This window comes from Harpia harpyja, chromosome 9, assembly GCF_026419915.1.
Source record: "Harpia harpyja isolate bHarHar1 chromosome 9, bHarHar1 primary haplotype, whole genome shotgun sequence".
In the NCBI taxonomy this organism is placed as follows: domain Eukaryota; kingdom Metazoa; phylum Chordata; class Aves; order Accipitriformes; family Accipitridae; genus Harpia; species Harpia harpyja.
The window spans coordinates 41,286,360-41,395,377 of NC_068948.1; the positions used below are offsets into that span (position 1 = coordinate 41,286,360).

Sequence of the window (109,018 nt, forward strand, 5' to 3'; positions counted from 1 at the left end):
CCCGCTGCGGGTGAGTGGTGGAGGTGCTTGTGCCACTTGGTGGGCTCACGTCTCCGAGGGAGGTCTTGGTCTCCCCTGTGTGCCAGAGCAGCTCCTCTCCTTCCCGGCAGCAATCAGCGGCACGCTGCGGACCTGGTGAGACCCTCTGCCTCGCCTGCCCACCCTTTGCGGCTTGCTCCGGAAGGATGATCACAGCCTTCTGCAAACTACCTCATCCCCAGAGCAGGGGCCAAGCGTCAACCGTGGCACGGATCCAGAGCAGCTCAGGGGAGCCCTTCGTTGCCACCTTCCTCCGCGCCCCGCACCGGTGCCCGAACGCACGGCTCGGTGCTGCCCAGGTACCCGCCCGGGGCCGGCTCTGCCTGGGGAGGACGAAGGTGCCCCAAAGAACCCCTGCTGAGGACGAGCCCCACTGGGTGTGTTGTCCCTTGTAGTACATGGCAGCCAAGCAACTCCGCTGAGCCGGAGCCCATCCCTGGCCAAGCCGGCAGCAGGAGGCTTCTTCTCGCTGCCCTTGCCGCTGCTGCCGGGTTTGTTCATCCTGGCAGCGACTCGGCAGTGCTCCTGGCCAGGGCCAAGCGCCGGCAAGAGGAGCTGTGGGCTGGGCCCCGTGGCCTCCTTTCCGCTGCTGCCTGAAGACGGGAGGGATATTTTAGGAGAATGTGACAACACTATGCTCCTGTGTTTTCACCCCCTTCCTACCTGCCCGCTGCGAGAGTGTAGCTCCGCTGGTTCCCGTGGGACCTGCCTGGATGGGTGCGATGGGGACGGCATGTGCTGCCTCTGTCTTGAGGAGCTGAACAGCCATGTCCACCAGCACAGGATGCCTGTGCTGGGCTCCTGTGATGCCCAGGTGGGTGCTGAGGCTCGTGCCCCGGTGCTGCCGCCCTGCCCTTGGCCGGCTGGTGCTGCGTGGCTGTGAGAGCCTGAGCCGCTACGGTGCGGTGCAGCCTCGTGCCGGCTGGAGGGGAAAGGGCTGAATCCTGCCCCATCAGTGTGCTGCTCCTCGGTGACCCTGGGGTCTGAGGGTCCCCCATAGCGTGGCTGTGGGGGCTGCCTGTGGCCTGAGGATGGGGTGCTGTGGGTGCCTGCTGGGCTTTACCCAGGGAGAGGTTTCTGTTTGCAGGAATGAGCTGGACTTGGCCTGTGGGTCCCCGTGGCACTGCCTGCCCCTCGTCAGGTCCCTGATGGGAAACCACCACTTTCCCAGCATGGGGAATGCAGGACCTGCTGCTGACTGGGGGTTTGCCAAAGCTGGGGGTGAGAAGTACTGTCCCACTGCAAAGAGTGGGGAGGGGATGGGGCAGAGCTGGTGCCCCCAGCCCCTTCTGACTACTGACAGCCCCCCCGAAGCCCATCTGTGCCCCCACGGCACCGTGGGGGGGGCAGAATGGGGCACAGCGGGGATGCTGCCGAACCCCTGCTTTGGGGATGGGGAAGCAGGATGGTACCGGGGGGGGGGGCACCCCGTCACCTCTCAGAGGGGAGCGGGCCGGGCAGCGTGCTGCACCTCCAGGCTTTGCCAGCCTCCCGCTCCCCTGCCTTGTCCCTGCCTTGTCCCTGCCTTTGGGCTGGCATCCCGAGCAGGGGCCTGGCACTGCATAGAGGGGCTGGCTGGGGGCCGGGCTGCTTCTCCCCCCCCCCCCCCCCCTCCTTCCCGCTCCCTCCTAGCAGCCGAGGAGTTAAAAACTCAGCCCTTGTGATGAATATTTAACAGCAGTGCACAGGCTGGAGCGGAGGATTTCTCCGGGCTGCCTGGGCGCTGGCAGCGCTGCCTCCCGCCCCAGCCCCGCCGCCTGCCCGGGCGCACTGCGGAGGAGGACGGGGGTCGCCTGCCCGCTGCTGCCCGGCCTCTGCCGCCGGCATGGGGACGCAGGGGCTGGGGATAACTTTTCTGACTTTGCCTCTCGTCGTGAGAGCAGCAGCGGGAGGTGAGATGCTCTGCCCGCCCGACCTCCTCCCGGGGTGGCTGGGGTGGCCGGAGGGGTCCCCGCGGTTGGGAGAGGATCGGGGCGGTCGCGGCGTGCGGGGTTGGGGTGCGCTTGTGCCAGCCTCGCTTATTCCCTTCCCTTTCCCAAGTGCTGGGGGTGGGGGGGGGATGCGGGGCTGGGGGCAGGGACCAGGGCCACTGGTCTGGCCCAGGAGCCGTCTCCCACCATCCTCCTCCCCGCTGGTGGACGTCCCCGCTGTGCCGCCGGGCTCGGGGAGGTCTCAGCCCGCCCGGGGCTAGTTGTCCTGGTAGGAGGTGTCCGGGCCAGGGTCCTCTTGGGGCGTTTGGGTCTTGGGCTTCACCCGATTCACCCCACAGACATGCACGACAGGGAAACGCCAAGGAGGATGAAACCTCTGAGCAAGCCGGCGCTGCTGCCCCGGGGGCCGAGGCGTTGGGGTGCTCACCTGCGTTTGGGCCAGGTTGGCGGCAGCGAGCGCTACCCTGGCTCCTGCCAGAGGATGCTCGAGGTCAGGTGAGGGCTGGTGGGTACGAATCTGAGGGTCTCCCAAGACCTCAACTTCCCCCTAGACGGGGAGGAAAGCCTGAGGTCCCTGCCCTGGGAACCCTCCGAGTCCTGCACCGTCCCGCTCCCGGCTCTCCTCTGAGACTGGTGTCTCCCGTGCCGCCGTAGCGAAGATTTGGATGCGGTGCTGCAGGCTGGGGCTGCAAGCAGCACAGGTGGAGGCAGCCAAGGCTGCCCGCGTCCTGCCAGTCCAAGTGGCCGAGGCTGGCACGAGAGCGTGGCTCGACTCGCCTGAAGCCAGCCTGCTGGCATGGCCCCTCCGCCATCAGCAGGAACCGCTTGCGTAGGCTGGCCCTGGGCAGCACCAGGTTGCTGCGTGCCTCCTGCTAGGAGCAGAGCGGGGAGCTGAGGAGGGAAGGGGTGCGCTCCCCAGCTCCCGTTGCAGAGCTGACGGCCCTGGGTGGATGTGCAGACAGCAGGAGCAGGGCTCCAGCTTCCTCGGTGTCCCCTCAGCATCCCCACGTCTTCCGCGCCGGCACCCGGCATCGAGCGCGCAGTCCCTCGTAGCCTCCACGAGCGCGGGCAGCAGCGCTGGTGGGAGTTCGGCAGCTCTGGCTGAGGTGGCCCTGAGCGACGGGGCGAGCCGTCATCCCTGCGGCATGGGCGCGGGGCTGCCCACCGCCACCCCCCGCATGCTGCAGCCCCCAGCAACTGCCTTCTGCTGCCAGCCCACCTGCGGGGAGCCACGGGAAGAACCAGGGGAGGGCTGCAGCAGCCCCCCCCTCAGCTCCCTGCTCACCCAGGGCTGCTGGGGGGCTGGCGAGGCATCTGGCGTGGGGCGAGGGGCTGCCTCGCCTTCCCTGGATGGGTAAGGGGGGGACGGCCCTGCGGCAGCCAGGGAAGGAGCCCCGCAAGCAGCGAGGTTTGGCTGCCTTGGAGCGGGAGCGATGCCGAGGGAGGTTTCCCTGCGGAACGGCCGGGGGAGGCAGGGAGGGTGCAGATGCGTGAAAACACCAGCGCCGAGAATAACTGGGATGAACACGAGTGCCGGCGGGATTCCTGGCTGCGATGAGGGGTGCCCTCGCCGTCGGGGGGGCCGGGCATGGCCGTGGGTGGATTTGGGGAGAGGGTGCCTGTCTCCATCACCTGTCCTGAGCTCTCCTTTCTCCCACAGGGCAGTGGTGTTATGACTCGCAGGACCCCAAATGTGGTGAGTGGTGCCGTGTGAGGGATGGGGGGTGCCGGGGCTGTGCGGAGCTCGGACCCCCACGTCTCCCCACAGTGCCCGGCCGAGGGCACCCTGGGCAGCATCAGCGAGGCCGCAGTGGGGAGCGTGCCTTGGAGAAGGGCGAATTCACCCATATCGCACCAAGGTGGGAATGGTTAGAGGAGCTTCATTTCCAGGCGTGCTGATGCAGAGACTGGAGACTAAGTGGCCTGAGCCCCTTGGAGGTCCAGGTGCTCCTGGGGCAGCACCAGCCTCGCTGCTTTCACCTGAAGCAAATTAAATCCCAGATTTAAAATATGGCATTGACAGCCCTAGTGAGGCACGGGCATCGAGGGGGCCGTGGGGCCCGGCTCGAGGAGGGATGGCTCTGTTTGGGCAGGCAGCAAGCCCTGCCTGCCCGCGCCGGGGAAGGGAAGCATGGCTGGGGGCACTTTGTCTTGAAGCATGCAAATAGCTTGTAAAAGGTTAATTAAGGATCAACGAGCATTTAATCAGCTGTTACGGCCCACCTGTTTTATAGCTCTTGGGTTTACATGCCCCGTGCCCAGCTGCCGTGGCACACAGGCTGTGGCCAGAGAGCATGAATTGCTGGGCTCTGCTTATCCCTGCTGGACCAGCGCTCGGTGTTACCAGCAATTTAACGTCATCAGGCCGGCGGCGAGGGCAGATTTCGGCAGGGGAGCAGGGCCAGCGGGAAGCGGCTTGGGCCGCGTGGAGCCGGCCATGTACCCCCAGCAGGGCCGCAGGGAACAGTCCCTTAATGAAGGCACCGCGTAATTTGCGGGGCCACCTGGTAGCACTGTGCTGGGGAGCTGGTGAGGTGGTGGCATGGCCAGGCTGTGGCTCTCAGGGTTTTCAGGCAAAAAGCTGCCTGGAGTAATGAGAGGAGAAGGGAAGGAGACAGGGCTGAGCCCAGGGCGGCAGGAGGTGCGCGTGTCTGGTTTTGTCTGCCCGAGAGGAAGGTGGGTAAATGCAAGAGCTGAACCATGGGGTGCTGCTGGGGGAATGGTCCTCCCCAGACCCTGGCTGCAGGGGATACAGGGGGTAACAGCGTGTGGGTCAGCCAAAGGCTGCCCAGCCATAACCTGAGCTAGAGCAGAACCAGCGGTGCCCGTGGAGGGATGCCCTAAGCTCCCCCGGGACCAGTGGTGCCCTGGGTGGACAGGGCTGGAGATGTTGGGGGAGTTCCCATTCCCTGGATGGGATTGCAGCCCAGCTGCCGGCAGTGCCCAGAGTCGACACCTCCACCCCAGGCACCTGCAGCTCGGGCTGCCCCGGGGCCACCAGGCAAAGGAGTGAGGTGTCACGGCAGCCACACCGGAGCAGTGACCAGCAGAGTGGCCAGCTATGTCCCACAGCTGTGGACCACAATGAGCGTTGTGAGAAGAGATGATGCCGGGGCAATAGGCACGGCGAGCCACACTTATGGGGTGTGTGGTCTGGCCACGGTGGCAGCCGTGGGGATGTCCGCTCACGGGCCCCGGGCAGCACGATGGGTTTGCAGCGGGTCCAGCCGGCTGCCGGCACTGCCGCGTCCTTGCCTGGCTCCTGCCACAGTGACCCCTCCACCCCGGGAGCTGCCGATGGGCATCGTGTGGTCACGCTGGACCCCATGTGGGATTTGCCTCAGGACAAGTTGGGTGGTCAGGATGCACTGTCACCTGCCGTAACTGGACAAAACCAGCGTGGGTTGGCTAAAACGTGGTAAAACCCAAACCGCGTGTTCTGTGAATGGGCCTTAAGTCCTTCGTCTCTCCTTCTCAGCAGCCCCTGTCTGTCCTTCCCTCGCAGGCGCCATATGGGGCAGTTTGCTCCCTCTGCGTAGAGCAACCCCCTGTCCAGCCCTGGCATGAGCCCCAGCCTGGGGACCGTGGGGGGAACAGTGGCCGGCGCAGCCCCGCACCGGGGGTTTGCTTGCAGGGATGGACAGCAGGGCCTGGGAGAAAAGCCTGCCCTTCATCAACGGCAGCGTGGAGGGATGGACGCCGCTGCTGAGCTAAATATAGCCCCCGGCCCCGCGAGGAAATCCTGCTGAATTATGGATGAGGCTGAAACAAGCCCCTGCTCATCAATAGGGAGGAAGGTTGGCCGGGCAGGAGGGTAGCTCCCATGAGATGCAGGCGAGCGCAGTGGGGCTGGCAGGGACAGCCGGGCTGGCTGGGGACCCAGCCACCCTTGGCCTCGTGTCCCCCCTGGGGGCAGCGGTGGCTCGGTGGCTGCCCGTGGTGCCCCTGCTCCTCCTCTGCAGGACCCAGCCACTGGAAGGAGCTGAAAGCCACGTGCGGCGGCAGCAAGCAGTCCCCCGTGAACATTGACAGGCGCCGGCTGCAGCGGGACAGCGGCCTCGGGGACATCCTCTTCGAGGGCTACGACCAGGCCCCGCCGGGCAAGTGGAGGCTGGCAAACAACGGGCACACGGGTGCGTGCTGCGGCCGGGCACCCTGCCCTCGGCTTGGCTCCGCCACCACTCCCGGTTGCTCTCTGCCCTCGAGCTGGAGGGTCCTGGGGCTGCTCCTGCTCCGTGGGTTTGCGTTAGTGCTGGGATGAAGCCTGGGGAGGACAAGCCCAGGCGTGCCAGGGCTGTCCCCCATCCTAACCCCCACCCTTACGCCATCCTGCTGCCCTTGCAGTGGTGCTGAGCCTGGCGAGCGAGTTGGCCTCCGAGCACATCACTATCAGCGGCGGGGGCCTCCCCAGCAGGTACCGCGCTCTGCAGCTCCACTTCCACTGGGGCAGCCCAGCTGGGAACGGCTCCGAGCACACCCTCGACGGGCGCCAGCTCCCCATGGAGGTAGGCGAGAAAAAGCCATCGCGCTCTCTGGGTGGCCCAAGTCCTTGGTGTGACGGGAAGGTACGATGCTAGCGCGTCCCAAGGCTGCCACGCAGTGGGATGACCGGGCTTGGTGACGCTTGACATCAGCCTTGTGCTGATGGTGGGGTACGGACAGCCGCTGCACAGGGCACCTGGCCGGTTAAAAAGCAGCTGACATGAGACTCACGGTTTTTGGTTGCCGTGCGTGGGCCAAGCTGCCTCGTCGGAGACACTCAGTGGGGTTTGGAGGGCTCTGCGCCCCGGTGGGACCGCACGCTGAGGCAGCGAATGCAAGCAAGAGCATGCGGGAACATGCTGTGCCAAGCGTGTCGGGATCCTTCTGGGTGAAAGAGACTCTGCGCCTCTAAAATATTAATTATCTGCCAGAGGAGAGCAAAATTTATGTATTGCAGCTGGCGGGCACCCTGGGACTGCTGGCCCCCTTTCTCCACCCTGTTCAAAGGATGCTCGCTTCGTTGGGGTGCTTTGATCCTCTGCGGTTGCCCTGTGGAAGCGTCCATGGGACTAAGGAGGGCTTTTTGGGGGGGTGGTTGGCTCAGTGTCTGGCTGCCGCAGGCTGGCCAGGGAGACCCATGGGTGAGCTCCCCGCTGCAGGGGGGGGTCGGCTGGGGGCGATTGCCCACACTTGGCCCCTCCATGCTTTCCCCAGCTGCACATTGTCCACATCAATGTCAAGTACCGGACGCTGGCAGAGGCCAAGGGGCATCCCAACGGGCTGGCCGTCCTCGGCTTCTTCTTCCAGGTGGGTCTGTGGGGGCTCACGCTGCCGGCAGGAGGGGACTCCCTCCAGGAACAGGCTGCTCGCAGTGTGGCCGGGGGAGCATTGTACGGCTGCCCCAAGGGAGCGAGAAGGGCAGGAAGGCTGGGTCAAGGCCAGGAGGGGCTGGGGAACCTCAGCGGTGAAAAGTACCACGACCCCCCCCACCGGCTTCATGCAAGGGGGTGCCGGCTGGGAGTACACCCGTCCCCACTGCTGCTCTGTGGCAACGCAGGGCCGAGGCTGGCTCTGCCTGCGGATGCTCGGCCGTGCAGGATGATCCAAATCCGCCCTGCCCCAGCCGCTTACTCTCCCCTTCTGCAGGTCTCTGAAACCCCTAACGCCAACTACAACACCATCGTGGCGGGGCTGAGGAACGTCTCCCAGGCTGGTGAGTTGTCTCCTCGTGGGGGCAGGGGCAGAAAGGGGAGAGACCCCGGTGCGGGAGGGCAGGGGTGCGCTCTGGCGGGTTGAGGTGGGGAGGACCTGCCAGTCCGTGGAGCTATCTGAAGGAAAACTGATGGGGGTGGCCCTGCTGTCCCCGGCATGGGATGGGCTGAGTTGCCCACGTCTCACCCCACAGGGGACTCCGTGGATTTGGCCTCCACCTTCCGCCTGAGCACCCTGTTGCCGTATGCTGGCCGGCTCTCTGGGTACTACCGCTACCAGGGCTCCCTCACTACCCCTGACTGCAGCGAGGTCGTCGTCTGGACCGTCTTCGAGGAGCCGGTGGAGATCGGCCAGGAGCAGGTACCGGCTTGCACAGCCCCATGCTCCAGCGCCCAAAGGGCTGGCCCTCCCAGGTGGCCCCTCTCCTTGCCCTTCCTGACCCCTAAGCAAGAGCACAGGGAAAATAATCTCTATAATAACCCTCCCGGCAACCTGGCAACTAATTAATTTTATGAGGGTTAAGTAACGGAGCTGTGGCCATCTGCCAGCGGGGAGAAATCCTGTCCGTAGCACTCTCCTGCCCAGCCCCGGTATTCAGAAAGTGAAATGGGAGCAAACCCATTGGAGCTCAGAAGAGGCTCCAAGGAGGTGGGTGGGTGGATAGATGGATGGATAGATGGATGGAGGGAGTGAGTTCTCCTCTGCTGCCCAAGCATCTTAGTAGACGTATTTCCTTGAGGGTGTCATGGGCCAGCTGCTCTTTAAGTGCTCAGCACAGGCAGTGAAACACGATTAGCTCCTTTAAAACTCAAGAGCCGATCCTTGCAAGGCCCTGGCTCGCATTCTTACCCTCTGGGTCTGGTTTCGGGGGAGCCGGGAGGGGTGGCAGGAGGACGCCTGCCAGCACAGGGCCGTGCCGCGGGTCCTGTGCCATAGGCTGCGGGGCAGCACGAAAGGGGGCTCACGAGCGGGTGGGGGCTCGGGGTGCCTGGCGAAGCGGCTGCCCACCCCTGCCTCTCTCCCGGCGCAGCTGCGGGCGTTTGTCAGCACCCTCCACTTCCCGGCTGCCGGTCCCACGCTCCTAAAAATGATCAACAACTTCCGCCCGCCGCAGCCCCTCCGCAGCCGGAAGGTCTTCGCCTCCAGGGCGGCCACAGCCAGCGGCGGGTCCCCGTGCAGGGGCTGCCACCAGCTCCTCTCCCCCCTGCTCCTGCTCGCCTCGCTCAGCTCCTTCTCACCAACCCTGTAGGGTCTGGCCCAGCCTTTCACTGCTCTCCACACGAGCATCGCCCCGCTGCAATGGTCACAGGGAGGCAACGCACGTGGTTCATGGGTAAATGGGAGAACCCCCCCTAAAAAAAAAAAAAGCACGTCGAGACCTCAGCTGGGTGAAGATTTTGCAAACTTGGATATCTGCAGGGGTGAATCTCTGCTAGCCCGGAGCCTCCCTGCGCTGCCCCTGTAGCCAGGCGGTGGGGGCTGCCGGGAGGGGATGCTGGAGGGGCTGGAATAAAGCCAAGGTCCTTGCTGGTGGCTGCAGGTCACTGTCTCTGACTGTGTGTCCCTTTGGTGTTGCTGCGGCAGGGTGCTTGGCCACGGGGGTGCGAGGTTAGTGGGGAGGGAGCTGGGGGACAGTGTCTGGGTGGCACTCGGGGATACTGGCCCTGCGCACGGCTGTGCGGGTGGGTATGAGACTCCCCCTCTCTTCCCTGTGCAATAAATCCCCAGGGCCAAATCCTGGCCCTGCGTGTGTCTCGGGGTCTTTGCAGTCCCCGTGCTTGCCGGTACTGGCCCGTTGCTTTCCCCAGGACTGGGGCTGGCTGACGGAGGGATGGGGCTGTCCCCAGGGACGCAGCACCTCTCAGGGCCCTGGGGCAGGATGCAGGGAAAACCGGTGGCTCTTTCCACGGAGCTAATTTTACGCTGGCAGAAATAGCTGCAGCTGCCGCCGCTGCTCCTGCGCTGCCTGGTGGGGCAGGAGCAGAGCCCGGGCCAGGGCGAATGGGCTGCATCCTAATTAATGTGCTGAAGCTCCAGGCGTGTTCCCGTCTCCTCCTGAATTACAGGCGTAAGAGCACAGGTTGTTATTTGGCAGCAGAGTGGGGCGGGTTGAAGTTTTCATCATTTCTGGGGGGAAAACCGCTGCCAGCGCAAGGGGCGGCTGCGGCACCCATGGGTGCAGGGGGGTCGAGCATCCCCCCTGCTGAAGCCCGCGGCGGGGATGAGGCATCGCCAGGGCCTGAAGGGGCCGAAGACCCCCCCGATGCCCACGCCGGGGTGCTGGGGGCCCTACAAATCAGCAGGATGCTGAGAGTGGGTTGCCGTGGGCTGCCGCAGCCTCCTGCCCGGCTCGGTAATTCCGGCTGGAAGCGACAGCCTCGCTCAGGGCCCGTGCGCTGACCTTTCGTTAAGGACCCCGTTAGCGCCGGTGGCCTCACCCGCAGACCCCGGGCCGGGGCCGGAGCCCAGCGCCGCTCCGCCGCCACGGGAGGGGGACACGGGACACGCGGGGGCGCCGGGAGGGGAGCGGCTGCCGGAGCGCGGCGGCGGCCGCCAGGGGGCGCCCCTCTACCGGCGGTGGGCAGCGGTGCCGGTCTGTCCCCCGCCTCCTCGTTCTCGCGGTGCCCTCTGTTTCCCGCCATGTCCCGTTGGGTTCCCCTCTGCCCCCAGGTTCCCCCCCGGGTCCTCCACGTTCTCTGTGCCCCCGTGTCCCTCCGTGTCTCACCGTTCCCCCGGTGCCCCCTGCCTCTCTGCGTGGCCCACCCCCAGCCCCTCGCACCCGCAGGCTGTGGGGCGGGTGCCCCACGAGTGTAACTGGGTCCAGTCCGGGGTGGTCGCAGGCCCAGCTGGCAAGAGCAGGGGGTTCAGCTGCAGAGCGTGGTGGGACCTGGTGGGCCACGGTGAGCCCCAAATGGCTGCAGCCCCCCCCCACGCCCCAGTCCGCTCCTGTTCCAGGCCAGGGTGTGAGGGGCAGAGCCTGGGGCCAGACATTGCCCGCCCAGGGGGGCCGTTAAGGGCACAAGGTTGTGGCTCTCCAAGGGCAGCAGAGGGGCAAAATGGAGCCCTGGGAGCAGACACCCCTGTGCTCAGGGTCCCCATCCCCTGAGGGACCCATCCTGGCCGACCGCGGTGCCCCTGGCAGAGGACGGTAGCGGTACCGGGCAGGGTCTGGCAGCCAAGGCCCTCTGTATGGCCAGACAGCAAAACCGCTCCGAGGGCTCGGCACACGCTGTGCAGCCTGCTGGGACCCAAAATTTGGGGAGGCATTGTGCCTCCCGCCAGGAACGCTGGGCTGCCCTGGCTGCCCAGGAGAAGGACCTGGAACCCCCCCACACCCAAGAACCGTTGCTGAAACAGGGCTGAAAAATGGCTCTTCCCGCCTCCCACCCTGCCCGTGGCATGGCCGGGCAGCGGTGCTCTGGGTGCCACGTGCTGGAAAGTTTGTGCCGAGGAAGCGGTGCGTGCCGGGGCTGGGGCTATTCCTGGCTCCCAGCTGGTGTTTGGCCGAAGCGGGCTCTTGTTTTCGGCCGGGCTGTAATTTTAGCAAAGGCTGTTCCCGAGCAGTGGGGCTGCGGTCAGCACAGCTGCCCGGGGAGAACACCGGCTCAGCGGGGGGCCGGCGATGCACGTCGGCACCCCCCTGCCCACGGCCTGCCCAGGGTGCCTGGCCAAAAGTGCCCAAAACATGGCAGAAATGTTTAAACCCGATGTTCTTCCCCCTACCGTGGCTGCAGAGGAGGGGGAAAGGGCTGGGGCTTTGCTGTGGCTGGGGCTTTGCTGTGGCTGGGGCTGGCGGCGTTTGCTCAGGGTGGGGAGGTTGCTGGTGAGGGAGGCACTGGCCGGGATGCAGGATCGAGCCCTGGGGTGCACCCCGCATTGCCCCCCGATGCTGGCTGCAAAAGCCGTGGCACTGGCACTGCTCACCTTGGCAGGCCGTGGAGGGGGAGAAAACCAAATTTGGCTTAAAGTCCTCCCTAACTGGTTGAGTCAAACCCTTCTGTTCCCTCCCAAGGGCCTGGGGATGACCTCGGTGGCCGCCTGCATCATACGCATCAGCCACCACTGCCACCGCCTTGCTGTCACCCTGCCACCAACGTTCCCTACCTAGAAATTTCTTAACATTAAGCTAAAAAACCCCCATCTTGGGAGTCCTAACAAGGGCTGAAATTTAACTACCATATTTCTCCAGACAGGCAGTACCAGCCCTGCGATAAAACCTCTCCATCAGCACACCTGCCTGGGGAGACGTGGCTGTTTACACCAAGTATGAGCAGAAAACAAGCGTTTGCTGGGTCCCCAGGCCAGGGCTGAAGCTCTGCTGGGAGTTTTATTTTATTAACACGCTAAACTTGAGATGATAAATATTTTGAAGCAGCTGAAAGGTGTTTGTTTCTGAGTTAGTTCAGCTTGTTTACAACCTGTTTACAAGCCCAGGTGTTGATCTTTGGGGCTGTTTACCTCTCCCCAGACTGTGGCTAGGGTTTAATACACATCTAAATAAGCCCCCCGGCGAGGGGTCAGGCCATCCCTCCAGGTGCCTTCCTGCCGGCCGCCAGCTGCGTGCTGTGGCGGTTGCTGTTTTGACAGAGCTATGCAAATGCTTTCGTCTTTGCAAGTGGACTTGATTGCTCAGGTCGTGTTTTCGACCACGCCAGCCTCAAACATTTATTTATTTCATTTAATTCCCTTTCAATTGCAGGGCGATAAACCTCGGCCTTGGGCTTTCTGGCTGTCCCCAGCTGGGGCTTTGACCCAGGGCTGCCCAGGGGGTGTTTGATAGTATTTTATAATTCATAGCTTGTATTTTATAATTTATAACCTGTATTTTATTAATCTATAATCTGTATTTTATTTCCCAGATTCGAGGAAATCTGCCCCATGTTGTGGGAGTCAGGAGACTGCCCCATGCATCTCGCAGCAGGTCGGACTGATGGACAAGCCCAGCTAAGGGGCTGCCTGGCAGGAGGCAGGGACTGATTAGTTTAATTCAGTTAATGAGAGAGGATTCAGGGTGACCTGGCAGTGGGGTGGGGTGGCAGCAGAAGGCCCTGGGCTGGCTTCCCTGTGGCGGTGGCCACGAGCTGAGCGGTGTCCGGGTCAGCCCTGGCCCTGAACCCCATATGTGTGGGGTCAGCGGTGCCCGGCCTGGGGGGCCTGGATGCACTGGGATCACTGGGGGGGTGCGCGTGCATGTGCGTGTACATGTGCAAGTGTGTGTGCACATACGTGTGTGTGCACGTGCAGCAGCTGGGACCCCTCTGCCAGGTGAGACCCCGCTGTGGGGGGGGCCGTGCCAGGGACTCTCCAGGAGACAGGAGGGGTGACCCCGGGCTGGGGACACGCACCCTGCCATGGCACACAGCCCCGCCAGCCTGGGCACCAGCCCCCAGCGTGTCCCTGGTGTCCGTGTTGTGTGTCCCCCCCCCCCCAATTTTGGGCAGCTTCAGGCTGCCCCAAAACCTGTCCCCACCACCGCGGTGGCTGACGGCCCCACAAAGTGACAGCCCGGCGAGGCAGGGGCAAAGCTCGCCGCAGCAAAGAGCCAGCATTCATCTCGGGGCTGAGCCAACTCGGGGCTCTGCCGCGTGGCACCCACTCGCCTTCACACATCAGCACCCACTGGAGACGGTTTCGCTTCCTTTTTTCGAGCCCCCTTTCGAGTTTCTGATTGGAGACTGTGGCGGGTGAGAAGTAAATTTAGCCGGGGGATGCCCCACGGCTGCACAGCTGCATGGCGGTGCCGGCTGGGGGGGCCGGGAGGGGCGAGAGCTGGCGTGGCACAGTCTGGGCTCTGCACAGCCTTTCCCCAAACCTTTCAGAGAAAGCAGCTACGTGAGCGGGAGGATGTCGGGGGGGGGGTGCAGGAGCCACCAGCTAGCTGCCCCTCCTGGTGCTCGGGGGCTACATCCCCCTGGCTCAGGCAGGGCAGAGGCTGTCGGGTATCGCCTGAGCTTGGCACAGCTGCAAAGCCAAAGCAGGAGGACTCGTGCCGTCCTCCCACGGCCGCCCCAGCGGGGTCTGGCTCTGCCTCGCTCCCCCCAGCCTGGGCTGGGGCTATTCTCAGCCCCAGCTCTTGCTTTCGAGTTTCAGCCCTGCTGCCTCCAGGAACAGCGGCTGTTTGGGGGGCTGCAGCTGCCGCAGGGAGGGCAGGCGGGATGCCCCGGTCCCCTCCGGCTGCGCCACGTCGCCCATGTCTCTCCAGATGAGGTGTTTCATCAGCCCCAGGTGCACTCGCTCTGCTCCCGCCACATCCCCGCAAAGGGAGACCCCCCAAATCCTCCTGGCACAAGATGCTGGGGCTTGCCGTGGCCTGGGGCAATCACCGAGTGATGTGCAATAAAAAAAAAGCAAGCCCAGGCTGGTTTTTGGGGGACAAACTTGGCTGGAGGTGGCCGCCACAGAGGGGCTCCAGCGTGACCACCCCCAAGTGCAAGGCCATGGGTGCGGGAGCTGCCCTCGCCCCAGGACAGGGTTTGGGGAACGGAGCAGGGCTTTGCCCTCCGGGGCTGGGTGCTGTGTTTTGGGGCAAGGGTTGCAAGAGCTCCTGTGGCCCCACATCCCTCTGCCTCCATCCCCACGTCCCTCCCTCTGGTCTCGGCCGTGGGCCCCCTCCAAGCCCAAAGCATCTAAACCTCTGGGGTTTATTAACTCCTCTCTGAAGGCCTTGCTAAACCCTCGCCTGCAAGCCTCAGCCTAGGAGGGCAGCTCTCGCCAAGCCCCGACCCTACCGTGGAACCCACCGCCTCTCTCTGCAGCTAATTAAAGCCTTCCTGAAGCATCTTATTTAGTAAATTATATCCCCCTTGTTTTAAAATTAATGGTGAAGTGGGAAAACAACGAAAAAAAAATGACTGTTTAAAATTGCAGCACAGGAGACGGCAGAGCGAGAGCGAGAGCTGCAGCTGGGGAGAGGCGGAGGTTTCAGTTTTGCTCAGCACATTTGCTCACCAGAAAACCCCACCAAGGGCGGCTGCAGGAGTGGGACATGCTTTTTCTTCTCAGGCACCGCTTCCCTCCCCACCGGGGGCTGGATCAGGCCCCCCATCCCAGTGTGATTCCCAGCGGTGGCTCTCCAGCCCGGTTGAAGGCTTGTTATGGGTAAAACTGGCTGGAAATTTGCCGTGCTGCAGGCGATGGGGGAGTATGGGAGCCCTGGGGGGGCCGGGGCCACTGATCTATAATTCAGCAGGTTTTTTCCTTGACAGTTGCTGCTTACAGAAAGGATTTAGCAAAATCTTTTAATCAATAATTGGTGAGCTTTTCTGCCCCCAGAGTCAGAGATGTGCCTGCGCTCTGCTCGCCCAGACCCGAGCCAAAGCGAGACCCTGGCTTGTGGCCCAGCAGAACCTGCCCCAAACAGCCTGTGCAAAGCACAGTGTCCTGTGGCTGAGGGACAAGCATTACCTGTGGGACGTTGAGATGGATTTCAAGCCCTGTGGAAAGGGTTGCCCTGCCGCCCCACTCCCCACCAGCTGCCCCCCCCCCCCAATGTGGAATTTAGCAGGGTAAAACCTGGCAGCATGTCTGGGACAGGGGCTCCTGTGTTACCCCGTCATTCACTCCAGCCTCAACTGGTGCTTAAGGGCATGATTTGCCAAATACTGGAATCAGTAATTACTGAGGCTTGTGCTTTATCAGTGGGAAAAAAAAGTGAGCTTCCTTCTTGGCATCAGTTCTTGGTCCTTGGGGCATTTTTGGCCAGCAGAAACCCAGGCAGCCGCTCTTCTGGGTGAAAGCCCCGACAGCACCATGAGGCCGGGGATGAGGATTCCACGGGCAGGGGTTTGCCAGGGAATAATAACCTTGCTTCAGCGTGCAAAGGGGCTCAGCGCCAGGGCGGAGGAGCTGGTGCTGTCTCTGGGTCTGCGTCCCCCAGCAGCGAGCTGGGATGGGCGCATGCGGCCGCACTGCAGGGACCCTCGCCTCCCGGACCCCCTACCACAGCCCGGCAGCCCCCCAGGACCAACTCTGCTGGCTCTCTGCCGCTGCGAGCTCTGTCTGCCCAGGAACCTGTCTCTCAGGGGAGCTCCTCTTGAAACATGGCAGGACAGATGCCTCTGTCGCCCACCCTTCCTTCCCCTGGCTCCGGTGCAGGCTGAGCATCCTGCTGCTGGCTCCTTCCCTGGGGCTAGTGGCAGCCCAGGGGACTTCGATCTGGCCTGGGCATGGGTTTGCCCTGTGGGGATGGGCTTTCCTGGGAAAACCCCGAGCCTGTCACCCCACACATGGGCAGGGACGCTGGGACTGCCTCCATCAGCCCAGTCCCCTGTGCAGGGCGATGGGAAGGGGGTTTGCCCCATGCACGGGGCTGTGCCACAGCAGGGTCTCCCTTGCCTGGCTGGGGAGCAGGATAAAGCCAGAATAAAGCTGGAATAAAGCCAATAATGTTGTTTTGGAGCACAAGGTACCTCTTGGCACCTCTTGTGGGGTCTAGGCCCTGCTGCCAGCTCCCTGCCAAAAAGCAGGAGGGAGGGAGGGCCGGGACAGAGCAGGGCTCATGTCTTCCCCTGCCCCTTCTATCTGTGCCCTGTCAGGACCGCACAGTGCCCACGGCCCCCGCAGGGCTGGCACACATCCCGCAAGGGCTGGCACGCGTCCCTGAAGCTGCTCGGGGTGCCTGGGGAAGGCTCGTGCTGTCCCCCGTTGAGGACAAAATGCCTGGTGGAGCTGGGGAAACCCCAGCAGCCCCAGAGCGGGGCACCCCAGGGTGGCCCTGGCCGCAGTGGGGGGGTGAAGCTTTACTGGGGGTGAGAGTGGGGCTGTGCTGCAGGGGCTGAGCCCCTGCCTGCACCAGCCGGGATGACCGCCTTCGGTGGCACGCAGGCAGGGAGACAGGCCAGCAGAGGCCTGGGGAACTCGGTGCACCTCCCAGTGCCCTGTGTCCCCAGGGGCTGCAGGGTCACCAGGCAGCAAGAGCGAAACGGCAGCCACAAACAGCCTCGCTGCTTGGCAAAAGATGATTTTAGTGCACGTGGAGATAACGCCGGCACGGGAATGGGATGGAGGGTGCAGGAGATCTGGCCATCCACGCAGAGCCAGCGCAAGCTCGGCGGCAGTGTTTGTCGGGGTGACCCCTGGGTGCAGGAGACGTAGGTGGGGGAGTAGTTTGGGCATGAGGACACGGGGTCGGCGTGGAGCAGGGAGCTGCTGTCTGCAGCAGCAATGGGGAGGGATGGGGACAGGGACGGGGATGCTGCGCCAGTCGGAAGCCTCAGGCTGGTGCTGCGGATGTGACTGCGGACCCGGAGCTGGCTGGAGAGCTGCACATCCTGCAGAAATACAAGCTGGGAAAAGCACCTTATCTGAGTAAATAGCGGCATCTTCCCACCAGAATAAAGTCTTCTGAAATGCTAAAACACTGTGTTGCTGTTGCTGCAAGGTCCCCAGCAGTGCTGGGGGACACGGGGCTCCTTTCGCCGGGAGCAGGACCACTGCTTTGTTCAGGCCATCGCTGCCCACCCTGGCACGTCCATGTGAGGAAGAGATGGATGCAAGAAACTTAATTCCACTCAAAGTTCCTCTTTGGTATTTGCTTTCCTGACAGGTTTGGGGTTGCTGCCGCAGTGCTTGTTCCCTGGGAGGAACCGCTCCCTTAGACATTTTGCCAGACAAGGAACAATGCAGAGAGCAGAAACTGCCCCCTCGGATCTTGTCTCATAGAGTTTGAGTTAGGCAGAAGATTTTTGGTTTTGTTTTGGCTTCATTTCCTGAGAAATCCTCAAGTGGTTGCTGAACGGTTGGGTAAAAAAGAGCATTAAAGAGCCGGGGTGGGCAGCTCCATCAGAGCTTTCTGCGATGGATGGAGGCATTCAGGTGGATAGGATGGAGATGCTTGGGTGGGTAGGATGGATGGAGCTGTTGGAATGGGTAGGATGGATGGAGGCGTTGGGATGGGTAGGATAGAGGGACGCATTGAAGTGGACAGGACAGATGGACGCAGCAGGGAGGACACACAGCCGGCAGCGGTGCACAGAGCGGTGCTTTCTCCTTCCCGGCTGCTGGGGGCTTTGCCCCAAGCAAGGCCAACGTGGCGAGTGCCCATCCCATGGTGAAGGTGTTGGCTGGCCCCTGGCCTTCCCAGGGCAGCTGATTGCCAGCGGGAGGCACGGAGGAGCCACAGTGGTCATGGGGGTCCAGGTCCCTGGGATGGACACAGGGGCTGCCCCGAGTGGGGCTGATCTCTGTACCTCACTGGGGGTCACTCCCTATGGCTGGGCTCCTGGGGGTCCGGTCATCCCTCCTGTGCCCCAGTATCAATACATCCTGAGGGATGAAGGAGTTGAGAGCAGCCCTGCGGAGAACGACTTGGGGGTACTGGTGAATAAAAAGCTGGATGTGAGCTGGCGATGTGCACTTGCAGCCTAGAAAGCCAACTGTATCCTGGGCTGGGTTGAAAGAAGTGTGGCCAGAGGTCGAGGGAGGGGATTCTGCCCCTCTACTCCGCTCTGGTGAGACCCCCCCCCCCCCCCCGCAGTACTGCATCCAGCTCTGGAGCCCTCAGTACAGGAAAGACATGGACCTGTTGGAGTGGGTCCAGAGGAGGGCCACAAAAATTGTCAGAGGGCTGGAACACCTCTCCTATGAGGACAGGCTGAGAGTTGGGGTTCTTCAGACCAGAGCAGAGAAGGCTCCGGGAAGACCTTATAGCAGCCTTCCAGTACTTAAAGGGGGCTTATAAGAAAGATGGGGCAAACATTTTAGTAGGGCCTGTTGCGATAGGACAAGGGGTAATGGTTTTAAACTAAGGGAGGGTAGGGTAGATTTAGCGTAGATATAAGGAAGACATTTTTTACAATGAGGGTGTTGAAACACTGGCACAGGTTGCCCAGAGAGGTGGTAGATGCCCCATCCCTGAAAACATTCCAGGCCAGGTTGGACGGGGCTCTGAGCAACCTGCTCTAGTTGCAGATGCCCTTGCTCGTGGCAGGGGTCTTGGACTGGATGACCTTTAAAGGTCCCTTCCAACCCATACCAGTCTATGATTCTGTGTCCCCAGAAGGCACCGGCAGGGACATGTGGTAACCCAAAGCCTGGTGTGGCCAGGCACCCCGCTGGCACTGACACAGCCTGGGGAGGAGGACATGGTGGGGCCGTCCCCCCTTTACCAAGAGGCTGGCGAAGGGGCATCTCCCCCAGAACTGCACACAGCGTGGCTGGGTGCTCCCATCCCCTGTCCCGGGGTGGCTCCTGGCAGCTCTGATGGGGTGACTGCGGCCGAGCACTGGCTCTCTCGCCATAGCCGTGGCCGTAAGCCGCTTTATGTGCGGGGCCGCAGGGAAACTTCCCCAGGGCTGTGCCGGGGATGGCACGATGGCGTGTGACTGGGCACGTGGCACACGGGGGGGCCCACGCTGCTGTGGCACAGGGTGCAAGGGACAGACTGGTGCACGTGCATGACTGGTGGCTACACCGGCACCCCCATCCCAGGGGACACGTGGGTGACTGAGGAAACGGGGACAGAGCCAGGGCTGGCCAGCAAAGGGACGTGGCTGGCCACGGTCCCGCCACAAGCCACGTGTCCCTGCAAGGGACCTGGCACCCAGAGGCCAGCGGGCAAGGGACAAGGATGGCACAGCCAGGGCCACGTGCTCGCTGCTGGCATGGGGGCTTAGACCAGGCTGCTCATCTCCTGGTCTCGGCAGTGCCAGGGGGGTTCGTTGGGGTCCCCCGGGGTGAGCAAGAGCTGCAAGGAGCCCCAGCGACACACGTGTGTGTCTGTGCGCGCGTCCGTGTTCCCGTTCCACCCTCCTCCATGCTGGGGCGATACCGGCGGGAGCAGGCGCGTTGGAAGGACACAGAGACAGGGATGCTGAGCCAGCGCTAGTTCAGTGTCGGTGTTTATTCGTGTGACACTCAGGTCAGGGGTACGGGAGCAGGGGACGGGGGGACATGGGGAGAGACATCTGCGGTGGGGGGAGAGCCGCTGCCCCCAGCAGCGGGGAAGAGGGAGGGGGCCGGCGAGGGGCCGCCTAGCACGGGGAAGTCCCGGCGGCGTTAGGAGCACTCGGATCTCTTCAGGCTCTTCTCCACATTGCCGGCCTCGTGCGTGACCTTGCAGGCATAGGTCTCGTGGCTCTTCCAGTCGGCGGCACTCAGCGTCAGGTAGCTGCTGGCCATGTACTGGTTGTTGGTCTGCCGCTGGGGCTGGCTGGTCTCGATGCCGCTGGAGAGGGTACGGCCATCGGCCGTCCAGGTCACCTGCACGGCGCCGGGGTAGAAGTCTCCCAGCAGACACACCAGGGTGGCTTTGCTCTGCGTCGAGAGCTCGTCGGTGGACGGCGGGAAGAGGTGGACGGTGGGCGAGGCCTTGGGCTGGCCTGCGCGGGGAGAGAGGGTGGTGCGGGGTCACGGGGGAGCCTGTGCCCCACCACAGCCCCCTGCCTGCCCGCCCTGCCCGCCCCAGCTGGCACTGCCCAGAAACTCCCCGCTTCCCCCTCAGCTCAGAGTTTGCAACTCTAATGTATTTAGATTTGGGATACATTTTTATATATATATTTTTATATATATATATATATATATATATAAAAATATATATTATATATATTAAATAAATATGTGTAATACACATACACATACATCCCATATATGCTTGTGTATATGTTATATATACTCTATACGTATATATATGTGCACATATACACATTATATATTAAAGATATCTATGTATACAGCTAATATACATCATATATATGTATATTATATATTACATATATAAAATATACAATATACTACATATATAGTATGTATCATTATATAATTATATGTATAATTATATAACATTTATATAATACATATTTATGTATTTATATATTTTTCATACATAAAATACGTATGTTATATATAACATACATATTAATATGTATGTTATATATACACTATATATAACACATATTTATATATATATTTATATTATAAATATACAGAAATATGATGTTATATATACTATATATAACATACATATTTATATATATATTTATATTATAAATATATAGAACAAAATCTCTGGTTAGTTGCCATAAACCCATTTCTTTCCTTTTGTGAGGCAATTTTTTTAAATATCAAAGTTTCAAAGACAAACCATCCTGTTTTCTGCCCAACTCTACTTTCAGACTTGTCTCAGAAAAAGTACAACTAAGAATCACCCGAAAGAAGATGGAGAAAAGATATTTGGTATTTCTGAGGTGGTTCTGCTGCCTCCTCAAATGTACAATGTCTCTATCTCTATTTCAAAATCAGGTGGACTCTGCCATTAAAAACTTTCTGCTGAAGAAATTGTCAAACTACATTTTTCTCGATCTTACGCACCTAGTAATTTGGTTCAGATTGGGATTTTTGGCCAAATTCTTCTATAAAATTACAAAGACAGACAAACATTGTTCCCAGCAGCATTTTCAGCTCAATAATCTCCATTTTTAACAGGGCTTACCTGGACAACGAGCTCTTTAAGATACCCCTGAAAAATTTGGGTTAAGATCCCGGGGACATGCCATTTTAACACAAAGTCGGATGCGACTTCAGCCTGCTCGCGGCCAAGGACGGGCTGCCATTTCACAGCGCCCGCACCCTCGGCTGCGGGACGCCGCAGAGAAGACCCTGTTCCTCACTGAGGGTGACAGACTTAGTCCTCAGGACTAAGACCTGAGGACTTAGACCTTAGACCTTAGACTAACGACTAATTTCTTTAACAAAGACAAAAATTTACTTTCTTAGAGACCTAAACCTAAGTTTCTGAAATAGGCTCCCTGAGACCTCAGACACATTTCCTGGCCAAATTTTAAGATCTTTCAATTGAGAAAATACCCCCCAATCCTCCATGGCACACACCAGAGACCTCCAAGTCCGCAGGGACAAGACACAGCCTGCAACACAGCGCCTAGTGCCCATCTCTGAACTGGCGGCAGACCCCAGCCCAGCGCCAAGTCCGAGAAAAAAACCCCAAATCACCCAAAAATCGACAAACTGTCACAATTTCGCGGTGGGGAAGAAAAGACCGAGAAGAAGTCGGCGACTCACCTAGGACGGTCAACAGGGTCCCGGCCCCGAATACACCACACAGTGATACAGAGCCATGCAAAAACCTCCTGCCTCCTGGCAGGAGCAGTCCTGAACCCATGGGGCTGATGGGACAGAGACGCCGCAATGGACACAGCAGGATGGAGGTGATGGGATGGAGATGCCCCGATGGACACAGCAGGATGAAGGTGATGGGGTAGAGATGCCCCACTGGACACAGCAGGCTAGATGTACGGTGCTGGACGTGTCCCGGTGGATGTGGCAGGACAGAAGTAGCAGGACAGCCATATGGGGACGTCTGTGTGTCCTTGCTGGAGGGGCCATGGGAAAATGGATGGCCTTGGCCCCACCATCCTGCATGGACTGCGTTGGCTGGGCTCTCCAGAGCTGTGGCTGCGTCGTTGGCTGCTCCGGGGACACACTGCTACCCAGGACCGTGCGCCTTGTACTCGTTACAAGCCCATGTCCCTGCCTGTGGTGTGGGGATGTTAATCCCGGCTGAGGAAGGGCTGGTGGTGGCTTTGGGTGCCCCTAAGGTGTGACAGGCAGTGCTTTGCCTCGACCTGCGCTGCTGCCATGCAGGTGACTGTGGGCTGCCCTGGGGGGCACTGGCCACCATCCTGCCACCCCTCAGGCCACACCATGGCTGCAGCTGGGGCAAACAGGGATCACCGGCCATCGGACGGTATGTGTGTGAGTAAATTGCATGAACAAACCATCCATCCATCCTTCCCACTGCCCAGAAACACCAGTGCTGGTGTAGGTGCTGTGGTTTCACGGGGGAACCCCACCTCCCTGAGCTCGTACCACCCTGCAGCCTGGCCCTGCTCTCTGGGGCAAAACCGGACCCCGGTGCAGCTCACGTCCTTACCTGGGCAGGATTTTCGGTGCCTGGCGGGCGGGTGAGCCTCCTTGCAGCAGCTGTGTCAGGGTGCCCTGTGCTGGGGCCACCCGTGGCAGCGGAGCGGTGCAGCCCCAGCTGCCGTCCCACTGCGCCCGCTGCTGCGCTGGAGCTCAGCCCTGCGCTCGGGGGTGGCCATGGGGCGCTGGACCATCCCGCCGAGGGTGGATAAGCACTTCCCTTTGTCACACCTGGCATGTCAGCACCGGCAAAGGCACTGGTGCGGGGTTGGCTCCATTGTGGGGGAGTTCAGGGCCCCCCCGAGCCAACGAAACCCACCGGCCATGCCAGAGGATCAGGCCCCAGAATGCTTGCTGAAGGCACCTATTGCTGCATCAGTGGGTGATAACCAAAGGCCAAATTCACGGGGGGGTTTATTTCTGCCCTAACAGAGCTCAGCGCAGGTCTCAGTGCTTTATGGCCCGCCTGGTTTGGGGGGGCCTCATCTGCAGGCGGAGGGGAGGGCTAGGTGCATCAGCCAGCACTGGGCGCTGCAGAGGAGGAGCCCTGGCCGGCTGCTTTCTCCAACTTAATTTAGCTCCCACCTTTGGTGTGGGAGATCAAGCCAGTGCCCAGGACCAAACTCAGGGCTAGTGCAGCCCCAGTGCCTGAGATGTGCAATGGAATTTGGGGCAGGAGCCCAGGGAAGGAAGGCAGCAGCCAGCTGGGGACACCCGAGGACCAGCTGCAGAGCTTTGCAAGGGAAAATGCACCAACCCAGTGAGCTTAAGATGTGAGAGTGAGCGGTTAAGCTCTCACCGATCGGGGTCATGTTTTGTTGTGGGGTCATGTTTTATTGCAGGGTCGTGATCATATTTGACCAAGGAGGAAGGACTGGCAGATGTGGATGCAGGGCCAACACTACCTCAGGGTTTATTTGGATGATGCCCAGGATGGGGCAGGGCAGATGGGAAGGATTCAGGCACGAAGGAAGGGCCCATAGAGATGGCAGAGACTCGCACAGAAGGAGAGGACAGGGATGGGGCGAGCGGTGAAGCACCGTGCTGGGGAGTGTGATGCTCGAGGGCCAGGGTGGTCCAATCCCCAGTGGGGTTAGGAGCACTCAGATCTAGTCAGGACCTTTTTGATGGTGCTAGTCTCATGCGTGACCTTGCAGGCGTAGGTCTTGCAGCTCCTCCAGTCGGCGGCACTCAGCGTCAGGTAGCTGCTGGCCATGTACTGGTTGTTGGTCTGCCGCTGGGGACGGCTGGTCTCGATGCCACTGGAGAGGGTACGGCCATCGGCCGTCCAGGTCACCTGCATGGCGCCGGGGTAGAAGTCTCCCAGCAGACACACCAGGGTGGCTTTGCTCTGCGTCGAGAGCTCGTCGGTGGACGGCGGGAAGAGGTGGACGGTGGGGGGGGCCTTGGGCTGGCCTGCGAGGGGAGAGAAGGTGGTGCGGGGAGGTGGATGTGGAAGGAGGAAGGTCTTTAAAGTGTGGACACGGCTGTACCCATGGGGTTTTGGTCCCGGCTAGTGTCTTTCAGTACAGCTCCTACCACCAGCAAAGGAGCTAATAGCTCAAGGTCTCTGCGGTCAGCTTATTTTCTTAATATTCAGCCTAGCAATCTAAAAACACTGCCCTGGAGGTAAGAGGCCCCAGCTGTCTGGAGGACACCCAGCATGCGTGCCTGCAGGATTCCCCGTCACCAGCATCCCACAGCTCGGCCCTGTGCCACGCACGTGTGCAGCTGTAGCCAAGACTCAGCTATGCTGCTTTTTGGAGGCTGAAGAGGCAGCGATCCTTCTGCGTGCCATTGGGAAATGAAGAGGCAGCCTTGTTCTCAGCCAGCGAGCCCAACCCATCTGCTCAGACTTGAAGCCTTCCACTTCAACCCCCTATATATTTCCTCATCATACCATAAAGCATACCCGGGAGCTTCTCCTTAGGAGAAAGAGAAATGTTAAGAAATTTCTGTTTCATAAACTCCAATATAATCTGGCTGTCTGGCAAATATATGGATATACTTTTACCCAGTAACTCCTGCACTCAGACAAGTTGAACGAGACCCACAGGATCAGTAGAGGGTGTGCAGATTTGAAAGCACCAGAAATGTTTTGCAAGCAGCAAAGCTCAATTAGCCCATAAAACCTTGTTTCCTCCTGTCAAGGAAAGGCATGTGAATATGTTTCAGTGCAGTTAGACAGATGGAGGACACGCTACCATAACCAAATAAAGAAGTTGAAGAAAGAAAAAAACCAACACCACAAACCCCAGAAAGAGCCTGTACAGCCCCCGGCACTGGGAAGACCATGCGTGAGCATTGGACTGACTTACTGAGGACGGTCACCTGGGTCCCACTGCCAAAGAAATAAACTCAGTGACACATTGCTGCACAGAAGGAGCCCGAGCAGCTGCTTATGCTCAGCCAGCAGCCCCTGCGCCCCGTCAACATGGTGAGGAGGCAGCCGGGCTCCCAGCCACTGATGCAGCTTGTGTGGTGCTGCTTGCTGGGGATGATGGAGTAGGGATGGTATTTGTGCATCCTCCCCCCGACCCGTCTCTCCCAAGGGATATCCAGCAGCTCTGCCACCGTTGGCCAAGGTCTTGGCTGAAATCGCCTGTCAGTCTCCCTCCAAACAACTCCCATATAAAATGCTCGTTGACTCACAAGTTTTGGTGAAGGTCCCCCTCAGTTTGGGCCAGTCTGCCTTTGGTGGCCTTAGGATCAGTCCCACCTTGTCCCTGGGGAGGGAGGTGGCAGCTCACCAGGTCCAGCTTCGCCCCATTTGAGCACTGCAGCATTCCTCCCCGGGCCGCTCCGTGCAGAGATGCCAGAGATGCGCCGAGCGTGGGCAGCGTGGCCTGGGCTATGGGCAAGCCGGGGCCAGGGGGGGGTGCAAGGAGCATGAAGTAAAGGGGGAATGAGAGCAACAGGTTCCAGTCCACGCGTGTGCCGAGGGGGAACACGTGTTACTGCCAGGGTGAGCGCAGTGGAGGGCAGGCAGCCCGTGTGCTGCCTGTCCTGCCCTGGGCACCCTCCTGCCTTCGGGAGCTGAGATGGAAGGTGCCGGAGCAGCCTTCAGCACCAAGTGGAGCACTTAAACCCATCTCACCTGGTTCTGCCAAGGTGGTGGATGCTTCCCAAGGCACCGGGGGTGGAGGATGGTGCTGCTCCACCAGCTAAGCCAGCTCCGGAGCAGCAGGGAGGAGCAGCACGGACAGAAGGGGATGGCAGACATCATATATTTTCCTTGCACAGGAGACAGGGAAACCGCAGGTTTGTTCCAAGCACCCTGCCAGCGGTATCCCCTACCCACCCAGGAACTCAGCTTTCCGCAGAGCTGCCCGGGCCCATTTTGCATTCCCCAGGCTTCTACTCCTGGTAGTGCCCTAATCGTCCCTGCCTTCACAGCCCTTGGAGCCACAGCCCTCAGGTGAGCGCTCCCAGGAGCATCTGCCAAGGGCCAAGGTTTGCGAAGGGGGTTGGAGAGGAGGCATCAAAGGCTGTTGGTAAAGAGGAAGAGCTGGGACTAGCAGAAAAAAGCATGCAAGGGATGCGGGTGCCTACATACAGCTGCAATAGCCAAGGCAAAAGTGAGCCAGGATGGGTTTCAGCTAAGACCGATTAACTTCAAATTCCCCAGGGAAGGCTTGGCTGCTGCTTTGTGAAGTATTGTTCCAGCGTGGTGCCAATCTCACAGGGCACCGGGTGCTTGGCTCAGAGCAAACAGGCTCTTGGAGCACTGAATTTCAATAGCGCCAACTTAAATTGAACTTGAAAATATTCAAATGCTGTGGTTTGTGCAAGTGGTTCTAGAAAGAGGCAGTCAGTGAACCTCCTGAGTCACTAGAAAATAAATGATGCTTCAAAGATTTTGTGGTTTGAGGCACTTTCTGTTTCAGAGGTTTGGTTTGCCTCCGGATAGGCTTATGCATTGGTGCAAAGACTGAAACTAGCAAAAAAAAAAAAAAAATCACTGAAATTGTCTGTGCAAAGCATTTAGCTGAAGCCAATGCCATCTACTGTGGATGACCAGTTTGTGAGCATTTCTCAGACTTTGATGGGGTTTCGGTTCCATTTTAGGGGACAACAATAAAGGGAGAACAACCTACAGCTTGAAAGTCCAGCTCTTCTCCTTGGAGGGAGGTATGGAGGAGAACTGATGCCGTGCTGGATGTACCAGGGGTGTTGGTCCTTCAGCACCTACCTGGCACGTGGCCTCGGCAGAAGAGGGGGCAGGTAAGGGGGTGCTAGTCACAGGGAAGGCACTGGGGAGGCTAACCATGGCTGCTGTGTCCCAGCTGCCAGGGCTGAGAAACGGAGGCGACGCCAGGCACTCTCCGCTGCTGCCACGTGGCTCAACCAGACGTGCCTGGAAGCAAACAAGAAGGGAAAGGGTAGGATGTGCCAAGCAGCCTTGCAGCATAAACCATCCTGAAACTGCCCTGGCATGGCTTGTGCAAACACCTACCCCCAGAAATCGCTTCCTTTATGGGCTGAAATCGGCAATGGCTGGGGGGAGCTGGTGCCCAGTGCGCCAGGGCTCCTGGCGCAGCTGGGCTGGGAGGAGGACAGGGGGACACCTGGCAGGGCTCTGGGTGCCGGCCAGGGAGCACAGGGGACCTTGGACTCGCAGTGTGGGGCAGGGACAAGGCTGCTGGCCATCATCCCCTCCTCAAATGCCCAGGGACAGGCACAGACCTGTGGCTCTAAGGGACGGCTCAGCCGGTACACCAGGGACAGCCACTTGCAGGGCCATGGCGGGGACCTGCCCCACCATCAGATGGGGACAGCACAGACTTCTAACTGGCTCCTGCAATGGTGGGAAGTTTTTGTATCACTTCCCCATTGCCCTGTGTCACCGTGGGAGCATTGCTGCTGCTACTGCCATGGCCACCACAGTAATAGAAAGCCTCGTCCTCGTCTTGGACCCCAGTGACAGTTAATGTGCTGGTCGTGCCGGACTTGGATGCGGAGAATCGTGAAGGGATGCCCGAGGGTCTGTTGTCATTCCAGTAGATGACAGTGACAGGGGGACCACCAGGTGCCTTCTGCTGGTACCAGCCAATAGAACTGTTGACATTAAACCCAGAGCAGGTGATCCTGACAGTTTGTCCCAGGTTCACTGACACGGAGAGCGGCTGAGTCAGATCTGCTTGGACCAGGGAACCTGGAGAGGGAGAGGAAAAGACAGGGGTCAGCCAGTACCCCAGGAGCACAGCCCTCCCCGGGCAGTGGGACGGGGCCACTGTGCCCAAAAGCCCCAGCCGAGCGCAGTGAGTCTGGCCATGGCACCTGAGCTGTGGGCGAGCACCGCAAGGAGGAGAGGGGCCCAGGCCATGGTGCAATCCCACCAGCTCTGCGTCCCACAACGATGGGGCTCTTTCGCTGACTCCAGCTCCCTTTTAAGCCCCTGCCTGCCTGGGGCACGGCCCCTCCATGCAAATCTCATCCTGCGCTCATGGCCGGATCCTGCCCGCGCCTCTCTCCCCACCTCCCTCCCCGTTGCACAGGGATCGCGGCTGCCATCAGCAGCCTCGTGCCGAGCCCAAGAGCGGCTGCGCCCATGGGAAATGCCCCCCGACCCCGACGCCTCCCTGTCCCCTACGATGCCAGCCCCAGGGTGGCCGGTGCACAGAGAGCACGACGGGCACGGGCAGGGCAGGGCTGCAGGGGGGCTGTCTCCTTGCAGGCAGCATGGAGGGGCCCCCCTGGAGCAGAGCACGTGCCCCATGGCAGGAGCCGCCTACGGGCACACGTGCTGCTCCAGCTCCGCATCCAAACAGCAGCAGTGGTGGCAGCAGCAGCAGTCGGCACCCGAGGGGCCCTGGGGCAGCAGTGGGTTTGCATCTCACTTACTTTCCCAGTGCTGGGAGTCACCATGACCCTGATCAGCACTGGTGTCCCAGCCAGCACAGTAAGAGACAGCCTCTGGCTTGGCTTGGACCCCAGCAATGGGTAATGTGGCCGTGGAGAGTGGCGCGTTCCCAAGTGCTGTACATACCCTCCCCAAATGACAGGAGACGGGCACAGACCTGGGGCTCCAAGGGACGGCCAAGCCGGGACTCCAGCCACAGCCACCTGCAGGGCCACAGGGCAGGGCCATGGTGGAGACCTGCCCCACCATCAAACAGGAACAGCGGAGACTCCTAACTGACTCCTGCAACGGTGGGAGGTTTTTGATTCACTTCCCCATTGCTCTGTGTCACCGTGGGACCATTGTTGCTGCCGTCGTAGCCACCACAGTAATAGACAGCCTCGTCCTCGGCTTGGACCCCAGTGATGGTTAACATGGCTGTGGAGCCAGACTTGGATCCGGAGAATCGTGAAGGGATGCCCGAGGGTCTCTGGTTGTCGTAGTAGATGACAGTGACAGGGGTGCTGCCAGGAACCTTCTGCTGGTACCAGCCAACATAACTGCTGCTGCTAACCCCGGAGCAGGTGATCTGGACGGTTTGTCCCACGTTCGCTGACACGGAGGGTGGCTGAGTCAGCGCTGCCTGGACCAGGGAACCTGGAGAGGGAGAGGAGAGAGGGGAGAAGACGGGGGTCAGCCAGTGCCCCACCAGCACAGCCCTCCACGGGTGCTGGACGGGGCCCCTGTGCCCGAAGGCCCCTGCCGAGCGCGGCGAGTCTGGCCATGGCACCTGAGCTGTGGGCGAGCACCGCGAGGAGGAGAGGGGCCCAGGCCATGGTGCAATCCCACCAGCTCCGTGTCCCCACGACGATGGGGCTCCTTTGTGGACCCCAGCTCCCTTTTAAGCCCCTGCCTGCCTGGGGCACGGCCCCTCCATGCAAATCTGATCCCGCGCTCATGGCCGGATCCTGCCCGCGCCTCTCTCCCCACCTCCCTCCCCGTTGCCTGCCCAGCCCCACCACCCCAGATGCAGCGGGGCTTGTCCCCAGGCACAGAGCAGAGACACGTCCCAGCTCAGAGTCCGAAACACGCCAACACGGACCTGCTGTCCCCAGCCTGGGCCAAGCAGCCGCAGGGCCAAAGGGTGCAGGAGAGCTGGGCTGCTGGGGGCAAGGGGAGACTGGGGGGGCGGGGCAGCTCTCACAGCTCCCAGGACTGGGACTGGGGCAACACCAACCCCCAGTACTTCCCACCCCACTTTCAGCATCTTTCCCTCCTACGGCTGTCCCAGGCTTCTAAGGAACCCTCTTGCTCTGCTGCCTTCCTGCCCTGGCTCTTCCCCTGCCGGCCCAGGACTATTGCTCAAGGCCTTTGCTCTTCCCAGGCACCCCTTCCCCAGCACAACGGGAATCGTGTGGCATTGAGCCCTGGGGCTCCAGCAAAGCCTCCCCATGAGCTGGTAACAAGGCCAAAGGGCCGGCGCTGGGCAAACGCAGCCAGGACCAGGGCAGCCCAGGGGCTCTGCTTGCAGCCATCGGGGCAGACGTTGGCCAGCCCTGCTCCAACCCAGGGCACAGGGATCGCGGCTGCCATCGGCAGCCTCGTGCCCAGCCCAAGAGCGGCTGCGCCCACGGGAAATGCCCCCCGACCCCGACGCCTCCCTGTCCCCTACGATGCCAGCCCCAGGGTGGCCGGTGCACAGAGAGCACGACGGGCACGGGCAGGGCAGGGCTGCAGGGGGGCTGTCTCCTTGCAGGCAGCATGGAGGGGCCCCCCTGGAGCAGAGCACGTGCCCCATGGCAGGAGCCGCCTACGGGCACACGTGCTGCTCCAGCTCCGCATCCAAACAGCAGCAGTGGTGGCAGCAGCAGCAGTCGGCACCCGAGGGGCCCTGGGGCAGCAGTGGGTTTGCATCTCACTTACTTCCCCAGTGCTGGGAGTCACCATGACCCTGATCAGCACTGGTGTCCCAGCCAGCACAGTAAGAAACAGCCTCTGGCTTGGCTTGGACTCCAGCAATGGTTAATGTGGCCGTGGAGAGTGGCACATTCCCAAGTGCTGTACATACCCTCCCCAAATGACAGGAGACGGGCACAGACCTGGGGCTCCAAGGGACGGCCAAGCCGGGACTCCAGCCACAGCCACCTGCAGGGCCACAGGGCAGGGCCATGGTGGAGACCTGCCCCACCATCAAACAGGAACAGCGGAGACTCCTAACTGACTCCTGCAACGGTGGGAGGTTTTTGATTCACTTCCCCATTGCTCTGTGTCACCGTGGGACCATTGTTGCTGCTGTCGTCGCTACCACAGTAATAGACAGCCTCGTCCTCGGCTTGGACCCCAGTGATGGTTAACGTGGCTGTGGAGCCAGACAAGGATCCGGAGAATCGTGAAGGGATGCCTGAGGGTCTCTGGTTGTCATTGTAGATCACAGTGACAGGGGTGCTGCCAGGAACCTTCTGCTGGTACCAGCCAACATAACTGCTGCTGCTAACCCCGGAGCAGGTGATCTGGACGGTTTGTCCCAGGTTCGCTGACACGGAGGGTGGCTGAGTCAGCGCTGCCTGGACCAGGGAACCTGGAGAGGGAGAGGAGAGAGGGGAGAAGACGGGGGTCAGCCAGTGCCCCACCAGCACAGCCCTCCACGGGTGCTGGACGGGGCCCCTGTGCCCGAAGGCCCCTGCCGAGCGCGGCGAGTCTGGCCATGGCACCTGAGCTGTGGGCGAGCACCGCGAGGAGGAGAGGGGCCCAGGCCATGGTGCAATCCCACCAGCTCCGTGTCCCCACGACGATGGGGCTCCTTTGCGGACCCCAGCTCCCTTTTAAGCCCCTGCCTGCCTGGGGCACGGCCCCTCCATGCAAATCTGATCCCGCGCTCATGGCCGGATCCTGCCCGCGCCTCTCTCCCCACCTCCCTCCCCGTTGCCTGCCCAGCCCCACCACCCCAGATGCAGCGGGGCTTGTCTCCAGGCACAGAGCAGAGACACGTCCCAGCTCAGAGTCCGAAACACGCCAACACGGACCTGCTGTCCCCAGCCTGGGCCGAGCGGCCGCAGGGCCAAAGGGTGCAGGAGAGCTGGGCTGCTGGGGGCAAGGGGAGACTGGGGGGGCGGGCAGCTCTCACAGCTCCCAGGACTGGGACTGGGGCAACACCAACCCCCAGTACTTCCCACCCCACTTTCAGCATCTTTCCCTCCTACGGCTGTCCCAGGCTTCTAAGGAACCCTCTTGCTCTGCTGCCTTCCTGCCCTGGCTCTTCCCCTGCTGGCCCAGGACAACCGCTCAAGGCCTTTGCTCTTCCCAGGCACCCCTTCCCCAGCACAACGGGAATCGTGTGGCATTGAGCCCTGGGGCTCCAGCAAAGCCTCCCCATGAGCTGGTAACAAGGCCAAAGGGCCGGCGCTGGGCAAATGCAGCCAGGACCAGGGCAGCCCAGGGGCTCTGCTTGCAGCCATCGGGGCAGACGCTGGCCAACCCTGCTCCGACCCAGGGCACAGGGATCGCGGCTGCCATCGGCAGCCTCGTGCCCAGCCCAAGAGCGGCTGCGCCCACGGGAAATGCCCCCCGACCCCGACGCCTCCCTGTCCCCTACGATGCCAGCCCCAGGGTGGCCGGTGCACAGAGAGCACGACGGGCACGGGCAGGGCAGGGCTGCAGGGGGTCTGTCTCCTTGCAGGCAGCATGGAGGGGCCCCCCTGGAGCAGAGCACGTGCCCCATGGCAGGAGCCGCCTACGGGCACACGTGCTGCTCCAGCTCCGCATCCAAACAGCAGCAGTGGTGGCAGCAGCAGCAGTCGGCACCCGAGGGGCCCTGGGGCAGCAGTGGGTTTGCATCTCACTTACTTCTCCAGTGCTGGGAGTCACCATGACCCTGATCAGCACTGGTGTCCCAGCCAGCACAGTAAGAGACAGCCTCTGGCTTGGCTTGGACCCCAGCAATGGTTAATGTGGCCGTGGAGAGTGGCGCGTTCCCAAGTGCTGTATGTACTCTCCCCAAATGACAGGAGACAGGCACAGACCTGGGGCTCCAAGGGACGGCCAAGCCGGGACTCCAGCCACAGCCACCTGCAGGGCCACAGGGCAGGGCCATGGTGGAGACCTGCCCCACCATCAAACAGGAACAGCGGAGACTCCTAACTGACTCCTGCAACGGTGGGAGGTTTTTGATTCACTTCCCCATTGCTCTGTGTCACCGTGGGACCATTGTAGCTGCTGTCGTAGCTACCACAGTAATAGACAGCCTCATCCTCGGCTTGGACCCCAGTGATGGTTAACGTGGCTGTGGAGCCAGACAAGGATCCGGAGAATCGTGAAGGGATGCCTGAGGGTCTCTTGTCATTCCAGTAGATCACAGTGACGGGGGCACTGCCAGGAACCTTCTGCTGGTACCAGCCATAGTAGCTGCTACCCCCGGAGCAGGTGATCTGGATGTTTTGTCCCGGATTCACTGACACGGAGGGTGGCTGAGTCAGCGCTGCCTGGACCAGGGAACCTGGAGAGGGAGAGGAGAGAGGGGAGAAGACGGGGGTCAGCCAGTGCCCCACCAGCACAGCCCTCCACGGGTGCTGGACGGGGCCCCTGTGCCCGAAGGCCCCAGCCGAGCGCGGCGAGTCTGGCCATGGCACCTGAGCTGTGGGCGAGCACCGCGAGGAGGAGAGGGGCCCAGGCCATGGTGCAATCCCACCAGCTCCGTGTCCCCACGACGATGGGGCTCCTTTGTGGACCCCAGCTCCCTTTTAAGCCCCTGCCTGCCTGGGGCACGGCCCCTCCATGCAAATCTGATCCCGCGCTCATGGCCGGATCCTGCCCGCGCCTCTCTCCCCACCTCCCTCCCTGTTGGCCGCCCAGCCCCACCACCCCAGATGCAGCGGGGCTTGTCCCCAGGCACAGAGCAGAGACACGTCCCAGCTCAGAGTCCGAAACACGCCAACACGGACCTGCTGTCCCCAGCCTGGGCCAAGCAGCCGCAGGGCCAAAGGGTGCAGGAGAGCTGGGCTGCTGGGGGCAAGGGGAGACTGGGGGGGCGGGCAGCTCTTGCAGCTCCAACATCCCCCCCAGGGGTTGTGGGGCGCAGACGAGCTGTTGCCCATGCCAGGGCTGGAAGGAGAAGTGCTTGCCCAGGCTATTGTCACTGGGGTCGAATTTTGGGGTCCAGCTGGGCCTAGCTAGGCTCTCCCATGGGGAGAAGCTGGGAAAAGGCAGGAGTAAAGGCCTCATTTCCATACCTCTAAGGTCCTCAGCTGAACATTATCTGTGACTGAGGAGCACCCAGGACCTTAAAGTTGAGCAGGCGAGGGAACTGGGGCCAGGAGTGGGGCTTACTGGGGAGCATACAGTAGCTCTCCCCCGCTGATGACCACAGGGTGCTTGGTGCAGCCCTGCCCATGCCCTCCTTGTCGAACCCATGGCGCATGGCCCCCCACCCCACCGTCCCGGGCATAGAGCGGGGGGGATAAGGCCTCCCGGGACCCAGCTGCCCATTCGGCAGCACCCAACACCACAAACGCAGGCCCTGTGGGGCCAGCACCCCTACCCAAAGCCTGGCTCCATCACACCCCCCGCCGTTATCCCCTGCCCTGTCACACTCATGGGGATTCAGGACATGTCACTGCTGAAAACAAGCAGCACCTCATGACATGGAGGATGTGGCACCTTTGTTCCCAGCTGTAGCCCCTGTCCCTGAGTCCTGCAGCAGGATGAAGACAGGGTCAGGGTGCTGGGCAGCCCCTCGCTGTCCTGGGGCCACGGTAGGGCATTGCCCAGGGCCACGGACTGCCTGGGGGGCCAGAGGTGCTGGGGGGCTCCTGCACAGGCTGAGCATGAGCCCAACGGGCCGGCACTGGGCAAACACAGCCGACGCTGGAGTAGCCCGCGGGCTCCTCTTGCGGCACAACAGAGCAGACCCCGCCAGGGCTTGAAGGCAAAGCTTTGGTCCAGCTCCCCGGCCCATGGCACGTTCCCACCTCTCGGTGCTGGGGCCGCAGTTTCGGCTGAACCCCCCTGGGGTGCTGCCCTGGGGGCTCCGGGGGCAGCTGGGCTGGGAGGAGGGCAGGGAGGCACCCAGCAGGGCCCTGGGTGCCAGCCAGGGAGCACGGGGGGAACTGGGCCCTGCAGCATGGGGCAGGGTTGCTGGGGGCCATCGCAGCTTTTCTTTCCCGAGAGGGTGGTCAAACACTGCAACAGGCTTCCTAGAGAGCTGGACGATGCCCCAAGCCTGTCAGTGTTCGAGGGGCATTCGTACAATGCCCTTAACAACAGGCTTCAACTTTTAGTCAGCCCTGCAGTGGTCAGGCAGTGGAACTAGATGATCGCTGTAAGTCTATTCCAACCAAAATATTCCATTCTACCTTATCCTATCCTGTCCTGTCCTGTCTTATCCTGTCCCCTGTCCTCCCCAAATGACAGGGGATGGGCACAGACCTGGGGCTCTAAGGGATGGCCAATCCAGGACACTAGGCACAGCCACCTGTAGCACAGGGCAGGGCCATGGTGGTGACCTGCCCCACCATCAAACAGGGACAGCAGAGAATTCTAACTGGCTCCTGTGATGGCAGGAGGTTTTTGTGTCACTTCCCCATTGCCCTGTCTCCCCATTGTAGCTGCTGTCCTCGCCACCACAGTAATAGACAGCCTCGTCCTCGGCTTGGACCCCAGTGATGGTTAACGTGCCTGTGGAGCCAGACTTGGATCCGGAGAATCGTGAAGGGATGTCTGAGGGTCTCTGGTTGTCACTGTAGATGACAGTGACAGGGGCACTGCCAGGAACCTTCTGCTGGTACCAGCCAACACCATAGCTGCTGCTAACCCCGGAGCAGGTGATCTGGACGGTTTGTCCCAGGTTCGCTGACACGGAGGGTGGCTGAGTCAGCGCTGCCTGGACCAGGGAACCTGGAGAGGGAGAGGAGAGAGGGGAGAAGACGGGGGTCAGCCAGTGCCCCACCAGCACAGCCCTTCCCTGGCAGCAGAGTGGGGAATTCCAAAGTCAGAGGGGAACAGAAGTGGACATGATCACAGGGAAATTTGGGGAGCAGAGCCCAGCCCAACATATTGCAGCACAGAGGCAGCTCTGGCAGCAGCAGGAGGATGTGGTCAGCAGCAGCAAGAGCCCGTGGGGTGGCAGACAATGTCACACTGTGAACTTTGAAGGGACCGGGACAATGGTCCCCAGCCACAAAGTCACCTCCAGTTCTCTGGGACACAAAAGGGAGCACATTCATGGCCATGGTGGTGCAGAGGGGACAGGAACCTGCCTCAGCCCCACAGCCACAACTCTGCTCAGCCAGGAGGCAGAAGGGCAGAAAACCTTCCCCTGATTTAAGAGTCTGTGTCTCATGTCCTATTACTTGTTGTCACCAGACACCATAGCTGCTGCTGCTGTCTGCGCTACCACAGTAATAGACAGCCTCGTCCTCGGCTTGGACCCCAGTGATGGTTAACGTGGCTGTGGAGCCAGATGTAGATCCAGAGAATCGCGAAGGGATGTCTGAGGGTCTCTTGTTGCTGCTATAGATCACAGTGACAGGGCCACTGCCAGGAACCTTCTGCTGATACCAGCCAACACTGTAGCTGCTGCTAGCCCCGGAGCAGGTGATCTGGAGGGTTTGTCCCACGTTCGCTGACACGGAGGGTGGCTGAGTCAGCGCTGCCTGGACCAGGGAACCTGGAGAGGGAGAGGAGAGAGGGGAGAAGACGGGGGTCAGCCAGTGCCCCACCAGCACAGCCCTTCCCAGGCAGCAGGACGGGGATGGGACCCCTGAGCTCAAAGGCCCCGCATGGGTGCAGCGAGTCTGGCTGTGGCACATGAGCCATGGGCAAGCAGCGTAAAGAAGAGAGGGGCTCAGGCCATGGCACGATCCCGCCAGTCCGCATCCCCACACTGACTGGGTGGTGCCGTGGACCCCAACTCCCTTTTAAGCCCCCACCTGCCCAGGCACGGCCCCTCCATGCCAATGTGGCCCCGCAATGTTCCCTGGCAGCTCCGGTCCCAGTGATCCCCCTGCCCACTGCAGGCACGTCTCTGGCCCACCAAAGACACCAAGATCACGCTGGGCTGTCTGCTCCGTGGGCCACTCAGCTGGGAAAACCAGGTCCTGCTTCGCACCAGGGCACCACAACCGGGTTTCTCTCAGGATCCATAAGACCATGACCGCTGGACCGGGGTGTCCAGGCAAATGCTCCTCAACTCTGCTTTTGGCAAAAACAACCTCAGCCGAGACACGTGCCGAGGGACGGCAGGACCGCTTTTCTACCCTGCCTTGCTGAAGCATCCTCTGCAGCCACCTTTGCCCGGCCCGCGACCCTGGCATCACCCACCCACCCTTAGAGCATCCCTCTGCGGCAGCACAGCTCCTCCAGCTGCGCTCCCCTTCCCCTCCCGCTTCTCCGCAGGGCTCCGCACCCGCGGCCGGCCCAGCACCGCACCAGCACCACCACTGCAGGCCCATGCTCCGAGACGTCCCTGGCCGGGGGCCACGATGCCTCCAGCACCGCAGACGCTCCCACTTCTCAGCAGCACCGCGGGGACGAGGAGCAGTGCTCCGGCCTCTGCTACCTGTGGAGCATGAGGGCAAACGCCCAGCTCCGCACACCGGCGCAGAGCTCTCCACACCGCTCTTCCCAGACCTGCCTCTGCCTTTCCGTGCTGCCCTAAGCAGGAGGTGGGATGAGTCTGCCGAAGCAGAGTCCTTGGGCATCTCTGACAGAGCCCGAAATGTTTCAGGGCCGTGTCTCGGGAAGAAAACTGCAGCTTCCTGTCCTCCCTCGCAGCCCCCTCACACCAAATGCCAGACCCCCTTCACCTCTTAGAAGCATAATGAACGGGACCCACACGCCCAAAGAAAGGAATTTATTATTCTATGCCTGTTGTTTTACAGAAGAGCTTCGGTGCCAAGCTACCACCACCCTCTGTGATTCCCTTAGGCCAGGAACACAGCAGCTCCTCCTTAGACACAGGGTATTTTCCACAGGCCTCTTAATCAGCAGTTGCTTCTGCTTCACCTGCGGGTTGGGAACCAAGACTAACGTTTTCTCACAAGCTCACGAGCAGTAGAGCGATGCGGCTGCTCTACAGCCCAACACGCCGCAGCAGCAGCACCCCCCCGTGGCCTGCCTCCCCTTCGACTTCACCGGAGAGAGAAGGAATGCACGGCGGGGAGAAGCCAACGAGCAGGCCTGAACGTCATTCAGTACTTCTTGAAGTCCATTCTTTCTACTTTCACATCACCCTCAATTAGTTGGTATACATAAGTCACAACTGTGGAAGCCTGGATGTCCATCAGCACAAACGAAGGGATGATGTTCCTGGAAAGAAAACATACTTTGTCAACCTTTCCAGTTAGCTCACACTTCTTGCTCTTACAGACCTTCTGCTTATGTATTCTAATACATTGCCAAGGGCTGCAGGGATCTGGGAAACACTGCAGTTTGCAGGTACTGACAACAGCGTCTCAGGCAGAGTTACACTCAGCCTACAACAGCCCTCGAGGCTACTCAACAGCCTACGTCGTGTCAGGCTCAGGCATTTAAGCCGACACTGCCTCCAGAAGCCCGATTTCCTGCCAAATATTAGCACGCGGCCTCTGGGAAGACACCAGAAAGCAAAACGCCTTCAAGAAGCTGCTGCAACTCACCCCTCTCTGGGCCCAGGAGGCAGCCCCAGACACTCCAGTGCTGGGCTGCCATGCCCAACACGTGGGCCAAGTCAAACCCTGGGAGCAGGGGAGCCCCGCTGCGTACCCCGGGAAGGGAGAGGGCTGGCCTTCTGGCGAGAAGGCTACCCAACAGTAAATGAATACACAGCACCCGCGCCAACATCACATTTTGCAGGCAGGAGCAGCGGGCCGCACCACAGGTCTGCGCTACCAGAAGCTGTGTCACGTCCACATCCTCCAGCACCACCGTCACGATCGCTGCCACCCACGCACAGCGGACAGTAACAGTCGACCCAGACCACCCACCATGGCCATCCAGCGGGGCAGCTGGGTGCTGATCAGCCCGGCCGTCCTGGGCAGCACAGTAATAGACAGCCTCGTCCTCGGCTTGGACCCCAGTGATGGTTAACGTGCCTGTGGAGCCAGACTGGGTTCCAGAGAATCGTGAAGGGATGTCCGACGGTCTCTGGTTGTTCCTGTAGATCACAGTGATAGGGGCACTGCCAGGAACCTTCTGCTGGTACCAGCCGTAATAAGCATAGCTGCTCCCAGAGCAGGTGATCTGGACGTTTTGTCCCACGTTCGCTGACACGGAGGGTGGCTGAGTCAGCGCTGCCTGGACCAGGGAACCTGGAGAGGGAGAGGGGAGAGGGAGAGGGGAGAGGGGAGAAGACGGGGGTCAGCCAGTGCCCCACTAGCACAGCCCTCCCGGACCGGCAGGATGGGGATGGGACCCCTGTGCTCAAAGACCCTGGCTGGGTGCAGTGAGTCTGGCCGTGGCACATGAGCCGTGGGCGAGCACCGCACGGAGGAGAGGGAGAAGGCCAGCCACGCATCAGGTACCCAGGTGGAAGGTCCCAAAATATTCTATTCTATTCTATTCTATTCTATTCTATTCTATTCTGTCCTGTCCTGTCCTGTCCTGTCCTGTCCTATCCCCTCTCCTCCCCAAATGACAGGGGATGGGCACAGACCTGGGGCTCTAAGGGATGGCCAATCCAGGACACTGGGCACAGCCACCTGTAGCAAGGGCAGGGCCATGGTGGTGACCTGCCCCACCATCAAACAGGGACAGCAGAGACTTCTAACTGGCTCCTGTGATGGCAGGAGGTTTTTGTATCACTTCCCCATTGCCCTGTCTCCCCATTGTAGCTGCTGTCGTAGGCACCACAGTAATAGACAGCCTCGTCCTCGGCTTGGACCCCAGTGATGGTTAATGTGCTTGTTGAGCCAGACTTGGATCCAGAGAATCGTGAAGGGATGTCTGAGGGTCTCTGGTTGTTGCTGTAGATCACAGTGACAGGGCCACTGCCAGGAACCTTCTGCTGATGCCAGCTGTAGTAACCATAGCTGCTCCCGGAGCAGGTGATCTGGACGGTTTGTCCCACGTTCGCTGACACGGAGGGTGGCTGAGTCAGCGCTGCCTGGACCAGGGAACCTGGAGAGGGAGAGGAGAGAGGGGAGAAGATGGGGGTCAGCCAGTGCCCCACCAGCACAGCCTTCCCCAGGCAGCAGGGTGGGGAACGCCAAAGTCAGAGGAGAACAGAAGCGGACACGATCACAGGGAAATTTAAGGAGCAGGGCCCAGCCCAACATATTCCAGCACAGAGGCAGCTCTGGCAGCAGCAGCAGGACGTGGTCAGCAGCAGCAAGAGCCCGTGGGGTGGCAGACAATGTCACACTGTGAACTTCGAAGGGACCATGGCAATGGTCCCCAGCCACAAAGTCACATCCAGTCCTCTGGCACACAAAAGGGATGACATTGACAACCATGGTGGTGCAGAGGGGACAGGAACCTGCCTCAGCCCCACAGCCACAGCTCTGCTTGTCCAGGAGGAGAGGAGCAGAAAACCTTCCCCTGATTTAGGGTCTGTGTCTCATGTCCTATTACTTGTTGTCACCAGACACCATAGCTGCTGCTGCCGTCGTAGCCACCACAGTAATAGACAGCCTCGTCCTCGGCTTGGACCCCAGTGATGGTTAACGTGCCTGTGGAGCCAGAATTGGATCCGGAGAATCGTGAAGGGATGTCTGAGGGTCTCTTGTTGTTAGTATAGATCACAGTGACGGGGGCACTGCCAGGAACCTTCTGCTGGTACCAGCCATAGCTGTAGCTGCTCCCGGAGCAGGTGATCTGGACGGTTTGTCCCACGTTCGCTGACACGGAGGGTGGCTGAGTCAGCGCTGCCTGGACCAGGGAACCTGGAGTGGGAGAGGAGAGAGGGGAGAAGACGGGGGTCAGCCAGTGCCCCACCAGCACAGCCCTCCACGGGTGTCGGATGGGGCCCCTGTGCCCAAAAGCCATGGTACTACTGAGGAAACCAGAGTCCCTGGGGCACTGCGAGGAGAACGTGCAGAACCAGCAGGACGGAGCTGCCAGCAGCGAGAGGCAGCAGGGCAGGTGACAAGGCAATGCCATGCCTTTTGTAGGGACAGGCACGAGGTGTCCACAGCTCCAGAGTCACCTCCCGCTCCGTGAGGCACAACTGGGAGGACATTTACAGCCGTGGCCATGCAGAGGGGACACAAACCTGGCCCAGCCCCACAGCCCGGCTCAGCCATGAAGGAGAAGGGCAGAAAACCCCCATTTTTAACTCCTCTATAGCTCACTTCCACATCTCTTTGTCACTGTAACAGCATAACTGCTGCTGTCCCAGCCAAAACAGTAATAGACAGCCTCATCCTCGACTTGGAAAACAGTGACGGTTAATGTGCTGGTCGTGCCAGATTTGGATGCAGAGAAGGGATGTCTGAGGGTCTATTGTCATTCCAGTAGATGACAGTAACAGGGGGACTGCCAGGTGCCTTCTGCTGGTACCAGCCAATAGAACTGTTGATGTTAAACCCGGAGCAGATGATCCTGATGGTTTGTCCCAGAATCACTGACATGGAGAGTGGCTGAGTCATCACTGCCTGGACCAGGGAACCTGGTGATGAGAGGAAAGCAGATGAGGGTCAGCCAGTGCCCCACCAGCACAGCCCTCCACGGGCAGCAGGGTGGGGAACGCCAAAGTCAGAGCACAACAGAACCAGACACGATCACAAGGAAATTTGGGGAGCAGAGCCCAGCCCAACATATTGCAGCACAGAGGCAGCTCTGGCAGCAGCAGCAGGACGTGGTCAGCAGCAGCAAGAGCCCGTGGGGTGGCAGACAGTGTCACACTGTGAACTTTGAAGGGACCGGGACAATGGTCCCCAGCCACAAAGTCACCTCCAGTTCTCTGGGACACAAAAGGGAGCACATTCACTGCCATGGTCGTGCAGAGAGGACGGAACCTGCCTCAGCCCCACAGCCACAGCTCCCCTCGGCCAGGAGGTAGAAGGACAGAAAACCTTCCCCTGATTTAGGAGTTAGTCTCTCATGTCCTATTACTTCTTGTCACCAGACACCATAGCTGCTGCTGCTGTCCCAGTTACCACAGTAATAGAGAGCCTCGTCCTCAGCTTGGACCCCAGTGATGGTTAACGTGGCTGTGGAGCCAGATGTAGATCCAGAGAATCACGAAGGGATGTCTGAGGGTCTGTTGCTGTAAGCATAGATGACAGTGACACTGCCAGGTGTATTCTGCTGGTACCAACCAACATAACCATAACCGCTGCTGCTGCTAACCCGGAGCAGGTGATCTGGACAGTTTGTCCCGGGTTCGCTGACACCGAGGGTGGCTGAGTGTATTGGCTTTGTGTGGCAAGGTTTTGGTAGCAGGTGGGGTTACAGGGGTGGTTTCTGTAAGAAGCTGCTGGAAGCTTCCACTGTGTCTGACAGAGCCAATACCACTCAGCTCTAAGACGGACCCGCTGCCAGCCAAGGCCGAGCCAATCAGCGATAGTGGTAACGCCTCTGTGATAACATTTTTAAGAAGGGAAAATGTTGTTGGGACAGACAGAAACGGCAGCCGGAGAGAGGAGTGAGAACATGTGAGAGAAACAACCCTGCAGACACCAAGGTCGGTGAAGAAGGAGGGGGAGGAGATGCTCCAGGCGCCAGAGCAGACATTCCCCTGCAGCCCGTGGGGAAGCCCATGGTGAGGCAGGCTGTCCCCCTGCAGTCCATGGAGGTCCACGGTGGAGCAGATATCCACCTGCAGCCCGTGGAGGACCCCACGCCGGAGCAGGTGGGTTCCCGAAGGAGGCTGTGACCCCGTGGGAACCCCGCGCTGGAGCAGGCTCCTGGCAGGACCTGCGGATCTGTGGAGAGAGGAGCCCACGGAGCAGGTTTTCTGGAAGGACTTGTGACCCCGTGGGGGACCCACGCTGGAGCAGTGAGCTCCTGAACGACTGCACGCTGTGGAAAGGACCCACGCTGGAGCAGTTGGTGAAGAACTGCGGCCCGTGGGAAGGACCCACTTTGGAGAAGTTCGTGGAGGACTGTCTCCTGTGGGAGGGACCCCACGCTGGAGCAGGGGAAGAGTGTGATGAGTCCTCCCCCTGAGGAGGATGAAGCGGCAGAAAATAACGTGTGATGAACTGACCATAAACCCCATCCCCGTCCCCCTGTGCTGCTGGGAGGGGTTGGTAGAGAATCCGGGAGTGAAGTTGTGCCCGGGACGCAGGGAGGGGTAGAGGGAAGGTGTTTTGAGATTTGGTTTTATTTCTCATTTCCCTACTCTTGTTGATTTGTAATAAATTGAGTTAATTTTCCCCAAGCTGAGTCTGTTTTGCCCGTGACGGTAACTGGTGAGTTGATCTCTCCTGTCCTTATCTCGACCCACAAGCCCTTTGTTATATTTTCTCTCCCCTGTCCAGCTGAGGAAGGGGAGTGATAGAGCGACTTTGGTGGGCACCTGGCATCCAGCCAGCGTCAACCCACCACACTGAGTCAGCACAGCCTGGACCAGGGAATCTGGGCTGAAAACCTACCTCTGATTTAGGAGTCTGTGTCTCATGTCCTATTACTTCTTGTCACCAGACACCATAGGTGCTGCTGCTGTCCAAGCTACCACAGTAATAGACAGCCTCATCCTCGGCTTGGACCCCAGTGATGGTTAACGTGCCTGTGGAGCCAGATGTAGATCCGGAGAATCGTGAACGGATGTCCGAGGGTCTCTTGTTGTTTTCGTAGTTGACAGTGACAGGGCCACTGCCAGGAACCTTCTGCTGGAACCAGCCAACATCATCGCTAGCCCCAGAGCAGGTGATCTGGACGGTTTGTCCCACGTTCGCTGACACTGAGGGTGGCTGAGTCAGCGCTGCCTGGACCAGGGAACCTGGAGAGGAGAGGAGAGAGAGGAGAAGATGGGGGTCAGTCAGTGCCCCACTAGCACAGCCCTCCCGGACCGGCAGGATGGGGATGGGGATGGGACCCCTGTGCTCAAAGATCCTGGATGGGTGCAGTGAGTATGGCTGTGGCACATGAGCCATGGGCAAGCACCGCGCGGAGGAGAGGGAGGCGGCCAGCCCACGCATCAGGTACCCAGGTGGAAGGTCCCAAACTATAATATAATATTCTATTCTACTCTATTCTATTCTGTTCTGTTCTGTTCTGTTCTATTCTATTCTATTCTATTCTATTCTATCGTATCCTATCCTATCCTATCCTATCCTATCCTACCCTGTCCTGTCCTGTCCTATCCCCTCTCCTCCCCAAATGACAGGGGATGGGCACAGACCTGGGGCTCTAAGGGATGGCCAATCCAGGACACTGGGCACAGCCACCTGTAGCACAGGGCAGGGCCATGGTGGTGACCTGCCCCACCATCAAACGGGGACAGCAGAGAATTCTAACTGGCTCCTGTGATGGCAGGAGGTTTTTGTGTCACTTCCCCATTGCCCTGTCTCCCCATTGCTGCTGCTGTCCTCGCCACCACAGTAATAGACAGCCTCGTCCTCGGCTTGGACCCCAGTGATGGTTAACGTGCCTGTGGAGCCAGACTTGGATCCGGAGAATCGTGAAGGGATGCCCGAGGGTCTCTGGTTGTCATTGTAGATCACAGTGACAGGGGTGCTGCCAGGAACCTTCTGCTGGTACCAGCCAACACCATAGCTGCTGCTAACCCCGGAGCAGGTGATCTGGACGGTTTGTCCCAGGTTCGCTGACACGGAGGGTGGCTGAGTCAGCGCTGCCTGGACCAGGGAACCTGGAGAGGGAGAGGAGAGAGGGGAGAAGACGGGGGTCAGCCAGTGCCCCACCAGCACAGCCCTTCCCGGGCAGTGGGGGACAGAGCCTGTGCCCAACAACCCTGATGCCCCAGAGGGACCCACAGCCCCACAGCCAGAGCTGAAGACTAGAGACCCATGGCCCTGCCAGGAAAGCTGGTAGCAGCAGGGACGTGGAACACCAGCCTCTGAGGGAAAGGGTCCTGGTCACAGCTACAGAAACTTCTGGGGAGCAGAGCCCAGCCTGGCGCAGAGCAACCCAGCAGACGCAACTCCAGCAGCAGCAGGAGGATGGGGCTGCCAGGAGCAAAAGGCAGCAGGGCTGGGGATGAGGCAATGCCATTTCTGTTACAGGGATGGGGAAAAGGAACCCTCAGCCCGAGAGTCACCTCCTGTGCCTTGGGACATGGAAGCGGGGACATTCACAGTCGTGTCCTTGGACAGGGCACAGGAACCTCTGCTCTGCTCCACAGCCACAACTCTGCTTGGCCATGAGGAACAAGGGCTGAAAATCTTCCTCTTCGATGCTGGGCTCTGCGTCTCACGTCCCCATTACTCAGTGCCTTCATAAACGTGATCAGCACTGCTGCCGTCGTAGCCACCACAGTAATAGACAGCCTCGTCCTCGGCTTGGACCCCAGTGATGGTTAACGTGCCTGTGGAGCCAGACTTGGATCCAGAGAATCGTGAAGGGATGTCTGAGGGTCTCTTGTCGTTGTAGTAGATCACAGTGACAGGGGTGCTGCCAGGAACCTTCTGCTGGTACCAGCCAACACCACCACTGCTGCTACCCCCGGAGCAGGTGATCTGGACGGTTTGTCCCACGTTCGCTGACACGGAGGGTGGCTGAGTCAGCGCTGCCTGGACCAGGGAACCTGGAGTGGGAGAGGAGAGAGGGGAGAAGACGGGGGTCAGCCAGTGCCCCACAAGCACAGCCCTCACCTGATGGGTAGTGGTAGGACAGCAGAGACACCTAACTGGTCCCCGCAATGGTGGGAGGTTTCTGTATCACTTTCCCATTGCTCTGTGCCACCATGGGATCATAACTGCTGTTGCCGCCGTAGCCACCATAGTAATAGACAGCCTCATCCTTGGCTTGGACCCCAGTGATAGTTAATGTGGCCGTGGAGCCGGACCAGGATCCAATGAACCGCGAAGGGATGCCCGAGGGTCTCTTGTTGCTGCTATAGATGACAGTGACAGGGCCACTGCCAGGTACCTTCTGCTGGTGCCAGCCATAATAACCATAAGCTTCTCCCAGAGCAGGTGATCTGGACGGTTTGTCCCACGTTCGCTGACACCGAACCATGGAGACCAGAGATGGGGGGCTGCCTGGGCAGGGGTTATGAGCTCCACCAGGGCCTTTCCAAGATCTACAAGCTCTTCAGAAGGGATAGGCAAGGTAGAAGAGGTGGTGGGGTGGCTCTCTATGTTTGTTAGGGAATATTTTGACTGTACAGAGCTACACAATTCTGATGACAAGGTGGAGTGCTTATGGGTGAGGATGAGAGGGAAAGCCAAGAAGGCAGATATTGTGCTGGGAGTCTGTTATAGACCACCCGACCAGGTTGAAGAGACAGATGAATCATTTTACAAGCGGCTGGCAGTAGTCTCAGAATCGTGTGCCCTTGTCCTCGTGGGGGACTTTAACTTTCCAGATGTCTGCTGGAAATACGACACAGCAGTGAGTAAACAATCTAGGAGGTTCCTGGAGTGTGTGGAAGATAACTTCCTGACACAGCTGGTGGGTGAGCCAACCAGGGGAGGAGCCTTGCTAGATCTGTTGTTTACGAACAGGGAAGGACCGGTGGGAGGTGTGATGGTTGGAGGCCGTCTTGGGCTTAGCGACCATGAAATGATAGAATTCTCAATTCTTGGTGAGGCAAGGAAGGTGGTCAGCAAAACCATCGCTATGGACTTCCGGAGGGCAAACTTTGGCCTCTTCGAGGCACTGGTTGAGAGAGTCCCTTGGGAGACGGTCCTGAAGGGCAAAGGGGTGCAGGAGGGATGGACATTCTTTAAGAAGGAAATCTTAATGGCTCAGGACCAGGCTATTCCCACATGCCGAAAGTCGAGCCGCCGAGGAAAACGACCGGCCTGGCTGAACGGGGAGCTTTGGCTAGGAGTCAAGAAAAAAAGGAGAGTTTATCATCTCTGGAAGAAAGGGCGGGCAACTTGGGAGGAGTACAGGGATCTTGTTAGATCATACAGAGAGAAAATTAGAAAGGCAAAAGCTCAGCTAGAACTAAATCTGGCCACTATTGTAAGGGACAACAAAAAATGTTTTTTACAAATATGTTAACAGTAAAAAGAATCCCAAGGAGAATATCTATCCTTTAATGGATACAGAAGGGAACATAGCCACCAGAGATGAGGAAAAGGCCAAGGTACTTAATGCCGCCTTTGCCTCAGTCTTTGATAGGGAGACCAGTTATCCTCAGGGTACTCCGCCCCCTGAGCTGGAAGGTAAGGATGAAGAGCAGAACATACCCCCCCTTAATCCAGGAGGAAATAGTTAGTGACCTACTATGCCGTCTGGACACTCACAAATCTATGGGACCTGATGGGATCCATCCAAGAGTACTGAGGGAACTGGTGGAGGTCCTTGCCAAGCCATTCTCTATCATCTATCAGCGTTCCTGGTCAACAGGGGAGGTCCCAGAGGACTGGAGGCTTGCCAGTGTGACTCCCATTTATAAGAAGGGTCGGAGGGAGGATCCGGGGAACTACAGGCCTGTCAGCCTGACCTCGGTACCGGGGAAGATTATGGAACGGTTTGGCTTGAGAGCGCTCACGTGGCAAGTCTGGGACAAGCAGGGGATCAGGCCCAGTCAGCGTGGGTTTACGAAAGGCAGGTCCTGCTTGACCAACCTGATCTCCTTCTATGAGCAGGTGACCCGCCTAGTGGATGAGGGAAAGGCTGTGGATGTTATCTTCCTTGACTTCAGCAAGGCCTTTGACACTGTCTCTCATGGCATACTCCTTGAGAAGCTGGCATCTTGTGGCCTGGATAAGTGCACTATTCACTGGGTGAAAAACTGGCTGGATGGCCGAGCCCAGAGGGTTGTGGTGAACGGGGTGAAATCCAGTTGGCGGCAGGTCACGAGTGGTGTTCCCCAGGGCTCGGTGTTGGGCCCTGTTCTGTTTAATATCTTTATTGATGATTTGGATGAGGGGATTGAGTGCACCCTCAGCAAGTTTGCGGATGACACCAAGTTGGGAGGCAGGGTCGATCTGCTTGAGGGTAGGGAGGCTCTACAGAGAGATCTGGACAGGCTGGATCGATGGGCTGAGGCCAATTGTATGAAGTTTAACACGGGCAAGTGCTGGGTCCTGCACTTCGGTCACGGCAACCCCATGCAGCGCTACGGGCTTGGGGAAGAGTGGCTGGAAAGCTGCCCGGCAGAGAAAGACCTGGGGGTGCTGGTTGACAGCCGGCTGAATATGAGCCAGCAGTGTGCGCGGGTGGCCAAGAAGGCCAATGGCATCCTGGCCTGTATCAGAAACGGTGTGGCCAGCAGGAGCAGGGAGGTGGTTGTTCCCCTGTACTCGGCACTGGTGAGGCCGCACCTCGAGTCCTGTGTTCAGTTTTGGGCCCCTCACTACAGGAAAGACATTGAGTTGCTGGAGCGTGTTCAGCGGAGGGCAACCAAGTTGGTGAGGGACCTGGAGCACAAGTCTTATGAGGAGCGGCTGAGGGAACTGGGGCTGTTTAGTCTAGAAAAGAGGAGGCTGAGGGGAGACCTTATAGCTCTCTACAACTACCTGAAAGGGGGTTGTAGTGAGGTGGTGTTGGTCTCTTCTGTCAGGTGGCTGGAGATAGGACAAGAGGAAATGGCCTCAGGTTGAGGCACGGGAGATTTAGGTTAGATATTAGGAAAAATTTTTTTCCTGAGAGGGTTGTCAAACATTGGAATAGGCTGCCCAGGGAAGTGCTTGAGTCACCATCCCTGGAGGTATTCAAAAAGCGAGTGGACGGGGTACTCCAGAACATGGTTTAGTGGGTATGGTTGATGGTTGGACACGATGATCTTGAAGGTCTTTTCCAACCTAAATGATTCTATGATTCTATGATTCTAAGATCAAATGTGCCCCAGGTAGCATCCTCTCCCCACACGCCTCCTGTCCCCACGGCAGCACAAAGCACCAAGGGCACATGGGCTCTGGCTCTTGGGCTCCTCTGCACCCCTTGGGATGAGTCAGGAACGTCCCCAAATGCAGCCCAGGCCCAGAGTACTCGGGCGGGGAACGGAAAGGGGCACATAGTGCCTGGCAGCTTAGAGCATAGCCCTGCAATGGACAGACCTTCCCAGAGCCAGTGGGTCCCTACCCAGCCCGGGGATTCCCCCGGACCCCACCTCTGCTCATCTCCAGGGAACGGCCCTTGGACACAAGAGGGACAGAGGCTCCCTCTGCCCAGCAGCACAGCACTTCTGCCCCACAGAAACCATCCCCTCCAGGTCCCTGGGGCAAAGAAAGGAGGTGCTCAGCACCACGCACTGACACTGCACTGGCAGCACCAGAGGGGCGGTGGCATCAGGAGAGAGATGAGACAAACCCCTGCGAAGGCAGAGCCAGAACAGGCGCAAATGCAAAAAGGAGCCAACTGCCTACCCTTTGCAGCTCTTCCCCACGCAGGAGGAGGCGTAGAAATGAACAGGAGGGAAAGAACAAATCTCAGCATCAACATGACCCTGACCACCACTGCTGCCATCGGAGCCACCACAGTAATAGACAGCCTCATCCTCGGCTTGGACCCCAGTGATGGTTAACGTGCCTGTGGAGCCAGACCTGGATCCAGAGAATCGCGAAGGGATGTCCGAGGGTCTCTTGTTGTTATCGTAGATGACAGTGACAGGGCCACTGCCAGGAACCTTCTGCTGGAACCAGCCAACATCATCGCTAGCCCCAGAGCAGGTGATCTGGACGGTTTGTCCCACGTTCGCTGACACGGAGGGTGGCTGAGTCAGCGCTGCCTGGACCAGGGAACCTGGAGAGGGAGAGGAGAGAGGGGAGAAGACGGGGGTCAGCCAGTGCCCCACCAGCACAGCCCTTCCCGTGTGCCCGACAGGGCCCCTGTGCCCAAAAGCCATGGTACTACTGAGGAAACCAAGGAAACCAGAGACCCCGGAGCACTGCGAGGAGAACGTGCAGAACCAGCAGGACGGAGCTGCCAGCAGCGAGAGGCAGCAGGGCAGGTGACAAGGCAATGCCATGCCTTTTGTAGGGACAGGCACGAGGTGTCCACAGCTCCAGAGTCACCTCCCGCTCCGTGAGGCACAACTGGGAGGACATTTACAGCCATGGCCATACAGAGGGGACACAAACCTGCCCCAGCCCCACAGCCCTGCTCAGCCATGAAGAAGGGCAGAAAAGTCCCATTTTTAAGTCCTCTGTAGCTCACTCCCACATCTCTTTGTCACTAAGCATAACTGCTGCTGCCCTTGTTACCACAGTAATAGACAGCCTCGTCCTCGGCTTGGACCCCAGTGATGGTTAATGTGGCTGTGGAGCCAGACTTGGATCCGGAGAATCGTGAAGGGATGTCTGAGGGTCTCTTTGTGTTTTCGTAGATCACAGTGACAGGGCCACTGCCAGGAACCTTCTGCTGGTACCAGCCATAAGCATTGCTACTCCCAAAGCACGTAATCCAGATAGTTTGTCCCACGTTCGCTGACACGGAGGGTGGCTGAGTCAGCGCTGCCTGGACCAGGGAACCTGGAGAGGGAGAGGAGAGAGGGGAGAAGACGGGGGTCAGCCAGTGCCCCACCAGCACAGCCCTTCCTGGGCAGCAGGGTGGGGAACAGCAAAGTCAGAGGAGAACAGAACCAGACACAATCACAGGGAAATTTGGGGAGCAGAGCCCAGCCCAACATATTCCAGCACAGAGGCAGCTCTGGCAGCAGCAGCAGGACGTGGTCACCAGCAGCAAGAGCCCGTGGGGTGGCAGACAATGCCACACTGTGAACTTTGAAGGGACCAGAACATTGGTCCCGAGCCACAAAGTCACCTCCAGTTCTCTGGGACACGAAAGGGAGCACATTCACAGCCATGGTCGTGCAGAGAGGACGGAACCTGCCTCAGCCCCACAGCCACAACTCTGCTTGTCCGGGAGGAAGAAGGGCAGAAAACCTTCCCCTGATTTAGGAGTCTGTGTCTCATGTCCTATTACTTGTTGTCACCAGACACCATAGCTGCTGCCGCCGTCGTAGCCACCACAGTAATAGACAGCCTCGTCCTCAGCTTGGACCCCAGTGATGGTTAACGTGCCTGTGGAGCCAGACAAGGATCCGGAGAATCGCGAGGGGATGCCCGAGGGTCTGTTGCTATTCCAGTAGATCACAGTGACAGGGCCACTTCCAGTTGCCTTTTGCTGGTACCGGCCGTAATAGCCATAGTTGCTAGCCCCGGAGCAGGTGATCTGGACGGTTTGTCCCACGTTCGCTGACACGGAGGGTGGCTGAGTCAGCGCTGCCTGGACCAGGGAACCTGGAGAGGGAGAGGAGAGAGGGGAGAAGACGGGGGTCAGCCAGTGCCCCACCAGCACAGCCCTCCCCAGGCAGCAGGGTGGGCATGGGACCCCTGTGCCCAAAGGCCCCGGATGGGTGCAGCGAGTCTGGCCAGGGCAACTGAGCAATGGGCGAGCACCGTGCGGAGGAGAGGGAGAAGGCCAGCCACGCATCAGGTACCCAGGTGGAAGGTCCTCAAATATTCTATTCTATTCTATTCTATTCTATTCTATTCTATTCTATTCTATTCTATTCTATCTTATCCTGTCCTGTCCCCTCTCCTCCCCAAATGACAGGGGATGGGCACAGACCTGGGGCTCTAAGGGATGGCCAATCCAGGACACTAGGCACAGCCACCTGTAGCACAGGGCAGGGCCATGGTGGTGACCTGCCCCACCATCAAACGGGGACAGCAGAGAAGTCTAACTGGCTCCTGTGATGGCAGGAGGTTTTTGTGTCACTTCCTTATTGCCCTGTCTCCCCATTGTAGCTGCTGTCCACACTACCACAGTAATAGAGAGCCTCGTCCTCGGCTTGGACCCCAGTGATGGTTAACGTGCCTGTGGAGCCAGACTTGGATCCGGAAAATCATGAAGGGATGTCTGAGGGTCTCTGATTGTCTTTGTAGATGACAATGACAGGGACGCTGCCAGGAACCTTCTGCTGGTACCAGCCATAGCTGTAGTTGCTCCCAGAGCAGGTGATCTGGATGGTTTGTCCCACGTTCGCTGACACGGAGGGTGGCTGAGTCAGCGCTGCCTGGACCAGGGAACCTGGAGAGGGAGAGGAGAGAGGGGAGAAGACGGGGGTCAGCCAGTGCCCCACCAGCACAGCCCTCCACGGGAGTCGGATGGGGCCCCTGTGCCCAAAAGCCATGGTACTACTGAGGAAACCAGAGACCCCGGAGCACTGCGAGGAGAACGTGCAGAACCAGCAGGACGGAGCTGCCAGCAGCGAGAGGCAGCAGGGCAGGTGACAAGGCAATGCCATGCCTTTTGTAGGGACAGGCACGAGGTGTCCACAGCTCCAGAGTCACCTCCCGCTCCGTGAGGCACAACTGGGAGGACATTTACAGCCATGGCCATACAGAGGGGACACAAACCTGGCCCAGCCCCACGGCCCTGCTCAGCCATGACGGAGAAAGGCAGAAAACTCATATTTTTAACTCCTGTGTATCTCACTCCCACATCTCTTTGTCACTATAACAGCATAACTGCTGCTGCCCTTGTTACCACAGTAATAGACAGCCTCGTCCTCGGCTTGGACCCCAGTGATGGTTAATGTTACTGTGGAGCCAGACAACGATCCGGCGAATTGCGAAGGGATGTCTGAGGGTCTTCTGTTGCTGTTGTTGTAGATGACGGTGACAAGGGCACTGCCAGGTACCTTCTGCTGGAACCAGCGAACATAACCATAACCGCTGCTGCTGCTAGCCCCGGAGCAGGTGATCTGGACGGTTTGTCCCACGTTCGCTGACACGGAGGGTGGCTGAGTCAGCGCTGCCTGGACCAGGGAACCTGGAGAGGGAGAGAAAAGAGGGGAGAAGACGGGGGTCAGCCAGTGCCCCACCAGCACAGCCGTCCTCAGGCAGCAGGGTGGGGAACAGCAAAGTCAGAGGAGAACAGAACCAGACACGATCACAGGGAAATTTGAGGAGCAGAGCCCAGCCCAACATATTGCAGCACAGAGGCAGCTCTGGCAGCAGCAGCAGGACGTGGTCATCAGCAGCAAGAGCCCATGGGGTGGCAGACAGTGTCACACTGTGAACTTTGAAGGGACCGGGACAATGGTCCCCAGCCACAAAGTCACCTCCAGTTCTCTGGGACACAAAAGGGAGCACATTCATGGCCATGGTGGTGCAGAGGGGACAGGAACCTGCCTCAGTCCCACAGCCACAACTCTGCTCAGCCAGGAGGGAGAAGGACAGAAAACCTTCCCCTGATTTAGGAGTTAGTCTCTCATGTCCTATTACTTGTTGTCACCAGACACCATAGCTGCTGCGGCTGTCCCAGCCACCACAGTAATAGACAGCCTCGTCCTCGGCTTGGACCCCAGTGATGGTTAACGTGCCTGTGGAGCCAGACTTGGATCCGGAGAATCGTGAAGGGATGTCCGAGGGTCTCTTGTTGTTTTCATAGATCACAGTGACAGGGGCACTGCCGGGAACCTTCTGCTGGTACCAGCCATATTCATTGCTACTCCCAAAGCGTGTAATCCAGATAGTTTGTCCCAGGTTCGCTGACACGGAGGGTGGCTGAGTCAGCACTGCCTTGACCAGAGAACCTGGAGAGGGAGAGGGGAGAGGGAGGAAGAAGAGGGTCAGCCAGTGCCTCATGAGCACAGTCCTCCCCGGGAAGGGGGACAGGGAACAGCACAGTGGGAGGACAACGGATGCAACCACAGTCACGGCTAAATTTGGGGAGCAGAGCCCATAACAACATATTCCATCTCAGCACGGAGGCAGCTCTGGCGGCAGCAGCACGACATAGTCATCAGTAGGAAGAGGCAGTGGGGTGGGTGAAAAGACCACGCAGACTTTTGTAGGGACAAGGACAATGCTCCCCAGGCACGAGGGAGAGCAAGAGAACCTACAGCTCTCTGCGACACAAAAGGGAGGACATTCACAGCAATGGTCGTGCAGAGGGGACAGGAACCTGCCTCAGTGCACAGCCAGCCAGGAGGGATTAGGGCTGAAAACCTACCTCTGATTTTGGAGTCTGTGTCTCAATTCCTATTACTTGTTGTCACCAGTCACCACAGCTGCTGTTTTCATGGCTGCCACAGTAATACACAACCTCGTCCTCAGCTTGGACCCCAGTGATGGTTAACGTGGCTGTGGAGCCAGACCTGGATCCGGAGAATCGTGAAGGGATGTCTGAGGGTCTGTTGTTGTTGCTGTAGATGACAGTAACAGGGGCACTGCCGGGTACATTCTGCTGATGCCAGCTGTAATAACCATAGCTGCCGCTACCCCCGGAGCAGGTGATCTGTACGGTTTGTCCTGGGTTCGCTGACACGGAGGGTGGCTGAGTCAGCGCTGCCTGGACCAGGGAACCTGGAGAGGGAGAGGAGAGAGGGGAGAAGACGGGGGTCAGCCAGTGCCCCACCAGCACGGCCCTCCACGAGCAGCAGTATAGAGAACATCAAAGTCAAAGGAGAACAGAACCAGACATGATCACAGGGAAATTTGGGGAGCAGAGCCCAGCACAACATATTCCAGCACAGAGGCAGCTCTGGCAGCAGCAGCAGGACGTGGTCATCAGCAGCAAGAGCCCGTGGGGTGGCAGACAATGTCACACTGTGAACTTTGAAGGGACCAGGACAATGGTCCCCAGCCACAAAGTCACCTCCAGTTCTCTGGGACACAAAAGGGAGCACATTCATGGCCATGGTCATGCAGCGGGGACACAACCTGCCTCAGCCCCACAGCCACAACTCTGTTTGTCCGGGAGGAAGAAGGGCAGAAAACCTTCCGCTGATTCAGGAGTCAGTGTCTCATTTCCTATTTCTTGTTGTCACCAGACACCATAGCTGCTGCTGCTGTCCCAGCCACCACAGTAATAGACAGCCTCGTCCTCGGCTTGGACCCCAGTGATGGTTAACGTGCCTGTGGAGCCAGACTTGGATCCGGAGAATCGTGAAGGGATGTCTGAGGGTCTGTTGTCATTCCAGTAGATCACACTGACATCACACTTCTGCTGATACCAGCCTTAGTAGCTGCTAGACTCAGAGCAGGTGATCTGGACGGTTTGTCCCACGTTCGCTGACACCGAGGGTGGCTGAGTCAGCGCTGCCTGGACCAGGGAACCTGGAGAGGGAGAGGAGAGAGGGGAGAAGATGGGGGTCAGCCAGTGCCCCACCAGCACAGCCCTCCACGGGTGTCGGACGGGGCCCCTGTGCCCAAAAGCCATGGTACTACTGAGGAAACCAGAGTCCCTGGGGCACTGCGAGGGGAACGTGCAGAACCAGCAGGACGGAGCTGCCAGCAGCGAGAGGCAGCAGGGCAGGTGACAAGGCAATGCCATGCCTTTTGTAGGGACAGGCACGAGGTGTCCACAGCTCCAGAGTCACCTCCCGCTCCGTGAGGCACAACTGGGAGGACATTTACAGCCATGGCCATGCAGAGGGGACACAAACCTGGCCCAGCCCCACAGCCCTGCTCAGCCATGATAGAGAAGGGCAAAGAACTCCATTTTTAACTCCTGTGTATCTCACTCCCACATGTCTTTGTCACTATAACAGCATAAGTGCCGCTGTCTTCGCTACCACAGTAATAGACAGCCTCGTCTGATGTCGCGGAAGTCACGGACACTGCACACAATCAATATGATCAAGCAGATGCCACTTTATTGCCCAAATAGCTCGGTTTATATACTCATTCTGGTTCCCGATCACGCATAAGCTGATTAAAGATTGGTTAGCATGTGCTGTCCACGCGCCTAAAGCAATAGTTTGATTGGATAAGGTTTTCTGATCACGCGTATGATTCTCTCCGCCTGTATCCTGTTCTGTGTCCTTCTTTCAGTCACGTATGCCCAACTTTGTTCTGCTTTTTGTGCTTGCTTCATTAAAATTGTAGCAACAATTAATCTTTGCAAAGCGTCCTTGAGGCCTGCTGCCTGCAAAGCGTCCTTGGCTCACAAATTAATCAGGTCCATCGTGTCTGGATTGTTCACTATGTGCCCATTACTTTCCAAGTATCCCACAAATCCCTCTTTTTGTTTTTGAACAATCCAGACTTTAGCCATTGCATTCTGTACCATCCTTCCTACACAACTGAGTATACAAGTGATAATTAATAACAAGACTAATAATACTAACAAAATAATTCCCAACATTTTTAACAGATCCCTTATCCATCCCATAATTCCCCAACGGGTAAACAGCCTGTCTAACCATCCCAAACCATCACTAACTTGCAGCTTTTGAACTTGGTCCTTCATCTGTTAAAACACAAACATAACCACGACCGGTTAATTTCACTTCTACTGGACCGTTCCATTCTCCAGTTCGTAAATCCCGATATAGCACTTTAATTGCATCAGTTTCTTTTTGAATCCCTGATCGCAATGACATGTGATGAATTACAATGGGAGGGGAGTCTCTTCCTTCTGTCAAACGTTTCCACGGTTTTCTGCACTCTTGGGTGTTATGATTATTTCATTGACAGTTTACACACCATTTTTTCTGTGAGTTACTCGGGTTGGATTCATTTGAACCAACAGCTATTTGGCTTCTGCAATCCTTTTTAAAATGTCCCATTTTTCCACAACGAAAACATTTTTTATCTTTTTGCCCTCTTTTGCCTTTTGTTAATAGGGGTTTTACAGCCGCTCCTACCGCAGCGGCTATCACTGTTGCTTTTTCTGATTCTAACATCCGCTCTGCAGCTTCCAACAGCTGAGCAGTGGTAGAACCTTTTGGCAGTATACTAAGAGCTTTTTTGGTTTTCTCATTTGCATTATCAAAAGCAAGCATATCCAAAAACTTGGTTTTCATTTCAGGATCTAAATCAGGGTGTGCCATGATAGCGGCATGCAATCGATCTATAAAAGCTGAAAACGTTTCTGTGGGGCCTTGCTTCACCGAGGTAAAGGTATGTTTAATTTTCTCATCATGCACGTTATTCAATGCTTTAAAAGCTAAGTCTTGACTGAGTTGTAGGACTTCTGTGGCGAATTGTGCCTGCCAGTCTGACCTGGCGAAGGGACCCGAACCCAATAACATTTGGGCTTGCACTCCAAACAGAGGATCCCCGTTCTGTCGTGGGATAGCGGCTGCATTTTCACAGGCCGCTTGCCAGTTTTGATAAAACTGGAGCTGCTGGGATGGAAGCAATAACATTTGCACAATCATTTTAACATCGTATGGTGTCAACAAATGTGCAGAAAATACATGTTGAATAACAGTTTGACTGTATGGTGATTTTAATCCATATTGAGTGACTGCTGCCTTAGCTTCCTTTAAAACTTTCCAGTCTAACGCTTCCCAAACAGGGCCCCCATGCGCCCCTGCCACAACTGGGACCGCAGATGGAATAATTTGACCTTCAATTAAAGCATCTCTGATTACCCCCTTCCATCTTTTTGCTGGATCTCCCACCCCACCCTCTGTTAATAAGGTCGCCGGAGGTAGCGGTGGCAAAGGAGCCACAGCACCGATCTCACCCGATACGTCCTGTGAAACGAAAGGATTCATTGGAGGTGGTTGCGGGAACGACGAAAATCCTGTGTTGAAAGGTGGTGGAGGCGCAGGAAAAGTTGAAGACGCCGGCTCAGACCTCACCGACGGCTCCAGGAGGGCTTCGAGAGCCTCCAGCCTTTGTAACAGTTCCCCCAATTGTGAATCCCCCAAACCTATCGCCCGTTCCTCCTTTCCCTCAAGCGGGGATGGAGGGGTGGATGGCGGCAGTGGTGGATACAGGGATGAGGCAACTGGTTTAGGTGATGTAGAATGGGAATTAGAGACTAAGTTGTTTTCCGTCTCTTCTGCTGGTGGCGGTGGAAATTCCGCCAGGCTGTCGGCTTTTTCCAAGGGCTGATCTCCAGGCTCTGGATCTGTTACCGCAGATTTCCTGGCTGCACTAGCCCCTGCCCCAGATACACGGGTTGGAACAACGGCTGGAATTTGTGGTGGCGCAAAGGTGAAGCTCGTCGAGGATGGCATCCCTTGTGGCCCTTCGGGCTGCAGTGTGGCAAAAGCAGAAGCTGCTGCCGAATGTTCTGCTTTCATGTTTTTTAAGGTTTCTATAATTAACTTCCACATTGTGGAGTATCTGCTCGCCTCTTTTGAACCCACACTTATGTTTTGCCATAGTTCTTGCTCTATCTTTTCCCAAGTAGGGATGGCAAAAGCATCTCCAAAAGTAGGGAGTAAGCTTTTTTCTCTCACCCATAGTAACAGGGCTTTCAGGGTAGATGAGTCATAACTTAATCCTCTCGTAGAGAGCATATGTTGGGGGAGCTTAACCACTGCTGCCTCTTCCTTGGAAATAGCGGACCCCATCTCCTCCCCGGCCGCTCGCCTGATCACGGCGAGATTTCCACGACGCTAGCGTTTTCCCGAGTGCCGGGGCAGCACTCACCTACGGCCAGCTTCCATGCCCTCTCTCCGTCGGCTCCTGTCGTAGAATTCAACGCCAATCCGAGGGTCCCTGTTTGGGCGCCACTTGATGACGTGGAAGTCACGGACACTGCACACAATCAATATGATCAAGCAGATGCCACTTTATTGCCCAAATAGCTCGGTTTATATACTCATTCTGGTTCCCGATCACGCATAAGCTGATTAAAGATTGGTTAGCATGTGCTGTCCATGCGCCTAAAGCAATAGTTTGATTGGATAAGGTTTTCTGATCACACGTATGATTCTCTCCGCCTGTATCCTGTTCTGTGTCCTTCTTTCAGTCACGTATGCCCAACTTTGTTCTGCTTTTTGTGCTTGCTTCATTAAAATTGTAGCAACAATTAATCTTTGCAAAGCGTCCTTGAGGCCTTCTGCCTGCAAAGCGTCCTTGAGGCCTGCTGCCTGCAAAGCGTCCTTGGCTCACAAATTAATCAGGTCCATCGTGTCTGGATTGTTCAATATGTGCCCATTACTTTCCAAGTATCCCACACTCGTCCTTGGCTTGGACCCCAGTGATGGTTAACGTGGCTGTGGAGCCAGATGAGGATCCGGAGAATCGTGAAGGGATGTCTGAGGGTCTCTGATTGTCATTGTAGATGACAGTGACAGGGGCACTGCCAGGAACCTTCTGCTGGTACCAGCCAACATTGTAGCTGCTGCTGCTGCTAACCCCGGAGCAGGTGATCTGGACAGTTTGTCCCACATTCGCTGACACGGAGGGTGGCTGAGTCAGCGCTGCCTGGACCAGGGAACCTGGAGAGGGAGAGAAAAGAGGGGAGAAGACGGGGGTCAGCCAGTGCCTCACCAGCACAGCCCTCCACGGGCAGCAGGGTGGGGAACGCCAAAGTCAAAGGAGAACAGAAATGGACATGATCACAGGGAAATTTGGGGAGCAGAGCCCAGCCCAACATATTGCAGCACAGAGGCAGCTCTGGCAGCAGCAGCAGGACGTGGTCATCAGCAGCAAGAGCCCGTGGGGTGGCAGACAATGTCACACTGTGAACTTTGAAGGGACCGGGACAATGGTCCCCAGCCACAAAGTCACCTCCAGTTCTCTGGGACACAAAAGGGAGCACATTCATGGCCATGGTGGTGCAGAGGGGACAGGAACCTGCCTCAGACCCACAGCCTCAACTCTGCTCAGCCAGGAGGTAGAAGGACAGAAAACCTTCCCCTGATTTAGGAGTTAGTCTCTCATGTCCTATTACTTGTTGTCACCAGACACCATAGCTGCTGCTGCTGTCCCAGTTACCACAGTAATAGACAGCCTCGTCCTCGGCTTGGACCCCAGTGATGGTTAACGTGCCTGTGGAGCCAGACTTGGATCCGGAGAATCGCGAAGGGATGTCTGAGGGTCTCTTGTTGCTGCTATAGATCACAGTGACAGGCCACTGCCAGGAACCTTCTGCTGGTACCAGCCAACACCATCACTGCTGCTAGCCCCAGAGCAGGTGATCTGGAGGGTTTGTCCCACATTCGCTGACACCGAGGGTGGCTGAGTCAGCGCTGCCTGGACCAGGGAACCTGGAGAGGGAGAGGAGAGAGGGGAGAAGACGGGGGTCAGCCAGTGCCCCACCAGCACAGCCCTTCCCGGGCAGCAGGACAGGGATGGGACCCCTCTGCTCAAAGGCCCCGGATGGGTACAGCGAGTCTGGCCAGGGCACCTGAGCCATGCGTGAGCAGCGTAAAGAGGAGAGGGGCTCAGGCCATGGCACGATCCCACCAGCTCCGCATCCCCACACTGACTGGGTGGTGCCATGGACTCCAACTCCCTGTTAAGCCCCCACCTGCCCAGGCACGGCCCCTCCATGCCAATGTGGCCCTGCAATGTTCCCTTGCAGCTCCGGTCCCAGTGATCCCCCTGCCCACTACAGGCACGTCTCTGGCCCACCAAAGACACCAAGATCACGCTGGGCTGTCTGCTCTGTGGGCCACTCAGCTGGGAAAACCAGGTCCTGCTTCGCACCAGGGCACCACAACCGGGTTTCTCTCAGGATCCATAAGACCATGACCGCTGGACCGGGGTGTCCAGGCAAATGCTCCTCAACTCTGCTTTTGGCAAAAACAACCTCAGCCGAGACACGTGCCGAGGGACGGCAGGACCGCTTTTCTACCCTGCCTTGCTGAAGCATCCTCTGCAGCCGCCTTTGCCCGGCCCGCGACCCTGGCATCACCCACCCACCCTTAGAGCATCCCTCTGCGGCAGCACAGCTCCTCCAGCCGCGCTCCCCTTCCCCTCCCGCTTCTCCGCAGGGCTCCGCACCCGCGGCCGGCCCAGCACCGCACCAGCACCACCACTGCAGGCCCGTGATCCGAGACGTCCCTGGCCGGGGGCCACGATGCCTCCAGCACCGCAGACGCTCCCACTTCTCAGCAGCACCACGGGGACGAGGAGCAGTGCTCCGGCCTCTGCTACCTGTGGAGCATGAGGGCAAACGCCCAGCTCCGCACACCGGCACAGAGCTCTCCACACCGCTCTTCCCAGACCTGCCTCTGCCTTTCCGTGCTGCCCTAAGCAGGAGGTGGGATGAGTCTGCCGAAGCAGAGTCCTTGGGCATCTCTGACAGAGCCCGAAATGTTTCAGGGCCGTGTCTCGGGAAGAAAACTGCAGCTTCCTGTCCTCCCTCGCAGCCCCCTCACACCAAATGCCAGACCCCCTTCACCTCTTAGAAGCATAATGAACGGGACCCACATGCCCAAAGAAAGGAATTTATTATTCTATGCCTGTTGTTTTACAGAAGAGCTTCGGTGCCAAGCTACCACCACCCTCTGTGATTCCCTTAGGCCAGGAACACAGCAGCTCCTCCTTAGACACAGGGTATTTTCCACAGGCCTCTTAATCAGCAGTTGCTTCTGCTTCACCTGCGGGTTGGGAACCAAGACTAACGTTTTCTCACAAGCTCACGAGCAGTAGAGCGATGCGGCTGCTCTACAGCCCAACACGCCGCAGCAGCAGCACCCCCCCATGGCCTGCCTCCCCTTCGACTTCACCGGAGAGAGAAGGAATGCACGGCGGGGAGAAGCCAACGAGCAGGCCTGAACGTCATTCAGTACTTCTTGAAGTCCATTCTTTCTACTTTCACATCACCCTCAATTAGTTGGTATACATAAGTCACAACTGTGGAAGCCTGGATGTCCATCAGCACAAACAAAGGGATGATGTTCCTGGAAAGAAAACATACTTTGTCAACCTTTCCAGTTAGCTCACACTTCTTGCTCTTACAGACCTTCTGCTTATGTATTCTAATACACTGCATTGCCAAGGGCTGCAGGGATCTGGGAAACACTGCAGTTTGCAGGTACTGACAACAGCGTCTCAGGCAGAGTTACACTCAGCCTACAACAGCCCTCGAGGCTACTCAACAGCCTACGTCGTGTCAGGCTCAGGCATTTAAGCCGACACTGCCTCCAGAAGCCTGATTTCCTGCCAAATATTAGCACGCGGCCTCTGGGAAGACACCAGAAAGCAAAACGCCTTCAAGAAGCTGCTGCAACTCACCCCTCTCTGGGCCCAGGAGGCAGCCCCAGACACTCCAGTGCTGGGCTGCCATGCCCAACACGTGGGCCAAGTCAAACCCTGGGAGCAGGGGAGCCCCGCTGCGTACCCCGGGAAGCGAGAGGGCTGGCCTTCTGGCGAGAAGGCTACCCAACAGTAAATGAATACACAGCACCCGCGCCAACATCACATTTTGCAGGCAGGAGCAGCGGGCCGCACCACAGGTCTGCGCTACCAGAAGCTGTGTCACGTCCACATCCTCCAGCACCACCGTCACGATCGCTGCCACCCACGCACAGCGGACAGTAACAGTCGACCCAGACCACCCACCATGGCCATCCAGCGGGGCAGCTGGGTGCTGATCAGCCCGGCCGTCCTGGGCAGCACAGTAATAGACAGCCTCGTCCTCGGCTTGGACCCCAGTGATGGTTAACGTGCCTGTGGAGCCAGACTGGGTTCCAGAGAATCGTGAAGGGATGTCCGACGGTCTCTGGTTGTTCCTGTAGATCACAGTGATAGGGGCACTGCCAGGAACCTTCTGCTGGTACCAGCCGTAATAAGCATAGCTGCTCCCAGAGCAGGTGATCTGGACGTTTTGTCCCACGTTCGCTGACACGGAGGGTGGCTGAGTCAGCGCTGCCTGGACCAGGGAACCTGGAGAGGGAGAGGGGAGAGGGAGAGGGGAGAGGGGAGAAGACGGGGGTCAGCCAGTGCCCCACTAGCACAGCCCTCCCGGACCGGCAGGATGGGGATGGGACCCCTGTGCTCAAAGACCCTGGCTGGGTGCAGTGAGTCTGGCTGTGGCACATGAGCCGTGGGCGAGCACCGCACGGAGGAGAGGGAGAAGGCCAGCCACGCATCAGGTACCCAGGTGGAAGGTCCCAAAATATTCTATTCTATTCTATTCTATTCTATTCTATTCTATTCTATTCTATTCTATTCTGTCCTGTCCTGTCCTGTCCTGTCCTGTCCTGTCCTATCCCCTCTCCTCCCCAAATGACAGGGGATGGGCACAGACCTGGGGCTCTAAGGGATGGCCAATCCAGGACACTGGGCACAGCCACCTGTAGCACAGGGCAGGGCCATGGTGGTGACCTGCCCCACCATCAAACAGGGACAGCAGAGACTTCTAACTGGCTCCTGTGATGGCAGGAGGTTTTTGTATCACTTCCCCATTGCCCTGTCTCCCCATTGTAGCTGCTGTCGTAGGCACCACAGTAATAGACAGCCTCGTCCTCGGCTTGGACCCCAGTGATGGTTGATGTGCTTGTTGAGCCAGACTTGGATCCAGAGAATCGTGAAGGGATGTCTGAGGGTCTCTGGTTGTTGCTGTAGATCACAGTGACAGGGCCACTGCCAGGAACCTTCTGCTGATGCCAGCTGTAGTAACCATAGCTGCTCCCGGAGCAGGTGATCTGGACGGTTTGTCCCAGGTTCGCTGACACGGAGGGTGGCTGAGTCAGCGCTGCCTGGACCAGGGAACCTGGAGAGGGAGAGGAGAGAGGGGAGAAGATGGGGGTCAGCCAGTGCCCCACCAGCACAGCCTTCCCCAGGCAGCAGGGTGGGGAACGCCAAAGTCAGAGGAGAACAGAAGCGGACACGATCACAGGGAAATTTAAGGAGCAGGGCCCAGCCCAACATATTGCAGCACAGAGGCAGCTCTGGCAGCAGCAGCAGGACGTGGTCAGCAGCAGCAAGAGCCCGTGGGGTGGCAGACAATGTCACACTGTGAACTTCGAAGGGACCATGGCAATGGTCCCCAGCCACAAAGTCACATCCAGTCCTCTGGCACACAAAAGGGATGACATTGACAACCATGGTGGTGCAGAGGGGACAGGAACCTGCCTCAGCCCCACAGCCACAGCTCTGCTTGTCCAGGAGGAGAGGAGCAGAAAACCTTCCCCTGATTTAGGGTCTGTGTCTCATGTCCTATTACTTGTTGTCACCAGACACCATAGCTGCTGCTGCCGTCGTAGCCACCACAGTAATAGACAGCCTCGTCCTCGGCTTGGACCCCAGTGATGGTTAACGTGCCTGTGGAGCCAGAATTGGATCCGGAGAATCGTGAAGGGATGTCTGAGGGTCTCTTGTTGTTAGTATAGATCACAGTGACGGGGGCACTGCCAGGAACCTTCTGCTGGTACCAGCCATAGCTGTAGCTGCTCCCGGAGCAGGTGATCTGGACGGTTTGTCCCACGTTCGCTGACACGGAGGGTGGCTGAGTCAGCGCTGCCTGGACTAGGGAACCTGGAGAGGGAGAGGAGAGAGGGGAGAAGACGGGGGTCAGCCAGTGCCCCACCAGCACAGCCCTCCACGGGTGTCGGATGGGGCCCCTGTGCCCAAAAGCCATGGTACTACTGAGGAAACCAGAGTCCCTGGGGCACTGCGAGGAGAACGTGCAGAACCAGCAGGACGGAGCTGCCAGCAGCGAGAGGCAGCAGGGCAGGTGACAAGGCAATGCCATGCCTTTTGTAGGGACAGGCACGAGGTGTCCACAGCTCCAGAGTCACCTCCCGCTCCGTGAGGCACAACTGGGAGGACATTTACAGCCGTGGCCATGCAGAGGGGACACAAACCTGGCCCAGCCCCACAGCCCTGCTCAGCCATGAAGGAGAAGGGCAGAAAACCCCCATTTTTAACTCCTCTATAGCTCACTTCCACATCTCTTTGTCACTGTAACAGCATAACTGCTGCTGTCCCAGCCAAAACAGTAATAGACAGCCTCATCCTCGACTTGGAAAACAGTGACGGTTAATGTGCTGGTCGTGCCAGATTTGGATGCAGAGAAGGGATGTCTGAGGGTCTATTGTCATTCCAGTAGATGACAGTAACAGGGGGACTGCCAGGTGCCTTCTGCTGGTACCAGCCAATAGAACTGTTGATGTTAAACCCGGAGCAGATGATCCTGATGGTTTGTCCCAGAATCACTGACATGGAGAGTGGCTGAGTCATCACTGCCTGGACCAGGGAACCTGGTGATGAGAGGAAAGCAGATGAGGGTCAGCCAGTGCCCCACCAGCACAGCCCTCCACGGGCAGCAGGGTGGGGAACGCCAAAGTCAGAGCACAACAGAACCAGACACGATCACAAGGAAATTTGGGGAGCAGAGCCCAGCCCAACATATTGCAGCTCAGAGGCAGCTCTGGCAGCAGCAGCAGGACGTGGTCAGCAGCAGCAAGAGCCCGTGGGGTGGCAGACAGTGTCACACTGTGAACTTTGAAGGGACCATGGCAATGGTCCCCAGCCACAAAGTCACCTCCAGTTCTCTGGGACACAAAAGGGAGCACATTCACTGCCATGGTGGTGCAGAGAGGACAGAACCTGCCTCAGCCCCACAGCCACAGCTCCCCTCGGCCAGGAGGTAGAAGGGCAGAAAACCTTCCCCTGATTTAGGAGTTAGTCTCTCATGTCCTATTACTTGTTGTCACCAGACACCATAGCTGCTGCTGCTGTCCCAGTTACCACAGTAATAGACAGCCTCGTCCTCGGCTTGGACCCCAGTGATGGTTAACGTGGCTGTGGAGCCAGATGTAGATCCAGAGAATCGCGAAGGGATGTCTGAGGGTCTGTTGCTGTAAGCATAGATGACAGTGACGCTGCCAGGTGTATTCTGCTGGTACCAACCAACATAACCATAACCGCTGCTGCTGCTAACCCGGAGCAGGTGATCTGGACAGTTTGTCCCGGGTTCGCTGACACCGAGGGTGGCTGAGTGTATTGGCTTTGTGTGGCAAGGTTTTGGTAGCAGGTGGGGTTACAGGGGTGGTTTCTGTAAGAAGCTGCTGGAAGCTTCCACTGTGTCTGACAGAGCCAATACCACTCAGCTCTAAGACGGACCCGCTGCCAGCCAAGGCCGAGCCAATCAGCGATAGTGGTAACGCCTCTGTGATAACATTTTTAAGAAGGGAAAATGTTGTTGGGACAGACAGAAACGGCAGCCGGAGAGAGGAGTGAGAACATGTGAGAGAAACAACCCTGCAGACACCAAGGTCGGTGAAGAAGGAGGGGGAGGAGATGCTCCAGGCGCCAGAGCAGACATTCCCCTGCAGCCCGTGGGGAAGCCCATGGTGAGGCAGGCTGTCCCCCTGCAGTCCATGGAGGTCCACGGTGGAGCAGATATCCACCTGCAGCCCGTGGAGGACCCCACGCCGGAGCAGGTGGGTTCCCGAAGGAGGCTGTGACCCCGTGGGAACCCCACGCTGGAGCAGGCTCCTGGCAGGACCTGCGGATCTGTGGAGAGAGGAGCCCACGGAGCAGGTTTTCTGGAAGGACTTGTGACCCCGTGGGGGACCCACGCTGGAGCAGTGAGCTCCTGAACGACTGCACGCTGTGGAAAGGACCCACGCTGGAGCAGTTGGTGAAGAACTGCGGCCCGTGGGAAGGACCCACTTTGGAGAAGTTCGTGGAGGACTGTCTCCTGTGGGAGGGACCCCACGCTGGAGCAGGGGAAGAGTGTGATGAGTCCTCCCCCTGAGGAGGATGAAGCGGCAGAAAATAACGTGTGATGAACTGACCATAAACCCCATCCCCGTCCCCCTGTGCTGCTGGGAGGGGTTGGTAGAGAATCCGGGAGTGAAGTTGTGCCCGGGACGCAGGGAGGGGTAGAGGGAAGGTGTTTTGAGATTTGGTTTTATTTCTCATTTCCCTACTCTTGTTGATTTGTAATAAATTGAGTTAATTTTCCCCAAGCTGAGTCTGTTTTGCCCGTGACGGTAACTGGTGAGTTGATCTCTCCTGTCCTTATCTCGACCCACAAGCCCTTTGTTATATTTTCTCTCCCCTGTCCAGCTGAGGAAGGGGAGTGATAGAGCGACTTTGGTGGGCACCTGGCATCCAGCCAGCGTCAACCCACCACACTGAGTCAGCACAGCCTGGACCAGGGAATCTGGGCTGAAAACCTACCTCTGATTTAGGAGTCTGTGTCTCATGTCCTATTACTTCTTGTCACCAGACACCATAGGTGCTGCTGCTGTCCAAGCTACCACAGTAATAGACAGCCTCGTCCTCGGCTTGGACCCCAGTGATGGTTAACGTGCCTGTGGAGCCAGATGTAGATCCGGAGAATCGTGAACGGATGTCCGAGGGTCTCTTGTTGTTTTCGTAGATGACAGTGACAGGGCCACTGCCAGGAACCTTCTGCTGGAACCAGCCAACATCATCGCTAGCCCCAGAGCAGGTGATCTGGACGGTTTGTCCCACGTTCACTGACATGGAGGGTGGCTGAGTCAGCGCTGCCTGGACCAGGGAACCTGGAGAGGAGAGGAGAGAGGGGAGAAGATGGGGGTCAGCCAGTGCCCCACCAGCACAGCCCTCCCGGACCGGCAGGATGGGGATGGGACCCCTCTGCTCAAAGATCCTGGATGGGTGCAGTGAGTATGGCTGTGGCACATGAGCCATGGGCAAGCATTGTGCGGAGGAGAGGGAGGCGGCCAGCCCACGCATCAGGTACCCAGGTGGAAGGTCCCAAACTATAATATAATATTCTATTCTACTCTGTTCTATTCTATTCTATTCTATTCTATTCTATTCTATTCTATTCTATTCTATTCTATTCTATTCTATTCTATTCTATTCTATTCTATTCTATTCTATCGTATCCTATCCTATCCTATCCTACCCTGTCCTGTCCTGTCCTGTCCTGTCCTGTCCTGTCCTATCCCCTCTCCTCCCCAAATGACAGGGGATGGGCACAGACCTGGGGCTCTAAGGGATGGCCAATCCAGGACACTGGGCACAGCCACCTGTAGTACAGGGCAGGGCCATGGTGGTGACCTGCCCCACCATCAAACGGGGACAGCAGAGAATTCTAACTGGTTCCTGTGATGGCAGGAGGTTTTTGTGTTACTTCCCCATTGCCCTGTCTCACCATTGCTGCTGCTGTCCTCGCCACCACAGTAATAGACAGCGTCGTCCTCGGCTTGGACCCCAGTGATGGTTAACGTGCCTGTGGAGCCAGACTTGGATCCGGAGAATCGTGAAGGGATGCCCGAGGGTCTCTGGTTGTCATTGTAGATCACAGTGACAGGGGTGCTGCCAGGAACCTTCTGCTGGTACCAGCCAACATCATCGCTGCTGCTACCCCCGGAGCAGGTGATCTGGACGGTTTGTCGCACGTTCGCTGACACGGAGGGTGGCTGAGTCAGCGCTGCCTGGACTAGGGAACCTGGAGAGGGAGAGGAGAGAGGGGAGAAGATGGGGGTCAGCCAGTGCCCCACCAGCACAGCCCTCCACGGGTGTCAGATGGGGCCCCTGTGCCCAAAGCCATGGTACTACTGAGGAAACCAGAGTCCCTGGGGCACTGCGAGGAGAACGTGCAGAACCAGCAGGACGGAGCTGCCAGCAGCGAGAGGCAGCAGGGCAGGTGACAAGGCAATGCCATGCCTTTTGTAGGGGCAGGCACGAGGTGTCCACAGCTCCAGAGTCACCTCCCGCTCCGTGAGGCACAACTGGGAGGACATTTACAGCCATGGCCATGCAGAGGGGACACAAACCTTGCCCAGCCCGAGCCCCACAGCCCTGCTCAGCCATGAAGGAGAAGGGCAGAAAACTCCCATTTTTAACTCCTGTGTATCTCACTCCCACATCTTATTGTTACTACATACAGTGTAACTGCCGCTGTCCCTGCTACCACAGTAATAGACAGCCTCGTCCTTGGCTTGGACCCCAGTGATGGTTAACGTGGCTGTGGAGCCAGATGTAGATCCGGAGAATCGTGAAGGGATGCCTGAGGGTCTTTTGTTGTCGTAGTAGACGACGGTGACAGGGGCACTGCTGGGTACCTTCTGCTGGAACCAGCGAACATAACCATAACCGCTGCTGCTGCTACCCCCGGAGCAGGTGATCTGGACAGTTTGTCCCACGTTTGCTGACACGGAGGGTGGCTGAGTCAGCGCTGCCTGGACCAGGGAACCTGGAGAGGGAGAGGAGAGAGGGGAGAAGACGGGGGTCAGCCAGTGCCCCACCAGCACAGCCCTCTGTGGGCAGTGGGACGGGGATGGGACCCCCGTGCCCAACAACCCTACCAGCACAGAGGGAAGCCAGCCCCACATACGGAGCCCAAGGCCTGAGCCCTGGGGCCCTGCCTGTGAGGAGAGCTGGCAGAAGCAAGAGGATGCGGTCGGCAGCAGCATGAGGCAGCGGGGCAGGCGACAAGGCAATGCCATGCCTTTTGTAGGGACAGGCACGAGGTGCCCACAGCCCCAGAGCCACCTCCCAAATGGCACGTACAATCAGGAGGACATTCACAGCCATGGCTATGCAGAAAGGACAAGAACCTACCCCAGCCCCACAGCCCTGCTCAGACAGTGACAGCGGCACTGCCAGGTCCCTTCTCCTGCAACAAGCCATAGCTGCCGCTACCCCCGGAGCAGGTGATCTGGACGGTTTGTGTCGGGCAGCAGGATGGGGAACGCCACAGTCGGAGGAGAGTGGACCCTGCCACAGTCACAGGGAAAGCTGGGGAGCAGAGGCCAGCACTGCTCGTCCCAGCACCGAGGCAGCTCTGGCAGCAGCAGTAGGAGGAGGTGGTCACCAGTAGCAAGAGCCCGTGGGATGGGCGAGAAGCCACACTGTGAACTTCATAAGGACAGGAGCAATGGTCCCCAGCACAAAGTCACCTCCAGTGCTCCAGGACGTGAAAGGGAGGCCATTCACAGCAATGGCTGTGCAGAGGGGAGAGGAGCCTGCCTCAGCTGCACAGCCACAACTCTGCTCGGCCTTGAGGGAAAAGGGCTGAAACCCTTCCTCTGATCTGGGAGCCCGTGTCTCACTTCTTATCACTCGTTGTCACCAGACACTATTGTTGCCGCTTTCGTAGCCACCACAGTAATAGACAGCCTCGTCCTCGGCTTGGACCCCAGTGATGGTTAACATGCCTGTGGAGCCAGACAAGGATCCGGAGAATCGCGAAGGGATGTCTGAGGGTCTCTTGTTGTTTTCATAGATCACAGTGACAGGGCCACTGCCAGGAACCTTCTGCTGGTACCAGCCATAGTTGTTGTTAATCGTGGAGCAGGAGATCCAGGACTCTACACCTGGTGACATGTACATCAGGGGCGGCTGTGTAGGCCCTGCCTAGAGACCAGAGAGGGAGAGAAGAGAGGGGAGAAGACGGGCTCAGCCAGTGCCCCACCAGCACAGCCCTTCCCAGGCAGCGGGACGGGGACAGGACTCCGCTGCCCGCAGGCACACAGATGGGACGCCCTGGGTGCAGCCCCAAGCCCAGGCACTGCCGGAGGCATTGCTGGAGCCAGAGCCTGGTCTCTCTCCCTGCCCGCTGCCCTTCGGGGCACACCTCATCCCTCTCCTGAGACCGGGCAGCCCAGGGGCACGGCCTCCCGGGGGCACTCAGCGCTTGCCGCAGTCTGGAGACACCCCTGCCCGTGCCCCAGATGGGGCCACGTACAGGCCAGCAGCCAGGGACGGCAGGGCAGGGGTCCCCAGCTGGTGACAAGCTGCGGGGAGCCGGCGTGTGACAAAGAGAAGGGGGGCATCTCCAGCACAGCGTGGGCTGGTGAGAGGCACCACCATGGAGACCAGAGACGGGGGGCTGCCTGGGCAGGGGGCATGAGCTCCACCAGAGCCTTTCTGAGATCAAATGTGCCCCAGGTAGCGTCCTCTCCCCACACGCCTCCTGTCCCCACGGCAGCACAAAGCACCAAGGGCACATGGGCTCTGGCTCTTGGGCTCCTCTGCACCCCTTGGGATGAGTCAGGAACGTCCCCAAATGCAGCCCAGGCCCAGAGTACTCGGGCGGGGAACGGAAAGGGGCACATAGTGCCTGGCAGCTTAGAGCATAGCCCTGCAATGGACAGACCTTCCCAGAGCCAGTGGGTCCCTACCCAGCCCGGGGATTCCCCCGGACCCCACCTCTGCTCATCTCCAGGGAACGGCCCTTGGACACAAGAGGGACAGAGGCTCCCTCTGCCCAGCAGCACAGCACTTCTGCCCCACAGAAACCATCCCCTCCAGGTCCCTGGGGCAAAGAAAGGAGGTGCTCAGCACCACGCACTGACACTGCACTGGCAGCACCAGAGGGGCGGTGGCATCAGGAGAGAGATGAGACAAACCCCTGCGAAGGCAGAGCCAGAACAGGCGCAAATGCAAAAAGGAGCCAACTGCCTACCCTTTGCAGCTCTTCCCCACGCAGGAGGAGGCGTAGAAATGAACAGGAGGGAAAGAACAAATCTCAGCATCAACATGACCCTGACCACCACTGCTGCCATCGGAGCCACCACAGTAATAGACAGCCTCGTCCTCGGCTTGGACCCCAGTGATGGTTAACGTGCCTGTGGAGCCAGACCTGGATCCAGAGAATCGCGAAGGGATGTCCGAGGGTCTCTTGTTGTTATCGTAGATGACAGTGACAGGGCCACTGCCAGGAACCTTCTGCTGGAACCAGCCAACATCATCGCTAGCCCCAGAGCAGGTGATCTGGACGGTTTGTCCCACGTTCGCTGACACGGAGGGTGGCTGAGTCAGCGCTGCCTGGACCAGGGAACCTGGAGAGGGAGAGGAGAGAGGGGAGAAGACGGGGGTCAGCCAGTGCCTCACCAGCACAGCCCTTCCCGTGTGCCCGACAGGGCCCCTGTGCCCAAAAGCCATGGTACTACTGAGGAAACCAAGGAAACCAGAGACCCCGGAGCACTGCGAGGAGAACGTGCAGAACCAGCAGGACGGAGCTGCCAGCAGCGAGAGGCAGCAGGGCAGGTGACAAGGCAATGCCATGCCTTTTGTAGGGACAGGCACGAGGTGTCCACAGCTCCAGAGTCACCTCCCGCTCCGTGAGGCACAACTGGGAGGACATTTACAGCCATGGCCATACAGAGGGGACACAAACCTGCCCCAGCCCCACAGCCCTGCTCAGCCATGAAGAAGGGCAGAAAAGTCCCATTTTTAAGTCCTCTGTAGCTCACTCCCACATCTCTTTGTCACTAAGCATAACTGCCGCTGCCCTTGTTACCACAGTAATAGACAGCCTCGTCCTCGGCTTGGACCCCAGTGATGGTTAATGTGGCTGTGGAGCCAGACTTGGATCCGGAGAATCGTGAAGGGATGTCTGAGGGTCTCTTTGTGTTTTCGTAGATCACAGTGACAGGGCCACTGCCAGGAACCTTCTGCTGGTACCAGCCATAAGCATTGCTACTCCCAAAGCACGTAATCCAGATAGTTTGTCCCATGTTCGCTGACACGGAGGGTGGCTGAGTCAGCGCTGCCTGGACCAGGGAACCTGGAGAGGGAGAGGAGAGAGGGGAGAAGACGGGGGTCAGCCAGTGCCCCACCAGCACAGCCCTTCCTGGGCAGCAGGGTGGGGAACAGCAAAGTCAGAGGAGAACAGAACCAGACACAATCACAGGGAAATTTGGGGAGCAGAGCCCAGCCCAACATATTCCAGCACAGAGGCAGCTCTGGCAGCAGCAGCAGGACGTGGTCACCAGCAGCAAGAGCCCGTGGGGTGGCAGACAATGCCACACTGTGAACTTTGAAGGGACCAGAACATTGGTCCCGAGCCACAAAGTCACCTCCAGTTCTCTGGGACACGAAAGGGAGCACATTCACAGCCATGGTCGTGCAGAGAGGACGGAACCTGCCTCAGCCCCACAGCCACAACTCTGCTTGTCCGGGAGGAAGAAGGGCAGAAAACCTTCCCCTGATTTAGGAGTCTGTGTCTCATGTCCTATTACTTGTTGTCACCAGACACCATAGCTGCTGCCGCCGTCGTAGCCACCACAGTAATAGACAGCCTCGTCCTCAGCTTGGACCCCAGTGATGGTTAACGTGCCTGTGGAGCCAGACTTGGATCCGGAGAATCGTGAAGGGATGTCCGAGGGTCTCTTGTTGTTTTCATAGATCACAGTGACAGGGGCACTGCCAGGAACCTTCTGCTGGTACCAGCCATATTCATTGCTACTCCCAAAGTGTGTAATCCAGATAGTTTGTCCCAGGTTCGCTGACACGGAGGGTGGCTGAGTCAGCACTGCCTTGACCAGAGAACCTGGAGAGGGAGAGGGGAGAGGGAGGAAGAAGAGGGTCAGCCAGTGCCTCATGAGCACAGTCCTCCCCGGGAAGGGGGACAGGGAACAGCACAGTGGGAGGACAACGGATGCAACCACAGTCACGGCTAAATTTGGGGAGCAGAGCCCATAACAACATATTCCATCTCAGCACGGAGGCAGCTCTGGCGGCAGCAGCACGACATAGTCATCAGTAGGAAGAGGCAGTGGGGTGGGTGAAAAGACCACGCAGACTTTTGTAGGGACAAGGACAATGCTCCCCAGGCACGAGGGAGAGCAAGAGAACCTACAGCTCTCTGCGACACAAAAGGGAGGACATTCACAGCAATGGTAGTGCAGAGGGGACAGGAACCTGCCTCAGTGCACAGCCAGCCAGGAGGGATTAGGGCTGAAAACCTACCTCTGATTTTGGAGTCTGTGTCTCAATTCCTATTACTTGTTGTCACCAGTCACCACAGCTGCTGTTTTCATGGCTGCCACAGTAATACACAACCTCGTCCTCAGCTTGGACCCCAGTGATGGTTAACGTGGCTGTGGAGCCAGACCTGGATCCGGAGAATCGTGAAGGGATGTCTGAGGGTCTGTTGTTGTTGCTGTAGATGACAGTAACAGGGGCACTGCCGGGTACATTCTGCTGATGCCAGCTGTAATAACCATAGCTGCCGCTACCCCCCGAGCAGGTGATCTGTACGGTTTGTCCTGGGTTCGCTGACACGGAGGGTGGCTGAGTCAGCGCTGTCTGGACCAGGGAACCTGGAGAGGGAGAGGAGAGAGGGGAGAAGACGGGGGTCAGCCAGTGCCCCACCAGCACGGCCCTCCACGAGCAGCAGTATAGAGAACATCAAAGTCAAAGGAGAACAGAACCAGACATGATCACAGGGAAATTTGGGGAGCAGAGCCCAGCCCAACATATTGCAGCACAGAGGCAGCTCTGGCAGCAGCAGCAGGACGTGGTCAGCAGCAGCAAGAGCCCGTGGGGTGGCAGACAATGTCACACTGTGAACTTTGAAGGGACCAGGACAATGGTCCCCAGCCACAAAGTCACCTCCAGTTCTCTGGGACACAAAAGGGAGCACATTCATGGCCATGGTCATGCAACGGGGACACAACCTGCCTCAGCCCCACAGCCACAACTCTGTTTGTCCGGGAGGAAGAAGGGCAGAAAACCTTCCGCTGATTCAGGAGTCAGTGTCTCATTTCCTATTTCTTGTTGTCACCAGACACCATAGCTGCTGCTGCTGTCCCAGCCACCACAGTAATAGACAGCCTCGTCCTCGGCTTGGACCCCAGTGATGGTTAACGTGCCTGTGGAGCCAGACTTGGATCCGGAGAATCGTGAAGGGATGTCTGAGGGTCTGTTGTCATTCCAGTAGATCACACTGACATCACACTTCTGCTGATACCAGCCTTAGTAGCTGCTAGACTCAGAGCAGGTGATCTGGACGGTTTGTCCCACGTTCGCTGACACCGAGGGTGGCTGAGTCAGCGCTGCCTGGACCAGGGAACCTGGAGAGGGAGAGGAGAGAGGGGAGAAGATGGGGGTCAGCCAGTGCCCCACCAGCACAGCCCTCCACGGGTGTCGGACGGGGCCCCTGTGCCCAAAAGCCATGGTACTACTGAGGAAACCAGAGTCCCTGGGGCACTGCGAGGGGAACGTGCAGAACCAGCAGGACGGAGCTGCCAGCAGCGAGAGGCAGCAGGGCAGGTGACAAGGCAATGCCATGCCTTTTGTAGGGACAGGCACGAGGTGTCCACAGCTCCAGAGTCACCTCCCGCTCCGTGAGGCACAACTGGGAGGACATTTACAGCCATGGCCATGCAGAGGGGACACAAACCTGGCCCAGCCCCACAGCCCTGCTCAGCCATGATAGAGAAGGGCAAAGAACTCCATTTTTAACTCCTGTGTATCTCACTCCCACATGTCTTTGTCACTATAACAGCATAAGTGCCGCTGTCTTCGCTACCACAGTAATAGACAGCCTCGTCTGATGTCGCGGAAGTCACGGACACTGCACACAATCAATATGATCAAGCAGATGCCACTTTATTGCCCAAATAGCTCGGTTTATATATTCATTCTGGTTCCCGATCACGCATAAGCTGATTAAAGATTGGTTAGCATGTGCTGTCCACGCGCCTAAAGCAATAGTTTGATTGGATAAGGTTTTCTGATCACGCGTATGATTCTCTCCGCCTGTATCCTGTTCTGTGTCCTTCTTTCAGTCACGTATGCCCAACTTTGTTCTGCTTTTTGTGCTTGCTTCATTAAAATTGTAGCAACAATTAATCTTAGCAAAGCGTCCTTGAGGCCTGCTGCCTGCAAAGCGTCCTTGAGGCCTGCTGCCTGCAAAGCGTCCTTGGCTCACAAATTAATCAGGTCCATCGTGTCTGGATTGTTCACTATGTGCCCATTACTTTCCAAGTATCCCACAAATCCCTCTTTTTGTTTTTGAACAATCCAGACTTTAGCCATTGCATTCTGTACCATCCTTCCTACACAACTGAGTATACAAGTGATAATTAATAACAAGACTAATAATACTAACAAAATAATTCCCAACATTTTTAACAGATCCCTTATCCATCCCATAATTCCCCAACGGGTAAACAGCCTGTCTAACCATCCCAAACCATCACTAACTTGCAGCTTTTGAACTTGGTCCTTCATCTGTTAAAACACAAACATAACCACGACCGGTTAATTTCACTTCTACTGGACCGTTCCATTCTCCAGTTCGTAAATCCCGATATAGCACTTTAATTGCATCAGTTTCTTTTTGAATCCCTGATCGCAATGACATGTGATGAATTACAATGGGAGGGGAGTCTCTTCCTTCTGTCAAACGTTTCCACGGTTTTCTGCACTCTTGGGTGTTATGATTATTTCATTGACAGTTTACACACCATTTTTTCTGTGAGTTACTCGGGTTGGATTCATTTGAACCAACAGCTATTTGGCTTCTGCAATCCTTTTTAAAATGTCCCATTTTTCCACAACGAAAACATTTTTTATCTTTTTGTCCTCTTTTGCCTTTTGTTAATAGGGGTTTTACAGCCGCTCCTACCGCAGCGGCTATCACTGTTGCTTTTTCTGATTCTAACATCCGCTCTGCAGCTTCCAACAGCTGAGCAGTGGTAGAACCTTTTGGCAGTATACTAAGAGCTTTTTTGGTTTTCTCATTTGCATTATCAAAAGCAAGCATATCCAAAAACTTGGTTTTCATTTCAGGATCTAAATCAGGGTGTGCCATGATAGCGGCATGCAATCGATCTATAAAAGCTGAAAACGTTTCTGTGGGGCCTTGCTTCACCGAGGTAAAGGTATGTTTAATTTTCTCATCATGCACGTTATTCAATGCTTTAAAAGCTAAGTCTTGACTGAGTTGTAGGACTTCTGTGGCGAATTGTGCCTGCCAGTCTGACCTGGCGAAGGGACCCGAACCCAATAACATTTGGGCTTGCACTCCAAACAGAGGATCCCCGTTCTGTCGTGGGATAGCGGCTGCATTTTCACAGGCCGCTTGCCAGTTTTGATAAAACTGGAGCTGCTGGGATGGAAGCAATAACATTTGCACAATCATTTTAACATCGTATGGTGTCAACAAATGTGCAGAAAATACATGTTGAATAACAGTTTGACTGTATGGTGATTTTAATCCATATTGAGTGACTGCTGCCTTAGCTTCCTTTAAAACTTTCCAGTCTAACGCTTCCCAAACAGGGCCCCCATGCGCCCCTGCCACAACTGGGACCGCAGATGGAATAATTTGACCTTCAATTAAAGCATCTCTGATTACCCCCTTCCATCTTTTTGCTGGATCTCCCACCCCACCCTCTGTTAATAAGGTCGCCGGAGGTAGCGGTGGCAAAGGAGCCACAGCACCGATCTCACCCGATACGTCCTGTGAAACGAAAGGATTCATTGGAGGTGGTTGCGGGGAACGACGAAAATCCTGTGTTGAAAGGTGGTGGAGGCGCAGGAAAAGTTGAAGACGCCGGCTCAGACCTCACCGACGGCTCCAGGAGGGCTTCGAGAGCCTCCAGCCTTTGTAACAGTTCCCCCAATTGTGAATCCCCCAAACCTATCGCCCGTTCCTCCTTTCCCTCAAGCGGGGATGGAGGGGTGGATGGCGGCAGTGGTGGATACAGGGATGAGGCAACTGGTTTAGGTGATGTAGAATGGGAATTAGAGACTAAGTTGTTTTCCGTCTCTTCTGCTGGTGGCGGTGGAAATTCCGCCAGGCTGTCGGCTTTTTCCAAGGGCTGATCTCCAGGCTCTGGATCTGTTACCGCAGATTTCCTGGCTGCACTAGCCCCTGCCCCAGATACACGGGTTGGAACAACGGCTGGAATTTGTGGTGGCGCAAAGGTGAAGCTCGTCGAGGATGGCATCCCTTGTGGCCCTTCGGGCTGCAGTGTGGCAAAAGCAGAAGCTGCTGCCGAATGTTCCGCTTTCATGTTTTTTAAGGTTTCTATAATTAACTTCCACATTGTGGAGTATCTGCTCGCCTCTTTTGAACCCGCACTTATGTTTTGCCATAGTTCTTGCTCTATCTTTTCCCAAGTAGGGATGGCAAAAGCATCTCCAAAAGTAGGGAGTAAGCTTTTTTCTCTCACCCATAGTAACAGGGCTTTCAGGGTAGACGAGTCATAACTTAATCCTCTCGTAGAGAGCATATGTTGGGGGAGCTTAACCACTGCTGCCTCTTCCTTGGAAATAGCGGACCCCATCTCCTCCCCGGCCGCTCGCCTGATCAGGGCGAGATTTCCACGACGCTAGCGTTTTCCCGAGTGCCGGGGCAGCACTCACCTACGGCCAGCTTCCATGCCCTCTCTCCGTCGGCTCCTGTCGTAGAATTCAACGCCAATCCGAGGGTCCCTGTTTGGGCGCCACTTGATGACGTGGAAGTCACGGACACTGCACACAATCAATATGATCAAGCAGATGCCACTTTATTGCCCAAATAGCTCGGTTTATATACTCATTCTGGTTCCCGATCACGCATAAGCTGATTAAAGATTGGTTAGCATGTGCTGTCCATGCGCCTAAAGCAATAGTTTGATTGGATAAGGTTTTCTGATCACACGTATGATTCTCTCCGCCTGTATCCTGTTCTGTGTCCTTCTTTCAGTCACGTATGCCCAACTTTGTTCTGCTTTTTGTGCTTGCTTCATTAAAATTGTAGCAACAATTAATCTTTGCAAAGCGTCCTTGAGGCCTTCTGCCTGCAAAGCGTCCTTGAGGCCTGCTGCCTGCAAAGCGTCCTTGGCTCACAAATTAATCAGGTCCATCGTGTCTGGATTGTTCAATATGTGCCCATTACTTTCCAAGTATCCCACACTCGTCCTTGGCTTGGACCCCAGTGATGGTTAACGTGGCTGTGGAGCCAGATGAGGATCCGGAGAATCGTGAAGGGATGTCTGAGGGTCTCTGATTGTCATTGTAGATGACAGTGACAGGGGCACTGCCAGGAACCTTCTGCTGGTACCAGCCAACATTGTAGCTGCTGCTGCTGCTAACCCCGGAGCAGGTGATCTGGACAGTTTGTCCCACATTCGCTGACACGGAGGGTGGCTGAGTCAGCGCTGCCTGGACCAGGGAACCTGGAGAGGGAGAGAAAAGAGGGGAGAAGACGGGGGTCAGCCAGTGCCTCACCAGCACAGCCCTCCACGGGCAGCAGGGTGGGGAACGCCAAAGTCAAAGGAGAACAGAAATGGACATGATCACAGGGAAATTTGGGGAGCAGAGCCCAGCCCAACATATTGCAGCACAGAGGCAGCTCTGGCAGCAGCAGCAGGACGTGGTCATCAGCAGCAAGAGCCCGTGGGGTGGCAGACAATGTCACACTGTGAACTTTGAAGGGACCAGAACAATGGTCCCCAGCCACAAAGTCACCTCCAGTTCTCTGGGACACAAAAGGGAGCACATTCATGGCCATGGTGGTGCAGAGGGGACAGGAACCTGCCTCAGACCCACAGCCTCAACTCTGCTCAGCCAGGAGGCAGAAGGGCAGAAAACCTTCCCCTGATTTAGGAGTTAGTCTCTCATGTCCTATTACTTGTTGTCACCAGACACCATAGCTGCTGCTGCTGTCCCAGTTACCACAGTAATAGACAGCCTCGTCCTCGGCTTGGACCCCAGTGATGGTTAACGTGCCTGTGGAGCCAGACTTGGATCCGGAGAATCGCGAAGGGATGTCTGAGGGTCTCTTGTTGCTGCTATAGATCACAGTGACAGGCCACTGCCAGGAACCTTCTGCTGGTACCAGCCAACACCATCACTGCTGCTAGCCCCAGAGCAGGTGATCTGGAGGGTTTGTCCCACATTCGCTGACACCGAGGGTGGCTGAGTCAGCGCTGCCTGGACCAGGGAACCTGGAGAGGGAGAGGAGAGAGGGGAGAAGACGGGGGTCAGCCAGTGCCCCACCAGCACAGCCCTTCCCGGGCAGCAGGACAGGGATGGGACCCCTCTGCTCAAAGGCCCCGGATGGGTACAGCGAGTCTGGCCAGGGCACCTGAGCCATGCGTGAGCAGCGTAAAGAGGAGAGGGGCTCAGGCCATGGCACGATCCCACCAGCTCCGCATCCCCACACTGACTGGGTGGTGCCATGGACTCCAACTCCCTGTTAAGCCCCCACCTGCCCAGGCACGGCCCCTCCATGCCAATGTGGCCCTGCAATGTTCCCTGGCAGCTCCGGTCCCAGTGATCCCCCTGCCCACTACAGGCACGTCTCTGGCCCACCAAAGACACCAAGATCACGCTGGGCTGTCTGCTCTGTGGGCCACTCAGCTGGGAAAACCAGGTCCTGCTTCGCACCAGGGCACCACAACCGGGTTTCTCTCAGGATCCATAAGACCATGACCGCTGGACCGGGGTGTCCAGGCAAATGCTCCTCAACTCTGCTTTTGGCAAAAACAACCTCAGCCGAGACACGTGCCGAGGGACGGCAGGACCGCTTTTCTACCCTGCCTTGCTGAAGCATCCTCTGCAGCCGCCTTTGCCCGGCCCGCGACCCTGGCATCACCCACCCACCCTTAGAGCATCCCTCTGCGGCAGCACAGCTCCTCCAGCCGCGCTCCCCTTCCCCTCCCGCTTCTCCGCAGGGCTCCGCACCCGCGGCCGGCCCAGCACCGCACCAGCACCACCACTGCAGGCCCGTGCTCCGAGACGTCCCTGGCCGGGGGCCACGATGCCTCCAGCACCGCAGACGCTCCCACTTCTCAGCAGCACCACGGGGACGAGGAGCAGTGCTCCGGCCTCTGCTACCTGTGGAGCATGAGGGCAAACGCCCAGCTCCGCACACCGGCGCAGAGCTCTCCACACCGCTCTTCCCAGACCTGCCTCTGCCTTTCCGTGCTGCCCTAAGCAGGAGGTGGGATGAGTCTGCCGAAGCAGAGTCCTTGGGCATCTCTGACAGAGCCCGAAATGTTTCAGGGCCGTGTCTCGGGAAGAAAACTGCAGCTTCCTGTCCTCCCTCGCAGCCCCCTCACACCAAATGCCAGACCCCCTTCACCTCTTAGAAGCATAATGAACGGGACCCACACGCCCAAAGAAAGGAATTTATTATGCTGTGCCTGTTGTTTTACAGAAGAGCTTCGGTGCCAAGCTACCACCACCCTCTGTGATTCCCTTAGGCCAGGAACACAGCAGCTCCTCCTTAGACACAGGGTATTTTCCACAGGCCTCTTAATCAGCAGTTGCTTCTGCTTCACCTGCGGGTTGGGAACCAAGACTAACGTTTTCTCACAAGCTCACGAGCAGTAGAGCGATGCGGCTGCTCTACAGCCCAACACGCCGCAGCAGCAGCACCCCCCCGTGGCCTGCCTCCCCTTCGACTTCACCGGAGAGAGAAGGAATGCACGGCGGGGAGAAGCCAACGAGCAGGCCTGAACGTCATTCAGTACTTCTTGAAGTCCATTCTTTCTACTTTCACATCACCCTCAATTAGTTGGTATACATAAGTCACAACTGTGGAAGCCTGGATGTCCATCAGCACAAACAAAGGGATGATGTTCCTGGAAAGAAAACATACTTTGTCAACCTTTCCAGTTAGCTCACACTTCTTGCTCTTACAGACCTTCTGCTTATGTATTCTAATACACTGCATTGCCAAGGGCTGCAGGGATCTGGGAAACACTGCAGTTTGCAGGTACTGACAACAGCGTCTCAGGCAGAGTTACACTCAGCCTACAACAGCCCTCGAGGCTACTCAACAGCCTACGTCGTGTCAGGCTCAGGCATTTAAGCCGACACTGCCTCCAGAAGCCTGATTTCCTGCCAAATATTAGCACGCGGCCTCTGGGAAGACACCAGAAAGCAAAACGCCTTCAAGAAGCTGCTGCAACTCACCCCTCTCTGGGCCCAGGAGGCAGCCCCAGACACTCCAGTGCTGGGCTGCCATGCCCAACACGTGGGCCAAGTCAAACCCTGGGAGCAGGGGAGCCCCGCTGCGTACCCCGGGAAGCGAGAGGGCTGGCCTTCTGGCGAGAAGGCTACCCAACAGTAAATGAATACACAGCACCCGCGCCAACATCACATTTTGCAGGCAGGAGCAGCGGGCCGCACCACAGGTCTGCGCTACCAGAAGCTGTGTCACGTCCACATCCTCCAGCACCACCGTCACGATCGCTGCCACCCACGCACAGCGGACAGTAACAGTCGACCCAGACCACCCACCATGGCCATCCAGCGGGGCAGCTGGGTGCTGATCAGCCCGGCCGTCCTGGGCAGCACAGTAATAGACAGCCTCGTCCTCGGCTTGGACCCCAGTGATGGTTAACGTGCCTGTGGAGCCAGACTGGGTTCCAGAGAATCGTGAAGGGATGTCCGACGGTCTCTGGTTGTTCCTGTAGATCACAGTGATAGGGGCACTGCCAGGAACCTTCTGCTGGTACCAGCCGTAATAAGCATAGCTGCTCCCAGAGCAGGTGATCTGGACGTTTTGTCCCACGTTCGCTGACACGGAGGGTGGCTGAGTCAGCGCTGCCTGGACCAGGGAACCTGGAGAGGGAGAGGGGAGAGGGAGAGGGGAGAGGGGAGAAGACGGGGGTCAGCCAGTGCCCCACTAGCACAGCCCTCCCGGACCGGCAGGATGGGGATGGGACCCCTGTGCTCAAAGACCCTGGCTGGGTGCAGTGAGTCTGGCTGTGGCACATGAGCCGTGGGCGAGCACCGCACGGAGGAGAGGGAGAAGGCCAGCCACGCATCAGGTACCCAGGTGGAAGGTCCCAAAATATTCTATTCTATTCTATTCTATTCTATTCTATTCTATTCTATTCTATTCTATTCTGTCCTGTCCTGTCCTGTCCTGTCCTGTCCTGTCCTATCCCCTCTCCTCCCCAAATGACAGGGGATGGGCACAGACCTGGGGCTCTAAGGGATGGCCAATCCAGGACACTGGGCACAGCCACCTGTAGCACAGGGCAGGGCCATGGTGGTGACCTGCCCCACCATCAAACAGGGACAGCAGAGACTTCTAACTGGCTCCTGTGATGGCAGGAGGTTTTTGTATCACTTCCCCATTGCCCTGTCTCCCCATTGTAGCTGCTGTCGTAGGCACCACAGTAATAGACAGCCTCGTCCTCGGCTTGGACCCCAGTGATGGTTGATGTGCTTGTTGAGCCAGACTTGGATCCAGAGAATCGTGAAGGGATGTCTGAGGGTCTCTGGTTGTTGCTGTAGATCACAGTGACAGGGCCACTGCCAGGAACCTTCTGCTGATGCCAGCTGTAGTAACCATAGCTGCTCCCGGAGCAGGTGATCTGGACGGTTTGTCCCAGGTTCGCTGACACGGAGGGTGGCTGAGTCAGCGCTGCCTGGACCAGGGAACCTGGAGAGGGAGAGGAGAGAGGGGAGAAGATGGGGGTCAGCCAGTGCCCCACCAGCACAGCCTTCCCCAGGCAGCAGGGTGGGGAACGCCAAAGTCAGAGGAGAACAGAAGCGGACACGATCACAGGGAAATTTAAGGAGCAGGGCCCAGCCCAACATATTGCAGCACAGAGGCAGCTCTGGCAGCAGCAGCAGGACGTGGTCAGCAGCAGCAAGAGCCCGTGGGGTGGCAGACAATGTCACACTGTGAACTTCGAAGGGACCATGGCAATGGTCCCCAGCCACAAAGTCACATCCAGTCCTCTGGCACACAAAAGGGATGACATTGACAACCATGGTGGTGCAGAGGGGACAGGAACCTGCCTCAGCCCCACAGCCACAGCTCTGCTTGTCCAGGAGGAGAGGAGCAGAAAACCTTCCCCTGATTTAGGGTCTGTGTCTCATGTCCTATTACTTGTTGTCACCAGACACCATAGCTGCTGCTGCCGTCGTAGCCACCACAGTAATAGACAGCCTCGTCCTCGGCTTGGACCCCAGTGATGGTTAACGTGCCTGTGGAGCCAGAATTGGATCCGGAGAATCGTGAAGGGATGTCTGAGGGTCTCTTGTTGTTAGTATAGATCACAGTGACGGGGGCACTGCCAGGAACCTTCTGCTGGTACCAGCCATAGCTGTAGCTGCTCCCGGAGCAGGTGATCTGGACGGTTTGTCCCACGTTCGCTGACACGGAGGGTGGCTGAGTCAGCGCTGCCTGGACTAGGGAACCTGGAGAGGGAGAGGAGAGAGGGGAGAAGACGGGGGTCAGCCAGTGCCCCACCAGCACAGCCCTCCACGGGTGTCGGATGGGGCCCCTGTGCCCAAAAGCCATGGTACTACTGAGGAAACCAGAGTCCCTGGGGCACTGCGAGGAGAACGTGCAGAACCAGCAGGACGGAGCTGCCAGCAGCGAGAGGCAGCAGGGCAGGTGACAAGGCAATGCCATGCCTTTTGTAGGGACAGGCACGAGGTGTCCACAGCTCCAGAGTCACCTCCCGCTCCGTGAGGCACAACTGGGAGGACATTTACAGCCGTGGCCATGCAGAGGGGACACAAACCTGGCCCAGCCCCACAGCCCTGCTCAGCCATGAAGGAGAAGGGCAGAAAACCCCCATTTTTAACTCCTCTATAGCTCACTTCCACATCTCTTTGTCACTGTAACAGCATAACTGCTGCTGTCCCAGCCAAAACAGTAATAGACAGCCTCATCCTCGACTTGGAAAACAGTGACGGTTAATGTGCTGGTCGTGCCAGATTTGGATGCAGAGAAGGGATGTCTGAGGGTCTATTGTCATTCCAGTAGATGACAGTAACAGGGGGACTGCCAGGTGCCTTCTGCTGGTACCAGCCAATAGAACTGTTGATGTTAAACCCGGAGCAGATGATCCTGATGGTTTGTCCCAGAATCACTGACATGGAGAGTGGCTGAGTCATCACTGCCTGGACCAGGGAACCTGGTGATGAGAGGAAAGCAGATGAGGGTCAGCCAGTGCCCCACCAGCACAGCCCTCCACGGGCAGCAGGGTGGGGAACGCCAAAGTCAGAGCACAACAGAACCAGACACGATCACAAGGAAATTTGGGGAGCAGAGCCCAGCCCAACATATTGCAGCTCAGAGGCAGCTCTGGCAGCAGCAGCAGGACGTGGTCAGCAGCAGCAAGAGCCCGTGGGGTGGCAGACAGTGTCACACTGTGAACTTTGAAGGGACCATGGCAATGGTCCCCAGCCACAAAGTCACCTCCAGTTCTCTGGGACACAAAAGGGAGCACATTCACTGCCATGGTGGTGCAGAGAGGACAGAACCTGCCTCAGCCCCACAGCCACAGCTCCCCTCGGCCAGGAGGTAGAAGGGCAGAAAACCTTCCCCTGATTTAGGAGTTAGTCTCTCATGTCCTATTACTTGTTGTCACCAGACACCATAGCTGCTGCTGCTGTCCCAGTTACCACAGTAATAGACAGCCTCGTCCTCGGCTTGGACCCCAGTGATGGTTAACGTGGCTGTGGAGCCAGATGTAGATCCAGAGAATCGCGAAGGGATGTCTGAGGGTCTGTTGCTGTAAGCATAGATGACAGTGACGCTGCCAGGTGTATTCTGCTGGTACCAACCAACATAACCATAACCGCTGCTGCTGCTAACCCGGAGCAGGTGATCTGGACAGTTTGTCCCGGGTTCGCTGACACCGAGGGTGGCTGAGTGTATTGGCTTTGTGTGGCAAGGTTTTGGTAGCAGGTGGGGTTACAGGGGTGGTTTCTGTAAGAAGCTGCTGGAAGCTTCCACTGTGTCTGACAGAGCCAATACCACTCAGCTCTAAGACGGACCCGCTGCCAGCCAAGGCCGAGCCAATCAGCGATAGTGGTAACGCCTCTGTGATAACATTTTTAAGAAGGGAAAATGTTGTTGGGACAGACAGAAACGGCAGCCGGAGAGAGGAGTGAGAACATGTGAGAGAAACAACCCTGCAGACACCAAGGTCGGTGAAGAAGGAGGGGGAGGAGATGCTCCAGGCGCCAGAGCAGACATTCCCCTGCAGCCCGTGGGGAAGCCCATGGTGAGGCAGGCTGTCCCCCTGCAGTCCATGGAGGTCCACGGTGGAGCAGATATCCACCTGCAGCCCGTGGAGGACCCCACGCCGGAGCAGGTGGGTTCCCGAAGGAGGCTGTGACCCCGTGGGAACCCCACGCTGGAGCAGGCTCCTGGCAGGACCTGCGGATCTGTGGAGAGAGGAGCCCACGGAGCAGGTTTTCTGGAAGGACTTGTGACCCCGTGGGGGACCCACGCTGGAGCAGTGAGCTCCTGAACGACTGCACGCTGTGGAAAGGACCCACGCTGGAGCAGTTGGTGAAGAACTGCGGCCCGTGGGAAGGACCCACTTTGGAGAAGTTCGTGGAGGACTGTCTCCTGTGGGAGGGACCCCACGCTGGAGCAGGGGAAGAGTGTGATGAGTCCTCCCCCTGAGGAGGATGAAGCGGCAGAAAATAACGTGTGATGAACTGACCATAAACCCCATCCCCGTCCCCCTGTGCTGCTGGGAGGGGTTGGTAGAGAATCCGGGAGTGAAGTTGTGCCCGGGACGCAGGGAGGGGTAGAGGGAAGGTGTTTTGAGATTTGGTTTTATTTCTCATTTCCCTACTCTTGTTGATTTGTAATAAATTGAGTTAATTTTCCCCAAGCTGAGTCTGTTTTGCCCGTGACGGTAACTGGTGAGTTGATCTCTCCTGTCCTTATCTCGACCCACAAGCCCTTTGTTATATTTTCTCTCCCCTGTCCAGCTGAGGAAGGGGAGTGATAGAGCGACTTTGGTGGGCACCTGGCATCCAGCCAGCGTCAACCCACCACACTGAGTCAGCACAGCCTGGACCAGGGAATCTGGGCTGAAAACCTACCTCTGATTTAGGAGTCTGTGTCTCATGTCCTATTACTTCTTGTCACCAGACACCATAGGTGCTGCTGCTGTCCAAGCTACCACAGTAATAGACAGCCTCGTCCTCGGCTTGGACCCCAGTGATGGTTAACGTGCCTGTGGAGCCAGATGTAGATCCGGAGAATCGTGAACGGATGTCCGAGGGTCTCTTGTTGTTTTCGTAGATGACAGTGACAGGGCCACTGCCAGGAACCTTCTGCTGGAACCAGCCAACATCATCGCTAGCCCCAGAGCAGGTGATCTGGACGGTTTGTCCCACGTTCACTGACATGGAGGGTGGCTGAGTCAGCGCTGCCTGGACCAGGGAACCTGGAGAGGAGAGGAGAGAGGGGAGAAGATGGGGGTCAGCCAGTGCCCCACCAGCACAGCCCTCCCGGACCGGCAGGATGGGGATGGGACCCCTCTGCTCAAAGATCCTGGATGGGTGCAGTGAGTATGGCTGTGGCACATGAGCCATGGGCAAGCATTGTGCGGAGGAGAGGGAGGCGGCCAGCCCACGCATCAGGTACCCAGGTGGAAGGTCCCAAACTATAATATAATATTCTATTCTACTCTGTTCTATTCTATTCTATTCTATTCTATTCTATTCTATTCTATTCTATTCTATTCTATTCTATTCTATTCTATTCTATTCTATTCTATCGTATCCTATCCTATCCTATCCTACCCTGTCCTGTCCTGTCCTGTCCTATCCCCTCTCCTCCCCAAATGACAGGGGATGGGCACAGACCTGGGGCTCTAAGGGATGGCCAATCCAGGACACTGGGCACAGCCACCTGTAGTACAGGGCAGGGCCATGGTGGTGACCTGCCCCACCATCAAACGGGGACAGCAGAGAATTCTAACTGGTTCCTGTGATGGCAGGAGGTTTTTGTGTTACTTCCCCATTGCCCTGTCTCACCATTGCTGCTGCTGTCCTCGCCACCACAGTAATAGACAGCGTCGTCCTCGGCTTGGACCCCAGTGATGGTTAACGTGCCTGTGGAGCCAGACTTGGATCCGGAGAATCGTGAAGGGATGCCCGAGGGTCTCTGGTTGTCATTGTAGATCACAGTGACAGGGGTGCTGCCAGGAACCTTCTGCTGGTACCAGCCAACATCATCGCTGCTGCTACCCCCGGAGCAGGTGATCTGGACGGTTTGTCGCACGTTCGCTGACACGGAGGGTGGCTGAGTCAGCGCTGCCTGGACCAGGGAACCTGGAGAGGGAGAGGAGAGAGGGGAGAAGATGGGGGTCAGCCAGTGCCCCACCAGCACAGCCCTCCACGGGTGTCGGATGGGGCCCCTGTGCCCAAAGCCATGGTACTACTGAGGAAACCAGAGTCCCTGGGGCACTGCGAGGAGAACGTGCAGAACCAGCAGGACGGAGCTGCCAGCAGCGAGAGGCAGCAGGGCAGGTGACAAGGCAATGCCATGCCTTTTGTAGGGGCAGGCACGAGGTGTCCACAGCTCCAGAGTCACCTCCCGCTCCGTGAGGCACAACTGGGAGGACATTTACAGCCATGGCCATGCAGAGGGGACACAAACCTTGCCCAGCCCGAGCCCCACAGCCCTGCTCAGCCATGAAGGAGAAGGGCAGAAAACTCCCATTTTTAACTCCTGTGTATCTCACTCCCACATCTTATTGTTACTACATACAGTGTAACTGCCGCTGTCCCTGCTACCACAGTAATAGACAGCCTCGTCCTTGGCTTGGACCCCAGTGATGGTTAACGTGGCTGTGGAGCCAGATGTAGATCCGGAGAATCGTGAAGGGATGCCTGAGGGTCTTTTGTTGTCGTAGTAGACGACGGTGACAGGGGCACTGCTGGGTACCTTCTGCTGGAACCAGCGAACATAACCATAACCGCTGCTGCTGCTACCCCCGGAGCAGGTGATCTGGACAGTTTGTCCCACGTTTGCTGACACGGAGGGTGGCTGAGTCAGCGCTGCCTGGACCAGGGAACCTGGAGAGGGAGAGGAGAGAGGGGAGAAGACGGGGGTCAGCCAGTGCCCCACCAGCACAGCCCTCTGTGGGCAGTGGGACGGGGATGGGACCCCCGTGCCCAACAACCCTACCAGCACAGAGGGAAGCCAGCCCCACATACGGAGCCCAAGGCCTGAGCCCTGGGGCCCTGCCTGTGAGGAGAGCTGGCAGAAGCAAGAGGATGCGGTCGGCAGCAGCATGAGGCAGCGGGGCAGGCGACAAGGCAATGCCATGCCTTTTGTAGGGACAGGCACGAGGTGCCCACAGCCCCAGAGCCACCTCCCAAATGGCACGTACAATCAGGAGGACATTCACAGCCATGGCTATGCAGAAAGGACAAGAACCTACCCCAGCCCCACAGCCCTGCTCAGACAGTGACAGCGGCACTGCCAGGTCCCTTCTCCTGCAACAAGCCATAGCTGCCGCTACCCCCGGAGCAGGTGATCTGGACAGTTTGTGTCGGGCAGCAGGATGGGGAACGCCACAGTCGGAGGAGAGTGGACCCTGCCACAGTCACAGGGAAAGCTGGGGAGCAGAGGCCAGCACTGCTCGTCCCAGCACCGAGGCAGCTCTGGCAGCAGCAGTAGGAGGAGGTGGTCACCAGTAGCAAGAGCCCGTGGGATGGGCGAGAAGCCACACTGTGAACTTCATAAGGACAGGAGCAATGGTCCCCAGCACAAAGTCACCTCCAGTGCTCCAGGACGTGAAAGGGAGGCCATTCACAGCAATGGCTGTGCAGAGGGGAGAGGAGCCTGCCTCAGCTGCACAGCCACAACTCTGCTCGGCCTTGAGGGAAAAGGGCTGAAACCCTTCCTCTGATCTGGGAGCCCGTGTCTCACTTCTTATCACTCGTTGTCACCAGACACTATTGTTGCCGCTTTCGTAGCCACCACAGTAATAGACAGCCTCGTCCTCGGCTTGGACCCCAGTGATGGTTAACATGCCTGTGGAGCCAGACAAGGATCCGGAGAATCGCGAAGGGATGTCTGAGGGTCTCTTGTTGTTTTCATAGATCACAGTGACAGGGCCACTGCCAGGAACCTTCTGCTGGTACCAGCCATAGTTGTTGTTAATCGTGGAGCAGGAGATCCAGGACTCTACACCTGGTGACATGTACATCAGGGGCGGCTGTGTAGGCCCTGCCTAGAGACCAGAGAGGGAGAGAAGAGAGGGGAGAAGACGGGCTCAGCCAGTGCCCCACCAGCACAGCCCTTCCCAGGCAGCGGGACGGGGACAGGACTCCGCTGCCCGCAGGCACACAGATGGGACGCCCTGGGTGCAGCCCCAAGCCCAGGCACTGCCGGAGGCATTGCTGGAGCCAGAGCCTGGTCTCTCTCCCTGCCCGCTGCCCTTCGGGGCACACCTCATCCCTCTCCTGAGACCGGGCAGCCCAGGGGCACGGCCTCCCGGGGGCACTCAGCGCTTGCCGCAGTCTGGAGACACCCCTGCCCGTGCCCCAGATGGGGCCACGTACAGGCCAGCAGCCAGGGACGGCAGGGCAGGGGTCCCCAGCTGGTGACAAGCTGCGGGGAGCTGGCGTGTGACAAAGAGAAGGGGGGCATCTCCAGCACAGCGTGGGCTGGTGAGAGGCACCACCATGGAGACCAGAGACGGGGGGCTGCCTGGGCAGGGGGCATGAGCTCCACCAGGGCCTTTCTGAGATCAAATGTGCCCCAGGTAGCGTCCTCTCCCCACACGCCTCCTGTCCCCACGGCAGCACAAAGCACCAAGGGCACATGGGCTCTGGCTCTTGGGCTCCTCTGCACCCCTTGGGATGAGTCAGGAACGTCCCCAAATGCAGCCCAGGCCCAGAGTACTCGGGCGGGGAACGGAAAGGGGCACATAGTGCCTGGCAGCTTAGAGCATAGCCCTGCAATGGACAGACCTTCCCAGAGCCAGTGGGTCCCTACCCAGCCCGGGGATTCCCCCGGACCCCACCTCTGCTCATCTCCAGGGAACGGCCCTTGGACACAAGAGGGACAGAGGCTCCCTCTGCCCAGCAGCACAGCACTTCTGCCCCACAGAAACCATCCCCTCCAGGTCCCTGGGGCAAAGAAAGGAGGTGCTCAGCACCACGCGCTGACACTGCATTGGCAGCACCAGAGGGGCGGTGGCATCAGGAGAGAGATGAGACAAACCCCTGCGAAGGCAGAGCCAGAACAGGCGCAAATGCAAAAAGGAGCCAACTGCCTACCCTTTGCAGCTCTTCCCCACGCAGGGGGAGGCGTAGAAATGAACAGGAGGGAAAGAACAAATCTCAGCATCAACATGACCCTGACCACCACTGCTGCCATCGGAGCCACCACAGTAATAGACAGCCTCGTCCTCGGCTTGGACCCCAGTGATGGTTAACGTGCCTGTGGAGCCAGACCTGGATCCAGAGAATCGCGAAGGGATGTCCGAGGGTCTCTTGTTGTTATCGTAGATGACAGTGACAGGGCCACTGCCAGGAACCTTCTGCTGGAACCAGCCAACATCATCGCTAGCCCCAGAGCAGGTGATCTGGACGGTTTGTCCCACGTTCGCTGACACGGAGGGTGGCTGAGTCAGCGCTGCCTGGACCAGGGAACCTGGAGAGGGAGAGGAGAGAGGGGAGAAGACGGGGGTCAGCCAGTGCTCCACTGTCACGAGCGAGACTGGACAGACCAGGAAGTCCTGTTTAATTCCATATTCCCTCGGGCTAAATTAAGGTGAAATGACACCAAACGATCAGTTAAAGATTTTATTCATGACAGAAGGGAAGGGAACTGGGGAGGTGTGGCAGTAGGTGACAGGGTTTCTCACAGCAGGAATTGGCATAAGACTACTTCTGTAAACCATGTAACCATATACATCAATTCAGGGAATAAGGAGATCCCTCCCGTTGAGTCATGAGGTTCAGAGCAGACCCCCTTGCTTTCCAGACTCCTCCTCAGAGAAGGGTGTAGGGGCGGCTGGATCCACTCTTAGTCTCAGACTTGGTCAACGGTTTATATCTTGAAACGGATGAGGTGTAGGGATTGTGGAAAAGGAAAAGGAAAGAGAGAAGAAGACAGAGAGAGAGAAAGGAAGAGTGAAAGATTCCACCGGTCCTGGGTCCAGCGTTGCTTCAGTCGGCCGAGGGGTCCAGTCCCGGTGGGCTTGCGCACCCGGGGCTTCAGATTGTGTCCTTTTATCATCCTTGCCCATCCTTCGGGTGGGCACCCAAACTCCTCAGGCTAAGGAGCAGTTTGTGAGCCTTTGGGCTTGGGGGTCCTTTGTGGAGTAACTTCTCCTTCCCTGCAGACACTGCCATTGTTTGATCTTTGTATCAGAACAGGGAGCTGCGCACCCTCCAGCACGCCCTCCCCCTCCTGTTGCTTATGTCTGAGCTGATGGGCTTTTCACCTTGGTTCCTAGCTGTGCAGGGTTTGTCTTTGAGCAGAACTTACCCCACCACAAGGTTTAAGACATTAACTCTTTCACTACCTCACACCCACCAGCACAGCCCACCCTGGGTGCCAGATGGGGCCCCTGTGCCCAAAGGCCATGGTACCACTGAGGAAACCAGAGTCCCTGGGGCACTGCGAGGAGAACGTGCAGAACCAGCAGGACGGAGCTGCCAGCAGCGAGAGGCAGCAGGGCAGGTGACAAGGCAATGCCATGCCTTTTGTAGGGACAGGCACGAGGTGTCCACAGCTCCAGAGTCACCTCCCGCTCCGTGAGGCACAACTGGGAGGACATTTACAGCCATGGCCATGCAGAGGGGACACAAACCTGCCCCAGCCCCACAGCCCTGCTCAGCCATGAAGAAGGGCAGAAAAGTCCCATTTTTAAGTCCTCTGTAGCTCACTCCCACATCTCTTTGTCACTAAGCATAACTGCCGCTGCCCTTGTTACCACAGTAATAGACAGCCTCGTCCTCGGCTTGGACCCCAGTGATGGTTAATGTGGCTGTGGAGCCAGACTTGGATCCGGAGAATCGTGAAGGGATGTCTGAGGGTCTCTTTGTGTTTTCGTAGATCACAGTGACAGGGCCACTGCCAGGAACCTTCTGCTGGTACCAGCCATAAGCATTGCTACTCCCAAAGCACGTAATCCAGATAGTTTTTCCCATGTTCGCTGACACGGAGGGTGGCTGAGTCAGCGCTGCCTGGACCAGGGAACCTGGAGAGGGAGAGGAGAGAGGGGAGAAGACGGGGGTCAGCCAGTGCCCCACCAGCACAGCCCTTCCTGGGCAGCAGGGTGGGGAACAGCAAAGTCAGAGGAGAACAGAACCAGACACAATCACAGGGAAATTTGGGGAGCAGAGCCCAGCCCAACATATTGCAGCACAGAGGCAGCTCTGGCAGCAGCAGCAGGACGTGGTCACCAGCAGCAAGAGCCCGTGGGGTGGCAGACAATGTCACACTGTGAACTTTGAAGGGACCAGAACATTGGTCCCGAGCCACAAAGTCACCTCCAGTTCTCTGGGACACGAAAGGGAGCACATTCACGGCCATGGTGGTGCAGAGAGGACGGAACCTGCCTCAGCCCCACAGCCACAACTCTGCTTGTCCGGGAGGAAGAAGGGCAGAAAACCTTCCCCTGATTTAGGAGTCTGTGTCTCATGTCCTATTACTTGTTGTCACCAGACACCATAGCTGCTGCCGCCGTCGTAGCCACCACAGTAATAGACAGCCTCGTCCTCAGCTTGGACCCCAGTGATGGTTAACGTGCCTGTGGAGCCAGACAAGGATCCGGAGAATCGCGAGGGGATGCCCGAGGGTCTGTTGCTATTCCACTAGATCACAGTGACAGGGCCACTTCCAGTTGCCTTTTGCTGGTACCGGCCGTAATAGCCATAGTTGCTAGCCCCGGAGCAGGTGATCTGGACGGTTTGTCCCACGTTCGCTGACACGGAGGGTGGCTGAGTCAGCGCTGCCTGGACCAGGGAACCTGGAGAGGGAGAGGAGAGAGGGGAGAAGATGGGGGTCAGCCAGTGCCCCACCAGCACAGCCCTCCCCGTGTGCTGGACGGGGCCCCTGTGCCCAAAAGCCATGGTACTACTGAGGAAACCAGAGTCCCTGGGGCACTGCGAGGAGAACGTGCAGAACCAGCAGGACGGAGCTGCCAGCAGCGAGAGGCAGCAGGGCAGGTGACAAGGCAATGCCATGCCTTTTGTAGGGACAGGCACGAGGTGTCCACAGCTCCAGAGTCACCTCCCGCTCCATGAGGCACAACTGGGAGGACATGTACAGCAGTGGCCATACAGAGGGGACACAAACCTGCCCCAGCCCCACAGCCCTGCTCAGCCATGAAGGAACAAGGGCAGAAAACTCCCATTTTTAACTCCTGTGTATCTCACTCCCACATCTTTTTGTTACTACATACAGTGTAACTGCCGCTGTCCCTGCTACCACAGTAATAGACAGCCTCGTCCTCAGCTTGGACCCCAGTGATGGTTAACGTGCCTGTGGAGCCAGACTTGGATCCGGAGAATCGTGAAGGGATGCCCGAGGGTCTCTTGCTGTTATCGTAGATCACAGTGACGGGGGCACTGCCAGGAACCTTCTGCTGGTACCAGCCATAGTAGCTGCTACCCCCGGAGCAGGTGATCTGGAGGGTTTGTCCCACGTTCGCTGACACGGAGGATGGCTGAGTCAGCGCTGCCTGGACCAGGGAACCTGGAGAGGGAGAGGAGAGAGGGGAGAAGACGGGGGTCAGCCAGTGCCCCACCAGCACAGCCCTCCCCGGGCAGCAGGGTGGGCATGGGACCCCTGTGCCCAAAGGCCCCGGATGGGTGCAGCGAGTCTGGCCAGGGCAACTGAGCAATGGGCGAGCACCGTGCGGAGGAGAGGGAGAAGGCCAGCCACGCATCAGGTACCCAGGTGGAAGGTCCTGAAATATTCTATTCTATTCTATCTTATCCTGTCCTGTCCCCTCTCCTCCCCAAATGACAGGGGATGGGCACAGACCTGGGGCTCTAAGGGATGGCCAATCCAGGACACTAGGCACAGCCACCTGTAGCACAGGGCAGGGCCATGGTGGTGACCTGCCCCACCATCAAACGGGGACAGCAGAGACTTTTAACTGGCTCCTGTGATGGCAGGAGGTTTTTGTGTCACTTCCTTATTGCCCTGTCTCCCCATTGTAGCTGCTGTCCACACTACCACAGTAATAGACAGCCTCGTCCTCGGCTTGGACCCCAGTGATGGTTAACGTGCCTGTGGAGCCAGACTTGGACCCGGAAAATCGTGAAGGGATGTCTGAGGGTCTCTGATTGTCTTTGTAGATGACAATGACAGGGACGCTGCCAGGAACCTTCTGCTGGTACCAGCCATAGCTGTAGTTGCTCCCAGAGCAGGTGATCTGGATGGTTTGTCCCAGGTTCGCTGACACGGAGGGTGGCTGAGTCAGCGCTGCCTGGACCAGGGAACCTGGAGAGGGAGAGGAGAGAGGGGAGAAGACGGGGGTCAGCCAGTGCCCCACCAGCACAGCCCTTCCTGGGCAGCAGGGTGGGGAACAGCAAAGTCAGAGGAGAACAGAACCAGACACGATCACAGGGAAATTTGGGGAGCAGAGCCCAGCCCAACATATTCCAGCACAGAGGCAGCTCTGGCAGCAGCAGCAGGACGTGGTCATCAGCAGCAAGAGCCCGTGGGGTGGCAGACAATGTCACACTGTGAACTTTGAAGGGACCGGGACAATGGTCCCCAGCCACAAAGTCACCTCCAGTTCTCTGGGACACAAAAGGGAGCACATTCACAGCCATGGTCATGCAGAGGGGACAGGAACCTGCCCCAGCCCCACAGCCCTGCTCAGCCATGAAGAAGGGCAGAAAAGTCCCATTTTTAAGTCCTCTGTAGCTCACTCCCACATCTCTTTGTCACTAAGCATAACTGCCGCTGCCCTTGTTACCACAGTAATAGACAGCCTCGTCCTTGGCTTGGACCCCAGTGATGGTTAATGTGGCTGTGGAGCCAGACTTGGATCCGGAGAATCGCGAAGGGATGTCTGAGGGTCTCTTGTTGCTGCTATAGATCACAGTGACAGGGCCACTGCCAGGAACCTTCTGCTGGTACCAGCCAACACCATCGCTGCTGCTAGCCCCAGAGCAGGTGATCTGGACGGTTTGTCCCACGTTCGCTGACACGGAGGGTGGCTGAGTCAGCGCTGCCTGGACCAGGGAACCTGGAGAGGGAGAGGAGAGAGGGGAGAAGACGGGGGTCAGCCAGTGCCCCACCAGCACAGCCCTTCCCAGGCAGCAGGACAGGGATGGGACCCCTCTGCTCAAAGGCCCCGGATGGGTGCAGCGAGTCTGGCCAGGGCACCCGAGCCATGCGTGAGCAGCGTAAAGAGGAGAGGGGCTCAGGCCATGGCACGATCCCGCCAGTCCGCATCCCCACACTGACTGGGTGGTGCCATGGACTCCAACTCCCTGTTAAGCCCCCACCTGCCCAGGCACGGCCCCTCCATGCCAATGTGGCCCCGCAATGTTCCCTGGCAGCTCCGGTCCCAGTGATCCCCCTGCCCACTGCAGGCACGTCTCTGGCTCACCAAAGACACAAAGATCACGCTGGGCTGTCTGCTCCGTGGGCCACTCAGCTGGGAAAACCAGGTCCTGCTTCGCACCAGGGCACCACAACCGGGTTTCTCTCAGGATCCATAAGACCATGACCGCTGGACCGGGGTGTCCAGGCAAATGCTCCTCAACTCTGGTTTTGACAAATACAACCTCAGCCGAGACACGTGCCGAGGGACGGCAGGACCGCTTTTCTACCCTGCCTTGCTGAAGCATCCTCTGCAGCCGCCTTTGCCCGGCCCGCGACCCTGGCATCACCCACCCACCCTTAGAGCATCCCTCTGCAGCAGCACAGCTCCTCCAGCCGCGCTCCCCTTCCCCTCCCGCTTCTCCGCAGGGCTCCGCACCCACGGCCGGCCCAGCACCGCACCAGCACCACCACTGCAGGCCCGTGCTCCGAGACGTCCCTGGCCAGGGGCCACGATGCCTCCAGCACCGCAGACGCTCCCACTTCTCAGCAGCACCACGGGGACGAGGAGCAGTGCTCCGGCCTCTGCTACCTGTGGAGCATGAGGGCAAACGCCCAGCTCCGCACACCGGCGCAGAGCTCTCCACACCACTCTTCCCAGACCTGCCTCTGCCTTTCCGTGCTGCCCTAAGCAGGAGGTGGGATGAGTCTGCCGAAGCAGAGTCCTTGGGCATCTCTGACAGAGCCCGAAATGTTTCAGGGCCGTGTCTCGGGAAGAAAACTGCAGCTTCCTGTCCTCCCTCGCAGCCCCCTCACACCAAATGCCAGACCCCCTTCACCTCTTAGAAGCATAATGAACGGGACCCACACGCCCAAAGAAAGGAATTTATTATGCTGTGCCTGTTGTTTTACAGAAGAGCTTCGGTGCCAAGCTACCACCACCCTCTGTGATTCCCTTAGGCCAGGAACACAGCAGCTCCTCCTTAGACACAGGGTATTTTCCACAGGCCTCTTAATCAGCAGTTGCTTCTGCTTCACCTGCGGGTTGGGAACCAAGACTAACGTTTTCTCACAAGCTCACGAGCAGTAGAGCGATGCGGCTGCTCTACAGCCCAACACGCCGCAGCAGCAGCACCCCCCCGTGGCCTGCCTCCCCTTCGACTTCACCGGAGAGAGAAGGAATGCACGGCGGGGAGAAGCCAACGAGCAGGCCTGAACGTCATTCAGTACTTCTTGAAGTCCATTCTTTCTACTTTCACATCACCCTCAATTAGTTGGTATACATAAGTCACAACTGTGGAAGCCTGGATGTCCATCAGCACAAACGAAGGGATGATGTTCCTGGAAAGAAAACATACTTTGTCAACCTTTCCAGTTAGCTCACACTTCTTGCTCTTACAGACCTTCTGCTTATGTATTCTAATACACTGCATTGCCAAGGGCTGCAGGGATCTGGGAAACACTGCAGTTTGCAGGTACTGACAACAGCGTCTCAGGCAGAGTTACACTCAGCCTACAACAGCCCTCGAGGCTACTCAACAGCCTACGTCGTGTCAGGCTCAGGCATTTAAGCCGACACTGCCTCCAGAAGCCTGATTTCCTACCAAACATTAGCACGCGGCCTCTGGGAAGACACCAGAAAGCAAAACGCCTTCAAGAAGCTGCTGCAACTCACCCCTCTCTGGGCCCAGGAGGCAGCCCCAGACACTCCAGTGCTGGGCTGCCATGCCCAACACGTGGGCCAAGTCAAACCCTGGGAGCAGGGGAGCCCTGCTGCGTACCCCGGGAAGGGAGAGGGCTGGCCTCCTGCTCCTTCACAGCACCTCACCAGTGCTCTGCATCATGGTGACCAGACACTCGCAGGTGAATCAATGCATTTCAGGTAACGCCTATGGGCTCTGCTGCACTGGGCAGCTCAGGCCCCCCCTCACTCACGTTTCCAAAGCACTGTAGGCTCCTGTAGCTGATCCCGGGTTGATGTAGAATTTGTTTTCATGTTCAAATGCTTCAAATCTGTGCGTGTGTCCCGAGATGAGAATGTCCACATCCAGCTGCCTCTGCAGCAGTGCCAGGCTGGCTGCATCGCCCCAGGGAATAACTTGATGGCCGTGAATCAGCCCGATTCTGAACTGCCCGACAGTTACAACCTTCTCTTCAGGATAATTCAGGCTCTGAGAAGGAGAAAGGCACCACCTATAAATCAGCCAGAGACCCTTCACCTATGCAATGCTGGTTCCTATGTTCCAAGACATGAACCCTCTTTTCACCATTTGAGCACACAAGGTCCCTTTCAGCATGCGAACCCACTGGATGCTTGTACCACACCCCAGCAAGAGCTACTACAGAGCAAAGAGCAGGAAATTTGCACAGATATCAGGAGCCTCAAGGCTACCCAACAGTAAACGAACACACACACACAAGCCCCCAATTTCTGCAACTACACAGCCAGCTGGGGGACTCCAGAGGCCTCACAGCAATCACAGACAGATTTGTGACAGAGTTCATATGAATCAAGTGCATGTATTACCCCCAACACCCAATCCCCCCTGTTGCAAGTGCAACAAGAAGGGTCTAAAAAATTTTTGTTTCTTCAGTCTTACTCATTCCTACTTCCTATCCTGGTGAATTACAGTTCAGGAATTGCTAGTGCTGAAGGACTCCCCAGGTTTCATCGAGACAACCACTGCATGCAGGAAGGCAGGCTGAGGAATTAACAGCAGCAAGAACATTACCTCAGAGTCCCCCCTAACAACATGGATGTCCCCAGCCAGAGTCCTGAGGTAGTCATAGCTCTCCTTGGTGCAGAGGTTTCCTGTACACAAGATGTGCTGAATCTTTCCTGGAACCAGCAGCTTCTTGAACTTCACCGGTAGACCACTGCACCGGTGTGGGATGTGAAGGTCCCCTAATACTAACACCAACTTTGCACACATCAGGAGGAAAGAGAGTGTTTTAACCCAAGTTACTTAACAGAACAGCACAAAGCCTTTTTGCCGCTCCAGGGTGCTTGCAAAGTCTGGCAAATCATTACAGGCCCAGCAGGGATTTCTTTCAGGTTCAGCTTTGAGGAAACAACCCCTCAGCATGCCCGAGCTGCCCCGCACAGACAGCCCAGCCTGCTCCCACCCGGGGAGAGCCAGGCGCTCTCACTCCCCTACGTAGCCGGAGGTGAGGGAATGCGCTGCCCGGGGGAAGACCAAGACGGCGGCCGCCGCCGCAACGGGGCGAACCGCGCCAAGCAGCCGCCCCACGCTGAACCTGCGGGCTCGGGGCCGCTCCCCCGGCCCGGCGGCGGTGTAGGGAAGCGGCCGCGGCCCCCCTTGGCCGCCGCTCACCATCCTGCTCCTCCACACAGCTCCGGCCGCTCCGTTACTCTGACGCGCACTGAGGTAGCCAGGAAGTGACGCGCCGCCTTTTTCTCCTCCCCCGAGCCAATGGCAGCGCTAGCAGCTCCCCACGTGAGGCAGGCGCCTGTAGAAGGGGCCTAACGCCCGCCCCCTGTGCCTGCCCGAGTGGTGAGCATGCGCAGTGCGGCCGTCGCCGGTGAGGGGGTGCCCAGCGCTTTGGCGTGTGTCGTCCCTCCTCCCCGCAGCTTTTTTCATGAAATCTGTGGGATTTTTGTGGAAAAATGCATTATCTTTCTGTGTGAAAATGTTCATATAAAGTACCCACGAGTGCCCGCGTGGTTCAACGTATCCTTTTCCCCTCAGAAGCTGTGGGGGGGCGCTGGGGCCGTGAGGGGAGATGGCGGCTGTGGGGAGATGGGGGGTGTGGGGAGACGTTGGGGGCCGTGAGGAGGCCTTGAGGGGCCTCCGGAAGGGGACAGGTCCTTACGGTGCGGGGACAGGGCAGCACGGGTGGGGGTCTGGCTCTCTGGGGAAAGCGGGCTCCGCCAGGGATGGGTGACACAGCTCCATCCAGGCCCAAGAGATCCCACCAAACGCCTCGCCATAGCGCCTTGGGGTCACCCTCCGAACTCGGGTATCCCAGGGCATGGCGACATCCCCGCAGGGAGACACCCGAGGGGCTCTTCCCGGACTCCACATCCATGACACGAGCCGCGTGGCTAAGGATTAACCTTTATTATCAGGCGAGCCAAACTGCGCAGAAGCCCAAGCTGGGACCAAGCCTGCGCTGTGCCGAGTGCTGGAAGAGCCCAGGAGAGCCTGGCCACAGCAGAGGTCTCCATCCTCCCACCGCAGCAGGAGATCCCTGCTCCTCTGTGTTCCTGGGCCGAGCCCTGGCAGGTCTCGCACTGCGTCAGGCTGTCTAATGCTCCATGGGGTACGTTTGGGGTCAAAGGGGAGGTTGCTGCACCTCACGGCACAATGCCGTGCTGCTGGGCTTGCTCAAGCACACAAGAGGGTCTTTTTCCATTCCTCCTCGGGCTGCCATTCTCCCTGTTGAGGGCTTTGCGTCAGGGTTGCAAGGGAAAATGCAGAAAGCTTTTGTTCCCCGTTTCTAAAACCAGTTGAAGGCATGTGACAGGGCGCAGTAATAGGTGCCATTGTCTTCATGGCAGGCAGATGCGATGATGAGGATGCAGGCATTGCTGGCAAGGTCTTTGGTAGCAGAGAAGCGGTCAGGAATCTTGGCGGGCTTGTGCTTGTCTCGCTCAGAGTTATAATAGAGCAGATAGCGCAGGGAGTGCCCCGGGCGCTGCTGGTACCAGGAGATGCCGAACTCACTGATATTGTACTGGGGGCTCAGGGTGCAGGACAGCCGAGCGGTCTGCCCAGGCATCACCAAGATGGAGGATGGCTGGGTCAGCACGGGCTGAGCCCTGGAAGCTGCGCGCACCAAGGATGCAGTTACTGATGGGCTGAGCCATGTCCCCCGTTGCCCCCAGCCCCAAAATGTCCCCCTGCTCCCTTGAGGCAACCTCGTTACCCAACCTCCATCCAGCTTATCACACCACACCGCCTTGGAGCAAAACGCCCTACTCACACTAACATCCCCCTCGTACAGCCCAGTCCTGCCTGCCACCCCGCAGTGCTCCCCCCCCAGACAGCAGCTACCTCAGCCACACCACCCTTACCTGTCCCCACCGTCCCCACCAGGAGCAGGACCATGAAGCCCAGGACCATAGCAGGAAGCAAAGGAAGGAGGCTGTTTCGGAGAGGGTCTGCAGTGCTACACGAACCCAGGTTGCTGTGCCGCTGGCGCCGGTGAGGTGTATGTAAATCACACAGGGGGCTCAGGGACTCCAGCTCTGTGCGTTGCTCGCTTTGCTGCAGCTGGGCTTCAGGGAGGGGGCTCGAAGAAGCAGGGCGAGAGCTAAGCATCGCGACCCACCGCCCACCTTCACCCTAGGCTAGGCCATTTCCTCCAGGTGCACCGATGCACATACAGCCTGCCCCACTACCCTGTGCCCCGGGTACTGGGGTACAGTGGGGAGGCATCACTGACCATCTCTCCTCTGATGGGGGGAGCAGAGAGATTTCCCTGAGGTCTTACACTCCGACCTTTTGCCTTGGGCCCTTTGCCACCAGGAGCGCAGGAGGCTGAGCGCCTGAGCCACACCACACCAAGGATGCCCTGTGGTAGCAGCAGGCTGGGGGCCAGCTGGCTCTGCTGCCACCAGGGAGAATGAAAGACAGGACATACCAGAGCCCCCCCTGCAGCTGTCTCATCACAGAAGCAATATAAGGAAAGTTGCTGCTCCCTTCTCCATGCAGCTCCATCGCTGTGACAAGAATGACTGCCCCACAGCACAGGCTGGGAGCTGCCAACGGTGCTGAGAGTGCTGCCTCTGCCAGGGCCGCCTCAGAATCAGCAGCCACAGGCAAACATGCAGGGTGGCTGCTGAAGTCACCTGCCAGAAGGCATTTCCCAAGGGAGCCAGTGCAGCGAGACACAGCTGCAGCACAGCTGGTGCCTCGTGCGGAAAGACAGCAGACCGTTACTGCAAAAGGCTGCCAGACTCACCGGGCGTAAAGCCCCTCCTCTCTGCAACACCCATCACAGGGCCCAGAGACACCACATTACACAGCCAGTCACAATCAAGGGCTGGCCTCCCCCCCGGCACGACTCTGCACCCTCCAGCCCATGGCAGTCCTTCGCAGCAGGGTGGTCAGCAGGCATTTCACAGTGTCCCATAACCAGTGGGTATCTCCTGCCCTCCACAAGCAGGCTCAGCCCCCCACCCTTGATGCCACCACATCACCATCCAGGGATGGCCCTTTCCCACCCCTCTGCAGCACCCAGCCTTACTCCCAAGGCATCCCCAAGCCAAAGAAGTTTGGAAGCGGTTCCTGACGTGACTGGCCCACGCGTGCTCTGCGTTTGAGGGAAAATGGAGCTCCGAGACAGAGCCCTGCCTCATTAGAACATCCCAGCACTGTGTCTCTGGCACGGGCAGATCCTGAAGAGGAAGCACCACCATCATCCAAGGGTGCGATGCAGCAAGCTGGTCGCTTGCTTTGCTGTGCCACACTGCAGCGCTCTGAACAAGGGCTGGTGCACCCAAAGGCTCGTCTATTTTTTCTGCATTCTCTATTAGCTGGTCTAACAAAAGCAATTACCCATGCAACCTTGCCCAATTTACTGTGACACAGCCTCCCTTGGGAGCAGCGAGGGGAAGACGAGTGAAAGGCAGTGACTGGAGCAATCAGAGCAGCTGTAACACAGATGACAAGGAGCAGGGTCCATACCTGCAGTGCCATGAAGTAGCGAGGTGCCAGTTAGATCTGATGGGACCGTACAGCACCTTGCGCAGCTGGGCTGCAGGGAATGCTGCAGTACGGGAGGGCAGCAAGGGCTTTTGTACACCTGCCAGGGGGTTGTGGAGCACGCAGGTGCCACACAGCAGTCCCTGCACATGCAGTAAAGCCTGGCTGTGTCCCACCTGTGCCCATCCAGGCAAACCTGCTGTACTAGACTTATCAGAGCCAGCCTACAGCAGGCAGCAGCAGCTGCATGAGACCAGCTCCAAAGCCCATTCAAGGCTGGGGCTTTGCCTTGATGTCTTCTGGCCTTGTGAAGCCCTGCCATTTCAGCATATCAGCAGCTTGTGTTTCATGCAGCCAGGCCCCTGAGCCCACGCAGGTAGGAGCACACTGCAGACACAGCTCCAGCTGTTGCCCACCAGCACTCCCCAAACTCTGCAAGGTGGTGGCAAGGTGAACATGAGTCACCCTGCACATGTGTCCTAGGTGAGGAGTACCACACATACACCCTGTCACCAAGCCCCGAGCAGATAAAGTATATGGATTAGACATGTGAAACAAAAACCCACGAAGGTAGAAGGAAATCAGCTCCTTGTGCAAGGAGGAGCATTTTGGAGAAAGGGAGTTAGTCCACGGAGCAGCGGGCACTGGATATGCAGTACATCAGTGTTGCTATTGGTTCCCACCGTTCAGGTCCTCCACATCTGCTGACCAGCCTGGGGGTGTGATTTCATCCATGTCTCAGCATCTCTGCAGGAAAAGGGCGTGATGCTACAGGGCCCCCTAAGCACTGTTGCAGGATCACTTGTACAGCAACATTTGGGCACCGAATGGAAGATGCGGCTGGTGCATAAGCCATGCACATCACTCTGACAGCCCAGTCGTGCAGGAAAGTACCTGGCTGTGCAAGGTGCAAGAGCAGGTACAAGCCCAGCCTCATGCTGACCCTGTTCTGCCAGCTTTATTCCCTCCTGCACGAGGTACGAGAGGTGCTCAGTGAACAGAAGGAACTCACCCAGACAAAGCAGGTTTTATCCTAGATTGACACATCACTGACCAAGCACAGCTACCCCTGTCAGGCCAGGGCAAAACGTGGACCAGGACTTAACTGCTGCACCACGCCACATTTGCTGCTAAGCCCTGTGGCTTCCTCCTGCTCTGCAGCACAGGTGCAGCTGCCGTCCTGACAACTGCCCGCAGCTCCTCCCAGGCTGCGAAACCCCACTACCTCATGTTCCAGAGTAGGACCAGAGCAGGCAGGGTCTTGAGGAAGGTTTTTCCACTGGCATCCGACCATCTTGCAGAGGAGACCGCAGCTGCCCTTGCAGCAGCACTGGGCTCAGCTAGGAGCAGGGTGGGCAGATCTGGGACCATCACAGCCCAGATGAGCTGCAGGACAAACAGCTGGGGCAGGAAACACCCCAAGACTGCAAAAAGTCTGAAATTCAGAGCAGCTGGGACCACACAGAGCAAGCAGCCTTACCAACAGGCTGTTGTTTAGCCCAGCCCCTGCTCTATCCCCCTCTCCCACTCCCCAGTTGCAGAAGGCCTGGGAATCTGCGGGGGCCATTCCCCATTGCTGGGAAATCTGGCTACTGAAACCGCGACAGCATCAGCTGGAAATGCAGCCCCTCCCCAGGGCTCTCCAGCAGCTAATACCATCACCATCAGGCATTTTGTCATCCCCACCGCCTGCAGGACAGCACCCAGTACCAGCAGCCACCCCATTGCAGGCCTGGGCCCCTGCTAGAGGAGAGAAGCTCTGGGAAGAGGCATGCTAAGCACCATGTTCGTTACTGTGAGATACAGAGGTACAGGGGGAAAGCACCAGCTTTGCCTCAGCTCTGGGGGCCAGCTGGTCACCTGGACCATCTTCATCACCACCAGGTGGTGGCCCCATAGGGGCAGGGAGGGACATGGTACCTTGATGCATGGCAATGCCCAGTCATTAGGAAACAGGGCAGGAGAGCTCTGCCAGGGCACATCAGCATACTTTGCCTCATAAAAAAGGGTGATCTTTAACCCCTACACAATGAATCATGGAGAAAAACCATCTCAGCAGAGCTAAGTTAATTGCAGGGAGGGAGGCCAGAGGCAAGGATGTGTTCCCAGCCTTGCAGCTCTGGGGAATCACTGGAAGGAGCTCTGCTTATCTAGACACAACCAGAAGAGTCATGGGGCAGCTGCCAGCAGACCTCCTCTGCTCCTGGCTGTGTGGGAAGGGTTCCCTGGCTCAAATCCTGGCCCTCAGCTTCAGAGAGCAGGTATCTGCGGCTGGTGGGAGGGAACGAGCAGACCCTGTCCTGGCCTTGCCCAGTTGGCCGAGAGCCTTTGCCTGACCCCAGACACTTGCAGCTGAAACCACCAGACACACATGGTCCTAAGCCTTTGCTCCCTCTGCTATTTGAATTGGATCCCCAGCTCTGACTACTGACATGTGTCAGCCCTGGGGATTTCTCAATCATGACAAACTTGGTGAGAGTTCATGTCCAAAATGTCCCCTGGTGACTCTGACGTGATCTCCAGCTCTTTCCCCTTGTGACCGGGACAAGTTTGTGGAAGGGGACTGGCAAGGGCCAGGGCTCACTGCTTTTTCCTACTCATGTTTGATGAAACAAAGTTGAAGGACAGAGACACTTCATGAATCAGAACCATTTTCCCCAAATCAAAACGTTCATCCCTGCTCCTAACCTGGAGCATTCCCAGCACCAAACACCAGCAGACACGGCTGTAATATGGCAGCTCAAAGACCTGGTGATGGCAACGCAGGGATCCTACCTTTGCTGGCCATGACAGCGGGCACTTCTCAGCCACCCGCTGTGCCTCCTGCCATGTCCACGGGGCCCCTGGGTTCAGGGTGACCACACTCATATCTCAGGGCTCATTCCCTGTCTGCAGCCAAGTGCCAGGAGATGGTGAACCTGCAGTGCCGCATCCTGATCCTCACGGCTCACCTGAAGAGGAAGCGTCAGTGCACACCTGAAGGTACAAGTGCTCCTGAGCAGCAGTCACCAGAGGGACCAGGACTCACCCATAGAGAAGCAGCAGAGAGTAACAAACAGGTTGCATGGGAATCCCAGATCATCACAGGGAAAGGGGCAGCAAACCTCCTCCCCTCTAGACCTCAACGGATTCTCTTCAAAGCATAACTTGCAAAGGAAAATACCTCTAAACCCCACAGGCTCATGTTGGCCGCACAGGGGCACATTGGACTTTCTTCACCACATCTCTCTCCCTCCAGACTGCATCGATCTTCTGGATGAAACGGGGGCCCTGATGAACCTGAGCAAAGTGGAAAATCCTGCATCCGAATTCACCAGTAAATACCTATGGGAAAGGGAGCACTACATCCTCATCAGAGTCATCCGTAAGTTCCTTGGCAAGACAGCACAGTTCAGCCTCTGAGCCAAGAAGGGTCTGCTTTGGTGGGGGGGCTTCCACACACCAGGAAAACCCTTTCACCTCCTAGAAACAAAGATGCAGCTTTGGAAAGGGGGGGGGTGTCTATTCAGCAGTCACTTGGACGTGCACAGTAACTCTGAGGAGGCAGAAGCCAGCTCAGATGAAGAGCTAGAGCTGAACCTTATGTTTGTCTGAGGTGGCTGCTCTGGGGGAGGAAGAACCTTCCCTGGGCAGAGCTGCCTGCCCCAGTTACAAGTCTTTATTTCAGTTTTCAGCCAGGAGAGAGATGAATCCATTTCTCCCATTCTGCTGGCAGGAGGAGAAAGCTCTGAGGCCACCTGCTATGAATCCTTGCTAGAGAACCTGGGGAAGCACTACGCTGACCTAGCAGGTAAGAGCCAGGCACCCACCTCACCTCCACAGAGGAGCCAAGGGTGCAGGCATGACTCCTCTCCCCACTGCAGCCCTTGTACACCATCCATGGGACTGTCCTCTGCATTCCACTATGCCCCCTCACAACACCGGTAATGGCTGTGGGTAGCAGGTGAATTCAGGCTCAAGGACATCCCTAGATGAGGAACAGACCCATTACTGGTCACAAATGCAGCGCAGCCACCCACCAGGGCTCAACCACCATGCCGTACTGCCCAGGCACTCACCCCCAGCTCAACAAGAATCCTCTGCTACTTAGCTCCTTTTCCTGGGATCCCCCTGCTCCTCTCAGGGGTCCACACTACCACCTCCAAAGCCGCACCCTGACAAACCATGCAAAAGCAGCACCACAGCCAGGCACAAGCAGCACCCTCCTGCTTCAAGGGATCACTCATGTTCCCATGGCATGGCCTGCACTCCCAAGTGACAAGAAACTGCACCTCCTTTCAACCCACCTGCGCTGGCAGCCAGAGGAACATACACCCGCATCACTGGATGCGTCTGCCTTCAATACCATCACCACACTGGCAGTGGCCTTCTAGAGACTGTCCACTGCAGTCACCAGGAAAAGCTGTTCAAGAGACATCTGGAGTCTTCACAACTCCAGAAGCAGCATTGCTAGCACTTAGCCAAGACAGGTCAGAAGACAGCACACACCTGCTGCAGGTGCTCCTGATGGCTCTCCTTAACAGCTTCTCCACTCATACCAGCACACACCAGTATCAGTCTAATATTTATTTCTTGAAGGCAGTTAGTTCAGACAGCTTCATTACAGTGGTTCCTCCCTGCTCACACTGGGGCAGCTCACCACACCAAGCACTTGCTTTTAGAGTCTCTGGCATCTACTTTTTTCCTTGGCTGTCTCTCAGGAGAGCACAAGGCACTCCAGATAAGGCCAGGCACAGCTCGGGACATTATCTACCACCAAGAATTTAAGGCTTGACATTTAGAAGGGGCAGGACTTTCAACACCAGCCTCCAGTACCTGCTGCCAGCTTTTACCATCTAGACATGGATTTCTTCACCAATCCAGGCAAGGGGCTGAGAACTTGCCCAATATTCAACAGCCAGAGGTCAGCAGTTGGCAGATTAATTCTGCCATGAAAATTCAGCAGTTAAACATCTGAAAGTGTCATGGTTTCACTGCTGTGCCACTAAAACTCCAGCTGAAGCCTCAAAGTTATCTTTCACACCAACATGGGGAACAGGGTCTCCTGCTGGAGGCCAGTCTGCAGGCAGCACTCATGAAACTGTTCTGCTACAGCAAGAGGAGAGCAGCTCTGAACTTAACCTGAGGCTGGTGACCTTGAGAATATTGCATAACCTGCTAAGGCTTTTAAGTAAGATCAGCCAACTGTATCTGAGTCACACTGCCAGACAGGTCATATTTTCTTAGCTCTGGGGTCAGAACAGCTCTTCAGGAAGAGGGTATCAATGGAAAAATAATTTGTTACTGAAAATACTGTAGGACACATCTCAGATTACCTCTCTCCAGCCCCTCCTCTGCCTGGAGGGCAGCCAATCCAGTCTCCACTCAGTTGTGGATCTGCTTTTGCCAAGTCATGCAAGCACAGCTCTTGCTAGGCTGCACCTCCTGTCTGCAGGAAATACACAATTGTGCCTTGTCCTTTAAGTGGCTGATACTGTTAACATTTTGGTAGCTTAATTTTAGCTTGAGAATTAAATAAAGAACAAGCACAAGTGATAGGTCCAAATAAACTCCTTTATTTCTCTGTAATAAATACAGCACTATCTGAATTCTGAATTCCCACAGGTCCAACCACTCCTTTCCTTCTCTACTAGTCGAGAAGTAAATTACCACTAGAAGACTCCTGTCTGGTCAGTCTGTTCCCTCCAGCTCATCCCCTGTCCATCCTTCTGCTCCCTGCAGGCAGCAGGGCTCTACACCAGGCTCTTCTCCCCTATACAAGGGGGGGGGGCAGATTCTTCACAGGAGAGAAGAAACACCTACAGGGAGAAAGTACAAGTTCAGCATTAGGTGCACATTCCAGCAGCTGGAGTTAATAAAAGCTCTCTTACCCAAGGTGACCAGATCAAGACATAGCTACTGACATCTGCTTTTAACAGGTGCAGCAGGAATTAGGGCATCAAGTAGGGAAAGCAGCAGGCTTCCCACAGCAGCAAGAGAGGAACCTGCAGGAGGGCACCTACAGCCTCCTCACCTTGAGAGACATGGTCAGGATCATTTCTCCTGCCCTTTCCAGTTCCCTTCCACATTCCAGGACACAGGAAAGGCAGAACTGCTTCCTGTTTAAAGCCTTAAGGAGCACTACAACCACAACAGATTGCTTCTGCAACCTTTGAACCCCCTTGGGTATTCTCCGGGCAGCACTTCCTTCACTACCCAGCCCTCCTGCAAGGACAGGGCACAGACTCACCGTTGCTATTCTTGCACTGCCTCAGCGCCTCGTTGAAGCCCTCGCACAAGGTCAGGTCTCTCTGGTTGGTAGCACATTCCAGGAACTGCTTCATCTCATAGTGGCAGGGTCCGTAGGGCGACTGCTGGTACACGGGCTGCTGCCTGGGCTCCTGCAGGCAAGGACCCGGTTCGGGAAAGAGCTCTGGGGGCAGCGGCACCTCCCTCAGTAAACACGGCGGCTCCTTATCGCCTCTCACCGGGAACGGCCCCGTCACCTTGGCCTGCCCCTGCGTCCGTCCTTCGCCGTACGGGCCGAGCGGCCCTCGCAAGGCCCGGCGGTCCCCGCTCCCCAGGACCGGCTCTGCCGGCCCAGCTCCCGCCGCCCCTCCTCACCCCCGGTCCCGCAGCCCACCGCCCCGCGGGGCCACGGCCCGCCCCGGGCAAGGGCAGGGCAAGGACGCCCGGCCCGGCTCCGCTCTCACCTGGGCGGGAACCGCCGCCTTGGCCGGTTCGGAGGAGCCGCCGCCGCCGCTGAAGGCGCCGGTGAGAGCGCTCCCCACGACGTGTCCCACGGCGGAACCCACGGCCACGCCGGCCGCCGTGCTCGCCATCTGCGCCATCAGACCGGGTTGCGCCGGCTGCGCCGCCGGCACCGGGGCCGCTGGGGCCGGGCTGCGAAGAGGAGCGAGTCAGAAAGGGGCGGCGGGTGGGCAGAGACACCCCCCCCCCCCCCCGGCCCCGCCGTCGCCCCCGGTACCTGGCCGGGGCCGGTGCCGCCGCGGGCCGCCCCCCGCTCCTGCCGCCGCGCGCCATCGCCTCACAGCTCTCCCGCCCCTCCCGCCGCCTTTAAGAGGCGCCGCCGCCGCCCCCACGTGACGCCGCGCGCATGCTCGGCCGCAGCGGCCGACGCCACCCGCCCCGCCCTCCTGAGGGAAGGCGGGGTCTTCCCGCCGGGCTTCGCTGGGCGGAGGAGGGCAGGGCGGGCCCGGGCTCCGCCCCCCTCCGCCACGCTCGGTGCCCCGCCCCTGCCCGCCGCCCGTCCCCGCTAGGGGGCGCGCCCGCCTCCCGGCGCCCGGCCTCTCCCCTCCCGCAGCCGCCTGAGGGAACGGGGGGCCCAGCGCCGATGGCGGCCGGAGCCCGAACCGCAGCAAGGCGGGGGGGGCTCCTCCGGCGCCCGGAGGCGCGGACCG

General features: G+C 58.0%; 11 protein-coding genes, 2 pseudogenes and 3 gene segments (V, D, J or C); 1 reads left to right on the forward strand and 15 right to left on the reverse strand.

Moving 5' to 3' along the window:
- Positions 1 to 1,732: 1,732 nt before the first annotated feature.
- On the forward strand, positions 1,733 to 9,010 carry LOC128146594 (carbonic anhydrase 15-like). Its single transcript, XM_052798100.1, has 8 exons — positions 1,733 to 1,931; positions 3,631 to 3,666; positions 5,933 to 6,103; positions 6,315 to 6,475; positions 7,167 to 7,259; positions 7,599 to 7,665; positions 7,858 to 8,024; positions 8,695 to 9,010. The coding sequence occupies exons 1-8, from the start codon at positions 1,865 to 1,867 to the stop codon at positions 8,911 to 8,913; spliced, it is 981 nt and encodes a 326-aa protein (XP_052654060.1). The 5' UTR covers positions 1,733 to 1,864; the 3' UTR covers positions 8,914 to 9,010.
- Positions 9,011 to 19,471: 10,461 nt separating this feature from the next.
- On the reverse strand, positions 19,472 to 33,083 carry LOC128145586 (immunoglobulin lambda-1 light chain-like). Its single transcript, XM_052795892.1, has 5 exons — positions 33,006 to 33,083; positions 32,582 to 32,872; positions 28,744 to 29,037; positions 21,678 to 21,719; positions 19,472 to 19,981 (listed from the first exon to the last, which is right to left on the reverse strand). Exons 1-5 carry the CDS (start codon positions 33,049 to 33,051, stop codon positions 19,659 to 19,661), a joined length of 996 nt encoding a protein of 331 aa, XP_052651852.1. The 5' UTR covers positions 33,052 to 33,083; the 3' UTR covers positions 19,472 to 19,658.
- LOC128145442 (Ig lambda chain C region-like) lies at positions 23,632 to 27,282 on the reverse strand. The segment is given in 3 exon segments: positions 23,632 to 24,006; positions 25,289 to 25,389; positions 27,225 to 27,282. Coding segments are annotated over 3 exon segments (534 nt in total).
- Positions 33,084 to 34,888: 1,805 nt separating the features above from the next.
- Positions 34,889 to 36,032, reverse strand: LOC128146541 (immunoglobulin lambda-1 light chain-like; the record flags this gene model as incomplete). The annotated part of the gene is made up of 2 exons (XM_052797972.1): positions 34,889 to 35,263; positions 35,739 to 36,032. Coding segments are annotated over 2 exons (669 nt in total), but the record flags the coding sequence as incomplete, so codon positions are not given.
- Positions 36,033 to 37,210: 1,178 nt separating this feature from the next.
- On the reverse strand, positions 37,211 to 39,556 carry LOC128146542 (immunoglobulin lambda-1 light chain-like; the record flags this gene model as incomplete). The annotated part of the gene is made up of 3 exons (XM_052797974.1): positions 37,211 to 37,680; positions 38,337 to 38,665; positions 39,111 to 39,556. Coding segments are annotated over 3 exons (801 nt in total), but the record flags the coding sequence as incomplete, so codon positions are not given.
- Positions 39,557 to 39,927: 371 nt separating this feature from the next.
- On the reverse strand, positions 39,928 to 40,227 carry LOC128146543 (Ig lambda chain V-1 region-like; the record flags this gene model as incomplete). The annotated part of the segment is given in 1 exon segment: positions 39,928 to 40,227. A coding segment is annotated over 1 exon segment (300 nt), but the record flags the coding sequence as incomplete, so codon positions are not given.
- Positions 40,228 to 44,526: 4,299 nt separating this feature from the next.
- On the reverse strand, positions 44,527 to 45,432 carry LOC128146544 (immunoglobulin lambda-1 light chain-like). The gene is made up of 2 exons (XM_052797975.1): positions 45,102 to 45,432; positions 44,527 to 44,995 (listed from the first exon to the last, which is right to left on the reverse strand). The coding sequence occupies exons 1-2, from the start codon at positions 45,430 to 45,432 to the stop codon at positions 44,676 to 44,678; spliced, it is 651 nt and encodes a 216-aa protein (XP_052653935.1). The 3' UTR covers positions 44,527 to 44,675.
- Positions 45,433 to 52,562: 7,130 nt separating this feature from the next.
- Positions 52,563 to 53,686, reverse strand: LOC128146434 (immunoglobulin lambda-1 light chain-like; the record flags this gene model as incomplete). Its single annotated transcript, XM_052797794.1, is given in 3 exon segments — positions 52,563 to 52,915; positions 53,388 to 53,547; positions 53,549 to 53,686. Coding segments are annotated over 3 exon segments (603 nt in total), but the record flags the coding sequence as incomplete, so codon positions are not given.
- A 5,208-nt stretch (positions 53,687 to 58,894) lies between these two features.
- On the reverse strand, positions 58,895 to 59,467 carry LOC128146450 (Ig lambda chain V-1 region-like; annotated as a pseudogene).
- A 460-nt stretch (positions 59,468 to 59,927) lies between these two features.
- On the reverse strand, positions 59,928 to 63,209 carry LOC128146545 (uncharacterized). The gene is given in 5 exon segments (XM_052797976.1): positions 59,928 to 60,173; positions 61,489 to 61,907; positions 62,422 to 62,602; positions 62,604 to 62,736; positions 63,190 to 63,209. Coding segments are annotated over 5 exon segments (999 nt in total).
- A 15,071-nt stretch (positions 63,210 to 78,280) lies between these two features.
- Positions 78,281 to 78,826, reverse strand: LOC128146018 (Ig lambda chain V-1 region-like; annotated as a pseudogene).
- A 460-nt stretch (positions 78,827 to 79,286) lies between these two features.
- Positions 79,287 to 82,568, reverse strand: LOC128146546 (uncharacterized). The gene is given in 5 exon segments (XM_052797977.1): positions 79,287 to 79,532; positions 80,848 to 81,266; positions 81,781 to 81,961; positions 81,963 to 82,095; positions 82,549 to 82,568. Coding segments are annotated over 5 exon segments (999 nt in total).
- A 9,690-nt stretch (positions 82,569 to 92,258) lies between these two features.
- On the reverse strand, positions 92,259 to 94,834 carry LOC128146547 (Ig lambda chain V-1 region-like). The segment is given in 3 exon segments: positions 92,259 to 92,345; positions 92,849 to 93,141; positions 94,789 to 94,834. Coding segments are annotated over 3 exon segments (426 nt in total).
- Positions 94,835 to 95,855: 1,021 nt separating this feature from the next.
- LOC128146483 (vacuolar protein sorting-associated protein 29-like) lies at positions 95,856 to 98,321 on the reverse strand. Of its 2 annotated transcripts, XM_052797896.1 has the most exons (4): positions 98,283 to 98,321; positions 97,680 to 97,868; positions 96,883 to 97,118; positions 95,856 to 96,288 (listed from the first exon to the last, which is right to left on the reverse strand). In XM_052797896.1, the coding sequence occupies exons 1-4, from the start codon at positions 98,283 to 98,285 to the stop codon at positions 96,171 to 96,173; spliced, it is 546 nt and encodes a 181-aa protein (XP_052653856.1). In that variant the 5' UTR covers positions 98,286 to 98,321; the 3' UTR covers positions 95,856 to 96,170. The 2 variants fall into 2 exon arrangements, with proteins under 2 accessions (XP_052653856.1, XP_052653855.1); XM_052797895.1 differs by having other exon boundaries at positions 97,680 to 98,320.
- Positions 98,322 to 99,014: 693 nt separating this feature from the next.
- LOC128146620 (pre-B lymphocyte protein 3-like) lies at positions 99,015 to 102,763 on the reverse strand. The gene is made up of 2 exons (XM_052798136.1): positions 99,986 to 102,763; positions 99,015 to 99,737 (listed from the first exon to the last, which is right to left on the reverse strand). The coding sequence occupies exons 1-2, from the start codon at positions 100,230 to 100,232 to the stop codon at positions 99,409 to 99,411; spliced, it is 576 nt and encodes a 191-aa protein (XP_052654096.1). The 5' UTR covers positions 100,233 to 102,763; the 3' UTR covers positions 99,015 to 99,408.
- Positions 102,764 to 107,153: 4,390 nt separating this feature from the next.
- Positions 107,154 to 108,695, reverse strand: CHCHD10 (coiled-coil-helix-coiled-coil-helix domain containing 10). Its single transcript, XM_052797696.1, has 4 exons — positions 108,586 to 108,695; positions 108,311 to 108,500; positions 107,848 to 107,998; positions 107,154 to 107,416 (listed from the first exon to the last, which is right to left on the reverse strand). Exons 1-4 carry the CDS (start codon positions 108,639 to 108,641, stop codon positions 107,397 to 107,399), a joined length of 417 nt encoding a protein of 138 aa, XP_052653656.1. The 5' UTR covers positions 108,642 to 108,695; the 3' UTR covers positions 107,154 to 107,396.
- Between the last annotated feature and the right edge of the window lie 323 nt (positions 108,696 to 109,018).

Coding starts and splice junctions, on each gene's coding strand:
- LOC128146544 (XM_052797975.1), bottom strand. CDS start 45,432: ATGGTTCGGTGTCAGCGAACGTGGGACAAACCGTCCAGATCACCTGCT. Junction 44,996..45,101: donor TCCCACCATTGCGGGGACCA/GTTAGGTGTCTC, acceptor CCACTCCAGGTT/CCCTGGTCCAGGCAGCGCTG.
- LOC128146483 (XM_052797895.1), bottom strand. CDS start 97,880: ATGTGTGCAAAGTTGGTGTTAGTATTAGGGGACCTTCACATCCCACAC. Junction 97,119..97,679: donor TTGTTAGGGGGGACTCTGAG/GTAATGTTCTTG, acceptor TCTCCTTCTCAG/AGCCTGAATTATCCTGAAGA. Junction 96,289..96,882: donor GCCTACAGTGCTTTGGAAAC/GTGAGTGAGGGG, acceptor TTTTCTTTCCAG/GAACATCATCCCTTCGTTTG.
- LOC128145586 (XM_052795892.1), bottom strand. CDS start 33,051: ATGGCCTGGGCCCCTCTCCTCCTCGCGGTGCTCGCCCACAGCTCAG. Junction 29,038..32,581: donor CTACGACAGCAGCTACAATG/GTCCCACGGTGA, acceptor CTCCCTCTCCAG/GTTCCCTGGTCCAGGCAGCG. Junction 19,982..21,677: donor GACCCTGTTGACCGTCCTAG/GTGAGTCGCCGA, acceptor CTCCCCGCGCAG/GCCAGCCCAAGGCCTCGCCC.
- CHCHD10 (XM_052797696.1), bottom strand. CDS start 108,641: ATGGCGCGCGGCGGCAGGAGCGGGGGGCGGCCCGCGGCGGCACCGGCC. Junction 108,501..108,585: donor GCGGCACCGGCCCCGGCCAG/GTACCGGGGGCG, acceptor TCCTCTTCGCAG/CCCGGCCCCAGCGGCCCCGG. Junction 107,417..107,847: donor GCAGTGCAAGAATAGCAACG/GTGAGTCTGTGC, acceptor TTCTCCCTGTAG/GTGTTTCTTCTCTCCTGTGA.
- LOC128146620 (XM_052798136.1), bottom strand. CDS start 100,232: ATGCTTAGCTCTCGCCCTGCTTCTTCGAGCCCCCTCCCTGAAGCCCAG. Junction 99,738..99,985: donor GGTGGGGACGGTGGGGACAG/GTAAGGGTGGTG, acceptor TGGTGCGCGCAG/CTTCCAGGGCTCAGCCCGTG.
- LOC128146594 (XM_052798100.1), top strand. CDS start 1,865: ATGGGGACGCAGGGGCTGGGGATAACTTTTCTGACTTTGCCTCTCGTC. Junction 3,667..5,932: donor CTCGCAGGACCCCAAATGTG/GTGAGTGGTGCC, acceptor CCTCCTCTGCAG/GACCCAGCCACTGGAAGGAG. Junction 8,025..8,694: donor TGGAGATCGGCCAGGAGCAG/GTACCGGCTTGC, acceptor CTCCCGGCGCAG/CTGCGGGCGTTTGTCAGCAC.